Raw genomic sequence first — 112,445 nt, forward strand, 5'->3', positions numbered from 1 at the left:
ACTCAGAATAATAAGTGATCATGAGCTCCTGTTCATGTCTTAACACTTAACGAGCTGTTAAGTGTTGCACTTACATGGACAATGTAACTGATGCACATTAAAGGTAGGGTAGGAGATTTTGAAAACTCAGTGAGACTCAGCCAGATTTTGAAAGTAAAAACATGCCCCTTTCTTTCGAGTTCACCCCGAAGCCATGCCTCCGAACCAGTCTGTGACTTTGGCCATCATGCACGTACCTCTCTGGTGCGCGGTGGAGTGACACCCAGCCAACTATATGCGCAGGGGCGTCTTGCAGGACTGGCTGATGTTTTTAGCGTTTTATAGCTTCCACAGATGATTAATATTCTTCGTTTTAAAGCGAAACTGCCAAACTAATCGGTTGCTATCGGATTGTAAAGAGAAGTTACACTAATTTAACAAAAAGTGCATCAGAATGAAATCTCCTACCCTACCTTTAATGACAGATTTTACACAATCATGTTTTTTGCATCAGAATGTCTCTTATGTCATCCTCCATATGTACTTGCACATCTGACATTTTTGCACACTGAATACTGTATTTGACACATGTAAATACTGACTGAAATCTGTACCGTACATTTGTTTTTTAGTACTACGTACTACATTTTTTTATGCATGCTGTGTTGCATGTCTAACTGCTGCTGTTGGATAGTATCTATCTATTTATCTATCGATGTGGCTGTCGAAATGACAACCTTAGCAAGGCAAGAAAAACAAAAATATCGGATTATGTTTGAGATCAGCTTTGAGATTGAACAGTTTCCTTAATCATGAACAAAGCCTGCAAATAACAGTGGCAAGGTTAGGACTCCTACCTGTCTTTGCTTAGCTGCGGTCAGCCAACAACTACCGTTTTCTTGTATCAAGAATACATATTAGATGAGGGAAACACTTTTGTAATGACAACAAAGACAGGTCACAGGTTATATTCTAGTGTTTACTGCTGATGCGCCATGATTATAAGTGGTCTAAAGCAGCACTGCTGTCATCCAGCACTGTAACCTAACTGTAACCACCTGTTGTACTGGCACATGGATGGGATCATATACCCTGGCAGACATGGCTAACCCTGTGCTTCTGCTATTTGCTGTCTGTGTACTTCTCAGCTTACTGGGACCCTTGAATACATCAGAGCAACACAGGAACTCAAAATTAAATGTGTTTTGTGAATGAATGAATAAGTCTGGGAACAGAGCTTGCAGAAGCGTGCTGATAACCCTGTCTGTAGGAGGACAATGTTTCAAACTGCTTGACAAACAAACACACCCCTTCCTCCCCTGCTCCTTCAGCCGTCACTCTGTGAGTTGCCCATTTATTGAGCAAGGATTGTGTACAAACACTAGTTTTTGCATTGCACTCTGATGATAGACAACTACATGAAGAAAAATGTCATTAAGTCACGACTTAATTCACCTTTGATTTTTAGAAATGTTGTTTATTCTTAGACACAGAGACTACTGTGCCAAACTGACTGAAACTTATTATATCGCTGTGATTCTTTCTGTGCCATGGCTGTTATTTTTTTTTGTCAAATTTTAGTGGACCTACATTGTAGTTCCAGTGTGGGGGGGAATGGGTGCCTAATTTATGCAAAGCTCTTGAGCATGCAGCAAAGGTCTGGTGGCTTTCAAACCCAACTAGGTCGCTGAGAAAAAATAGCACTGTTGTTGTCAGCCACTCTCACCTGTTGGTTTTTCTGCCACTTGAAGGAATATTTCCCAAAAACTAGGTTGGGAGAAGGTCAGGCCAACCTTGAGCTGTAAACAAAAAATAGAGAGGAGGTAGTGTGTGTGTGTTTTTGTAATATTAAGGACACTGTGGTAGCTACTGAAGGTTAAAGCCCACATTGTCTGCAGCAGATAGAGAGGCTTCATCCAGCAGTAATCAATGAGTTTATTTTTGTTCTCTGCTGCTGTGATGACAGTCTCCCCCTCCTGTTTCCTTTAAATATCTCTTACTGTTCACTGATTGCACATTTGACCTCAGTCAGTGCCTTTGTTGTCATCTTTGTGAATGGTGATTTTAGACACTCACTTGTGTGTTTGTATAGCGTGTAGCAGTTTAAGATGGTTCAGACTTGCTGGCTGTCTGGGGCCTTCTGTGTAGACTGCACTTGTTTTTCCAAGCCAAGACATGCATGTTAGTGACTCTGCACTTAGAGTGAATGTGAGCATGAATGTCCCATCTGGGTGTGTGATAAACTGCATAGCAAGTTGTCCAGGATGTACCCTGCTTCTTATCAAGGCCACTACTGGTACAGTAATAGTATATCATATCTCTCTTACCATAATTGTAAATAAAATTATGCTTTTAAAGTCAAGATTTATCATACTTCTAGCCATGAAACAACAGATAACAAAGTCAGTCTCAAACTGGTGGGTTAGGCTTTTGTAAAGCAAAAGCAACAGGGGGAGACAGAGAGCCATATGTGCACTGGATACTGCATAGCAGCAATGGATGTGACTATTCATTGATATGTTGGTGCTCTCTGCTGGACAGAGAGTATACATACAGCATGAGGAAAAGAACAGGTTCCATTATGAGGTACATTTAAAAGGCTGAGGTTGGATTATATCATAGGATATGACTAATGCAGCAATTTACGGTACAATAATGTGTCTGTGGGAAAAATACATACAAACATGTACATGTGCAGGTGTAATATTAGGAAAAATCAAATAATTTACAAGTTATATTATTGTCTTATTGCAAAGGGATACAAAAATCATAACTGAGAAGCTCTTAAATGTAGAATAAGCTTCATATTGTAAAAAAAGAAAAGTGCCTTTAAGTGGAATTAAAATAAATCACACTATACACCCAGGAGGAAAGGAAAATGAATTGTCATAGAGAAAGCCCACACCCCACCCACACCACTGTTTCATGTGTTGTTTTACAACAATAAATCATCAAGTCTGTGAATGTAATTAGGGTTACAGTAATTATGGAGAACGTTCTCCAAATTGATTTCAGTACAAATGTAACACAAATACACAACACAAAGTAAATGCTGCATAATTATTTATATCCTTTTAGCCAGTTTTTAACATCTGCTATTTTTTTTCTGCTGAAACTCATTAAGTTGCACATGAGGCACAGATTAATACTAATTTCCTTCCTATCTTATTTGGGTGAGATCAGGATTCTAGTGGAGGTCTTCTCGACCCCCCCTGGACATTGTCGTTGTTTTTTTTTGTCATTTCTGTAGCTGTGGCTTCCTGTTGTCTTTTTATTTTATTTTTTTTAATTTTTTTTTCCAGCTCTCTCTTGCAGACCACAGCAAGTTTTCCTCCAGGATTTCGTCTGTTTTGCTGCATTCACTTGAACCTCTAACCTCACAAACCATCCGACGTCTGCTGCAGAGAGAGTATGAGCACCATGCTGCCTCTTGATACGGATGCTACGTTTTTGCTGACGTGCAGTTAGGATAAGATTGTGGCTTATTATAGTCAAACATAGACTTTTAATTTACTCAAACTATCATTAAAATGCTAGTTTGATGGCCTTAGGGCCCTTCTCACAGAGATATTTAATTTCTAAGATCACAGGATATAAAGGAGTGACAGACTGAAGGAAAAACGCCTACTGTAAATAGTTTCTGAATGAGGTATTGGATGACTATGCAATGTGAAATTGCTTTCTATTTGGAATGAGGACTGTTTGTAGAAATTTATTTTCACTTTTAATAGACATTTAACACTTTTTTCTAAGTGTCATATTAGAGCTATATATATATATATATATATATATATATATATATATATATATATATATATATATATATATATATATATATATATATATATACAGTAGGATATTAAGGATGTTTATAAGCTTTTTTCACACTTCTATCCAATGCCGTTTTTGAACAAGTAATGCAATTTAAAACAGCTATTATATTGAGATGTCATAATTTAAAATAATACATTCAGTAATTATAAGTATTAGGATTTTATTTAACTGCATTGTCTAAATATCTCAAGGCCACATTTATAGCTGCAGGCTGGCTTTAAACACATCTAGAAACAAAAACATAACTATTTCAAAAGAAAAAAAAAGATTGTTAATTCTTAGTAAGGTTTTTAAATCCAAATTTGTTGGCCAACCAAAACCTTGCTCTTAACAGCAAACTATGTGGGAAGTACTGCAGCAACAAAACTAAACTCAGTGGGTTTAGGAGTGAGTTTGCTCACACTGTTTTTAAAGTTCATATTAAAAAGTGAAAACTATTTACAGTATAAGCAAATAAAACGTGTCTCCATGATGGTTTGGTTTTTTTTCTTAGAGAAATTTCTTGTCTCTTTACTCCCAGTGTAACGTCATAGTCGGCCAACCCATTTTTTTCTGTCTTCTCCCCAGACTTTTTTTTTTGGTGCTTTTTTTCTTTTTTTTTTCATGTGGGTTAATATACAGGCCGGCGCTGCAATTTCGGAATCTGCCCTTGTATATGGCGGACGAAAATTTCCACAGGAGGAACCGCAACACAAACCGCTCCGTGCAAGGCAGAAAACGAAGCGTCTGCTCGGAGAGATTTAACCTCAGCAAATTCATGTATCATTACGCCATTACGCTTTACTAAAATGTAACGTAGCGAGTCGCTGTGGAAGGAAAAAAAAAGAACGCGGGTTGTGAATTTTTTTTTCATCATTTGGAATTTCTCATAACTAATTCACAATTTTTTTTTTTTTGGAGGAAGCAGTTGTGCAGTCACCCTCTGGTCGGGGGAGAAGAATTCTGGAGCGGGAGCCTGTTTCGCATGAGCTGCATCGTTTTTAGAGGTATGTCAAACCGCTGTTTTTTCTCATTTAGAAATCCTAAATTTGAGAATTTTCAGTAGCGGATGTTAAGTTTCAGCCTCCTCTACACAATAGTCGAAACCTGGCAGTCGCTTTGCACTGCTGCCTGCCTCTAAACCAGGTGCAGGCTTTGAAGCCCATCTGAAATAGACCTAATCTGTTGATGTTTTTTTTATTTGGGAGGGGGGGGACTACATTTTTCTAATGAAGTTTCAGTGGAACTGCTGCCTTGTCGTCTTTGCACAGTTTGTTCGCATATACACCACCCAGGCTAAACACTGTTTATTCCGATAGGACTGGGCGATAGTGGCAACATGAAGGACGATGAGGGGAGGAACAATCTGAAACACAAAAACCTCCTGCAGCCATGTTTTGTGAATTTTCCTTCAAATTTGAGCAGAGCTCCGGAGTTGCTTGTCTTGACACTCACACAACATTAACGCTACTTTTGTCTGTATTTAACGGCTTGGGTGTTTATCGTACACGGACAAGAAAAGACGTCGTCAGTGTCGTCAGGTACAAATACATGTCGACTTTTATTTTTTGGGGAAGATAGAGGATTTTAAATCTAGGTGCCGTTGGCGCCACCTGTAGGCAGCCATTTTGAGAAATTAGAAATTGTAACTGGACTGGTTTTGAGACTTGTTTATTGAATTAAACGTGAATTTATCCGAGTTATTTATTATTATTGTTGTTATATGACTTTTAAAACATAGTTAGATATTGTTGTGTGATTACATCAAACTTTAATGAGACGTATAAATGGCCTTTTAATACTGATATCAAATAGCATTCGTTTTATTTGGGTAACAATCCTAATGTTTATTTAAACTATTTTAATTGCAGTGTGCCTGCAGTCTGTTAGATAAAGGCAGGAAAGTTAAGAACAAATCCAGGCACTCTAATCTGTATCTCCTAATCTAACATAAACATGTGCTTTTTCTCTTCCTGTATAAATGTTTGAATATGTGAATTATTGGGTACACAAGTCTAAGTTTTAATGGTGTAACCCCAGAACAATTTTGACTTTTTATTTCTTGTGATTGGAAATGTAGAAAAAAAAACTAAAAGTGAACTGAATAGGACTGGAAGTAGAAAGAGCATGTCAGCATAATTTGAGGGGCAGGAAAAACAATCACAACCAGTGCCTCTACTGTTTATATTAATCCTGCAGACGCAAAACAGCTTCCCATCTTGCATGGCTTGCTTTTTATTTTAATGCAAAGGGAAACTGCAGAGACCTTTTTTTCCTCTCTCTCTCTGAGTAATTTTAATGCTGACCTTCAAATCTGTATTCTTTCAATTCAAATGGCTGGTGGAAATTGTGTGGTTGGTTGGTATGCAAAATCTTGGTTGTAAATTTTGACCTTTGCTTGAAAAGTCTAATCAAAATGCAGGAGTTTCAGTTAATGTACAGAATTGAAGAGAGAGGCAACCAGTGTCATGAGTTTAATAGGGGTGGATCGCTCTGTGAGTGACGGGAATGTTTATGTGCAGAATACCTGAAGGACCAAGTAATAAGTTATAAAGCTCTCAGGAATAATGCTGCAGCATTGCAGAAAAAAACACTTTACACCCTGATATGGCTAATGGGGATTGTATTCTATAAGTGTACTCATTTTAGGTAAGGTAAAAGGAATTCTGGTCTGTCAGGTTTAATGAACTAAAGCTTTGTTTTTGAAGGGAATAGTTTGGATGGATGAGGTGAAACTTGTCCCTCCAGGCACTGATAAACATGAGGCGGTGAGGGATCATATCACAGTCCTTAGGCTCCAGGATTTGAAACACAGTTACTGCTTTAATTGTCATTAACTTAATAACAGAGGGTTCACTTTCCCTTTAAAGGGTTAGCAGTGTTTGATGTCAAGCCATTTTAGTTAATGTACAATTACACATTAATTCTGACTGCGTCTGAAAAACATATACCCCTTTTAAGCATACTGAACACCTTATGTTCTCTTGTTTTCTTAGTGGCATGTTGAAAACGTCTGAAAATGGCTTCAGTTAAATTAGTCTCCAGGGAAAAGCTTTTCAGTGGTTGGGAGTGCTGCATTAAAAAAAATCTGTGCATTCTGCACATATTTTTCCTGCCTCTTCCTTTGTAAAAATGAACCTTATTGGTTTCATGAATAATGCATAGGGATGTTCAATTGCTGCAGCAATGAAAATTAGGTCTGTTTACGTGCAGTGGTTATATACACAGAAGCTTCTTTTTTTCCTTGACCATTTCTGAAGGTAGAGCAGAGAGCCTGAGTAGCTTTTCTGAAAATAAAAATTTTCAGCAAAGCAAATCTCATTTCTTTGAGTGAAAAGGGGAGGGGTGAAACTCCCGCGGGTTTAATGAATCCATAAATCACAATAGTGCCAGGTTTGCTGCCCCTGCGTCAGTGTGCAGTGTAATTTTGATTTTCATCAAAAATTTAATCTGCCAGCCTACAAGGGTTTAGCAGCAGTCCGGATGCAGCCCTGAATTTCTAATTTTAGGAGCCTGATCTTTCAGGATTTATTTTTGTATAATTCAAGTCTGCTTTTCAATATCTCTTGTTATTAAATTTTAATTCGTGGCATTAACATATAGATTGAAAAGGTTTTTATAGGGTTTTTTGAGTGTATGCTGATGGAATTTTACTAGACGACACAGTTTCTTTTTCCAGAGCATCCTATGTGTGTGTGAGCGAGAGGTGTGTGTGTGTGTGTTGCGGTGGGGGGGATTTATCCGTTTCTCTGCATTATTGCTTTTTGAAATCATTGGTCATACACCATCTTGGAAGACATTTATTACAGAGGACAGAAAATGTGCATTTGATTAAAGAAACGGGGGGCGCAAAGCATTTTAGTGTGAAACTGGTTTTGGTCAACTCTTGCTCCTAGTCACTGACTCTAGTCAGGATAATACAAACATGCAGTCAAAGCAGAGATTGAAGTGACCCCATCCACCCCCCCAATTTTAGCTGATTCCTATTTTTAATCCCTGCAGAGTGGAAACATTTTCATGAGCCTTAAACAAATTTGTATTTTATATTTGGAATCTCTCTTGCAGTCTACTTAGCATGCAGAGCATAGTGATTCTTGGCAAAGCAAGGTACAATTCAAAGTAAGAAAAAACTCTCTAGGTAAGAAGCACAAGATGTATATATGTTTTTTAACCAAGCACAATGATTCATTTACTACATTTATAGAGGCAGATACTGTACCACCCAAATATAGGCCAATTATTTTAAGTACATCAACTAAGCACTGAATTCTGTACTGAGGTATGTCCTAGAGATGTTTTTCTTGTATGCCTAACCTCCTTATTTTGTTGCCCTTGATACATTTGGTGCAGTGATAGATTGTGGTTAATATATTTTAAAACGCAGCTGGGCCACATCACAAAACTAGTTTAATAATAGACATAAATCTCAATGCCACCTATTCCCTGCTATGCTTGAATGATGCTATCTGTGAATCATAGCTATCCAAATGACATTGGATGGATTCAATTTTCGAGTGTTTCCTGGTCTTGTGTTAGTGTTTATCTTCCCTATTAGCCTTTTGCTGTAGGTTGAGCTTTATTTTGTAAGGAACATCAAAGAAATGTGCATCTGGTTTAGATTATTTGTCCTGCCATGGTGCCGTAGGTTTCAATATATCAGAAGACTCAGACTATGAAAAAACATGAGGCCAGATGGCTAATTTTGCATTTTGACTTTAATTAGAGGGAAACGGGCTACAACATGCATTTTATATATTCAGGGTATGCATTCACAATGCTGCACAGGCAGGAAGTATTACATGGATGGCTAAGGGAGTAATCTAATTCAGATACATTCTCCTTGCCATTATTTCACTTGATTACAGATGATAAACGTCAGCATTATTTGACATTATTTCAGCAGGTTACAGAGAACACAACTTCGTTTTTTTTGTTTAAAGAGGTTATAGGATATATTGAATACCCCCCCCCCACAATAGCATTAACTCAGATCAATCTGGAATAGCCGATCAATATTAGCCAATATCCATTACAAAAAAGATCATAACATAGGTGAGGCAAAGACTTGTCCAACATTGATTTCATTGTTTAATCTCGAGCCTTTGTTAGCTGTTGGTATGCTATGAACAGATGGTGCTAAAATAGAAATGTTTTTTTTATTAACAAAAACAAAGGGATGGCCAATTCTGTTGTGGAATATAATTCCCAATTACATGGGAATGTCCTCTATTCAAAATCTTTAATAAAATATGATTGAATATACTTAAGATATGAAAAGCATCTGTATGTTCACATTTCCACAACTAAGTCTGTACTGTATTACATAGTTTCAAACACGTCTTTTGAGACACTCAGGTAATTTCCCGCCTGGAGTCACCATTAATTTTGTGTGGTTGTGAGATGATTAACGGGAAGAGGAAAAACACCTACAGCTACAAAAATCTGTTTTCAATGTGTTTGTCTGAATGAGAGAATCCTTGAGAATCTGAATCTCATGGCAGACTTTGACCAGTATGTTTTCTATTAATGGCAGACAACTATGAAAGATCTGTACCATGTGACCTTAAAAATGGCCACAGAAAGCAGATTGTTAGCTTATTTGGACTAGCAAACATTGACCCTCTTTGAGTTCATGTCTGCAGTTAAAGGTAATTGACATAGACAACAACAAAATGAGAATGATGATGAGAAATTGCTTCATGTAGTTATTTCATATTTTTCCATGTGTCTGTTTCTTGGTGGATTTGAAAGTCTGCTTAGAATCATTTTAAACTTTAGTCCACTTCGCTAGATGACCTCACATTATCTTCAAACCCTCTTTGATATGAGGATATGTGAGGTATGCAGGATTCATAGTTACAACAGTGACTGCAAGCCGTCTGGTACCTGAGGCAGTGAAGCAACCCAAAACCATAATATTTTCACATCCTTGCTTCACATCTTTTGTCTGCCCCAAACATGTTTACTGTTGCTTAGGCCAAATGACTCTCTTTGATTTGTATGTCCATAGCATATTATTTTAAAACATGTGGTCTTTGTATGCATGCTCTTCCTCAAATAGCAAAGGCTTTTTCCTAGCTCAAATGCAGTTCTGGTGAAATGTGGGTATTCTCTTTTTGGTTGTGAATACATACCTTTGACACTACTTGGTAAATTTAGGGTTTTTTTTGTGTCAAACTGGCACCAATCGAGGACAAAGTCATTGGAAGTCAATGTCACATATAGATGCTTTTCTTTGCAGTTATTTTAAATGTTTTTCCCAAATAGCCTGTGCCAGAATTTTATGTTTACAGGTGTTTTTTCCTGTAAGCCCTAGAGAGATCTTTAGATCTTGGCATGATGATACTGCATGCTTTACTAGCACAGACAGTGCCTAACCCTGGATGTCATGCGTATTTACCTGCTTCAGCATTGTTAAAATGCAAAACAAGAACCCATGGGATAATGTGCATACAATGGTGGATAATGTCTGTGCTTGCTTTCAGTCTATGGCCTGTGTCGGTAGAATTACTCAGTGCTGCACACCTTATGCCACTGGTGAGACTGGACACTGTGACGAGAGTACTGAAAAGAGAAATGGGAAAAAACTTAAAATAGAAATGTCTTAAAAGGGAAATGCTAGGAAAAAAATACTAGGCTTTAAAACTAACAATGGAAACACTGAAGGCCTCTAACTGAATTTCCATGTCCCACAGAATTTAAAGTTCTTCATAAGATATGCATTCATTCATTTTTTTAAAGGCCCTATAAAGCTTCATACAGAATTGAATAGGATAATTTAGGAAATCTGCAATGTGGACATCCTCCAGACCTCTTAAACGGTGCACTTACAGCCTGATGTAGCTGACAGTCCTTTTTTTTATTGCAGGTGAAGTTAAGCTATTTAAACTGTAAATCTTGTAAATGTTTTGTCTCAATGTAATCCAGTCCATAAGCCTGAGGCTGAGGCTTGTTGGTCATGTGTCATATCCAAAGAAAGGTGTATCTGGGCTATGAAAAGGCTTGTTGTTGCTGTATTGGTGTGCTATTATTAGAAGACCAATTTTCCCTCTTTCCATAATATCAGTCATCCTGGCATAACTCTGTTTTGCTTGGTTGCATTTTGAGCACATTCTCGTGACAAGGCCTTTTATAGCCATGTGCTGAAATGGCAAGTTGTGTGATCTGGATATTTCTGAAATTGGAGCATTTGGGTGCCACAAAGCTGGGGAGTTTATGCCATCAAAGGTCACTCATGAACACTGTCTGTTCCTAATGAGTAACTTGAAATTGTTTGTTTTTTCTCTGTTATTAATATATATATATTGCCTGTAGCATCTCCTATACATTTCAGCTTTTTTTAAGTTGACACAGTCAACAGTGTTATACTTACACTGTTCAAATGCATATTTTGGACAGTTTGCTGTAAACTCCAACAAAGTCGAGGTCTAGACACAGTTTTGCAAGGCTGAAAATAAGTTTTGAAACTTTGAATAAACTTTTGAAAGGCTGAAAAAATGACGTCAACACTTATTCAAACGTTTTCAGTTTCAAATCCGTCACTGTTCTCCTACTGTAATCGCTTGTTTGTTTGAAACCCTGTAAGTGGTGATCTGAAAATGGCTGTGGGTTTTAAAAGGATAAATCTGTCAGTTTTTAGCTGTGATGGATTTGAAACTCTGAAAATGTGTGCTGCGTATATGATGAAGGATATCTCAAATACAATACAAAATGTGTAATTTTAAAAGACATAAGTACAATTTTTGTTTCTCTGTCCCTCTTACAGAAGCACAGGCCCAGGAGGTGGAGTCATGAGTACACAAGAGGCAGCCAATCCTGGGAAGGAGAAGGCAGACAGTGGGAGTGCAGTGGCTGATGCCCCAACGACCAAGAGTACTCCACCGCCTGTCACTATAAAGAAGGAGCCTGGGACCTCGGAGACGAGCAACGGAAAAGTTGGGGATGCCAACCCAGCTGAGATCTGTGTTGTCATTGGAGGAAATGATGGAGGGGCGAGTGGAGGTGGATCCCGCAGAGCACAGACCGAGGGTATGTTTGCCCTTGGTACTCCTCCTCCAACGAAGAGCACAGACTCATGCATAGGTGTGTGAATGAGATATACCTGCGTTTGCTAACAGCAATCATGTCTGGTGTCCATGACCCTTCCCTACATTCAGAACAGACAGTATGTGATACCTTGGGAAATTCAACATATTCAGAAACAGTTTTTCTGGTTGTTTCAGATATTTCACAAACCTTAATGTAAGTGGTTTTTGTTCTTCTTTCTCCAGAAAAAAACTACTGACAACATAGCGTTTTTGTTATTTTCCAGTCCTGTGAACACAAATGAAGTTCCTTTCACCTCTATGTAGTGGGGTGGCAACTGAAAACTGAAAAGATGGATATCTCTAAAATATGTTGTTGATGAGTTAGAGCATAAAAGTCTTGAGTGTTGATAATGGTTATTTTCCACTCTGTTGCAAATTTGTAACTGTTACAAAGCATGATGGATTATTTTTATTACCATAAAATGACAAATTACCTAAGTGAATTAATTTGCACATATTATCTTCTACTTCCTTAGTTGCTAAGCACTTGAGACACAAGGGAGTGAATGTTGTCAATCTAACAGAAGTTCTTCACACATCTGCACAGTTTCTTCAAATGTTAGTTGATCAACTTAGTCATGGCTCTGTCAGATAATCTGTTTTGCTGTCCTTTTTTAAGCAACATAATGTTAAAAAGGGTTCTTAGTGAAATGTCTACTGTTTCGAAAGGCAACATTAATTAATTTTGGGCAATATTAAGGTGTCTAATGGAAACTACATCTTTATGGTTTTTATTTTTTGTGTTGTAATGTAAAAATGTTTTTCCAAATCTGAAATATAATTACCCTAAAACACACTTAGAAAATGTTTTAGGTTTCAAGAAATCTTTTGCTTATGTATTAATGAGATGCACTTAATCATGGTTGGTCTCCAGCATGTCTCCAATAAACTCTTATTGAAAACTTGCTTGTCATGTAGGCAACAATATCCAGACTGTTTTGTTTTGAGTTTGAGAGATTGGAAGAGGCAAACTTAGCATTTAGCACTTCATAGATCTAATAGTTGTAATTATTGAACTAAAGACTGCCATATATATAATATAATGCACTCCTGATGATTCTGTCTTTTTGTTGACTGGTTCACTTTTCATGCAGGTTCCTATGTATGTGGGGTATGTGGGAAGAAGTACAAGTATTATAACTGCTATCAGACACACGTCAGGGCGCACAGAGGTAAGACACTGTAGTTTTCTTTGCAGATTGTTATTTGGTCTATTGTGGTAAATAAATAATATGTGACTGCTGTGTTTTTCCTCCTGACAGTATGCTACTAAAATTAAATCACTTCCTCAATATGAGTCATGCATGTCCTGTTTTGGAGATTCCATTTTTAATGTTGTTTTATTGTCTGCTGCAATATTTTTATTGGAATGATGGCTGTCATCTATTCATACAAGTCTTTGTGTTTTTTTTTGTTTTTTTTTCCAACTACAGAATCAGAAAGCATGGTTGCAGATGGTCTGCCCCAAGCACCCAACAGTAAGTGCACTTGCACACTCATTCATTAAACAAACTCAAAATTATTAGTTTACCAGCATAATAGTTGTATTTTAATATCAGACTTCTTACTGATTCTTATTTTTCCATTGATATTTTTGCTGACTATGTTTTGCCAAAACATTGACTAACAGTTAAACTGAGCTAGTGTGTAATGCTGCAGTCCTCACAGCTACACACTAGACTTTTATTGTCTGGCATCACCAGATCTTCTATTTTAACTAGAGAAATACAATAAACACATGAAAATAAAAGCTTTTCTTCAAATATTTAGATTTTACTGTTTTAATGACACTATCAGCCACCAAGGCCCGTATTTTTCAGGCATCTTAACATCACGGGGAAAGTTTGATTAGGACTAAAAATACTTGTACCTCAGAGTAGTACTTGAGAGTTATTTATAATCTTCCTACATGCACTCTGCAGTCATTACGTGAATGTGCACATTGCTTAAAGGCAGCAGTATCAATGTGGCAGAGAAGAAAAAAAAAAGAACAATCATCTTTATGTAGACATAACAAGAGGTTTTTCTGAGCTGTACACAAGCACAGTTTAACCAAGAGGTCTGTGACAGTGTTAATAAGTAGGCCAGAGAGGCTGCTTGGCAAAGAAATTGCTATTAGATTAAATTCTTAAGAGGATGGAACATGCTGTAAAGCATTTTTGGTTGATGTCGTGTATGTAGACTTTATATTTTCAAATGACTGGCATATCATTTTTTTTCTGCTTTATTTAAGATAACTTGCTTTTATTAGCAATGTAAGTGGTCCCAAAAGAAGGTGTCAAATTAATGGCATAAATGAAAGACTCATTGATAATACATTATGTGATTGCCAGAGGATAAATCTTAACTTATTCATCAGTGATCAAATGCATTTAAACCACATGGTAGGGCACCACAGTAAAGGTACACATTATAAAACTTTGATTTTCAAATTTGACTCTAGAGTGATAGCAGCTTACTTTCATTGCAAACATGCTTTGTAATATCTGATAAAGGTGAAACCCACACGATAATAAGCCTGGATTTTGTATGGTTTGAAAAGTGTAACTGCATTGAAGGAGTGTTATCACTTTTTGTAAAGCAAAGACAGAACAGGCTGTAGTGTTGTGGAGGAGTTCTTGGAGTTGAAGAGAGTGTTTTTAGGAGCGTAGCTAGAAAAGCTTTACATAGTCCTGATTAGGTGGGTGTAAAGACCAAAAACAGCCCTCTGAAGGAGTTGATGATGGTCTGTTGCTTCAGGTAGAGACACTAAAATACCATCCACAAGAAGTCTTGTTTTGACAGGTCTTAAAATAATCAGACACCAAAACATTACAGTGTACAAAAGTTTATGGTGCTTTGTTTTTTTCTGATGCTGATTTACAGATAACATAGAAAAATGGCTGTTTTGACTGATTTTAAGTGTCCAAACTTTTTGAGTGGTTTTGTGACTAAAACCAAAAACAGAACAGTATCATGCATCTATAACCAATTACCTCTGTTATTGCTCCTTTTTATTGATTTACACTGAATGTGTATGCTAGGAGCGGTGATCTTATGTGAGCTTTAATTATACTGACAAACTGGTGCCAGGAATCCACTGATTTGTGGAAAACACTTTTAATCGTGTTAATTGGTTTCAGGAAATTATGGAATATGCATGGTACGGCAGCCTTGAGGTGTTTTAAATGCAATTACAGTTAGACACCCTAACAATCACTTTTTAGCTGTGTTTCCATGTTGCCTGGTAAGCAGAAATTTTGGTTCTTCTTGGTGAAAAGTGAGGAGAGTTGGGGAAAATGGCATTTTATTGAAAGCAGAACAAAGATGTCAAATCATTGCACAATATTATGTCTACTGTACAATCATTTGCACTATGTTCACATCGTTGAAATATCTCTAGGAATTCAGCCAAGAATGCAGCTGATTGAATTCACATTGTACCCCTAGAAAGGCCAACAGATTTTAGAAGTTGTCACTGTGCTGCTGAATGATAAAGCATTTGTCACATATGTGTGCCTTGGGCCTTTTGCTGGGGCTGAACCTAAACCAACCAGAGAATTGTGGTTGGAAAAGGTTTTTGTCTTGGTTGCTCTGTGCCATGTTGTTTATGCAACAGATTGTCTTCTGACAGGATTTGACTCTGGTGAGCCAAGAGGCACTACAGATGTTCTTACTTGTCAACAGACACCTGGTTGCACAATGCTTCCCAGTGCAATAAAATTAGCAAGAGCAAGTAATCTATATCCCTTATGCCATTTCACAAAATAAAAAAACTTGCACGATTTGGGTCCTAATTTTAATGTTTATATCATTTTTTCATTCAGTATTAATGATGTCTTAGAAGCATTCACAAACTTTTACATTCCAAATAAATTGCAAAAAAAAAACGTTTTAATTTTAAATGAGTGTTTAATACTTTTAACATTTGAATTTAATTCAGATTTAAGCTCCAGCTTTGCGTTTAATTTGCATAGAGATCTGTTTTATGCAGATGTCTTTCATTAAGTCTTATTTAAATTGACGATCTTTTTGTCTGCATATGACAAATCTTACTCTGTGCTTTACATTTTCATTCTTTTAACTCATGTTTTCATTACTGACAGACACATGAGCTCTCCCTTTCCTCTTATGGCCTCACCTAACACTCTTCTGCAAAATAAGTGTGAAAAGCAGCTGGAACAGCCAAAGTCTTACACTGATGTGAAATGCTTGCAATGTACTGCTGTACCAACATTTACATCAACTCCTGTTTCTTCATCTCTCTTGCTTACCTTTCTATCTTTTGGTCTTCCACAAAAAAATACTGTATTTTAGTACTACTGATACTGTGTGCGTGCCTTGCATACAGGTTAGATAAAAAAAATGTCTAATCTCTCTTTCTCTTTTCATCTGCAGGTAGCTTCCGTTACTCCTGTGACATCTGTGGCAAGAAATATAAATACTACAGTTGCTTCCAGGAGCACCGTGACCTGCATGCAGTTGATGGTAACCAGGAGTTTTTGCATGACAATAATTTTTTTTTTTTTTTTTTTTTTTTGAAACTCCCAGTACCTCAGCTTAAAAGCCCTACAGTGAACATCCCATTTCACACTGTGCTGCAGAATCTCTTCATGCATACAGCAGTCTGTTTTCAAGTAAACATTCTAGAAGCACATTCTAGACTTGCTAGTAGCAGAAAGTTATGCTATTTGCTACGAGTTGTGTGCATGACAGAAATAACATTTTACACAAGCATGTGTGTTTCTTCTTGTCCAGATCCATATGAACAGGTAGTCTTGCCTGTGGATGGCCTTAAAGAAGAGGAACCAGTTGAACCATATCAGAAAATTGGACCAAGTAAGACTTTTTTCCGACTTTGTTTGAAATGGGCGTGTGCACAAAATGGTTTTACAATTTGAGTACATATATTAAAACAAAGGAACATTATTTAAAATAATTATTTAACCTAACTTTAGTGTTGGCCATAGTTGTCACTGAAGCAGCAGCAGCTCTCATATGATGGGTTACTGTCAGTAAGCACAGAAGTAAGTGGAACATGTTTGGAATTAACTTTAAGCTTCTCAAAATAATGCAGCCTTCCATTATTCTTGTCAACACTCTTGGAAGATGGCCATGTCTGATAGACAACAGGTGCAATGTAAGGCTCTTGAACTTTTGCTTTCCATAGTTTAAAGTTAGAAAATATCTACAAGTGGTTAGGTAATTGAAAATCCATTATGAAGACCATAGCAGAGAACTAAAAGTACCTAGGTAGCTTAATTTTGTAGCTGCTTTTTGTTTAACCCTGCTGAAAAAACAAATTGGATCTAAATAATTTGTTGTGTTTTATATATATATATATAATTTATGTCACAATTCAAATACTTTGTTTAAAAAAATAAAAGACTGCTGGATTATTTATTATTTAAAGTGCTTTTACGGCCTGACCCCTTGAGTCCATTTGTATCCGGTGCAATGTCTTGATACAGTCTGTAATTCAAGGGGCTCAAGTCATGTTAGAAAAATAACGCTAAGCATATGATCTAACTCCACACTGGAAAGGTTTCAGAACATGAGTCCAAAAGTCCTCTTTCGCAGGGGAAAAAGCACTCGTCCACCTCTTCAGAGGCCGTGGGTTCAACCGATGGAAGCACATGTCCCTTCAAACACAATTGGCAGTGTTCGCAGGTGGGAAGCCTGCGCTTGTACCTGCACTAATGACTGATTGGTGGAATATTGGTGAACCTCCACACACTATGCAAAGAAAACCCTATGTTTCTATTTTGCGTGAGGTTACTCTATATTAATACATTCTGCTAAATATAATCTTTTAAGGTTTTAGTCAGGAAAATACACCATCAGAATCACATGCACCTTCCTCTTCCTCACTCTATTTGGACTTCTGGTTTCCCTAACAAATTCTGTCTTTTGTAACTGCAGACAATCCTAACAAATTAGGTCGCAACTAACACAATACATATTTTATCACGTTTTTGATGAAAACGAAGGAATGGTTGTGTGTTTTTGTTGTCTGCAGAAACTGGGAGCTATGTTTGTGAGTTCTGTGGGAAGCAGTACAAGTATTTCAACCCCTACCAGGAGCATGTTGCTCTTCACACACCGTTAGGTTAGTCCATCTGTTTATTTTTTCTGTGTTAATTATTAAATCATTTAGGAATTCAGAACAATAATAACTTAATTTTGTGTATATGCTAATACATATGTAGCCTCTTGCAGTATGAAGGATTGTTGTTGTGATTCTCTGTTAATCTAGGCTCATTTGATATGAAGACATCACGGGTACAAGATTGTGGTAGTATGGATATGAGTAAATTTGGCCACAGCCAGACTGCAAAGATAAAAAGTAAGCATACTGCAGCATTTATTCTAATTATTTGTTGATTGCTGTGTAGTGCTAATTTGCATGCCTCATAACTTTATTATCCAAACCAAATATAGCTACACACAGACACACACACACAGATGTTCCAGTTGTAGATTGTGGGTAAAAATTGATGTCTGTATTTTGCACCATTACTGCCCAGAGGCGTTGTGTTTTTGTGTTGTGCCTCAATCCGTGCAAAGCCAAACACTGCAGTATATTACAGGAATATCTTGACAGAATTTTATCAAATTTAATGCAAATGCCTACTTTGACTTAGAAATAAATGGACTGATTAGATTAGGGTGGTCAAAGGTTGCTGTGACCGTTCTTGTGAACAAGAGAGCAAGAGGAACGCCTTGAGGGAGTGTCTTTAAATTCAATACAAATGTTCACTCTGACTTAAAGATGAACATATTAGATGTTGGTGGTTAAAGGTCAACTGCACTGAGACTTTCATTATACACTGATGAGCCGAAACATTATTATCACTGACGGAAAAATAGGGAAAAAAGTTTTTTCTGGAAAGCACACATAGCAGTGTCTCACGTATTAGACTGTAGTTGAAGTGAAAGCAGTTTTTCTTTCGAAGTTGGTGTTCGATATGGGGGCAAGATGTAAAGCATGTTTTGACAAGGCCCTTATTTTTATGACCCCGGCTATCACGGAAAAAGTGTTTGAAGTGGGACTATCTATGATCAGAGTACCTCTGATCCACACTGCACGCATTAGACACGGTGATAATAATGTTTTGGTTCAGCAGTAGACATTATTATACAAATTTGTCTTAATGCCATATTGCTTTGTGAACCAGCTTACTGTGCAAGCAACAAATCAGTCTGTTGTCGTAAGTACTGTCAAAAATTAAGTAGAAAAGGATGTTGTTAAAACAAAACCAACCTGGTGAACATGGCTGAAATCAAAACACTGTACTGCTGAATAAAGCCATTGTGAAACATTAGTGTTTCCAGTCACCTACATGATCACAGAAGTGCAGCCATTTGGTTTACTATGGTACTGGTATAGCTGGATTTGAGGGCAGACAATAATATCACAGTCTGCTGTGAGGCTGCAGTGGAAATGCATACAAGCACTGTGCTTCACTCAGCCAGATTAAAACAGATAGAAAAGAACCGAGTGACGCAAGCAACTGGGTAACCTTGCTGCTGTAATTGTGGCAACCTTGCTGCCACTTATTAACTTCTGATGAATGGTTAAATGACACATTTTTCATGTAGATTTTATGTGGATGCCACGAAGCCAAGAAAAAAAAAATCTGGGAAGTACACACACAAGCATGTTACAAATAGTCCACAAACATTGCAGGTGAAAAATCATAGATGTTTCTGCTGACTGGTTGTACATTTTGGGCTTCATGACCACCAACACCAATCTTTCCACTTAGAAGCACTCTGCTACTCAGAACTATTTAAAGCATGGCATGCACTCACATCTTAGAAGTGGGTCAAAAAGATGGATGAAGAGGAGGAATTAAACCCATATTTAAACGAATATGAACATTTGAATCTTTTTTAAGGCTTTTAGCCTGATTGATTTGCATGCTACAACTGAAATGAAGTGTAACTTACATGACTTAAACTTTGCTTTATCTTTAACTGTGGAAGTGCATTGCTTGAATTTAGAACATCCGGATTATTTAACAGTGGCTTGTCACTCATTGGTGATTTTTTTTTTTTTTTTTTTTTCACCTACAGACAGCCCATTCAGACGGAAACTGGAAAGTGCGATTCAGTCGAGTCTGGTTGACACAAACAGTTCGCAAAACTCAAGCGGTGAGCACTGAGTCACTTGTTTTGTGGATGTATGTGGAATTGTATTATTTTTGCTCAAATGACAAAAAAAGTATTTCCAGTCCTGCTTCAAAGCAGGCATATGTGAAAGTGAATGTCAGTATAGATGGAAAGAGTATTTCTGCAGACAGTGTTTTGCTACTGATGCCTGGGCTGAAAACTCAGATGGGAGTAGGACTGGTGGATGTAAAGAGGTTTGTGTGACCTACCTTGCATCAATTGTTACTATATAAAACTCAAGTTCAGGAGCTTTATTATTATTATTCTGTTCCACACTCAGGCCATGAAAATAGAGACTTTATTGAATATCACTTTGGATCACCTTTGGCTTGGGTAACAGCTGCTATAAAACACAGCAGTGAATAAAAAGAGATGTGTAGTTAAAGGTCCTGAAATTGCATGTTTTAATAGCACAAACATAGCGTTTTCTGTTAAAGCTACACAAGTCGTGTTTGTTAGAGTTTTCAGTCTGTGCTTTGCTCAATGATTTCAAGTGACCTAACAGTAGTAAATGATAAGAGAGGTAGTATAAACACAAAATATAATCGTAGGTTTAATTAAGCTGCCTCCACTGACATCGCTCAGAATAATATCAAAGCACTGTTGGCAATGATCACACCAGCCTTTGTGGTATACAATTCTAAGACCTTTTCAAGGTATTAGATGAGATGTAAGGGCAGTGTTTACAATAATCGGCTTTTTTGTGTCCCCGCTTGTAAAGAAACAGAAAAAAATATTACTGATGCGCTGATTAAATAAAGGAGAAAAAAGAGTAATGCAGAATGTCCTTCGGTTCTATTCACTGCCCTCTTGTCAACAGGAACTCCGAGCCCTCTGGTGGCGAGCTCATTCTCTACAGCACAGAGTAAGTTCACCTTTCCTGCCCAGAAAAAAATGGAAAAAAAGAAAAATATAAATGCTGCTTTTTATTTATTCACCTTTAGTATGATTCATTTTCAATCTCTTTGTTTGGTGCAAACAGTGTCTCTGTAATCTGCTGTAATTATATAGATTTTCTCCACTCGGTTTCATTATCGCTAGGGAATGTGAACAAGCTTACAAACATTCATCTTTCATTTTGTGTGATAAAATGTAATGTCTGTCAACTAAGCATGAGCTGACTGTTACATAGTGTGACAAGGTTTTCTTTTGGTGGACACATTAATAGTGCAATTGGATAGAAAAACCTATTAAAGGTCATTTAGAGAGAAGTGATATGTTTGGATGGGGTGTCTCTGGTCAGATTTGAACCAGGGACATTGTGATCACATGATGTGGCTAGTGCCTTTAACCTCTTGGCTCCGATTTGAAAGCAACATTTATGCGGTATGCTGCTGCAAGTATTTACAAAATGGCCCTAAACCCTTTTAAGTTTGCATATTTTTCAAAATACACCTACAAATGTTGCATATACAGCTACATTTTTTGCAACTGATTTTTAGAGAAGCTGCAGAAGTATAATACAGATCAGGGATAATAGTGATGAGATGCACAGATGCACAGTATTTTCATTTTTGCCTGTAACAAAGAGTCAACACTCTTCTGGGCCTTGTGACTTTTTAGAACCCTACACTTGTGGTGCCTGTGGCATCCAGTTCCAGTTCTACAACAACCTGCTGGAGCACATGCAGTCCCACGCTGGTGAGTCCATGACGACAAATGCATGTAAGCTCAACAGGGAAATTAAAAGTGAACACACCCTCAGTGGCTGCAATGCATGTGGAAGTCGCAATGATTTTAGTCATTTAAGTGTAGGCATTAAATTGTTGTACACAACATTTGTGCTCTGTGTAGAGTAATAGATTATTAATATGAGGGTTGTTGCAGATCTGGATCTGAGGCTGCGGGAAGTAGTTTGTGTTTTATTCCAAAATATTTAGTGTGTTATTTAGCCTGTATCCCTGAGTGTAAATACAGAGGGAGTGCATTATCTTCTCATCATTTAATAGGTCTATTAGACATGATTACCAATTCCAATCTTAAGCAAGCATATCTAAAAGTCATATTTTTTTGGCAAAGCCCAAATGAAAAATGTTAGATATTGTATACACATGAAGTTGCCAGGCAGTTAGGATTGTATGCTTGTCATTTAGCCAATCTTAAAATACTTTTAGGCAATTGCCTTTTTAAGGTATTCTTGTAAAACAAACTTTTGTTAGGTTTTTGGCCTTTTAATGTTATTATTTTCATTTTCCCCACTTGTCCACAGCTGATAATGAGAATCACACCAAAGGGGACTCTCCCAAAACCTCTTCAGCCTCGGGTCCTCAAGAGCAACTGTGGAGAAGTTCCCAGGCTCCAGCCCATTCCTCAGTTAAACTACAAATCCAGCCTCAAAGTATCTCCCAGAGAAACCACACACTCAGCCGTAAGTACTGCAGTTTTCTTGGTTACTTCAGCTGTCAAGTCCCACTAGACACTCGTGTTGCGGCCCATACCCATCTCTCACCCTGTATAATGCTATTGGTATCTCTATTGTGTAATTCAAAAAGAATTCTAATGATGCCAAGAATAACCTCTAACATCTCTCAGAATAAAGGGAATCTGCTCTATAAATGTCATTGTCATTATCTATTATTCTTTTATGATTCCCTGTATTTTCTGCCAACATATCAAATAAAAAAAAAACTAATTATTTTGTGTTTTGTTTTGCCTTTCCATCAATTCATCTGCTGTGTGTCCTGGCAGAGAACAATGGACTACCTGAGAAGGAGCGACAGCAGGTGGCTGAGCGCCTATTACGGGTAATGTGTTCAGATCTGAGCATGCTAAATGTGCTGAACAGCAAGGACTTCCTAAAGTTGGCACAGACCCTAGTGGATACAGGTGCTCGTCATGGTGCCTACTCCACCCGCGATGCTCTTGGCAACATGAGTGCCTTGGCACTGCGCCAGCTGCCCCGCATGTACAACCAAGTAAAAGTCAAGGTCACGTGTGCTCTGGGCTCTAATGCTTCACTTGGCATTGCTGTCACCTGCCACGCCCAGACAACTGGCCCAGATGCTTGCTATGTTCTAACAGCGTATCAGGTGGAGGGATCAAGACTGAAACGCTATGTGCTCGGTGTGCGCGAGGCAGAGCTTAGGGAAGGGCCAGAGCAAGTTCACCACTGGGTACAGAATGTGCTGTCAGAGTTTGTGATGTCAGATATACGTACTGTGTACGTTTCAGAACCCAGAGTGTGGGCAGCAGGATTTTCAGGATCACCACTGGGAGGCGGTGGCCGAGGGAGGATATGTTTGCGATGCGCTGGATGTTCACTTGGTGCAGTTGTTCAAGCTGTTCTTGGGAAACGAAGCCTTCAGGCTCGAGGGCTTCACGAGTTAGCTGAACTTCTTTCAACATGCAGAGATATCGCCTCCTCTACCACTCTGGCTCTCCGTGAGGAGCAGTGCACAAACACATCCACAAGTACAACTGAGGAAGGTACACAGAGCCCTGCACAATGCCCCACTCCTCCATGCTGGGATCGCACAGCTGAAGCACTTCTCCAGGTCCATGCCCACTTTGAACAGATTTGTGAGGCTTATGGGCGAAGTAAGGCCACAGCTCCACTCCTCCAAGGTCTCAACAAACATCTGCTAGGTACACTAGCTTGTCTGCTGGCACCTCTACGCCAGGCAGCTCTGGAGCTAAGCAGCCAGAGGAGACCAACCCTACAGCAGGTGCTGCCTGTCTACCTACGCTTAGAGAAGTTTTTTACCTCAAAAGCTGGAGAGGCTGGAACTGGCACAGCTAGCAAACTATGTCACTATTTCCTGGAAGCACTCAAGGAAAACTTCAAGGTGTGGAACAGATTTAATTTTCTCTGTGTTAAATGTCAAGATTTGTTTTTTACTTTTTGGATATGGTAGAAATGTGATTTTTTTTGTTTTGTTTTTTGTGTTACTGTTTTTTGGACTAAACAAGCACTTGCCCTTAGGATAGAATGACACTGTTAATTTCTGTTTTCAGGTTGAACGAGCTCACCAGGTAGCCATGGTCCTGGATCCACAGCTCAAGCTGCGTTCAGTGCCAGCTTATCAGCATGAAGACATCATTTCCCGTGCGTGTGAAATGGCTGCTGAAACCAGGGATGGAGGTATGACAGGTGGCGGAGGTTCAGGTGGGGAGGAGAGGGACAATGATGGTCCACCCACCCCTAAAATAAGCCGCGTAGAAGGAAGTGGTAACGGCTCAATGGGGGCATCCTCATCTTGCTCGTTGTCTGGTAGTGATGACAGTCAGAGCCAAGTCAGACAAGAGATCTTTCAATACCTGGCTGAGCCTCTTACCCAAGCTACACCTGATCTCTTCCAGTACTGGAGCTCAACAGTGGGTGAGAAGTTTTCCAGGCTCGCTCGTCTGGCACTGTGGCTCCTTGCTGTGCCTGCAGTGGGCATACGCAGCGAGTGTGTGACTGTGTGTGAGCAGAGCCTTGCTATGAAGAGGAGGCAGCAAGTAACTGCTGAGGAGATGAATAAACTCATTTTTCTTCGCTCTAACATGGGCTAGAAGAAAAACCCAACCAACCCTAATCAACCAAACTTCACCTCCAACCAATAACTCAAGATTATTATTTGTATACTGTAGGTTTAGACCAGCTGTAATCATAATTGTGTATGGACATTGAAAACTTCTCAAGACAGACATTTACAGAAAAACATACATGATCAAGGTTACGCCCATAAAACAATACGGCTTGTTACATATTTTGTATGGAGAAAGGACTGTTGTTAAGTACTGTGGACAAAATGTAGGGGTGGAACGGTAACTCTCAAAAGACTGTCCTGTTTGGTACGCTGCCCTCGGTTTTGGATGCACACATGAGCAGGATGAGTTTGTTCTTGTCACAACCAGTGGTTTAAATTCCTCCAGCCTAATAACTAAACTGCTACAAGGCTACAATGCTGTTATTCTCACTGGATGGCAACATTTTCAGGTAAAATCAGCATTCGTTGCTTGACGCTGCTGTCGTACACTTCTGAAAACAGTCCTGCTGGATGGTCAAAGTAGGAGCAATATGCTGTGTGGTGGTGTGGTGTAGAATTATCAGTTTCATTGGTGTATGACAAGATCAAGTGGTGAATGTTCACTGCCATTGCACCTCTGACAATTTAGTGTACTAGGTTTATCATTTACTGTCACACATCACTGAAAGTAGTTTTTTCCAACATATAACTAAGTGCAAAATCGTTACAGCTAATTGAGCTTCAACATATAGCTGACAGTGATTTCTGCTTTGTATTTAATTTTAGATGGTAAGAAGTAGGTAAAACAAATTATGATGCTTTCTCTGTTTACACTACAGTTTTATAGGTATGAATCATTCAGTAACTCAATTCAATGCTGCTATATTTGCAGGTCAAACTGCCAGACTTACACAGGTGACCTTAAAAAATGAAATTATTTCATCCGGGTCTTCACAAATGTTTTTACAAACAGAAGAGCACCACATTTGAACCTATTTGTGGTCAGTTTTTATATATTAAGTTTATTCAACAGTACTATAATATAGATGGATATCTGTTTTTTTTTATAATTAATCCTTATATATTTTCCTTTGACAGTACAACCTAACATATGACACAGGGAAGATATTTTGCAGTTTTGAAGTTTCCAGTGCTGGTAATTCAGCAGTTGAACATCCTCCACTGTAAGTTGTAGCTGTATGCTGAAGATCTTTGACCTTTGCATAGCCCTCAGAAACAGCAGTAATGTTATTAGCCTCCAGTTAGCTAAACGTGTAGGCAAGATTTTAATTTATTATTGTATAAACACTTGTGTGTTTGTTTTATGTGTTTGTTTTTTTCAAGTCAGTTAGATATGACTTGTCAGTAGGAAGCTATGACTTTATTTATTATTCTTTCTGCAGTTATTCTCATACAAACACCGTCTTCCTTACGTGAGCTTCATATGTCCGTTTTTAAGGCAATAAGCTTTATCACAGGGCATCATTTCTCTCTATACCTGACTGTTCAGACGACACTCCTGCAGTTAATTATCAACCGTAAATTATTTTATGTTTCGTGAAATCAACAGGATTTTCTCAGGACTGAGCACATCCAAGCAGGCACCGCCACTTTTCCTCACTTAACCGAAAAAGAAACCAAACTGTGACCTCAATGCCGAGGTATGTACTGAACTGAGACTTTTGTGAAACGTTCCACCCCAAATACAGTTAGTGCCATTTGCAACAAACGAGAAGAAAAAGGAAACACTTGTAGGTTTATTTTTTACAGGATGAAACAAATTCTGCCAGTGCATTCACTGAAGTCAACATATTCATGAAGTTATTTATTTTTTTATGTATTCTAGTATACACTTACTTGAGCTAATACCTCCTAAAATGACTTGGATGAATGGAAGCTATGCTGTACAGCCTGTTTGTTGCCTCTGGTACTAATTGATTAAGTACTAGTTCGTTATCTGTGTTTTTTTGGGCCTTAAGTCTCTTTCATGCGGTCACCTTAATCCCTACAGTCAGAGCCAACACCATGCCTTTATAGTACTGTTCAATGGCCTTCTTTTCACCACCTTTCTAAAGCTTGTGTTTTTTTTTTCTTTTGCTCCTGTAGACTTAAGGGAATGTGATGGTTGGAAACGGTGTCCTCTAGTGGCCAAATGTTTGAAGGTGAACTGTGGTATTTGACAAGTGCTTTCATTGAAAATGACTTAGAACAACAAGTATCCACCTCATAAACTCTTTAGTGCAGAAACACATCAACACTTATTTTGTGATACAGACTACCCTAATTTATTATTATTATGTTAATATTTATGTAGGCCTGCATTGAAGTGATGTGATGAGGGTGAAGTCCTGTTTTTCTAGGGGGCAATCATGGGTCTAAATTTCACACACACACACACACACACATATATATATATATATATATATATATATAAAACAAGGTTTTCACAAGACAAATACTTTTCTGATCCCACTTGAATTATGTGAGGAATTACACTTGTTTGTCTACCTATTATTATGGGATCACAGGTGAAACCTGTGACAGCCACACACAACCAAATGGTCTGTCTTTACCTCAAACTTCCTCTTAAATTTGCAAAAACTAAATGTGCAATTTATAGTACAATAACATTTTTAAACCGAAATTAGGTTCCCCTAAAGCAGGACTTGGATTCTCAGTGTTGCTTATCACGTCACCTTCCCCTGATTTAAATATCAACACTAATTGCGACTGAAAATGAACCTATTATTAATAATGAAAATGATTTTTTTTTTTTCGTTTCTTACTGCTTGTATGCTGCCCTGTGAATATTCGCTCAATCTCCCAAACATTTCAGCTGGATCAATGCTGTTGCAGTACGATTGCACCTCACCTTTGATCTGGTTTAACCTTGGAAAGGTGAATTGTCTTCTTACACTGAAATCACCATTCAGTTCGTCGCCACCTTATTATGTACAATGTCACACTAACAGGCTCACCATCATGGTGATCAATATTCATTTAAGTCCTGACAACATGTCCCTGAGTGCAGGGCAGTTTTATTAAATGTAAGGTTAGTGTAACCTTAGAAGTAATGCTCAGAAGCTGGCACACAAGAAATCGAAGGGCATGTAGGTCATAATAGTGAGTATAAAGTCAAATACCAGATTATGGTACACTGACGTTTTCACTTATAACAATATTAAGCTTGTTAGTGGCATGAAAATACTTAAATTGTGTTAAAGGTGAAAGGGTCCTCATGGCAAAACTGTTTCACAATAACATAAGGTCATTTTTCAATAGACTGTAGCCCTCTTCATCTCCAAGGTTTGATTTAGCATTTCCACAATGCTCTTATCTCCCTTTGTTTTTAAAAATGTCTGTGTTCTTTTTAATATATTTTGGTAAACAAAAAATTGCTGTAATTGTATTTAATTTTATAAGTAACAATCCAATGTTTTACCTCAGTACTCAAGAAGGTAGGTAGTGTTGTGATTTGAAGATCTGGGAAAACAAACAAACAAAATTACATGTTCATCCAAAAGTTTGGATTTGGTCAGAAATACTGTCAGAATACTGTACATTGGTTTGTGGTAATGATGGGGATCATTGACTGAACTGATGAAGGGATGTTTCTTAGCATTTTTAAATAAGTATTTTCAATAGGATATGCTCTGGGATAAAATGCCATTGTTGACGTAATGATGTCAACATAATTTTAGTTGGAAATAGCATTTCTTTCTGTTGATTAAATGAGAATTATATCTAAGATATGCATGCTTTTAATAAGAGTACCGATATATAATGTTATAAGCCAGTGTTTCTCATCTGATGGAAATTAATCCTGTCGACTCTGAGTCGGATAAGCAGAATTTCAAGGTGGGTCTTAGCTGTGCTGATCATGGGTTGGTGTTTCTGGGTTGACATCATCCATCTTTAGAGGACGTATTATGTATATAAAAGAGAACTGCTGTTTTTATGCCACAAGGGGGCACCTTCATTTCAGAGATAAAAAAGTAGGGAGCACCAATAACATTATACCTCTTTTTTCTACAGTAGCATTTCAAAAAGGTTTTGATATAATAGAAAACTCAACTTAGATACTGTTACTAGCAAACTGAAATCAGCTGTAAGTTTTATTTTGTTTCAGGATTTTAACTTATTCAGATAAAAAAAAAAAGTTCAGTTGTAAAACGTGGTATAAGAATGCTAACATGGAGATCTGTTCTAACTATGGATTATAGTCTGTGTTCTCAATTCAGGTTAAGAAATTAGTGTTGCTTTCATCCTATTTTACAGGCATTTCTTCCTTTTTTATACTCTGCTAAAATGCAAAAAAATCCATTCGATTCTATTCATTTTTGTCTTTTTATCGCACTTTGGCAGCAGATTCCTGTGTAGATTCAAATCTGAGTTGTCTTATTAGTAAACCTAATTTATACTTTTGTAGCAACACTATTTTTATATAATGGCAAAGATAGGGTTCCGTGTTTTTTTTTTTGTTTTTTTTCCTGTGTCATATATGACAGCGCTGTTCAATGTTTCTTGAATACATTACCCACTGTAGTATGTTATGTGTGAATAAACTCCAAATCTGTGTCAAACTCTGGTGTGAATGCAGTCAAATGGAGGAGAGGATGCTGTATTTTAAATCTATAAGGTCCCCTTTTCTTCCCTGTGTGGGAGTGTACAGTCGCCCTGTATTTTAAAGGAAAATGTTTAGAGAACCTGCTTCTGTGTTTATCAGTCATGAAAACTTGAGAAGATATTTGGCAATATTCCTTTAAAATGAGGCCACTTGCTTATTTTCAGAATTAATGAAGACTCCCACCCAGAAAGAAATGAAGCACAGCTTTTCGCAGGGCGAGGGGAGACGACTGGGCCTCAAACACATGTAGAGGGAAAAGGAGGCCTGACTGAAGACTAACGTGGGGAGTGTATATACAGAGGCTGCTTAGAAGTGCATGCAAGGGTTCCCCAGGGGCTACAGATAAGGTGAAAGCGAAGGAGAAGGCCAGAAAGAGAGGGGGAGAGAGTGAGCAAGTGTTCATCACAGCCTACTGTCTTGCTTCCTCCTCTTGCACCCTGGTCACTCGGCCCCCCAAGGTGCAGCAGTCTGCAGTTATGCAGAAACACCCGCACCCTGGTCCTCCCCTATTGCTCCCAGCATAAGAGGGCTGCCTACCAAAGTCTAATTTGCAGCACATGCGTCTACGTTTGCCTTCCCCCCTCTTCCTCTGCTGCCCCACCAACCCCCTCACCCACCACACACACACACACACACACACACACTGCAACCAATGTGAACTTCCCTTCTCCACACCCAGCTTCTGGAGGTGACGTTTTTCCACAAGCCATTACTCCAGTGACATGCTAAGGCTGTTTTTGAGTGTAGCACCAAATGCTTGGGAGCCTGCCCTTAATTTTAAGTCATTTAGGGAAAAAATGCAGGGAAAACAACCCACCCATTGGACAATTGCTTCCGTTTTGTGCTGGGTTACAGAAAAGTTGCAGATCAGCTCTTTCTCAAGGAAAGTAAGCAGTGTTTCCGTGCTGTGTGCAGTCAACAACCAAAGCCATATAAAAAGAAAAGTAGTTGTTTTTGTTTTTCCTGCTGCCAAGTTCTAAAATTATAAATTTGGACTCTGATAAAAGTTGCAGCAGATGACTGAAAAGGGGTTCCCTGTATTTATGTGAACACTAGGTGGCAGTGTGTGACTTTTTATCAGCCACAGAGTAGAGTTAATATTAAATAATAATCCTAAACAATATAATGACATTTAGAACAATAGCAGTGCAAACTATGGCCTTGAGCCAGGAGCAGCTTTTTACTTGTTAACTATCTTTTATGGGGCATAATGTTAAAAACTTGTGTGTTTATGGGGTTGTATACGTATATTCAGGATGCACAGACACATGAATCAGTCTGGGAAAGGTGGGGTGTCCGAGATTCTTGCTTTTACCCTGTCAGACGTGTAGACTTCCAGCTACGTTTACATTAACAGAGAAAGTGCTGTAGACTTTCTTTTCGCCCTTGGCGGTTACACAACCAGAAGAGAAGCTTCCAGGTTTCATTTTCCCGGCCCAAATCAGGTGGTGCCACGCAGGTCTGCTTCCACCTCTGGCATTGACAAGGTTGGCACCTTTACCGCTGCCCAACCGATGGCCATCACAGCTGTCGCCACTTGTCTGCTCAGTGAGCATTGGAGGGACAGGGTGGGACAGGGTAGGACAGGGCCGGAAGGAAGTGTTCTCATCCTCCTCTCCTTGTCCTGTACAGAGGAGCCGGTGGCACCGGTGCTGTAGTTTCTCCTGCTCAGCAGGTGCTGACTTTTATCGGTAGTGACATGAATGTACAGAACTGCCAGAGCACATCCACCCAGTTGCTGTCAGGTGTCATTCCTGCTAACACTCCACCTAGCCCCTAACCTCACAGGCACCCGGTGCGCCTGTGCCTGCTCGGCTCCCCATCTGCACACCTGCACGGACACACACATATAGATGTGCGCATGCATGTCATGCACTGTTTGACACAGATTTGACCGAAAAGATGTTGCCTCTTACAGCAGACGGCAGTATTTAAATATTTTATACATTAGTCAGAATTATGAGGCGATGGACAAAGTGTGAAAATGTTGACCCTTGGCTCGAGACGAAGCGAGCATGGTCACCGTGAAAAAGGAGGTCAAGGTTAAATTTGCTGTGTGGATATAAATAGCCCTTCAGCAATGTCCCCCTGATCTCTCTATTATTATTTATTAATTGTCATGATCTGGGGAGCCGACACAGCCCCACTGTGCAGGCTGAGACAGCTGAAGACAATGACAAGAGGAGGGCAACATATGTAGGGCTGGATTTTAGACCCTTTTGTAACACTGCAGGATTGCTGACTGTTTTTTTTTTTTTTCAAACAACCATTGTTACAGACACGACTCTGTTTTCTGTTAAGTATTTGCTTCATTGACATAACTTCTCCTAATTTACACTACAGGAACCTCAGGCTTGACAAGTGACACTGCACATACTAATAAAATTGTGCTGTTTGCCTGGGAAATTATTACAAAATGTCAAAAGTTGGCTCATTATAACCAACTGTTCCTCTTTTTTTTGTTTTGATATTTCCTCTGTAGTGTCTGTGTAGTCTTCAGCGGCTCAATCAGTTCACCTTCAGCTTCACCTTTCAAACTTCTTCCCCCCTGCAAATGAGTTGTTTCACACAGTCCCCTGGGCTGCGTTGACAGCTTGCAAAGCTAAAAACACATACCATGTACTTTTATAACATAGTGAATTTAAATTAAGTTCATGACCTCAACTTCCATTTCACCACTTTTCTCCCTGTTCTCACAGTTTGTTCTGTGCTGTGTTCCCCAATAATGCATAGCAGCGCTTCACAGAAGTTTCTCTTCCTTTCTCTGGGAACAATACGTTCTACTTCTGATCTCGGAGTTTTGTATCTTGTCAGTTGATGTCATTAATATTAACTCTGAGAACTCTGAACTTCTTGGTGAAAGAGGGCGGGTGTAGGAGAAGTTTGAAGTTTGTCTAAATTTTCTATTAGCAGAATCATAAATACCCTTAATATCTGATTTAGGCCACAAACGTATTACCTGGTAACCCTTTTTGATTTATGAATAGGACACATGTTGCCTCTGCTTTAATAGCTTAGCCTGTCATAAAGCTGTATTTGGTGTGTTATGAATCCTCTTACTGATTTTCTTTTTACTTCTCCTCAGTGTTTGTCCATCATTCACAGGGATCAAATCTCAGGGAGCGTCATGATCTAAAGATGAGGTAAGAGCAGTTTTTGTGAACTCTTTCTCCTTCTGTCATGTCAACACTTAAGTATATTGTGTATATATCTGATTTTGGTGCATTCTGATTGCATTAAAAACCTTTTAAATCTGTTTTATCGCCGCATGTCATGACTGTTGTTTAGATGCTGCCCTTAGTTTTTTTTCTTAAGAATTATCTTCCACCACAGAGTAGAACCAGCTTGGCTCACTCTTTCATTCTTGGCTCTCCGCCAACCAATGTCATGCAAAGTGTTGCTCCCGAGCTGAGGTAAAGAAAGTACGTTTTTAATGATTTAGCACTGAGTGCCTCTCTCTTCTGTATTCCATCATCTCATTTCCGTGATTTGTAACTACTTGGTGGCCAGAATTATTCCTCGGGGAGAATAATTCCTTGGCACAGAAGCAGACACTCAATTGAAAATACACACTGGGCAGTTTTAATTTGAGAGGATACTGAAAATGACCCATTTATTAAGCCTGTTTGATAATCAAAGATAATGGATCATTTCAATTTTCTTAAGTCTGCAAATGGTAAAAGGCTGCTTGTGTCTTGTAATTTCAAAATGTGACATGAGGTGATTTATATTTAAGTGGAAGTATCGTTTCTTCTTTTGCGCTTTAATAATTTACAATATTACTTATACAAATATTAACCTTTTTTTTCCATTGTTCGCAGCCCTAAAGAAGATAAAGATGGCCGTGTCTGTGTGTGATATTGCCAGAAAGAACAGATTCGTTTGCGACCAGAGATCTAAATCTACCACAAAGTGTCTCAAATCTGGAGCAAACACAGTAGGACCCGAGGGCATTACAGGTGCATCATGATGACGCACGCCACTCATCAATGTCCTAGTCCTCCACAATGTCATTCTAAACTGAGGGGGAAAAGAGGTGTTTCTGGAATCTGCCCAGCAAGCCAGGCTTGTTTACATTCTCTCTTTTTCTAATTCTTTCTGGCATTTTATGTTCCTCTCACTCCTTTGTTTTGATGTAAGCTGGTTTCCTATTGGTGGAAGAGAAAAAAACAAGTTGATTGATCAGACCAGGGGGGGTTATTGATCAATCTGATCCTATGTGATGACCCTTGACCTTCCCATTGACAGCAGCCTTTATAATGAGGCCTCAGAAAAGAGACCATAGCATGGGGGGTGGCGGGTTCTGGGAACAGCATCTGTGGGGGAAAAAAAAAAAGAAACCCAAGGGGATGAGTAGTGTACACACTCACAGCCCAATCAACTTGGTGCCATTGTTACATTGCAGCGCCCTCGATAACCCCAATTTGCATAATCGGCTTTTGCATTGTTTGGCCCAGACACATTAAGGTGCGGCGTTGCATTGTTGACTGCAAATCAGCACGTGCCTATTGTTTGCTCATCTCGATGTAGCATTATGCATTGTTGACTTATGCTGCAGCATGTGTTTTCCTGCTTACTGACTTAACATTGTGCAGATCGCGTTATGCTGCCTCTCCCAGTCTATTCAGCAGCACAGTGTTATTTACATACTCCACAAAGCACTTTGATTACTTACAACACATGCAAAGGCCATAAGGTACGTGTGTTCTTTTCAAAGTCCACTGCATTTTGTGAGGACTGTTTACCAGCCACATTCTGGACATTCCTGCCATTTTTCTTCTTCTTTTCTCTCGGTTATGGTTGTCTAAGGACTAAACTTTGAGATGCTGTACTGACAGTGCACCCTGTAGTGACAAACCAATCCACTAATGGTGGGTGCAAGTGTCAACTCAACATTGACCCCTGTAGAAGGGGTCATAGCTGTTTCCATTAAACAAATCATTTACTGCAAATTTTATATTAATAATAATAATGATGGTAATAGTAGTGGAAACGCACCCTGTGTATGATTGATCCAGTGCTCCACCAAGAAGAAGTAACCAGAAACTATTAGTGAGTTGAGACAGGAAGATTCCATGTGCAGTTTGTTATTAACACATTTATGCTAAGACGCAAAGCACATGTGGTTGCTTATTAGTTAGAGGTAGATGGGTTATGCAGCATTAATCACGTACATGTGCAGAAATAATCAGGTAAATGAAAACTGTAAATTTAGCACTGTTTGAGAAAATGGACATTAGCCTTCATGCTATCATCTGCTATCTGAATTTCAAGGGCTTGCCATGGTGACAAAGAAAGCTTTGGAGATGGAAGCTAATTTGACAGAGCTTAACAGTCACTTTCTGTATTTTTGCATTGTGTGTGTTGTGTTAGGCTCCTACCTAGCTTTGACAGTCATACAGATGGCCGATGGATGGATGCACTGCCACCATCCTATGAGTCTTCAAAACCATCCTTTTGTCTTATTGTTGACCTTTGTGTCAATTTTGCCCTGCCAATGAAACCTTAAGGTTATTGAGCAATGAGGATTGTTGGCATTAATAAAAAGCTTCAGTAAGTGTGAACCTTTGAGATGTGCTTACAAAAAGTACTTGAAAAAATGTTGAGGGCTCATTCTGCATTTGATGGCCTTTCATTCAGTTATAGTAAGAAGAAGGTTGTAGCTTTTGAAACCTAAGAATTCTCTGTGGTCATTAAATCTAATATCAATGTTAAAAAAAGTGGTTGTATAGCAGCATGACAATGGATTTGTATATATTTTTTAATATAATCTGATTAGGATTGGGACAGAGATATTGGTTATTTTTGGATGTTTAATTTCCATAATTGCATGTTCTCCTGTCCGTTTCAAGAGGAGAAAATAACTCTCCTTTTTGCAATAATAAATACCTACAGCGTTCCCGCTGTATCAGGTTTCCTAATTAGTTTAAATCAAGCCTGTTGTGACCTCTGCTTGACTTTACAGTAGGTGTGGTGCACTTTAATCCTTAACTCTCCAAATGCCATGGTTGCCCGCACAACACAGAGTCTATTTCTCCCAAGTAAAGGAAGGTGCGTTTAGTTCACTGAGTTCAATGTGTAAATCTAATGCTGCGACTTCAGACGTGAGAAAAACAGGGGACGGGTGTTGCATGGATTTGGTCTTTGCACTCTCTTCCTCAATTCTTTCCTTGTCTTAAAGCAAGTCTTTGGGCAACCTTAAATGTTTTTAATAAGACCTAGCCATTTTTCTTCCAATGGGCCATATCCCATTCACCTTACCAGACATTTTCCAGTCTTCCTCACCCAGATGGATCAGACAACCTCAAGCAAATAGTTCCAGAAGTCTTCTAAGAAAGTATTTCTTTCTTTATGCCTTTCTTGGAAAGCGTTCCGTTTCAACCATCATTTGGTGAATTGGGGGTCTGCGCCAAATTGTTGTCAGTCCTGGGGGCTTGATGCCTCAACCTGGTTAATACCACTGCAGAAACCGGTCTACTTTGTGTTTTTATGGACAAGCGTCACTGCAACTGTATTTCAAGTAGGCAGGCTAATGAGCTTTTTAACCATCTCCATATGGACATGCTCTCAAGTCTAGACGGAGGGCCAGTAGTGGTGGTAAGTGGTGGTGTGCTGACTGTGCCGTACTCTGCACCCCTGCACATATAATTCTTCCCCACAAGCGGTAGAGTTAAACCAAGGGCAAGCCTTGGTTGCCATTGGGGACCCATAATGGGTTATTGTTTACCACACAGCTCACAACAGCAGCTAAAATCCAGGATGTGAAGATGATGAGGAACACACTGCTCTTGCACATTTAATGCAAGCAGTGAGCACGTGTTTCCTTCGCTTTAATATGTAGTTTTTTACTTTGGAGTCCCGTTAAAGGAGCAGTATGTTAAAAGATCTGGAACCATTCCCTGTAGGGGGGTCATGGCTGTTTCTATTAAACAAATCATTTACTGCAGCCAATTTGTATATCAGTAATAATAGTAATAATTGTGGAAATAGTGTTGTTGATCCAGCTCTCCGCAGAAGTATCTAGAAATGATCACTGAGTTGATGTAAATGCTCCAGCCACCATTGAGAGCGTTGTGGGTTTGTGTGTGTGTGAACTTGAAGAGGTCCGATTAAAACATGATATTTTTGTCGCTACAAACCGCATTGTGAGAAAAAAAGTCACAATAATCTACAGTGGGTCAGAGTTTTAGTGGACAGATGTGGTCTAGCATTGAGTATAGAAAGATGGAAGAACAACAGCTTCCAGCAAAGATGCAACAAAAGTCACATCCTGTCCTGCTTTTACTTTCTTTTTCTTTATAGCTGTAAGCTATGACTAATAAATGATGTTGCCCTGGGATAAGTGAGTGTAAAAGGGCAGACCTGAGGGCATATAGAAACAAAAGAATGCAATTTATCATAAAATAGTGATACGAATGCACTTAGGAGAGAAGATTAAATTAAGAGTATAAAACTAGTACATAACCACGTGCTCGAGTTTTCCCCGCATGCTGTGATCTACAATCTGACTTAAGGTCATTTAATTTGCTGTAATAAATCCTCAAAAAAATACATTTTCTATATTTATCATATATAAGACAGTAATGTGACCACTCCTTTTTATGTTTTGATTATCAAACCATAACACAATGGAGGTCTCTGTCTCTGTCCATATATAGTATGCTACTGTACTATTGAACTGGCTGCCCTTTAATGCTGAGCGCATATAAATGACAGCTGTCATAAGCATTAGAAGAGATTAAACCTGATTTATGTGAGTGTATATATATTTTCTGTAATCTTTGCAATATTCTGCTCAAAAGTAACAAACAATACCTCCAGCACAGTTATCTCATCTCTTATTGGGAAAAGCTTTATTTACAGCAGAAACAGCATGCGTGCCAGTTTTCATGGAATCCCTAAATAATAAAAAAAAAATAAAAAACTGGACTTGAGTGTTTGTAGGTAGCATGGGATTAAACTCTTAAGGGCTTTAATGGGTATTCTGTAACCGTATTATATTTGAAAGAGCCACCACCTTACAAGGTCCTGGGCACTATTATGGAATCCTATTGTCACCATAGTTCATCATTTTACATGCCTCATCCATGTAGAATGCGTCCCAATATGTACTGTAAACATAATCTACATGATGTGTTAACATTGTAGATGTTTTTCTCTGTAGATCATTCACACAAAAAAATGAGGTAAAAGCATTTAGGTTTGTTCTTTAGAACAGCCACAGTCACAGATTAAGCTGGATGCATTAATGGATTATAGGACAATGTTTTTTCCCTATTGGACTTGCTCTTCTCTGCAGTCACTCTGATGACGTAGCAGGATTATTCTTCAATGCTGCGATCACTTTTCAGCAAACAGAAGAGCCAGGCAGGGGTGGTTGTGTTGTTACAGTGGGAGGACTGATGAGCTCACGTTTATATTCCTATAATTAAAAAAAAAATGTTAAAAAAAGAAAAAAGCATGCTGTATTGTTTTCAAAATATTGCCTTAATGAGCCTCTTGTCAGCTCTGTGTCAGAGCTTTTTAATTCTACTTGGAAGTCTCTTAAATGTTCTCGTAAAATGCATTAGAATAAGTCCGTCTCTCTCTCTTACTCGCCTGACATGCAAGTGTCAGGGGTTTGTGTCTGTCCTGTTGTTTCAGCCACCGATGACCCCTGCTGATCTCAACATGTCGCTTTCCTACTTTATGGACTAACTCAGATTTACAGTGGGATTTGCAGAATATGGACATGGGAGTGTCATGAACCAGCACAGGTCAATGGGTTAAGATGGGATGTTTCCTTTCCTGGACTATCAAATCCAGGAATAAACTGGGAATCAGCCGGTGATTGAAACGGGAGAGATGATGAGGATGATGATGACGAAGATGATGATTGTTTTTGCTGACAAATGAGGAAGCGGGTCTGAACTTCGAGCATGATGATGATGATTAGTCTGTGTTGGGGTGGAGGGGGGGGGGGTTTAGATGGTGGGTGCAAGCCTATATTAAAACAATCTCCTTGCATAACAGAGTTGTGAGTTGTGAATGACCTTTATGTGAGTGTGCTTCACTACATAAAGACCTTACATCCTTGTAGCCTGTACATAGTGTACCAACCGGAAGGGATGCTGACTGTAAGACATTAGGTCATCTTTTCTATCTACAGCACTCATGTTCTTTTACAGGGAGAGAGTGACAGTCTGGTCCTAGGTGAAGAATGTAATAATAAGAAGTCTTTCACCTTCTGTCGGGATACGTTGGCACTTTGTGGCTCTCCATGCAGCCTTTATGTTATGAAAGTCTACCTGCACTACTACACTAAAGTCAACTTTGTAACCCAGATATACACTACTTAGCTGGCTGAATAAATACAGGTCAATTGTAAAAAAGTATCAGACTGTCTCCAGGGACGGAGGAGACAAACAAAAACTCTCAGAGAGAAAGTTACCACACAGACGAATCTGACAGGAGAATGTTTGTTAAATGAAAAGATTTGAATCTGGACCATGTGAAACTGCTGGCAGTAACTTTCAAGGTCAAACACCTTTCAATATGTCACCCCACCCGCCCCCCTTTTTCCTCTTCTCAAGACACAAAAGGAAATATGTGGCTCAAACTCGCAACACAGTATGAAGAAGAAAGCAAATATTGAATGTTTGTTTCCTCTTCTCTTTATGGTAGGTGGCAAGTTTTGGCTGTCTGAACACACATTTACAACAAACAAGTGGAGGAGAAGAGAGGAAACACTGACATTCCAGCTGACTGTCTCTATGGAAAGCTAATAAAGGTAAAGGATTGTTTTCATTTCTCTTAGCGGCTAAGACTTACAAAGGCTTTGTCACAAGGGTTACAAATCTTAGCTTGAGTGTGTGGTTATGAAATTCACATCCATCACAAGCGACGCTTGGTAAACATGAGGATGTGTGAGTCAACCTGAAACCTACAAGCCCCGTAACATTTTTCATTTTTTTTTTCCCCCACCACCCAGAAAAAAAGAAAAAAAAAGTAATCGGAGTTAAATAGGTTGGAGAGATTTGAATAAACATGTTTAAGCTGACATCAGTGTGATTATTGACATTTGTTTCAATCAGAAGAAGAATGGCTCCTCTCATTGACTTTGTCATTGTACTGCTTTGATCAACTGCTCACTGCTGACAGGACAGTTGAGTTAAAATCTGTCATTAAAATGGATGAGAAAGAGTCAATGAGGAGCCCAAAGGGGGGGGGGGACTGCATGCCATTTAGATAAATTAGACTATAAAAACAAAAGTCAGAAATCCTATTGATAGAGGTGTCTGTAAAATATAAATTGGTATGAAAAAAAACGTATACGCACACATTTAATATTAAGGAGAATCCTTTATTTATCTCTATGCTCTGTGTGTGTGTTTTTTTAAATCTCTTATGAGGCTGCCTCGCTGTGGTCCTGCATTGTGGACTTGTAGAAGTGTTGGATTGTTTAAATAGTAACCGCTAGAGGGATACATATACGCCTTCCAAACTCCGTAAACACCATCCTATCACTGTGTGCCACAGAGAGAATCACCGTCAGTGAGAGTTGCCTACCTGTGTGACTTCCCCCTATGAAAAAAAAACACACACACACACACAGCCCCGGAACATTTGAAACATGACTTGTTCTTTAAAAGACTTTGAGAGTAACTGCCTCTAAAAGCGGACGACCAGCTCCGACTCCTCCAAGTGTATCTGCTTCAGGCAATCAATGAGGACCGCGATGGTTACTTCTGCAGCTCTGTGCCCCTCTGTCTCTCTTTCGCCTTACCAGATATTGTAGTGCATTTCAACTTTTGTACAGGCATTGCAAGCAAAAAGGGAAGTTTTGGATTTCTTTTTTTTTTTTTTTGAGCACAATTTACCTCCTGCTTTCTGTAATAAATATGAGAGGTCGGTTTGCTGTCACTTTTCTTTGGAATTTAATAGACTCTGTGCCATTTCTTATGCTCTTTTACGGGTAGGATAAGGAAACAACAAAAAGGTGTGACAAGAGCTTGGAGGACAACTGTGGATTTCTGCGAGTAACTCCTACCGTGCAAAGGGGATGAGGGGGGCATCGGCCGGACCCCCCTCTTGATTGATTACTTATTAGTCATCCCTTTGGCTAAATGGGACCCATTGAAAAGGCACCGTGGAACACATACATGAATCAAATATTCCTGTGTCCCCTGAATGTCTCCAGAGTAGTTTTGCTTAAGAGAGGGGGTCGTGGCTTAGCATTATAAAGAGGGAAAAACAGCATAGCTTTATGGGTTTATTTAGACAGTTTCTACGGTTTGACATTCTACCGCTGTAAAAAAAGACACAAGGAAAAACTCGAGAGGATCCCAAACAGAAGAACATTGTGGACATATTTTTTTGTAGTTGTTCCGCGCTTTCTTTTATTTTTCTTCTTATTTTTTTAAATATTTTTTTGCCATTTCCTCTCCCGAAAAATGAAACTTTGGACATCACCCTGGGTGTCTTGCCTGGTGATTCTCATCTTGTGTTTTGGATCAGAGTGCGGGACAGTCCGGAGAAAGGGGAGATCCAAGAGGGAGTTGGTGCGCATTAGGGAGGCGAAAGCAACCATCCCAGGGGCTTGTGCCACACGTCTGCCCCGGGGCAAACGGTCTTTACCCGGCTTGGAGCGCCGGGTGCTTCGCCAGCGCCGGCGCTCCTCTCAGGCGGAGGAAAACTCTCCAGACCGGGGAAAAGCTGTCTATTTTACCGGCAGGGGAGATCAGCTACGGCTGAAGCCTGGCGTGGAGATACCCAGAGGCAATTTCACTCTGGAGATGTGGATCAAACCGGAGGGAGGTCAACGATCGCCCACAGTGATTGCAGGTAGGATAGCCTACTATACATCCTTTATCCTTTTGTCACCCTCAACTCCTTTTTTTTTAATTAGTCTAACTCCAAACTGGAGACATAATGACACATGCAAACGCTCAGTGATTTCTCCCAGTGTCATGCTGCCTATCAAACAAAGCAACATGCAGTTTTGAGCGAGTTGAGAATGAGTTCATCTATCAGACTAGACAATGATGTAATGCTCTAAAAAGTCCAGCCGATATTTCAGGTAGTTCATCCATGGTGTCACTGAAGATTGTGATCATGTTTAAGTTACACAGAGATGCCCGCCGCGGTGTGATTTTACAATACAAAAAGCATTTCTATTCATTTTTCCGCCTTAAAAATGATGCTTTATTTGAGTTATGATCGTGACATCTAAGTGGGGAATATGGCCAGCACATATAGGCTACCGCATCATTTGACCGGCAGCTGATGTCACTGTGCGTAAAATGTAATTTCTCTGAACCGACTCGGCTATTTTAAAGCTATGATGTAATGGCCAAAACTTTGTGAGCGAGCACGTCACGTCAGCCACAAAGCGGGAGAGATTCGCTGTATGTGGAGGCGCTCAAAGCTCGCAGCTTGATCCGCAAGCTTTCAGAGCAGCCCCCCCACCCACCTCCTCTCAAACCGACACCTTTGGATTGGCTACCGGAGTTACGAGACAGGACCGAGAGATCCAGGGTTTCCCCCCTCTTGCGTGAAAATGTGCTGCTTGTGTTGGTGCGCCTTTCTCGTGTTATGTACTCCCAAAACACAGACGCGTGTGCGAAAGCATCTTCAGCGACGAGTTCAGTCAGACAGTGATGTTGCATCTGCTTGCACACCGACTGAGCAGAGCTGGATGCACAGAGTAACTTTAGCAGATCCCTGCCGTCATCTGTGCGCACTGCTTTTTTTATCCTGCCCGGTCTGCAGCCATGCGTAAAGGAGCACCAGGAAGGCGTTAAAACGACATCATTTGTTTTGACCAATAGCGCTTTTGTGCATTACAGTGCTGGATAATATTTTTTTTATATGTTTCTTTTCCTTGCCGATAGGGAGCGTTGCATACACAACTCATTGCCTGCTACAGTACTTGTGCAGATGGCTGCCTTTGAACTGAACTGAACTGAACTGAATTGAACTCAGTCCTCCTCTGCCTCTTGTATGCCAGTCTGTACATCACTGAACAATATAAGCAAATTTACTTTGCTGCACTGTGACACTCTCAAAATGACTCCTCCTCCCCTTCCTCACTCATACATAATCACTTGTGTGTGTGTGTGTGTTTGGAGATACAGTACACTTTAAGGTAGTGCTAGCCAGTTGGCAGGGATGTGCTCTGCAAAGCCAATCCCTTGTCTCACACTGGAGGGGAGAGGAGGGTGAGAGGGTCTGTTGTGACCTGAGTGACTCCCAGATTTTTTTTTTTTTTTTTTTTTACAGAGGACGGACACGATAACAGGAACATCTGTACAATTCTAATGCAACCCATCACAACAATAACACAAAGTCCATATGACTGCAGAGTTTAATAAACGCTTCTCCAACACAGAAGATGAACATAACAGCTTTTACACGTGCCATAGGCTCACATAATTTCATACAGGTGTTGTTGTTGTTGTCATACCCAGCCCCCCCCCTACTATGTGTTCTGCTTCTCTCAAAACCCAAAGACAACAAATACGATGTTCAAATAAATTCAATAGTGCCTAATCTTTTAAATCCAATTCAGACCTCAAAAATCCCAGTGCCTCTAAAACTGCTCCATCCTCTTGTTTTGATCCCAGCGCAGTGTTGTTTGCAGCTGTTTTTTTCACTGTGTTGTTTTTGACCGCTGCCATCTCATGTTATCTCTCTTTTTTCTTCTTCTTCTTCCAAATTTCACTTTTCCTTTTTATTTACTGCTGTCTTCTGTGTTCTTAATTAATGCATCAGTATGATAAATGAAAGCAGGGATGTTACATCCATGAATGGATTTTTGCAACATCTCCTTGTCACTGATTTGAGTTGAGTTGGATGAGTGAGATGTGGGGCAGCATGTCTTCATTTAAGAATGAATGGCCACCCAAGATAATCTCATTCTGATAATAAATAGGAAGCTATTGTCTAAATTGCATGTATGCAGTTTCTGGTTTGATAATATCATAAACTTTGGTTGTTCAGAGAGCCTGATCAAATGTCTTATAAGAATTCTGTGGAACAGATTTGAACACTAAAGGTGTACATGTTTAAATCATTAAGTCTGAGCCGGCTCCTGCAGAAAAGGATACAGTACTGTGCTGTCATTTCCCAAACATCTGACAGTAACATGTGGTTAGCGTTGACTCAAAGTTCAAAATCAGTTGACAGTACACATGCACGCACACAAATGTACCTCAATGTTACATGCAGTCCCCCCCCCCCCCCCAACACCCTGACTTCACAACACTATCAGAACATCAGGTTCTGTGTCCAAACATTATGCAAACTGTCTTGTGCCCTATTAGACCTTGTATCTGGGTCATGTTGGGTTATCCCGCATCAAAGGAAGAGGGAAATAAATCGCAAGAGGAACAGAGGCTCTCTTCCATGACCTGCTGGAGACAATTATATGCAGACGTTGGCAGATAATTGCTGTGATAACAGTTATATCTTTGTGCTTTTACCTGGTGTGATGACACACGCACGCACAAACACACTATGTTCAAAAACACATTTTGCTTATTCAGGGCTTTTTTTCATGTGTAATCAAAAACAGCATTACCTTGTTTTGATTGTATTCTAATTTAACTGTGATGCTAAGAGAAAGTCAAAGACTCAAAATAACAAATTATCTACTGATTTGTTGCACATCTTCCTGTTGTAGCTGTCTCCTGCCACTTGGTGGTAGGGTTAAAAATATGCGAAACAACCTATAAATATAGGCTGCACTGTGTATGTATGCACCTTCTTATGGTCATGGTCTAATGACGATTTGTCACGAAAGAAAGCAGCATGATTGGGGTTAACAACATGAAAAATGTGTGTTTCAATCCAAAAACATGAACTTTTCCCTTCCTAATTGGAAGGTTTCAATGCCTGAAATGGAAATGAAGTGACAAAGAAACATTGTGACATGGAACAGGGACGTTCTCCTGGGTGTAAGCCGGCTGGTTATGACAACCCTTCACCCTCCTGCTGCAGACTCTGTTGGTCTTTAAGTGGTTCTGTTGGCCTAAAGTGGCACAAATTTGACCTGGACATAGCTTCATCCTCCTACGCATTGTGTTTTGATGGACTGCAGGCATGTCTCTGTAGCCTTTTGCGTTTGCAAGGGATATTACTTCTGTATGTCTTCTAACATTCAAAAACATTCTTGAATGCAGCTATTGGCAGATCATTTATGACTCATTAAAACCACCATTTAGTTCATTTAGAGTGACAGCAAGTCACATGGTTGAAGTCAGTGTTTTTAAGTGGTATGATGACATTTTTATAATTAATATCCTTGTTATGGTCATTATGGTTTGTTTTTGAAATATCACTGGAATTTTCCATTGTCTGCTCAGGGAATTTGCTGGCGGTCACTTCAGTATGACTATGAAAGGTGCCTTTCTTGACCTTTCAGAGCCAGAACAGTTCAAAAGTAAATGGAGGCTTCATTGTTCCCTTCCTCCCTGCTTTTTATCAAGTCCTTGTGACATTTTTCTTTGTGTGAGTGTGTGTGTATGGGTGTGTGTTTTTTTACTTTTTACTCCTCACTGTGTTTTCATGAAAGAAGACAAATGGCTAGTGCAAGAAAGGTTGCTTTTGAACTTGACAGGAACACTGCTCTGCTGCAGTGGATGTTCATGTGTGTGTTTCTGTGGGTATACCGCAACGTTTCAGCAGTTTGTCTGTTCATACTATCAGCGAGTGTGTGTTTGTTCATGGGAATGTATATATGCATGTCTGTAGAAGTATGAGCACATGTGAGTGTGTGTGTGTGTGTGTGGGTGTGTTTGTGTGAACCCGAGCAGTCGCAGTGTTGGGTCTGGAAAAGTGTAGCGTGTTAGATTAATTGAGCATGGCAGAATTATGACAGCTGTTTACACTAGGAGCCCTACGAGCATTTTAGCACACCTTTTAGCCTTGAGTGCACTAGCTGACAGATGGAAGGCTTTTTCCTTCCAGGGTAGTGGAAAAGCATGAAAACGTCATCCACCAAAGGACTGACCTTGAGGCTGAACCCAGCCCCTCACTCTTTGAACATTAGTCCATTGAAATACCAAGTTAATGAATGCATACTGCAGTGAGCATCTAATTAGAAACAGGTCAGAGTTCGCAAAGATGTCTGTGCAATCACCATTAGCCCACCACTTACTGCAGCCTCAGGTAGCCTAATCGATGAGGAACAAAAGCATCCATGCGGACAAGTGTGATGAAGCAAAGATGTCATCATCACTCTGATAATCAGCTTTCAGACCATAATAAAGATAACAGAGACATTATTATAGTATTACAGTATTTACAGGAATATGAAGAACTGATCCTGACAGCAACTGCAAAGGACACTTCATACCCATAATGACTGTGTGTGTCTGTACAGATTATGTGTCTCTTTGTGGGTAGATGTAATTGCCTGAAAGCTCATGAAGTGTTACCCTGATGTTAGCAATTCTAGAAATGACCAGAGTGGAGTCCAGCCTTGTCACCTGTGCACACACAGGTTTCCACATGCTGAAATAAACCTTGTGTAGGTATTTCAAGGTGCTTTGGAATCTTTGCACATGCTGGCCTGGATGGTATGGAAGTATACACGCACACAGTCCTGAACATGCATTAACAAACACAGATGTGAACTTGTGTGCCTGCGCACACGTACCTCAACAAGCGCTAAACAAACAAACAGTTAGCATTCAGAGATCCCCTAAGAAGTGAAAACACATTACCATGCTGAAGCTGACATGCAGAGTCCAAGTGAAACAGGAAAAAGGTGTTTTGGTGCCTCTACAAAAACAAGGCTTTAGCAGAAAACTAGCCTTCTCCAGCTACCCTACTGGCAGGGGACGTTTACAGGAGCAACTTTAAATGTGCTCTGTGTTCACGAAATGCCTATACAGAGAGATTTTTATGGGGTCTCCCTTAACTAAACATGCACTTCAACCCAATTTCCAGTACAACATGCCTTTAGATATCAAAAACACATCATATTTGCATCCTGGTCTTACCTATATTTGTCAGTATCTTTATTCCAGAATCATTCCAAAATACTCCAGAAGAATGTATAGAATGTAATATATTATTATTAGTAAGTTGTACTTGTTATATTGAGTAAAAAATACATTATCTTATATACACCTGATATTGAGTGTTTAATTTATTGAGTGACTTCTAAAGTGGTTTATTTAATTCTTTAGTTCACTTTTTATCCACTCATATTCATTACCTTTTCTTCCTTCTCCTTCCAGGCTTGTACGACAAATGCTTCTACGCCTCCAGTGACCGAGGCTGGCTGCTTGGCATCCAGGCAGTGAGCGAGTATGGAAACCGAGAACCCCGCTTCTTTTTCTCCCTTAAAACTGACCGCGCCCACAAAGTGACCTCTATCCACTCCAACGCTCGTTACATACCCAACCAGTGGGCACATGTAGCGATCACGTACGATGGCGTGTACATGAAGCTCTATGTCAACGGGGCCCAAGTGGGCGTGAGTCGGGAGCAGTCAGGTGATGTCTTCAGTCATTTGACCAAAAAATGCAAAGTACTGATGATTGGGGGGAATGCACTGAATCATAATTACAGAGGGGCAGTGGAAAGGGTGGGCCTATGGAGGCAGGTCCGGGGGCAGAGGGATATTATCAGGGACATGCAGGGCCATGAGGACCCCCTAGATCTACCTCAGCTGGTCATTCGTGAAACCTTTGAACACCCAAACCGCAGGTGGCTGACTGTGAAAGATGGTAGCTTTCCTCAGCCTGAGCAAGAAGGAGGTGGACGATTAGGGTATCTTGGTGGCAGTGGAGTTGTAAATGCTGAAGGATTATTGGACACAACCCTGGACCCTCCAACCTGTGGTCAAACGGTCTGCGACAATGTTGAGGTCATTAAGAACTACAACCAGCTTTGGACCTTTCGTCGACCCAAGAAAGTTCGCTATCGCGTCATAAATATTTGGGACGACGCAAGGATGAAGCCAACTGTGTCAGACCACCAGATCAGTCTGCAGCACCAGCAGCTCAATGATGCCTTTGGCCCCTACAACATCACCTGGGAGCTCAGCATTCACAATGTGACCAATTCCTCCCTGCGTAACCGCCTGATTCTGGCTAACTGCGACATCAGCAAAGTTGGCGATGATGCATGTGATCCAGAATGCAACCATCCGCTGACAGGGTATGATGCAGGTGACTGCATATTCGGTCATCGGAGCCGTTGCCCTGAACACAAGCAGGGGAATGGTATATGTGAGCCTGAATGTAACCTGGAGAACTTCTTCTATGATCTTGGCGACTGCTGTAACCCCAACGTGACAGACGTGACCAAGACATGTTTCAACCGCTCCTCTCCACACAAGTAAGAAGACCACTCTGTTCAAATGTTTTTAGCACTTCTCTCTCCAGGGGGTTGTTTAATAAACATAGGACACAAAGTTTCAACTAACCACAATATTCTGTTCCTAATTTAATGCATTTTTTTGTCTGCAATGATTGAGTAATTTTAGTAAACTAAAACCACTCCATAGCCTCACATGCCTTAAGTAAATCAAACAGCAAATCTTTCCATGCATGTGTCCCTGAAGAAAGTTTTTTTTATGTCTAGTCCTACTGTTTCCTGACCATTTGGGCTGAGTGTAACCCAACTCCCAGCCTGTGTGGCCCGGGAAATCCTCTGGGGGAAGCTAGTCCAATCTAGCCTTGGCCTGGTTCAATCAGTGTTCCACACTTAAGAAGGGCAAAACAAACGCAAGCCGATGACTTTTCTGGTAGCAAATGCGCAGACCAGACCACTCATTTTTGTTGTTCTTAACAACCCTCACCACCTTTTCCCTTCTGTGTGTATCTTTATACCCAGTGGCCATAGTTAAACAAGCTTGATTGGAGCAAGCGAAAGAGAATGAAGAGATAAAGGACAATTCGAGGTCAAAAAGCGACCTACAGAAAAATTATTTATAAGACTTGACCTGGGGAGGCAGGTAGACTTTGGGTCTAAATTAAATGTTCTAAAAAATGTTCTAGGCAGGAAAGATATGATGTGAGATTATGTGGTAACATCAGGAGAATACAGAGGCGTTCGTACATGCATGCAAATTTTTGTTTTTGTGGTAACTGCATTGTGGTTTGTAAATGATGAGTAAAAGCTGGCAAGGGGAATAAATCTCTGGAATTTGCTGTAATAAGGTTTGTGCCAGACCTCCAATAGGAGGATTGTTTGTTTCTGGGTACACATGAAACTCAACACACAGTAGAGTGAGACATTTTTGTGGACAATGCAGGGGGTCTTTATGGGTACACCAGGAAAAAAAAGGAGCCAAAAAAAGAAGAAGAATGACCAATGTTTGTCTGTATTTCTCACCGCTGTCATGTGAGGACAAGTGAAAGGGAGAAACACTAGTAGATCTAGTGTGTGGGATTGTTTGGGTCTTTGTGATAGCATGAATCAAGTAGACAAGGCTGTTTTCAATCACAGTTAAGCTGGAAGCGCTGTCTGTTTGGCACTGTCCTGTTGTTTAAAATGACCGCTAAATAGCTAAATAATGACATCTAATTAACAACATCAGAGGGGGAAAGCAGGTGGGTTTGCCGCTGCTTCCATATCTCAGTTCCCACCACATCCCTTCCACGTTAGTCATCATTAGAAGCTCATTCATCAAGCTTCTAAACTACCTCGTTTAGACATCAGCCACTGGCAAAACGCATGCAATGATCAAATCTCCCCCGTAGGCATTAGAAAGATGGAAGGGTACCAGCAAGAGTGAGAATGAGGAGAATTCTCAGTCTGAAAAATAGATATAATCTCCCCAAGTGGTTGCTTATTTTGCTTTGATTATGGTATGTCTGGGGAGACGTGCAGAGAGCTGCACTACAAACAGTTTGACATTCCTCCTTAATTATGGAATTCTGGATGAACAATGTTGTGCGTACGCAGGGGAACAATGGTTGTGAGGTCCTGCATTTATTTTTGCAGCGTTTGCGCCTGTTACCACTTACGTGTAGTGTTTTCAAATCTGGATAACACACAGGCAGGACACAGGAAGCTCTGTGGTCCTCCAGCAGTCTCTCCTCTGAAAATACCATTGATAATAACCCCCCACCATACCCCTCCTTCCCCCTATGCACATTTGGTTGAAGAAAATATTTTGCATTGTTTTCACAGCCCTTGGGTTTTTTTTGTTTTTTTTTACACTTCTTATGGTTTAGATGTTATCTGACAGCATTTATTTTAGGGATGAACATTCTTATGTCTGGAGCTGAATATCTGAAATTGTGTCTGTAAATTAAAACAATGAGAATTCACAATATGGTTGCAGAAAAGCTGTAAACAAATGCCATATTGAGTAAATTGTTTGAGCGGCTGATGTCTGAGGAATCAATGTGCAGCTGGGACCTCATTCCATCAGGAGGCTGTTTTTTTGTGAGCACCTGACATTAAAATGCTTTGGAGCAGCTTTCCAAACTTTGCACGGCAGATACTGGAACCATTTCAGCCTCAATATGTTTTTGGGAAATGAAGTTCTGGCCTGGCATTGTCAAGGGCTAATAGGTCATCTGTTTTCCCTTGGCCTCTGTCTCTCTCCCTCCTGAGTCAATACCTCTCACTGTGACAGGTTAATGGATGGACCACCTTATGTCTTTGATTCATTCCCTCTCCTGCTGTATTCTAGCTCGGCGCAGGGAGCTAATCTCCAGGGCCCTTGACTTGGGTGTTTTACAGTTGGTCGTCTAAACCTTAAGCCCCTGTCCCATAAAATATAATGGAGTGCTTGGGCGTAAATACCAGGACTTTGCACTTCCCCTTTAAAGCCGTAGCACACTTATAAAAACACCTGTTGTCAAGGTTTCACCTGTGCTCTCGTGGGGGCTGGTAGACGTCTTAAGTAGAACTTCTGCATAACTACCGGAGTGACGGGAATGTGGGGAGGTTGAGAGGGGGCAGCTTTACTTGGGCTACTGTAGGAATGCAGGGAGTTCCATCTGGCTATGACAGGATAATATGCAGCCAGATACTGTTGGTGGTCCTCTGAAAATACGACACACAGGGGAATTCAGCTGATATTGCATTGGCAATGTACTTGTGGTTCAGAAGTCAAGAAGGGTGCTGATGAAGAGGTTCACATGTTTCTGCCAAAACTGAGAGTTCAGCCCAGTACTCCATTAAGATAGGAACTGGGAGAGCATCCATACCATATGTCTCTTTCTGAATCGTGCTTCTTTTTAAAAACTCAGCTCTCATGTGCCTGAGATGGGGAAAAATAATCAAGGGACAAAGTTGGAAGGTTAAAGAGGAGAGTGCAAGTATAGTAATAAAGCCAGGGATGAATGATGGGTTTAGGGGCTGTGGTGTTGACCGACTTGATGACAGGGGAGCCGAGGGCCCCTCCAATTTCAAAAGTGTTCTTGGCTGTGAGACAGTCACTGCCATGCCAGCTCACCCCAGCTTTCACACTATGCTGCCCTGGGCATATCTATACGAGGCAAATTTATGGGTTTATATGAATTATATATGGATGTAAATGGATGAAGTCATAATCCCCCATTTAATATGTATCAGATATAAAAGCATTAACACGACAGTTAGGGCTGCCTTGCACACCCCTGGATTTCCCTTACAACAGATGCCCTGCAGTGATGCTTGATTATAGCAAGGCTTGATTTTCTGCACTCACCTTCTCCTCCCTCCTCTATATTCCTCTCTCTATCTCTCTCTTTTTAGGGCCCGAGCACCGAATGGTGCAAGAGCCCTATTGAAACCCTTAGGATTATTATTTTTTTTTTTCCCCCTCCGAGATCGCATTTTTGGAGCCCTTAACATGCCCAAAAACTCACCAAACTTGGTAGAAAAATTCATTCGCCCGAAAAATTTTGAAATTTGCTGACTTTTGAAATGCACATATAAAAATGGCTCTATAGCGCCCCCAACGCGTAGCCCCTCTGGCCGGTTTGACACAGGATTATGAAAATTGGCACACATATGTATCACCTCAAGACGCACAAAAAAGTCTCTTGGACCCCCCCTCCAAACCCAACAGGAAGTCCGCCATTTGAAGGTTTGTGGCCATTTTTGGCGATGTGTGACCCTGCTGCCAAACTTTTCACGCCTCGCATACTTCATCCAATCAAGCTGAAAATCACTGTGTCCACTCAGGACACGATACAGAATAGACGCATTCCAAAACTCTTACAAAAGTATTACGGTGTGGTGGGGGCGTGGACTCAAAGTTGACCATTCGCCATTACAAAGGAACTCCCTGTATTTTTTGCCCTAACGCGTAGCCCCGCTGGCCAGTTTGACACAGGATCATGAAAATTTGCACACATGTGTATCACCCCAAGACGCACAAAAAAGTCTCTTGGACCCCCCCTCCAAACCCAACAGGAAGTCCGCCATTTTGACTCTTGTGGCCATTTTTTGACTATTTGTGACCCTGCTTCTAAACTTTTCACGCCTCGCATACTTCATGCAATTGAGCTGAAATTCACTGTGTCCACTCAGGACACCATAGGGAATAGACGCATTACAAAACTCTTTCAAAAGTATTACCGTGTGGCGGGGGAGTGGCCTCAAAGTTGACCGTTCGCCATTACAAAGGAACTCGCTGTGTTTTATGCAGTACTAATCATATACTTTATGCAATGTGGACAAAATCTTACAGTACTGCTATGGACCCGAGTCTGAACAGATATATATGCTAATAGGATGATACGGTCATAGCGCCATCTACTGCTAACAGGAAAGTTTGGTTGTAAACATGTGTTCGTTGTATATCTGTGGAAATGAGAGGAGGAGAGCATAGGACAGGAGAGTATAGGAGACGAGAGCATAGGAGAGAAGACTGCGATGACCCTGCGGATAGCAAGGTGCGCGAGGGCCCACAATGCTGCTTGCAGCTTTAATTGAAAGTTGTTTTCCCAGGATATGACTAAAAAGTGCTGTGGTTAAATGCATGGAAAATCCTGTCCTTCCCAAGTGGCTCATCTGTGCTGTGCTGTGAAAAAAAATGTATGATGAGAGGCAAGAGTGGGGAACAGGGGCTATGGGATGGGGAAATAGTTAAGAAAGAGAGCGAGAGCGCACACTGGGGGTGGGGTAAAGCAGGGTAAAGGGTTATTGGCAGTGAGGTTTGAGTAAGATGTGAACAGACAGATAGAATGTTTGAAAGGTCCAAACTGCTTACGATGAAGTCATTGGGTACTGATTTCTTACAGTGGCAGCTAACCAAAACCTCTACCAGATCCTTACCAGCATGTCAACACACACTGTGCACATACAGGTATGCATATGCAGACGGGTCAAAAGCCTTTTTGTAGTTCTATTTTTTCCGGTCTGTTTTGGCTAACCTTATATGTTACAGCGGCCAGTAGTGTTCAACAAATTGAACTCAGACCAGCTAAATTTTGACAATACTGTAGATTTTCTGCACTTATTCATTGCTGACTCAATCATTTCAGCATCAAACCCCTCTGACCCCTTTCCCCTTCACGCATGTCCAAAAACTCTGGACAAATATTTTCAAAGGAAATAATGAAATTCCTGAAATTATTACAAAGAGGGACCTTATATCATCTGTTCTCTCTCTCTCTCTTTTTTGTCTGTCTTCTCAGACCTGGCCCCAGTGAGTGCTGCTCTGCTACACTTGTATAGGCTTGAGGAAAGCATGTAGTACACTGAACCCTTTATTCAAAACGTCTGTTTGGAGGGAGCGCTGAATCTTCTCTAAGCAGCTCCTTATCTAACTTGTGATTTGAGGCAGACGTCAACTACAGAAACTAGTTGCACTTAACCTTTTGCAACATTTCAGCTGGTTCAGGCCCCAGGTTTGTTTCTAACTCAAACTATGTCAATGAGGGGACTGTACAAGCAATATAACGTGTTCACAACAGAAAAAACAAATCAAAAATCTTTATTCAGTGGCGCGCCATACTTCTTGAACGTCACAGCAATCAAAACATAATGTTGCGTAAGCCTTTAAATAGGATGAGTCAATAAAAATTGCACACTTCAGGATTAGGTGCTTTAGAAAGGTTGATTTTTTTCCCCTTCATCTTTAGATTACCTGAGTTCACATAATGCGACAAATGTCACAGAAAAAAGATACCTACAAAAAATAGTTATTCTTCCTTGACACGTGTACTTATTAGCTTCATGCTTTCACTTAAACCCTGAGCAAACCCTGTCCAGCAAGACATGAATCCCATGTCCACTGATATAGGGATGGGATGCATGGGCCACCAAACAGGAAGAACAGTAAATGAAATAAGTGTGTTGTTAGATTCTCTCTGATCGTTGTAAAGGAATGTTATTTTAGCCTCTGCACACTTAATCTCATCGGGACACACAAAATATGAGTACAACATATAAGACGAGCAAACGGATCACACAACCTAAACATCCCAAGTAGATTTAATTTGTGAGAGTAGGTCCGATGTCATGTTTTGTTTCTGATAAACTTCTGTTTCTGTATCCACTGAGTGTCTGTTTCCAAAGGCCTCTAACGCCATTTCAGCATATGCAACAGATTACCGACTCTTCCAAGAGATGGCTGAGCTTGTTGGTGCCGCTTGCCAGGACCACCAGCCAAGCTCATAGAGAAAACTGTGTTTGATGTGTTCATAAAATGAATGACAGTTTCACTGCTGGAAAGATATCTCATTGTGCTGAGTGATTGCAGTCATTAGTACTGCTGTTAGTACTCCCAGGCCCTGAGACAAAACATTACGTGATAGACAGAGAGAATACCTGAGCTAGTGATTGATGCTCAAACATATTTCGCAGATGCAATCAAAATAATGTTTTCCTGGCTATGCTAACGATTTGAATTTGAAATGTATTTATAGCTTGTGGGCCTCAAAATCTGAGGGCGTGAGGTTGTTCTGGAAAAGTATATGTATAGTATGTATATATGTGTTCCATTGAGGTGAATGGGGGAAGTGTCTAGCATAGGCCTGAGAGTCTTGTTACTAACAGTAAGTTGGGTAGTGATGTCGTCACTGCGCCAGGTGTGGTGTCTACCAGGTAGGGTCAAGTGTGCCAGTGCCCCTTGACTGACCCAGGATTTGGTTTGGTGGAATTTATATATTCTGGCTGGATGTGGTGAAGCTGCAGTAAACTCCCTAGCTTCCCTCCAAAGTTGAAAAGTGTTTGGTTAATTGATTGTCAGGTAGCTCTAGGTGTTCCCGTGAGCACTTATTGAACATGTTAACCCATTCAAATACAAGCTTTGGACACAGGGCAAAGGGTTATACTAAATGGAGGGTTAAGTCCAGTTCTTCAATTCTAAAAATACAGACTAAACCTTTATTTTACTATACCATTTATTACATGATTATTACAGGATTATTACATTATTTATTCAACTTTCAGCAGACTTCAGTATTCAACTCAAACACCACTTCATGGTCACATATTTGGATTTGTAGCACTGTTTATTCCACTTCCCAGACAACAGTCACCCTTCTGGTGCACAAATGTAAGTGAGCCTAGGCTCGCAGTGAATAAGGGGAAATTATAAATCGATTAATTCCAACTGATACCAGCTGAATTTACACCCGTGTAAATGTTATTTAACCTCATCTGACACAAAGCTTAATCATGAGCCAGGTGCGCAATTAATGTACCACAGCTTCAAAGCACAAAATTAACAAGAATAAGTCATTCAATACCAACTAAAACATAGTAGTTATGCTGTTATGTAAGCAGCTGTAATAGTTGCTATAGGACTGTATAAGAAAGTTGACTCTGGTCACAGAAAGGAAAACATTCTTAAGCAGAGCAAGAGAGGAGCTTCATTATTATTAATTTGAACATGCTGGTTAAAACGCCAGCTGCTTTCAACATCACAGGGTTGTTCATTCCTTCTGAAACTTCATTCTGTTCATTTTAGGTCCACTGCTATTTCCCATACATTTGAAAGAAATAGTTCAATTCAACAGGGACCTAATTCCGAGCTTTGCTTTCCTGAACGATAACAATACATAAGATCCTGTTGGCTTGGAACAGTGTCTTGTTATTTGTAAAACTATGCCTTGGTGAAATCTGCAAAGAGACTATCTTCATTATAGAGCTATTAACTTCATCTGAAAAACTCTTTTCTCTTGCTTTCTTCATTTTTTCCAGAGCCTATTTGGACGTGAAAGAGCTGAAAGAGATTCTGCATTTGGATGGCTCGACTCACCTGAATGTTTTCTTTGCCAATTCTTCTGATGAAGATCTGGCGGGGGTTGCCACTTGGCCGTGGGACAAAGAGGCCCTCACACATTTGGGTAGAAGACAGACAAAAACACATACATACATGCAGGCATGCATGCACACTCACATGCACACATCCCTTCTCTAGCAGCCCAGATTGTTGATTTTGAGTAATTACAGTTCAAGCCCCAAGCAGTTTCTGTCTTCATCACAGCTCTAACAGGGAAGAAGGTGATAATGAAGCTGAGGAGGCCCATGAATAATGCATTGTCTGGATCTTACTCTACTCCCACAATTACTTTACACTACATTAAGAATAGGCATTTGACTTTCTTGTCTGTATTTTTTCAGGTGGAATTGTGCTGAATCCTTCCTTCTATGGCACATTTGGTCATACCGACACAATGGTCCACGAGATTGGTCACAGCCTGGGCCTTTACCACGTGTTCCGGGGTATATCGGAGATCGAATCGTGTAATGATGCATGTTTTGAAACTGAGCCCTCGATGGAGACTGGAGATCTGTGTGCAGACACCAACCCCACTCCCAAATACAAAGGCTGCAACGATCCTGATCCAGGCAACGAAACCTGCGGCTCTCGGCATTTCACACACACGCCGTTTAACAACTACATGAGTTATGCAGGTGAGATGGGGCCTCCACGTGTGTTTTGCTTCTTACCTGGGCCAACTTCTACAGCAGTACCATTCACATGCAAGAACGGACACACAGAGAGCACCGCAGAGGAATTTGTTGAGTGTGTGTGCATACTCTGACAGGTGTGGAATTTTGCAGGAGAAAAAGAATAGGGGGGAAACACAGCAGGGGGCACATCCTTTCATGTTACTCATTTGTGCTCGACTCTGTTCATTTGGCTTATTTAAAGCTTCTTAATATAAGAATAAGAAAAACATTGTTATTAATGACATGTGGCTGTTAATTGAACTGCAGTTCACATCCTGCTATTCACACGTTTGCTCACACTCCATATGCGTGTGGGTGAGTGTTCTGGGCATTGATTCCATTACTATTGTTTACTGTTGCCCTGGACTGTAACTACGCCTTGTAGCTCGCCCACATCAGCTGATCATTCAGAAAACCCTGGAGTGACCACCTTCTTTTTCAATTCACAGATGATGGTTGCACAGACTCCTTTACACTCAACCAAGTGGCAAGAATGCACTGCTACCTGGACCTCATCTACCAGACCTGGCAGCCCGCCTCCAAACCTCCTCCAGTGCCAATGGCGCCGCAAGTGGTTGAACAGCATCATAATTCCATCACCCTGGAATGGTTTCCACCAATTTGTGGACACTTTTATGACAGGTGAAATGAACCACATAGGCTGCCAATGATGGCATGCATGTAAACTATTAAGATGAAATGACCAAGATAAACTAAGCTACCATATCTATACTGTATAAATGCTGAGTGTTTGGTCTGTATCTAAGTTGCTGTGCCTGCCTGTTGGTTTCCTAGAGAAGTGGGATCAGTGTGTGATAAATGTGCTGAGGGGAGAGTTCTACTGCAGTACGCTTCCAACTCTTCTTCTCCACGGCCGTGTGCCCCTTCTGGTCACTGGTCCCCACGAGAGGCTGAAGGTACAGTACCATTTATATGTTTTACTTTATTCCTTGTTGTCCACTGGTATTTCGCGCTGTAGCGTTGCATTTGGTTTGCAAGTCGAAACACATCTTTGGAACTTTCAACTATCAACTCTCACGCTGAATGTCAGTCTTGATTATAATGAGCCCCTTTGACTAAAAGCAAATTTACTAATAAAGGCAAAGCCACATCCACTGTCATTTACAATATGATAACACAATTTGAGGTTTGCCTTGTGTTGGCCCTCTGAGTCAGTACACCAACATGCAAAAATGTTGGTGTACTGACTCAACCCAAAAACATGCAAATGACTCACTGGTTTCATGACACTTGGGCCGTGGGACAACACTGAAGGATCAAGGAGGTTACTTCCCAATGGATGATGCTGTATGGTACCACAAGTCCCAGATGATGGTTCAGGTCCAAAACAAAGGTTAAAGAGCAAGTCTTAGCTGATTTTGTTTCCATTTTTAATGTATTTTAAGGGAAATTGAACGGAGTACATGCTTAAATTAGCTTTTACTGTTGGCCTGATGATGAATCGATAATAGAACATTAATAGAGACATTAACATGCTGTTATGGATTAGGTATTTGAGTTATAAAAACAGTTGTTGTGCCATCTGGGCATATCTGATCACTGCCACAGGCAGTGGCACCATCAGGCATACTTGGGATGTTATGCAGACACAATGACACCACCATGCACCAGGCTAATCTGTCTGACGGAGCGGTGATTCCCCACTGCTCAGATCTATTTAAGCTTCGATATGGGCCATTTTCTTAAATGGAAATTGAACTGAATTGAACTACGTATAACTAAATGTTCTCTTTAAATAGATCAGAACAGGACCCAGCAAGCCTGCTCTTCTGTTGTGACTTCATTTCCTGTTGGTAGTCTTGTTCGGCTGTTTATCCTTGTCCATGAATAATGTGTGTGGTCATCAGTCAATCATCCCCCAAAGCTCAATCTGCTTGTACATGTTCATTTGCAGGTAGATAATCCCTAATACGTGAATATATATCACTCTATATTATTATAATTATATATTATTATATAGTCAACTATAATAGAAAGCCAGATCATTCACCAGGTAGGCAGGAGATACAGTGTCACAGTACTAATAATATAACAGTTGGAGAGATAACCATCAAAGAGAGTGAGACTGCCATTCACCAGGTTCCAGTAAGGTTTATCACAGTATATGTTTCAATAAGACCGTGCATGGTCTGCTTTCAAAATCTATAACTGCAACATGAAACTCACATCACTGTGAAGCCACGTAGCTTATATGTGTCTATTAGTCTATTGTCCCTCCATTATTCCTCCTTTATATTTTGGAGGCTGACAGGATATGCTCTGTTTTGGCCCTTACAGTGTTTAACAGTCTTTTTCCCTTTATCAAACCAGCTTAATCAGTCAGGTACTTCGGACCTGCAAATCCCATATTAGTGTGTCAATGTGTCTAATAATAACCAAAATGACTATGCAACACCAGTACGTAATAAGTTAACATATACAAAACAACTGTGAAACAATTACTGTTTCTGTGTTGTGTCACTTTGTCTGAACATGTGTGTATATGCACATGCATATGCTGTACACTGCAGGTCATTAAGTGAGTGAACCTCTTTGCCTTTACAGAGGCAAGTCTGGGCTTGTCTAGTACTCCGTGTGTAAACTGTAGTCTATTTTCCCTCTTGGAATGGCTCTCTGTTTGTGGCAGCTCCACATTCTGTGTTAATGCTGCTCAGGCCCGCTTCTCACCGGAAGCCGCACTGGAAGCCACAGCTGCTGTCCTGCAGTTCAGACATTCTGCCAAACTACTGACTCTAAGATACTGCAAATTAAAGCACTGGCGCATTGACTGTTGGCGCAATAGCCTTATTTTGGAACACTTGTATTCTCCAGTGTACACACTATATATGGCACCTGTTATCTAAGGACTTGTGGGCTGTCTCCTCACACTGCATGACTGGGAAACACTATCATGGCCATAGTGAGCCAAAGTAGCACTCATAAATCTTTACTACTCCGTGCCCTGAGAAATATGGCTGTAGTAAAAAAAAAAAAAAGCAAGAATGAAAAAAAGGGCAAAAACACACAGGGATATGGATTCCTGTGAGGGGGTATGAGAGAGTGGGTGGGGTTGAAACCACCCAAGATAGTTAAGAGAATTGCATGTGGTTAGTGACATTAAGAGGGGAGGATCCTGGATTGATTGAAAACAGCCGTGCGCATGGATGAACTGAAAAGGTCTGTATGTGCCTGACATCACAGTGCACATGGAGCCGAATTTGCAAAATTGATATTAACACAATGTTTTCTTTAATAAAAATAATAATTTTTTTTGACACACAATTAACTTTTAAAAATTAACTTTTTCATTCAGCAAAAAGGAAACATTTCTAAAGTTTATTGAAGGATCTCTGGTCTTGTGTAGGAATTTCTGAAACAAGTACAACACGAGTCTCATGAGCAAGGAACGTGTGAATTTAATCTGAATATCATGTCCTTTGCCATGTCCTTGGTCTAAGCTAATTTTTATTTCATTGTATTTATAGTATAAAAAATGAGCTCCTAATAAATTACCCACAGAGAAAAGTGTAACTTTTAGGTAATTTTGTGCAAAATAATTAGTTGGATATTTGGTTACTAGAATTATCTATAGTCCACATTTTGCTGTCAGTTATTGTCATTTCCATAGATTTGACCATTTTCTCCAGGTACTCGAGCTTCCACCCGGAAACCGAAGATGCGCACATTTGCTTAAGTGGGAACTTTAAATTGGTTGTTGGTGTGACTATGAATGGTTAGTTGTCCTTCTTGGTTAGTAGACTGCAGTAGACCGGTGTCCTGTCCAGGGTATACCACCCCCATGGATTGATAGATAAATGGATGGATGATATTGTACCTCTATCTGTATCATGTTCTCTATATTTTAAAAAAAAGTGTGAATGCAGTGTAATATGACATTGATTCCCACGCTGCGAAGTGTCTGTTGCCTTTATGAAGTGCGTCTGTGAAGTGTCTCTGTGTTTGTGAGTGTGTCAGAGCTAAAGGGTTAGAGGGGGTTGATGTCTGCCTTCTAAGTGAGGAAGTGTGTAACAGTGTGTGACAGTGAGTCATCGATAGTGAGAGCCAGAGCCAGACACTTCTTAGAAAGCATAGAGCGTGCATGCCCGGACATATCCCTGTCTGTTTATTCGTCCTGCTCTCTGGACTTTTTGTGGATCAGTATGATTCTACAGAGCAGAAGGATTATGACTGGATAGTGGGCAGGCTCCAGCATCAATCCTGGAGTTATACTTCACCAGACTCATTTTTTTTTAGCTGATTTCCGCTAGTTGAATTAAACATTCTGAACAGCAGAATAGTATAAGTTGACATCCATGAGACGGATCAAGCCTAACTGGACCTTTTTCTGATCATGGTCCAATTATATTAGGAGTTTCTAAACAGATAAATAGAGGTCAACACTCTTAGTTTGAGTTACAGATTGTGTTTAAATGGCCTTGGTTGCATGCAGGTAAAGGACTGAAACAATAGCATAATACATCGTTTAACCAATCCATCCATCCATCCATCCATTTTCTTAACCTGCTTCGTCCTATGGGGGGGCTGGGCATCAGTAGTCAATGGGAGAGAGGCGGGGGTGGACCCTGTGCTGGGAAGGGCTGAAATATAGTTTTAATTGTGAACTATAATGACCCGTGTGTGTTGTCTACGATCAGACTGATATGACAACTAAATTCCTGTACTAAATTTATTCTCATTCCATTAGACTTTACTGTCAATGATGGAAACATCCTTTGCGTGTTTGAAATACAGTTTACATTGCCTTAGGTTACACAATGGATGACACCTTTACTCTGTCTCCTCCTAAATCTCCAACCACATTAGCAGCAGCACCAGAGTAGGAGTGGGGCCCATCATAACAGCTGACATTACAAAATATTTTCAGTGGCTACAGCTCCTTTCCTTGCAAACTCAATGAAAATGTACCCTGAAAGCCAGGAGTACATGAGCTGAGCAAAGCCAAGCTCTTGGAGTACCTTAGTTCATTCTCCTCCAGCCCCCCCTACCCCCCTACCCCCTGCCCCTTCTACTCCGGCTCACTTTCTCGTTTCTTTAATTCACCTCCACACTGGCCACACACACACTTACAGTACAATAATAAATGTGTTGAGATAATGTGGCTTGGAAACCATATTCAGTCCTCACTTGATTAAACACTGGAATTTTGCACAGTGCCCAGAAATGAGGTTAGCAAATGGCTTCGCTGGTTGCCAGCTTGGAAATGCACAAAAGGAAATCGAGGGAGAACATAGTGTCTGCCGCTTGCTGGCTTCTAAAAGTGCTTGATGAATGTTAGTGTACGTCACTTGGGATAATGCGAGTTAGCTGTGTGTGGACTCCAAATATGGCTGGCGTGTGACTGTTAGAGGTTGTAATGACTGCGCTGAAGTGAGAACCCTGCAAGGGGCCCCTCTCAGAAGGTACACACCTCAGCTCTGCCTTTCCTCTGCAGATGGACTCACAATGAACTCTCAGTTTCACCTCAACCTCGATGTTGCAAGAACTGTAGACACACCAAAGGCACATTTTTTGTCAAAAAATATTCTTCTTACCTGTTCTGAGAAAATGTATTAAATCATTAAGGGATGTATTTTATCTATGTAACGATCACTCATGTTTGTGTAAAAAAGATTTCACTACATAAAGTCTGTAAATTTCTGCATTGTTTACATGTTGTCTTTTGGTATAACTTCATCCCATAGGCCCTCCAGACGTGGAACAGGCTTGTGAACCAAGTGTCCGTACCTGGAGCCCCAACGCGGGGATCGAGCAAGGCGTTGTTGGCCTGTCTGAGTGCCCTCTGCAGGGGTGCATGCTTCAGCTTGAGTTCCCCTATCCGCTGATACCCGACTCCTTAACCTTATGGGTCACCTTCTTTAGTCCCGAGGAAACGGCGCTGCCTGCCATCCACAACATCTTGCTACTAACTGTCAGTGGGAACAACATTTCACTGGGGCCCAGTAATGTTTTCTGCGACACACCACTGTCTCTGAAGCTGGACATAGAGGAGGAGGTGTATGGCGTTCAGATCTACACTATGGAGCAACACCTAGAGATCGACGCCACTCTTCTGACATCCAAGCCCAACTGCCCTCTTTGTAGGCATTGCCAACCACTACGCTACCGCCTGCTGCGCCAACCGGCCTTCACCCATGCACCACATGGTCTGATGCTGAGTGAGCCTATCCGCCGTTACACAGACAGGTGAGTGACTTGGTAGGTGATTATTTCTCTACGAGCACACCGTGTTTGGCTGTGTCAGCACCATCCAGAAAACTCAGATATGTTCCTTTGACAGTTGAGAAATAATTCCAAAGCTTATAAAATAAATGTCCAACCAGTCTTCCTTGTAAAGAATGAAAGCCACACAATGCATTGGAACAATTGTTCTCTGTTAGAAGTTGAGAATTGCTGAGCGGTTACCATTTAGCTTCCTGTTTTAGTGTGATGTAATTAGAGGTTTTTTAGACATGCCAGTAAAAGGTGTTTATTTATCTGTGGAAACTATCCACGAAAATATGTTCTTGTAATACCAGATATCCTTTTCAATACCCCCAGGACCACTAGCAAGCCGCCACTGCTTCTGCAGTTTCAAATCTGTTGCCCAACATTTGTTTCCTAAGTCACAGGTCAGTTGTTGCCCACATTTGTTTTTTCCTATGTTCCATGAAGCAAGAGCAGATAGATGGCTTGTTGAAGGTATTATCTGCACGCTGCGGTGAGAGTTTAGTGCTTCGCTTTCATGGAATGTGCTGACTTGATAAAACTGTGCTATACATGGCACTGCTGTGTGTTGTGCCATCTCACTATCGTGCTGTCGGCGTGGTTCACATGAGAAGGAAAGCACTTGATAAGAAGCAAAAGGGTGAGTATGCGTGTTATGCAAGACGGAGTGATGACATCGAAGTTCCATAAAATGTCTGTGCACAACTTGGTTGAATGGCAGTATTTGTGGAAGGCTGCCTACACGGGGGACATATTTATGTGGAGGTTTTGGCGCACTTCGGTGATTATTGATGTACGTAGGTAGTTTTACTGCTGTGGTGTATTTCACTAGCTGTGGTTGCATTCCAGTGGTAGTGGTCAGTGGCACTGGCTGTTTTTTTCTGTTGTGAGAGCATGTGGGATCTTCTCTATGTTAAGATGGTCAAAGCTTTCAAAGGCTTCAACTAAGGATGATTGTGACATATATATGTAGCCTTGTATTTTATAAACAAACAAAAAACCCACAAATTCCTATAGGGAGAAAACATGCTAAAGGGACAGTGCACTTTTTTGTGGTGTTTTGAGTTGGTCTGTTTGATGAGCCTTTATACCTTCTAAAATAATTTCTCGTCACACTCGGTCTCAAAACAAACAAAAGTTTTTGACATGGTGATAAGTAAAGTTCACCCAGATGTTTTGTCTTCTGCGCACATCCAAAGCCTTCTGTTTTCTGGTCCAGCTGCTGAAATGCTTTTGTTGACCACACAGAAAGTTACTTTTTCTTCTTGCAGTAGGTTTCCATGGGGTTGGAGGAGGTGATTGACCTCATGCTGTCAGGCCACTGGCCTTCATCTGAGCTGGGGCAAACTGAGCAAGAAGAACGACTGACATCTTGGCTCCTTTGGCTCCATCCATGGGTGGTGGTTTGTTTGGAATGGCTAACAGCGGAGAGGTCAGGGTGACAGAGTAAATTATGGTGGAGAGTAAGAAGGCTGAAGAGGAGATGCAGGGTGGGAGGTTGGAGCAGTCAAAGGTAAATCATTGCTAGGCTTGGGGTCGGTGGCAATAGGTAATGAAGTAGAACATTAGGGGTTCAAGAGAGTATAAAGCTAAGGTAGGAGACCTCCCAGCCAAAAGAAAGAAGGGACGGCTCCCACAGCATCACTAAACAAGGGCTATGTAATCTTTCTGCACAATTCCTCCACATTATATGCCCTTTATCTTCCCCTTTACACACTTGGAAACCTTTGCCAGGTTTCTTAGTACATTCAACTGCTCAGACAGTGCTGATTATTGCGTCCAATTGTAATCAATTTGATCAGTTTTCAGATTTCTCAGGAGTCTAGTACAGGTTAGGGTCTGGGGTGATCTGGCTGCAAGCTGTGATTCAGGGTTCAAGAAGCACCAGAATATCTCTCTATCCATCTTTTAGTCAAGCTGATGATGCAGTGATTCAAATGCAAAAATGCATTTGTGTCACTGCAGGCTAAGAGTAACGGACATGGATAATCCATTCAAACAAATTCTGGTTAAAGTATCTCTTAGAATTCTAAACACATACCATCAGCTTGTTAGACATACTGTAGGTGTAAAATGAATGGCAGTAAAACCTCAAATACATGTCTGCTGCCAAGCTGACAAAAAGAGAATTGCTTTGTTTGTTGATCTTGCTGGCTCAATCTAAGTCTTTTTTTCCCCCTCAACTTCCTTATTTTTATCTGTTTTTCTCATCTGAGGTCTCTCAGCCAAGAACAACAAGGAGCTACAAGATGGAAACACATCCATATGCATACTCACACATCAGTAAAGGAAGGAACACACACAGATGAACACATTTGCTCTCAGTTGCAGGCAAAATACATTCACGCGTGCTTCTATGTGTAATCATCTGGTATTATCACAATACCTTTGAAAGGCATATTGCCTGTCTGCCTTAAAGAGGGAGATAAAACCTCCATTCCCACAGGGGTTTTGACAAGAATGTCTGAATGAAAAAAATATGCACCAATGATGAAATCTCATCATGTGACACTTTGACAGTGACTGAAGTTAGGCCCTTTGTAGTATACATTGTATATCAGATCTGTTGCTATGATATATAATCATTTCCAGAAACTGATGTGGTTTTATGGTTCTGGATGAGCATGGTGAATATTATCCAATGCAAGCGTGCAAGTTCAAATGATTGAACCACTTCCAGGGAGACCTGATGCTACTGACATTAAAAAAGTTGTTCTTATATATGTCCCAATCATCAAGTTCTATGGGGAATTCATAGGCCTGTGTAACATCTGCACCACTTCTGTTTCATTCTTCCCTGCTGCCAGTGGCGGCACCTAACATGGCCAGTAGCAGTGAGGCCAGGGGGAATCATGCATGCATCTAATTGGGAACAGGTTGAAAGCCACATTTTAACAGTTGTTATCATTCTTATCACGCTAGGAGGAGCAGCACTGTTGACCCTTTAGAACCAAATGCGTTTTTGACACTCACGAAACACATGCTCAGACTAGGAGTCAATACCATTTTTGGATCTTGAATAAAGCTTCACAGTCTGATTTGAACGTTTGTAGTGGTGCGACCTTTTTTAATCATAACAAACAAAAACAACATCAATTTGATAACTGCATCTGCCTGGAAGAACAAGGGTCTGTAAGCAGTCTGACCCTCTGTCGTCTTCCTGTAGTTTCGTGGCTGCCAACATGACAGCCTACAACCTTACCTTGTTTTTAATGTTTTAACCTTAACCCGTTGTGTTTTAATGCTTAATCTATCCTCCACAAGTGGAAACCATCATGAAGCACTTCACTAAAATACAGCAACAGTTCCATATGGTGGACACAAACCAGGGAGTCCTGGGTGAACCTGCAGACCATCCACAGCCCCTCCTACGTCCTAATGTGTACTTTTGAAACTTTGTACTGTGAAATGGCCAATTTGTCAGATTATGTTATGTGACATTGATCTGTGATTGACATAGTATCTCTTAAGGTTGTAGCACTGTGTTCAATATGTTAACACAGTGTCGCCTGAGTTCTTGCCGCTATCTGAAGAAATATTTAGGCAGTTTTTGGCCAAACTGTTCTCTGATGGTAACAAACCACTGGGGAGCTTGCTTGAGAACTGCATACCTTTAAGAGCTTTTTTCACCTGCTCTTTGCAGATGGATCTGTGATGTCAAACCACCTGGTAAATCAGGTCACACTCTGGAGTATAGACTCAAAGTAACTGTTCCTGCAGTTTAGGATACTGTTAGGTAGCCCTTTTGCTGCTGTGGTACAATTAAGTTGAAACAACAACCCTAAAGAGGAAGGGCTTTTACAGAAAGGACTGTGAGGCTTCGGAAGCCACTCAGACAGTTAAAGACTTTGCCTTGGACTGCTTCAGTATTGACACTGGTGATGGGTTTCCAGTTCTTTGCTTAGATAGACTTGCAAAAGAAAACCAACCTTGACAGAGCACACAAACCACAGCCTTTTTCCCCCCTGACCATGGCTGTACGCACACTTATTCACCTTAACTTCCTCCTTTTTGTCTGCCTGTGGCAGCACATCGACATCATGGTCCTCTACACTTGCTGCTGAAAGAGGACGTCATTATTCCCAGGTGTGAAAGACATTGCTTGTCAGGAAAATGTAACTCTGCTCTATTTTGAATCTAATTGTGGGAAGATTGAGAGACCAAACTTCAACATAATGAGGAAGAGATGACATCATATGTTCCATAGAAGCCCCTCGCCCTATATACAACTTCGCCATACCTTACTGTAAAAATCACCATTTTCCCTGCCTCTATGCCCTCTTTTTGCTCGTTCTTGTGTAACAGTGTCTCCCACTGTAGCCTGATCAAGCTGTGCCATTACTTTTCCATGTACTGAATTGCCCACAGTTATGATAGCCTGAATATCTGTTTATCCACAAAGGGAAATTTGTGTGCTTCCTTTCAAAGCAGTATCTGTTTCTGTCTTCTTTCCATCTATTCTGTGTGTTTGCTCTCCTCAAAGATAAAGTCTCCCACAGCTTGACTTTTCCAGAGGCTAAACTAATTCAATTAGAGGGGGCATGTTTGAGTGTAGCCTGGAGTTGCACCGGTATGAGCCAACATCGCTGAACAGGACATACTGTTATATAGATGAGAGTCCATCAGGTCAAACACTCTGTGTTGATGATAATAAAGCCAACACAAATATCTCATTTTAAGCATGAATTTTTGCTGTGGGGTAGTTCATTTGTTACTTGATCTTTAGTTTCATTTTTTCTTTTTTTCTTTTTTTTTTCCCTCGGACAGCGCAGCTAGCTTGAACTCAGTCCGCTGGGTTGTCTGCTGGGAATGTGATGAACAAACACAGGGAAGATTAAGAAATGAAGATGAAGGGGAAATACAATAGCCATGGACCGTAGGCAGAAATGTCATGAAAACACTCCACTAAAGGGAGTTGCACATGTATACACACACACACACAAACACACATAAACATGCACACATACAGGTTTAATTCAAGAATTTCCTTCGGGATTAATAAAGTTTTATCTTATCTTATCTTATCTTATTTTATCTTAAAATGTATTACAGTAATATAGGATTTGCACTATAGGCCACACAAAAATGCTGCACACCACATGTTACTCGCAATACAACATCCTTATCTGCTAAGTGTTGTGAAGGGGGCATTCCAGTGCCAGATTGGGATTATTTGGACTAATATTATTCCTCACCAACATACCTCACATCTACTACACACTATATATTTTAATACATATATGCATATTTGCTCCAATCTAACAAAACAAATGTGCCCTTAGTACACAACAGTGTGCATTTCACTCACTCATTTAAGTTCTTCTTTTGGAAATATGGCAACATAAATACAAATCTATGTATATTATATTTAAAGTTATAAAAGGACTGTCCTTTTTAAATCTAAGAAGGAAAGAAGGAAAAAAATCCTAAACCATAAACATTGGAATCTTTGTCGGTTGCAGCCGTTGTCAGTTAGATGACAGCTAAGTGAAAAGTGTGGTGTGTTAGCAGGCTAACTGTCATACTCTGCATAATGCATGTAATTATAAAATGCTCAACACAAAAAGCACAAATCATTTTTACAGCATGATATATTAGGGAGAGGACACACGCGCGCACACAAACACACACACATGGTTGTGTTCTCATCGCTCTAAATGACATTTTATTGACTTACATTCATTTGCTGAAGATTCACCATAACCCCAATGCTACCCTTAACTTTTAAAGTCTTCATCCTAAAATGTAATGATTTATGTTAAAGGGACATGATTTTTGTCCCCAAAAGGAAGACAAGTTCCCACAATGTGTCTGTGCAAACAGATTTATGACTCCACAACATGAGTAATACAAGTACACACATCACATGGGGCCAAAAACTCTGAAAGCCAAAAAAACCATGAACGAGAAACCATAACCATAAGCGACAAATCAAAACTAAAAATGAGAAACCAGAACTATAAGCAAAGAAAAAAATGTGTCACAATGGGAAGAAAACTGTAAACAATGCTGCAAATGAGAGTGCTTATTTGATATCATATTGTTTCTTATTGTTGCTTGCCTTTACATGTTTTAATCCATTCTAAGTTAATCAATGAAATGAAGATGTAAAGGCAAACAACAGATCACATTACATATAATTTACAGAATAAAATCTGGATTATTTATGTCAAGAAAGCACCCTCGCTTGCACTTTAGTTGTTTTCTTTCCCTCAGTTGTTGCTTTGCTTATGGTTTTGGTTTCTCATTTACAGCTTTGGTTTCTGTTTTGTTTGTTTATGGTTTTGATTTTCTCATTTATGTTGTTTTCTTCCTTTCAGACTTTTTTTCCCCCTCAGATTTCCTTATCATGGTGACTCAAGAAACCATCAATGGCGACTAAACACCAGCAAAGTGAGTAGCCCCCCCCCCCCATATTTCACCTCTCCATATTCATCACGATGGTTTCTTGAATCACAATGATAAGGAAACTGGATGCAAAAACAGGGGGGAGATGCAGCCATATCAGTGTGTGTGCAGTGTGCACTGAAACAGGTGTTGGCTTATGAGATACTAAGAGAACACACACACCAGCAAACAGAGCTGTCCCTTTTGGCTCTTCACAGGCCTGGTCTGAGTCTTTTTCTCAGTGTACGATCTCCTTTTATCTTTTATCATTATTCTTATATATGTGAACTTATTGTGATCTTTGTTTCCCTTCTATGTAGGGATGTGCTACCACATGTTGTGTACACCTACTGGGTCCAAACAATGTCTAGCCAGAGTGAAAGTGAACCATCTCCACCTCTTGTGCATGAACTTGGGGCATCCTACTGTGGCGATGGACGTATACAGAGGTAGCAGATGTAGATGTGATCACTGATCAGATTTAGAGTTGTATCTGTGTGTTTTCTAACTACTACCTTGTATTTTTAGCTCCAAAGGAGAGGAGTGTGATGATATGAACTCTATGAATGGGGATGGCTGTTCCACTCAGTGCAAGAAAGAGCCCTTTTTCAACTGCATTGGTAAGTCATATGGACAAAATAGTTTAACATTCTTAAAAAAAAAAACAGCTTAAGAATGGACTTCACTTGTGAATGGACAGACTTTACATCTGTACTTCATCTTCTTCATGCCTCTCCCAAGAGAATAAATACCAGGAGATGTCATACTCACTTTGACCTCGTGTAATAAAAGAATCTGGAAGACATTATTTTAAAATGAGTGAGTCTTATCTTATTTTACATAGTTGAGTCGGTTTGCATCTCCTACTGTATATTGTCTTATTTTATGAATAGATGAATGGTTTCCTGTCCTGTCTCCGGCTGGGCTAACAGTCATTCCTCCCTGCCCCCTATTTTGTGAATGTGTGTGCGCACATCTACTGTACATGCATGTGTGGACACACATGTGTGAGCCCCTGTGAAGTGGCCACTTAATCCCTGTCAGATTGCTGGATGACTGCACTGGCTGTGCTGTTTTTCCACCAACTGCAGTGCTCTGGGAAGTGTGTGTGTGTGTGTGTTTGTGTGTGTGTGTCTGACACTGTCTAACATAGCTGAAGTTTTGCACAGAAATTTGACACTATAATGACAGGACCTTCTATCCATCTGTCTGTGTATGTGCAAGAGAGTGCCTTCTTGTAAATGTGTTGAGTAGTAAAAAGAGGGAAATGGATGGAGGGACGAAACAAAGCGTGCAACAGGTTTAGGAGTTACAGTCTGGATGAGGTCTACCTGGTCAAACCTGGTGACTGTGTATTTGTTTAGCTCCCAGGCATAATTAGTACAGGTTACAGTAAATGCGATCTGCTCTAAGTAATCTTGCTGAAGTCTTCTCTAATTTTTTGATCACCTTCCTACTTTCTTGTCATCTGTTTATTCTATCCCCTTCTTACCTTTTTCATCCCTTGAGCTCATATTCTATCGTTCCTGCACCTTTCACAAGCCACTGTTTGAACTTCCTTTCGTCTCAGTCCCGCTCCTTCCATGCCTCTGTTCCTGCTGAGTGAGTGGCGGGAGCCTATTCTATATGCCCCTTCAGTAGCCCCTCGTTCATTGCCAGAGCACAGAACTGACTTGAGCTTTTGGCTGTGCTGGGGATGGCTGGAATTTCGAGGAGGAGGCCCTGGCCAACTTGGCACAGAATGCCGCCTTTCCCCCCTAACTGGAACCCCACCGGCTGACGCTGCTTTAGCTGAGAGCTGAGACCAATGAGGCCCAGGCAACCTCCCTGCTCTGCTCCCCTCTCCTCCAGTCCATAGGCTTTCAGTTCCAGACCTTAACTCCGGGTGGGATGTCTGGAAAAAATACTGCTGTATCTTTCTTTACCCCTTGACTTTGTCTGCCCCCAACCCCCCCAACTCTTTCCCCTCTTCTCCCAGTGTATGTCTGTCACGCTCTCTCATTGATTCTTCCTTTTTTCCCCTCCTGGCCATAACATACTATCCCATCTCCATTTATATATTTTTGTCTTTTATCCCTTACCTTCCTCCCTATCTTTATCTGGTCCTCTTCCTCTTCATCTTCCAAAATGATTGCAATAAGTTATCCAGAATAATAAAACGGATGACAGAATTGGAGAGAGCACTAAAAGTTGTGAAAACTCATCTGTATGGCCAAAAAACTGTATGATTTACCTAATCCTGTTTTTCTTAAAATGTCACTTGTACTATGCAGGCAATAACTTACAGCCATTCTCTGTCCATCTGCAGAGGAGCCAAGCATGTGCTACTACTACGACGGTGATGGTGTGTGTGAGGACTTTGAGCGAGAGACGGGTGTGAGGGACTGTGGCCTCTACACCCCAAGTGGTTTCTTGGACCAGTGGGCCTCCACTGTTGAAGTTTCCCATGAAGAGAAGCTGTACTGCTCTGGGGAGGTGGCTGCTGGGTATCCTGCTGTTACCAAGGTAAGAGTCAAAATTCTGGATATTTAGAGAAGAGATGAAATACTCATAATCTCATATGTGGTAGTCATAAAGGCTGATGTGTGTTATAACTACTTATCCAGTCAGCACTACACATACTTGCATCCGTTAGCAATGCAAAAATGTGGCCTTGCTCAAAGGTTATTTTTATCATTATGACACCTGAGTTCCACTGGGGGCATTTGTGATACAAGCCTTGCCACTTGCTGCCGATCACTGCCACTCAGTGGCAGTGCATGTGGTTCTATCATATGTGCCATGGTGCATTTTAGAAGAGCAACATATACACGAGAAAAGCTTTATTGGGGATTCACTTGCATTACAATGAGGTACATGTATGCACTGTATACTGTATACTGGCTAGAATCCAACACATACAAGTGATTTTTAGAATAGAATATGTCTTTGAAGTACTTTTGGGACAACAACAATACATCTGCAGAGTGTGATGTAGAACAGGTGAACGATTATGAAGGACACTGAAGAACGTATAATTTTGTGACGTGAGCCTTGTTTTTTGTCAGTCTCTTACAATAACAGCATCTTTTGCTGGCCAGTTAAGTAAGATTGTGACTTTTTAATTAGATGTTTGCCAGGGTGGGTGCAGAAGTTTGTTTTCATTAAACTAATGCTTATTGAAGACAGCAGAAGAAGCCATTGATTTTACCTAAGCCCGGTGGATGCATTGATCTGTTTCGGTTGCAACACACAGAAAGGGGCTGACTGCCTAAAACAGTGAGACATATATATTTACACACACATTTCTATCACTTAGCTCAAACAAAGGCTTTGTTTTAGGAGAGAGGTGGGTCCATACAATGACACTGGTGTGTAGAGATTTATGTCTCTTTAACATGAGTGATACGTGCACAAACACACGTACACAGAAAGCTTCGGACACATAGAAGTGCATTAGCCTCAATCCTGTTTAATCCCCTCTGCCTAATATGGATGGTGAAAGCTAACACGTGTTGTTGATGTATACTATCCCTGTTAAAGCCCCATTTATTATGTCAATTTATTATTATCATTTTAGATTCTTACTGGCTTTCCAGGTGTTCAGGCCAAAAGTTTTCACAAACATTGGTTGGTGATATCATTATATATATTGTTTATCCCCACAAAGGAGAGGTTTTGTGTCAAACTGCCAGACTTCTTCTGATGTGTGTGTGTGTGTGTGTGTGTGTGTGATGTTGTTGGTGGATTCTGTTCCCACTGCTGATGATGCATTTCACAAGGCCAATGAACTAGTTGTTCCTGAACAGCTGTGTTAAGGTGCTTTCCTTCAAACAAGGTTAGGAAATTAACCAACACCCATTTAATGCTTTTGATATTTATATGGAAACACTTCTGTTTGAGCAAGAAAAGAAAAGAAAAGAAAAAAAAAGTTCCAACCAGCAAATGTTGCAGATGGTTCATTTTCTGAGGGGAATGAGACATCAGTGGAACACATCCATATAACCATAAAGAAAGGATTTCTGCTGTGAAGGACACATTGTTCATACAAAAAACGCTTTTACTGTAGAGAGCACGCAGTTCCCCAAGGGTCATATGTGATGAGATCACCTCATTACAAGGCCACTGAATCACGAGTCCCCATGCATGTGTGGAAAATATGCAAACACAGGTTAACAAAACACAGTGATCTTGTCAATATCTCTGCCTTGCCATCACTCCCTTAAATTCTCACACACACTTTGCATTTATCTCGAGATTGTTAGGCTGTCGCTCTCTTTAGTGTTGAGAATATTGACACAAACATTTTCACGTGGTGTTGCGATGAAGATAACACAGCGTTCCTTAACTGAGGTTGCATGCATGTGGCTGTGATGACTGTCCTGCAGGCTCATGCCACAGAGGAGCATGTACGGATTGATTGTGGAGATGAAGACCAGGCAGTAGGTCTGCCTTTGTTTTGTGGATGCTGTTTAAATGTGGCTGCTTTCGAACAACACATAAAAAAAGACCACAGTAGCACAGCAAGGCTTTTTGAATATGTTACCTATTTTGTCCAGCCATTTGGCACGTTAACTGCTGTTTATACTGACAATTGCACTAGATGCCAACCAGGAATCTGCCACAGAGTGCCCAATGAGGAGTCACTCTTCAAGCATCTGGATCTCATTTGCTATCTAAAGTTCTTCAGTCCTTCTTGGTTTGTGGGTGTGTTTGCAATTTTCCTGGGTGATTTTGAATATTTGTTGTGGAAGGGGATGTGAAAGGCAGATGATAACACCTAGGGAGCTCCTGATCCCTTATTTTTATGGTACGCTAATAGATGTGCAGTGTTTTTAGGCACGCTCATTGTCCTTGACAGGGAGTCGGAGAAGTGTTGGATGGGGGGGGTTAATGACAATTGCTTGGCAACTTTGAGTTGACAGTCATCACTATAAAAACGGCAAGGTCTCAGGCATAATAAGTACTGCTGGTACAAAATGTATTTTCTGTACTCAGGGGAGACGAGACTGAATATATTATGTCATGTTCGCTTTAGATTTTACTTGAAAAAATGATTAGAAACATCTTGTATGTATATTCATTTCCAACTGTTCAATATGGTACAATAAGTAGATGCTGATTTTTAGAGAGTGTACACCCAGATGTACATGCCAGTCAGCTGTCGCAACATCATCTCGAAGGTCAGCTTATTTGAACTTATTCTATTAATGGAACTTGTCACATCCCACCTCTGTTTGGAAGAGCTTGGACTCTGTTTGGAGGCACTTAGTCCTCGTATGGTTTCTGTCGGAACCTTCAGTGACCAAGCTTACAACAGACCTGTACCTCAGCTTCTGTTGGAATGGCTCTTTATTTACAGTGAGGTTACACGAATATGTATTCTCTCTTTGTCCTCTACCCAGTCTGCGCTATGTAATGTTACAAGGGCCATGATACTAAATGGGTATGGCAAGGTTCTTATGCCTGACAGGATCAATAACAGAGATACGAGGCACAGCCATCATTTGTTTTTGGGGACTTGGCACTGTACGCTGGGTAGCATTTTGATCTCAGTCAACCACACTCCAGAGACAATGTCATTACCATGACAGAAAGCCAAAATAACAGTAAAGTTCTCTGCTGGAGTTAGTGTCTGGTTAACCACTAGCATTCATCCCACAGTATGTACCATCATTGCCTTTCTAGTGCTTGTTTGTGTGCTGGTGTGTTTATGTGTGAGGGAATAAAGAGAAGGAGGCAAACTGAGGCCCAGGAGGAGGTTATAAGTTAAAAATGTGCATAGAGTACAAAGAAAAGCATCGTTTAGGGCCTTTGGTTTAGCAGGGCTGTATTTTTCATCTGAAATTGTTTTACTTTTAAAAATAAATGTGACCTCTTGTTGTATCATAGGTTTTGTGCCAAGTACAAAATCTCTCTAGAACTAATGTCACTTGCTTCAGAGGTCTTTATGAGTATTGTGACCAGAGGTTAGAGCTGTCACATACACAAATGTCGTCATCGTAAATGGCATCTGATAAGCTGATTGAAAGCAAAAGCACATTAAAACAATGATGTAAATAATACAGAGATGCAGAGTTTAAAGTTTGATTGTCCCAGGTGATTGCGGAAGAGCTCGGAAAGAAGAAGAAGGCTCACCCTTTGTGGTGTAATTGTATGGTGCTTTCATATTCATAGATGGAGATGATGATCTGCCCTGATATCAGACAAAGCTAACCAGGTTTCTCTGTGTCCATGAGTATTTCCTTTGTTCTGAATGAGCTTGTTGGGGGGAGAGGATAGAACATCATTTCCTTCTGATCTCATAAACAACTCCTGTTTGTGTATCTTTGAAGTCTAAAGACAGTGTTGATTCTTTGAGCGTGTGTGTGTCTAAGAGAGAGCAAAGGAGGTCGCAGTGATAGGGATCTTTACGGATGCAAAAAAGCAACAACAGCACAAGAAGGCACTTGAAGAGAAAGAGAGATCATGTATCTGCACGAAATCTCAAGTGCTATGTACTTGCGGGCGTGTGTGTGACACACAGAGAGAGAGAAAGAGAGAGAAAGTGTGTGTGTGTGCAAATATTTCTACTGTAAAGTACACGCATCATAAATACAGAAGAATATTGAAACTCATCCATTAAATAGCACGGTGAATGATAATCTCAATATTCAGCATTTGTGCATGGGATCTGATTTTATTTTTTTTCCTTAAATTCAGACTTCATGCATCAGAGCAAAGCCAAGGAGAAGGATGGCTGAGTGCTCCCACATTTAAACCTCTACTGAGGCAGGGTTCAGCAACATAAGAATAAATGGTGCATAAGAGTCATAAATACATACTGCTTGTTTGTACACAATAGTTTAATAGCCTGCTGTCTGCCTGGCAGAATGAAAATGTGTGCAAGGTCTTTGGACAGCCTGACACATTATTATTATTACATTATATTATATTAAGGCTGCCATCATATCCAGTTTTCTCTGTTTCCAAGAGAAGGAGCCTTATTATTGCTATAGCTGTATAAACCGTACATGATGGAGGTGAAGTTAGGTCCTGTTGATCAGCATGACATGATATGAAACATATACCACAACACCCCACTGAAACTGGGGCAGTATATCAGTGCAGCAAAGTGGCTTATGTTACCAAAAAAAGAGACAGGAATAATAAAATTGAGATTTCCAAAAAGAAAACAAATACGCAGCAGTCAAGTGCTTTAAAACCAGCTAACATAAGCAGAAAAGGGGAAATAATATATAAATCTAATGAGCTAAATGGCATATAAAATTATATAAGGAGGAAGAAACATAAATGACAAATGACAGATGGATGGACAGATGGGGTTAAAGGTTGTAACTGGAGGTAAAACAATCTGGCAATTAGCTTGACCGACAGTCTTACTGCATTCAAAAGAAAATACATCACTGAATAAAAACTATTATGAAAGCAGAAAATGGTCCAAAACCACTCTTATTGGCCATTCCCACATTAAAATGTCCTCAAATGAGCAGTTTGATCCAATCAAAATACCATATGGACACCAGAGAATGTATGAAGTTAATAAAGTTGAGACACATTAATGATCACAAAAACTGCCAATGTAACTTTTTAGCCAGGTTTAATAGTTTAATGTTGTTTTTATTTTTTTTTCCTTAACATTTCTGGTCCCTCATTTACTGCACAAGTTGTTGTAGAATACCTTCTGAATAAAATAAGATTCCTGATCAGACTTGCACACAGGTAGGGAGCCAGACTGAGACACATAAGCAAAACACACACACAGACTCACAATGTGCCGACTCCGTACAGGATTATAGGGCAGGTCCATAGGGGACTGAAATGTACTACTGCTGTCTTTGTGGAGCAGAACATAATGTTCCCCCCACTACCACATTGTGGAATATGGTGAGCCAGCTTAGCTTGCTCTAGGGGAAATGGAGTGGAGAACTGGCCCTAGCAACTAACCTTTGAGTGTGTGTGTGTGTGTGTGTGCCGTAGTGCGTGTATCAATGCAGCTTCGTCGCCTTCACGTACATACGTGCAGATGTGTTTGTAAGGAGCGTGCATGTGCATTGAAACTTTAAGATCAAACAGCAAAAGCCCAGGTGATTTCTCCAGAGAGAGCTGCTGCCCAGGCAATCTATGACGCAACCCCTGGGCACCCCTGGAGAACGCTAACCTTAATTATACATAAGCAACAGAAGGGATAACATTTTAGTCCTCTCATGCTGCAAGAAATCGCCTATATATAAAGTTCACCCATCTTGAGATGTAAAACAAACATATGTGCACAAGGTCTGGATTAAATAACCACCACATTCATCTTTTAGTAAATAATTCTTCAGAGGGAGAAGAGAGCGGCACTGTAAAAGAAATCATTCTGGCTAGTAAAACAAGGAAACAATAACTGGCCCAGTTCTGTCCCAGGTCCCAAAAACAGCAGGCGGCGGGTGTTTGTGTATTTAAGTGAAGGATACATGCAAACAGGCTACTGCAGAGCATACACATTTACACACTTTCCTCTCCTTTTACATGCAAACAAATACAAACCTACACATACTGTTGCAGTAAGTGGAAACACACACACACACGCATGCATACATGCCCACAAAAACAAAAGTGCATACAGTAGCTGAACTGTTGCTTTCAGCAGTACATGAGGGCCAGCGTCTCTGGCACAGCCTCTCTCACCGACATTCGCTACAAACCACACAGTCCTTGTCAGGCAAGGTGCCAGTGACATAAGCGTGTGGTAAAAAGAAACCTCGGGGATGGTGTTTCTTTTTCTCTTTTACTTTTCCCGTTTCAGTTATTATTGTGGTTCAGCCATGTGGAAACCTCATTGAAGCTGGTGTATTTTTTCATGGCACTGATGACCCCCCGTAACATTTTCAAGCTGTTAATATGCAGGGTTTTGGCACTGTTTTATTGAGCATAGGGGGCCACTGACTGAGGGGCATTTATACTCTCCGCAGACCCATCTGTTTTCAACTTGCTGGCATGGTACGCTCACCAATCCCTATACATTAGTTTGTGGTCTGTGCTCCCTACCACCCAGTCACTTCTCATGTCTGTCCTGATGAGAATGGGATAGGCAAACTGCATAATTGCACCCACTCTCTAACTTTTACAGCCCCGTTCTCAGTAGGCCATGGAAGTCGCCCATCAGTCGCCTTGGACCAATGAGACGGAGAGCTTCAGTAGGTATGGGTGGGTCTGGGTGACAGGACATTACCTCACACACCAGGCGCTCACCAGCATTCCAGTAAACCATGGGATAGTGCTTGGAAACTCATACTAGTTTCTCTCTGTTTCTGTTTCTCTCTTCCTCACCACAAATGCCTCACAGATGCTCACTCCTGCTTCCCGTGCTCAAGCTTCAGATTTGCAGCCTTAGCAAAGAGAGAGAAGGAGAAACGAGAAGGAGATCATAAAGAGACACACCTTTATGATCAAAATACACATTTCAGGAAGTGCTGCCAGCATGCAGAAACAACAGCAGCTACATCCCTGCCTGAAACACAATAAACATCAGGGCCTGTCACACCAATATCATGCTGTAATGCTATAAAGCTTAGCTTGTTTGCATCCTAAAATTCACATTTCAGTCCATGTGATGCTTCTTATGAATGCCTGGGTAAAAAAATTAAATGTAAGGCAACAATAGTCACCCACAACAGTCACACACCGGCTATGATGCTAAAGTTATCACCGATAGGTTAACAGTATCTGAAAAAAGACAGACACACAGCACAGTGCACTTAAAAAATTAAGATGGAGTAGCCTAACTGGTGTTTGTTCCTTAAGTTAACCAGCCCTTCCACTTATAGTGTTGTTTGCCTCCTTTGACATGATACACCGACATAATGCTGTTATGATGGCGCCCTCGTGCCTCTTCGTGTGGCCCCATGATTGCCACGTGAGAACTCAGTGATATATAGCCCGAGCTCCATGCTTACATGATGGTGGAGGGTCGTACCAGTGCCTAACTATGAAACCACTGCAGCTCCTACAAAATCACTTAAGGCTGAGTACTTTTACACTGCAAGTCATTTGTCAAGAGTGTCACAGAAATATTTGCTATAGGTAATGTGTTACTAGTTCAGTATTTGACCATGTTAAGTGTGGTATCACTTTATAGCGGGAGGACATTTCAATATGAAAAATGACAATGATTGTGTTGCTTCTTTGTGTGCTTAGAGGAAAAATGCATGGTGTGTAAGGTGAGCTCAGATCTTCCTCGTGCTCCGGGGCCACTCTCTAGTTTCTGGTAAATGTAGAGAGGACCTTTGCAGGGCCTCCTAAACGTCTGATAATAGCCTTTCATGAACATATGGCCCATGTTTGTGGTTGTGTCTATGAGCTTTATTGATTTCCATCCAAGATAGGACATTTTGAAAATCTGGAGGCTTCAACATCCGTTTCCAAGCCAGCGTGGCTGTAGCATGTGTACAACATGTGTATGTTTGTATTTGAGTGTTAGTACACGGATGAGCGCAATGTGCAGGCATCCCTGTACAGAGGTGATCTAACTTCAGCCTGGCACAGAGAGGTTAGGAAGGCTGTTGTTGAGTTACATTATGCTATTAGGGCCATTATTATTGTCATTACTCTGCCTTCGCTAACAGCCCCCCCCCCCTTCCTTCCTCCCTCTTTTCAACTTTTTGTTTTGCTTCATGCACTCCGCACTGTTCAGTGCAGACGTATTTCTCGATGGGTAATAAGTCTGACAGTTTCATTCTCTCTTTTCTCCTCACCTTTATCTCTTCTGCTTCTCTCTGGCTTAAACACTTAGCTCTCCTTTTATCTGAAGTGGTGATTTACAAACACCAGTTTGTGTCTACAGACCTGGGGTTGGCTGTTGACTGCCAGTCTGACTCTGCAGCTGGTAAATATTAAGACCATGTGCGTAGCTGTGTGTGTGTGTTTTGCAGTTGAACTCATCTACAGTGTTGCTATGATTGTTGTTCAAGGAAGACATAAATGTGTTTAGTTCTTAGCATTTGAGTGATCTACCTGGAATAGCAACCCGTTTTTTTTTCCTTTTTTTTTTTTACAGCCTTGAAAAACATGCCAGCGAGTTTTTCCTTTAGCATTACGACGAATTGCTTGGCAAGCTGCAAAAATGTTCACTGACAACACATTTGTCTTTCTCTAAAATATCTTAAATTATGATATCCATTTGCAGCACTGTTATCTTTATTGGTTATATTTAGGCACTGTAAGTTGTGTGGTCTGGGTTAATATAAAAAACGTCTGCTGTGACTGGAGACACAACATGTTTATTAACACTGTAACAAAACCACAATCTTTTCCTAACCTTAACCAAAGTGCCGTTGTTGCCTAAAGCTAACCACAGATGAGAGTCGGGATGTGAACCTCTGGCCCCTGCTCTGGTGTCACAGTCATGTGGTTTGTACGCCCGCCACCCTGACCACCTCCCAGTGACTTCGATGTAGTCTATAAATGTAGTGCTTCATTCATTAAAAAAAAAAAAAAAAAGCCATCTGAACATAATCCAACCAGCGATTATGCTTGTCACTACAACATAACTGGGAACACTTCTAGCAGACAGGGCTGGGAATAGGGACCTCTACATCTTTAGTGAGGGAAACATGTTTACAATGAGTGGGGGGTGGGAGAGGCTATCACAACTAATCCCTTTTGTTTAGTTATTTTGCTAAATAGGCATCTCATTTGCCTCCTCACACAACAGTAATGATTTCTATTTAAAACCCTATCCCTTTAAAAAATGTAGCCACACATTACGAGCATTATGACATCTGATTTCCTGTCACTTGTAAGAGTTTTATAGTGCATCCACATGCTTCTCGGATGGTCTCATTTTCTGAGTTTTGCTGACTTTGTTGTGTCCCTGTGCAGAACGTGGGAACAATGGGGATGCTGCAGAGAACATATATTATATGGTTTGCTCTGAGCATTTAAACGACTTGTTGATAGCTGTTTGTGTGACAACAAAGAGCTTCTGCACCGTTTGCTAAGATGGTTGAAGTAGCCTTTGTTTATTAAAAGTTGTAGCCACATGTTGTAAATTCTGTGTAAAATGATCAGGGTTTATTACTTAACCAGGGATAAAGCCAGTGCCATAAATGTTTCTGGGCTTCAGTCCCTCTCTCCTCAGTGCATTAATCAATGCATGTGTCTCTTACTGTCCTTGGGGACTTACTGTGGAGAAGGCATTTACCTCCGTCCTTACACCTGATCATAGTACAAAGGAGACATAAGAACTTTTATTGATGATTTTACTGACATTTTATAGATTTAGTTTTAAAATCAAAGCATCCTCTCCCTTAATCTTAATCTGTTCTACATGCCTGCTTCGAGTTGAACATCTCCTCCAACACAACAGCGAGCAATGTATCAGTATTATGGATAAGTGAATGAGCCCAGAAGTTAAAGCTGACTGCTTATGTATGTGCTATATATTATGAAGGTGTATGCAAGGCTCTGCCATGTCCCCTTACCGCACCAATTTGTTAAGGGGACAGGGGACAACTGTTTCCTCTGACTGCTGTCCAAGGACATTTACTGTAGGGTAATCAGCAACTTCCCCTTGGGATTAATAAAGTATTTCTGAATCTCTAATTTGTACAGGTGGATTGTCTTCTTGTACTTTTTTGCACTGGAAGCCTGTCTAGGAGACCGGTGTGTGCAAAGACAGACTGCGGTCTTATCTACCTCCCCAGGAAGATTTATTGACAGATGGATTAACAAATAAAATTCGAGTAGCCTTCCTTGGCAGGATGTGAAAACGTGTTTGCATCACCACCCATCCCCCTGTTTTTAATGATGGAGCTAACATGGGGTGGGGCTGAGGGGGTTAAAGAAAGTGCTATGGGGGAGGGTGGGGTGTTGTTTGCTTGAGGATGATAGAAGGGAGGGTGGAGGAAGGTGTAGCTAGTGCCACCTGTGTTTACATGAAGGAGTCATCCGTTTACGCATGATCATCATTAAAGTCAGGGAGGTATACGCACAAGGTGTTTTTTTGTCTGTAGCACCGACGTTTCCCGTCAGTTGTCAACTATCAATTAAAAACAAAAAGGCTTCAAAAAACTCTTTAAAAAACATTGTTTTCACTGAATCTTGAGCCGTTATCTGGTCAGAGATCTACATGATTTCCCTGAAATAGGACCAGTGTCTCACAGCAACTTATCTCAGGTGTTTTTATCACCTGCATTTCTCGTTTTTGCCACCTCAGCTCTGAACGGAAAGGTCACGTCAACAGATCCAGGGGACAGATATATGGACAGATAGCTGGTCTGGCCAGTTTTCCACGGTGGCAGGATCTTACAGTAGCCGCCCTAGCAAAACTCTCATGTTACTGGTGTCTCATTTCACTAGCTCAGGGCAGCGGGCGAAACTCACCGTCCTTGGGTATGTGTCCTCTCTCCCCTTTATCTGCTTTTATCTATTGCTCAATAGTCTTTTACATCTATCATATTTACTTCTCTGTCTGTGCCGCCTTTCTTACATTTCGCTTGTCTCCACATCCCCTTGTGTCTTTTTCTCACCATATCTTCTAGATCGTGGTTGATGATGCTAGCTAATAAGGTAGTGGGGTTTCTAGAAAGCAAGGTATCTCTGCTATTGAGAAATTTCTGATCACTGCAAATCCATCCATCCATCTTCTGAACAAATCATAGTTTTCATTTTTCTTACATAAGCCATACGTCCTATCACTGTAGAACTAGTTTCCGAGAACTAGTGACATTTTGGTTGTTCTCCACTTTACAATACCTTCAAGAAGGTGCACTGACTGGTCCTAGATTCATTCTGCAGGATGACAGCAATCCCAAACACACAGACAGAGTCATAAAGGAGTATCCTCAGCAACAAGAAGAACAAAGGGTCAGGCAGCAGATGGTCCAACCTCCCATACAGCCCTGATCATCCAGTGGGGTTAAACTGGGTTTACATGAAGAGACAGAAGCAAGTGACTCGGCCTAAATCCACAGAAAAACTGTGACTAGTATTTTAAGCTGTATTTAAAGTTATTTCACATTATTAAGTGGTTACAAATATTCTAAAAGCATCCTCTCATAATTATGAATTAGTTACCTTTGTGACACTAGTGACATTCTGCATAAATATACTCCCTGAGGGCTTCTAGTGGACAGGTGTGGCAAGACAGAGGTTAGAAAACAAGATGATTACATTGAAAAAAACATCATACTAAGAAGAATCGGAGGAGGAGGTGGAAGAGGAGGACGTGAGGGATGTGCTTTGGATAGCGAGTTTGTTGACAAGACACAAACAAACAGTACTGCACAGAGCACACGTCAGCTGCACGTCATTCCAAAGAGCCAACAAACAGCTGACAGTTGTGGAAAAGCAGGGGTCACAGCACTGTCAAAGGGCCAAGACTGTAACCAAATGGGAGCTTTTTCATATTGTATAAGGTGCCGTGTGAAGCGTGAAATGCATGTTACAGCTCAGCTGAATCTCATTTCCACTTAAATTTTCAGTAGCTTGGTTGCAACTGTGCACTGCACATTTTATTAAATTACATGTGTTGTATGAGAGGCTCAGCTGGCATGTGTAGATGAAGCTAAAATATTTGAATCATCAGTGTTTATTGTTGAATTTTATTAGTCAAAATGTTCGAAAACGGTGGTATTGATTTAAATAAATATGACTTTATATTACTTTAGGAGTGTATAATGACCCTATTCCCCTCTTTTGTCTCTCGTGTTTTCTCAGACTTGTCAGTCCAAGGTGTTTGATCTGTCCGACGGTGTGTCCCAGTATGCGTGGTTCCCCTGTCGTGAGGCCCCCATGGCAGCTGCAGAATATTCTACATACTGGCTCAAAGTAAGACTATCAAATATACATGGGTCAGCTGGCACCTGTAGAGAATGATGTATGTATGATGAATGATGGTGCAGTATTAGAATATGCTTACTGTCTCCTGATGCTGATGAAGCTTTGAAAAAAAGGCAGAAAATGAATGCACACATGATGATAGAGGAACTTTTGTTGTCTTTCATTCAGGCCCACTTTTCTCACCCGATGGTGGCAGCAGCTGTGATTGTCCACCTGGCTGCCGATGGGACCGGCTACATTGACCAAACACAGTGCAATATCACTGTTCAGCTGGTGGATACCAAAGAGGGCATCCATAGTCTAGGTGAGAACTCTCCTCTCTACTTTCAAATTACAGAATATTTCCCTCTTACTTTTATCGTCATGCCAGTCTCATTTAGAACACATTATCAGCACCAGCATGCTGTGTAGTCATCCCCTCCATCCTTTTTTATTCTTAACATCTTCCTCTCCATAGGTGAGTGGCGCCTGAGCTGCCGCACCAACCCTCTGGTAATCCCTGTGAGCCATGACCTGTCAGTGGCCTTCTACCACACCAAGGCTATCCTGGTCATCTTCGACTCTCGCCTTGTGGCCATCTCCGGCATCGGCCTGCGCTCCTTCCAGTCTTTTGACCCCATCACCATAAGTGGTTGCCAGAGCAACGAGATTTACAACCCCACTGGGCAGAGGTGAGGCTGATGAATGGGAATACCGCACACACGTCACAACCAAAGGCATGCATATGGACTCATACAGTGTACAGTACAGACAGTTGTTCAGCTAGGGATTATGCATGAACACAGTGGGATTACAGGACAGTTTATATGTTTACTACTAAATGCAGGTTTCTTTAAAGCACCAGCTGATGAGTGCAAGGCTAATTTCAACAAAACTACCTTATGACTCTGGTCCACCATGACTTATTAAGGTTATTTTAAGTGGAAAAAAATAGCTAAATAGGTGGAATATTTACTAGATTGAAACTCCAGACAAGGAACTACAACAACAACATCCAGCTTCCAGGAAGGACAAACACAGTATGCTGCTATACCTCTAGGTATAAATTGCACACAAAGGATTGGAGCAGGGATACTTTCATGTGTACTTATACAAAATGTTTAGAGGTAAACACTCAATAGACACGCAAGACACAAAAGCAGAGGAGAGAGGACCTGCTAACGCTGGTGTCTCCGTGTGCATATTTGAGCCAGAAAGAGGGCAGAAGCGAGCATGAATTAATGATGCCAGCAAGCTGTTTAATGTTAGACATCTGCCCAGAGCTACAAGTATAACAGTAAAACATTGGCGGCAACAAGTATAATACAGGCTTAAAATGTACAATTAATTTGGACTTGTTGCTGGGCTTCCAACGGTAGAACTGACTCCACTAAATCTTGTTTACCACCCTCGATTGTTTTTTGTATTGAGTTTGGTATAAAAATATACAGTTTTTCCTGTCAAAAAAATCCTGCCAGATAGACACATTTCTTCTGTAATAGTTCTCGCATAATTCTGAAGCTGTCAGTCTCTGTTTTGAGTTGATTAAGTAAATGGCCCGTCGACGAGGCTGTAAAGGTGGCACCTAGAGAAGAGCAGCGTTGCTCATTTGGAGCGCAGCTATCAATTCACAATTTGGAGTCTCCTCCACCTTTAATTCTAACCACATGATGTCATGTCACTCCTCACAAACACAGCTTAAACCAGACCACACACAAACACACATGCACAAAAGAGTCACAATTTACCAATTTCCACACCACTGTCATGCATGAGACAGTTCACAGGGATGATGCTCCCACAGCCCTTTCAACAAGAAATGCACTAATAGGCACCACAATACACAAAGAGGGGATGGTCAGGGGTTCTGTGTGGAAAGATAGAGCTGTTTGCGGCTTTTGTTGTGTGCCAGGGAGACATCCAAGAGCACCTAAATAGATTAAAACTGCTGTGTATCTGCATCAGCCAGGAAATTGTTTGTTACCGCACGCACAGACCCAGTTGCTTTCTCCCAGAGTTCTTGCTGACTTTTCTTTCTTTCATATTCCCTCCACTTCATCTAATTTCCAGGGGCTCTTGAAAACCATTATGCTCATACTATGATGGCAAGCCAAGTAGACATGCCCACTTATCTTGAGAAGTTTCGAACATGCTACCAGCTGAATATTTTGATCAGTTATTATTTCCCGGTCTCTCCAGGCTCCCTCTTTTCCTCTCTTTATGCCATTGATCTGGTTCTTTTCTCTAATCAACTCCAATTCATCATCTGCACTCTGTCGTCCATTCCCAGCCTCTCCAAACGCCTTGTCTCTCTTCTCCATTTTACTTTCCCTCCATCTCCCCTCCTCCTCCTCCTCTTCATCTGTTATCCTGTGCTGTCTTCTCGTCCTTTCACGTCATCTTCCTTTCCCTTGAACTGCCATCTCCTTCTCCTTAATTCTCCCCTTTCTGTGCCTCCTGCTCCCACTTTCCTTCTTTCATTCTCCTGGGCCTGAGCAGCATATTTCCCGTAATGCTTATGCCTCCACAAAACACCACATCCCTTTTCCCTGAGTTGTTAACAACAGGGGCTATTAACATGACTCAGTTTTATGTTCCATGCTTGTCTGCTAGCAAATGTATGTGTTCCCCCTTGTCGGTTTTTTTTTCACACCAGTTTTTCTTTGTTGTCTGTTTTTATACTCATCACCTCTTTCTGCGCTGGTTATTTTTTAAATATTTATTGTACAAGGGAAATTCATGAATGTTTTTGCTTTCCTTTCTGCTTTATTTTCCTCTGTTCTCTTTTGCTGTATAGCGAATTCTCATATGCAAGGGAGGAGGATAGTTTTCCAGGTAGTTAGTTGTAATTTATGTCATAAATTCCAGAGTGACTAGCAGAAAACCACAAAGAGATTTTGTTCAAAGCCAAAGTGTCCACAGAGGAGGCTTCCAGGCTTCCCTGGTTTGTCCTCACAGAGTCTAGACGTAAGGGACTCTTGTGCTTCATAAACAGTCTTCACCTGCTCTGCTTCTTGTCAACAGAGAAGTATGACATGAGGAGCGTACATGAAAGTATAGTTACAGTGTTTGCATCACTAATAATCAGAGAGAAAAAGGGTGAAGAAAGTGAAACTGCAACAGAAACAGCAAAACAAATGGATAAAATGGAGATTCCATTCTTGCAGGAGTGAATTTAACAATGTTTCTCCAGACCTGTATTTTCTTACATCCTCTCTCTCTCTCTCTCTCTCTCTCTCTCTCTCTCTCTGGACCCCATACCTTCTCCTCTTTCTCTCTCTCTCCCTCTTTCTCCCCCGGCTTCATAAGGGAACCCTATACTGTAGAATGTGGAGTGTTGTAAAAAGGTGCCTTGGGCATCCAAGCATTCCAGGAGCATTAAATGCCTTCTCCATCAGGCTACTAACGCAGAGCTGTGGCCAAACTCTGCCATTGTAGCCTGCACATAATCTATGCTGATGCTCTTAATTCACACACTATGTGCACACAGACACCCCCTTCATGGCAATCTTTTCTCCATGTGGTTTATTGATTTGATATGTTAAGCAGTCATTGATGGATGGATGTGGTTGACTCAATGTGCAGCTTGTCTGTTTGTGAGCAAATGTGCGACTGCTTTAACGTTTGAGGGTCTGCAGTATTATTTTATTCTGAAAATTTATGTTGGTTGTAAGTTAAAATGTGGTTTTCAGCTCTTTTTTTCTTCTCTCTGTTCTCTCTTTTTCTCTCACTTTCTTTTACCCCTTCCACCCACCCACCCACCCACACACACACAATCTTTCGTAGTTGTGTACATTATTCGTGCGAAGCCATTGACTGCCAGGAACCCTTAATCCGCAATGCAGAGCTGAAGTGCAGTAGCCCCGGCCGCCACTTCTACAACGGAGACCGCTGCACCATCTCCTGCAACTCTGGATACGTCCTGCAGGTCCACCAGGATGATGACATCATCAAGAGCCAGGTGAACACACACACACAGAGGAGGCAGTCAAAGAGCTCAGAGCACAAAGAGGCACACGAATGAACATACATGCAAACACTTAAGTGCAAAAGCATTTCTGCAGCATATGGAACATGCATGCAAACACGAATCTGTGAATGCTGCAGGGACGGAAATGGCCATGAGACAGACACACACACACACAACGGCGCTGTCTTTCCTCTCTCCTCTCTATCGCTGCATTTATTTTGTCACCTGCAAAAACTAGGCTTGGCACGGCAAGCCTCAGGGGAGGATGACATCATAAACAGCCAGGTAGATGAGTGCTGCACTGAGAAGTGGAGCCCTGGTCTCCTCCTCCCACTAGCTCACTACACATACACACACACACTTATTCTCTACAAACACAGACATAAAAGTGTTTAGTCTCTTGCTGAGCTTGCTGCACCATCACCTCAAACAGTCACTTTGTATTGCTACTCCGCTGGGATGATGACATCATAGCATAGTGTCTGCTCCCTCTCCCTCACTCCATCCCTGCTCATTTCGCACACATTGAAGTCTCTGTTAAAGGGCAGAGATTTGCTACCACTGTCACAGAGCGGCATACATTAAATGCTTCCATGTTCATGTTCCATAGAGTTCAAGTACAAAGAAGAACGAGGCAGTCTCCTGCATAAGCAGAACACAGATGCGGACACACACACACACACACACACAGATGCATGTGCACCACAAGTAAACAAACAAACAGGGTAGCTGACACCACATTGTAAACCTTCTGGATTGGGGCCAAGCTGCTGTAAAGGCCATATAAACACTTTATCCTTCTCCGTGGCTTTGTAAAGCTGTCTGCAAGACAATCTATTAATGCTCCCTCGGAGAGATGGGACGCTCCGAAAACACGCTAGATTTTGTTTTTATGTGTATTTTACCCTGGAAAAAAAAAACATGCTTGTACTGTATGCGTGGGTGTGTTTGTGTGCGAGCCAGTAAAGAGGCAGGGAGACTCAAGACAAGAGGAAAGAGGGTCAGAAATAATGTTTTTTTTTTTGTTTGGTCTGGACTTTAACCTCAACAATATGTGCTATTATAAATTATGCTTTTGCTGCTTGTTAACTGGAACAATTTTAGGACCACAACATTGTCCTTTTTTTTCTAACAGCCCACAAAAATGAATATATGCTGTATTTATGTGTTTATGCATGAAAGAACAACAATCAAACATATTATATGTACAAACACACAGAGCTCCCCATTGAGTCTGCACTGATTTTAATTGCATTAGTCTTTGATTGACAGTGCACTATGTTGGCTATTCATCAATGTCAATTTATTTAATGATAAATTATGCTTTTCAGAGAGGAAGGAAAGTAATGAGCAGGTTGGGTGAAGGGGGGACAGGAGAAAATAGAAACGAATGCCAAATATCTTTTTTTTTTGGGAGTCGTCTGACACCGGTGATGACTGACAGTTCAAAGATATTTAGAAGACTTATTTTAGAAGAACTTTTTGTAGCCATTCACTCAACTGAAAGGCATGTGGTTAGTTTTTGCTACAGATACTTCAAATGAATACTGTTATGCAGAAGTAATTTCTTGTGAAATCCAACATTCTCTGCATGGCTCCTCAGAAGTGACTGGCAGCTCAAGATATTAAGGAAAAACAGTGTAAAGACCTGGTCAACGTCATTTTAAACAAGAACCCCTCCTACCTCTCTCAGTGGACTTTGCGTGGGGCTGAGCTTAAGTTTACGATAAATTCCTTAAATTTGGTTTGACTGTGCCAAGTTTCTCCCAATAGGACGCTGTCCAGTTGGGGAGAATTACTAATATAATATTTGTTAGGCCATACTTTGTTATAGTGGGAGGAGTAGTGTTCTGAAATGTCAATGAGGTCTGTCTCAGTGTGGTGGTCTGTTATCTATTGCACTGCTACAACACTTACTATGCTACATAATAATGATATTAAATCACACATGCCAGATATGTAACGTTTATCTCCATTAAGTAAAAAAAAAAAAAAATTACTATATTCACAAATTCTCCCTGTCCTCCATTCAATGCTTTATTTAAGCCTTAACCACATTTGTCCTCACAAAGACACACACAGTGTGAAGCACAGACTTGTGTCCTTTCATGTGCCAATTGCATCAATGTTTCACTGATATCACACTGGTTCTGGGAACATCACCTTCTTAGCTCAGGCCATCTTCAGAACAGTGCCCTTCACCAGCCTGATTTGCCAGTCCTAACCCTAACCCTGTGATGTCCTAGCCTTGACTGAAATCTCCTCTTTAGGCCTTAGACAGTTGACATTTAATTAAATACCTTTTTTGTTGTATCTATAGATATAAACAAACTGGTTTGATTCTGCTCTAGAAACACTCTTGCCTTTGACCTGCAGCAAAGCACTGGCTTCCAAACAGGCCAGTATCCACAGCAAATGTCCTCTAACACCCCGTTGCGCTTTCTGTTACAACTTAGTGGATGCAGTGATGTAGAGTGACAGATATAGTTCTATTTGAACTGACCATTAAACTCTCACATGATGTTTTCTTCATGCAGAGTGGTTAGAACTCGTTATTGTAAGCTGATGTGGTTATCTTAAAAAAAACAAAAACAAAACAACCCTCCCAGAATTTAATGTACTTGGAAGCATATCTGCTTCTGAGTACTATTAGATTCTCAGTAACATGCTACTTTTATGAACACATTCTTGTCCAGTATCATTTGTGTAATAGCTGTGTGTGTGTGTGTGTTTTGTAGCAGTGTATATGTTCCAAGCAAAGAAAACCTCAGCTTCTGAAGAAAGCGTTTTCCCCAAAAAACTGTTTCATAAGAGCTTTCTGGCGACGACTAGACAATAATAAATCACACTTAATTCTACTACTTAGTATTACAGTAGGTCTTTCTCTCATCTATGTACTAATATTACAGTATGCTCACGTTCTTTTGATATTTGAGCTAAGCCGGACTGCTGAGTTGAGTGAAGAAGCTGTCAGTTTGTTGGTTCATTTGTCTGTTCTTCTGTCTGGCTTGAATTAGGTGAGAGTAGCCAAAGGTTGTTAAAATTGCTACTGGAAGAGAAACAGTCAGCTGTAAATTTTTTAAAGGAAGGAAAATTCCCACACATTTACACACACATAGTAGTACAGACATGTTACAGACATGTGCACAATCCTATACAGTATGTGTAGTTGGTTCTGGATTGTTTTACATTCATCGCTTCCTGCACACGTGTCATGTTATAGATTTGATTTTAGCCCCATGAAGCTGTGCTACAAATTCAAATCAAATCTAAATTGTCAAATTTCATCAAAACCACTTTTTACTCTACATGCCTACTTCTAGCCATGTTTGTCATGTTTCCATTGAGGTGTATTTTCAGTGAAAATAAGGCCAAGGTGACAGTTAAAACAGTTATTATGATAAAACAGTTTATCATGTTCTTCCTGGCGGATCTTCTCAAGCTATGTCAGAATGGATATATGACGTCTGTGAACTGCCGTCCTCACGTCCCTCCACAGATGTTTTATGCAGTTTTAAGTCTAGACATCGGCTGGGCCACTCAAGGATAGTCACAGGCTCGTCCTGAAGCCAGTCCAGCATTGTCTGTGTTTATCAGGTCACTGCTGGAAGGATCAAACCATCACCAGAAGCTGTGTTTAGTGGCATTGAAATTCTCTGGTCGATTTCTCCGTGCCTACATGCACGCAGTGTGGTGCTACCACCGCCGTGCTTCACTGGACCCTGGCATTAGCTGAGTGATGGGCAAGGATCTGTGTAGAAACGCTGTTTGGCAAAAAACATGTCAGCTTTACCAAAAATCAGTGATTTACTGATTATAGTCTGCTAAAATCGTTCTTGCAGTTTGTCCAAACTCTGCAGAGATCAGATTTTCGGTCACCTCCCTGACCACCAACCTTCTTACTTCGCCTGAACAGTCAACTCTAAGACGATTGCTGGTGGTTCCGAAGTAATTCCAATTCCAATGTATTTACTCAAACAGGCTTCTGGAAAACACAGCATGGAGTATGTACAGTTTAAGAAAAGGGGATTGTAGTGTTTCTCCTATCAATGTCTCACCACAAATTTATTACAGAACTCATTGGACATTATGGTTTCTTGACCTAATGTGGTATGTGAAATGTCAGAACATATATACATCTTTCAAAACTATGTCCACTCCATTTAGTTTACCACAAGTGGACATAAACCAAGTACTACAAGAGAAATTACGATTGATTTATTTTTTTTGTTTTGTTTTCTAAAAACATGTTGTTTTGGATATAGACCGACTTTTTTTTTCAGGGATTAATTTAAAGTTAAGTCTCCACAATAAAATGTACTGTATCTCAGAAGCCAGCCAACACAGCTGGGGATATGTGCTTGTTTTTAACAACTCATGGGTTTCTGTATATCAGTGTATGTTTGCTGTATATCAGTGTATGTGCGTTCAAAGCTCCATAAGCATACATTAGATTTATTCAGAGTCAGAATATCAACACCACTTCTACATTTCTTCTTTACAGACTCTGTTCACAACCTCCCATTATGACTGACTCTTTCAACTCTTCACCCATAAGGCACTCACATGCAGTGCATATGGTACTTTGTTGGATATCCAAATATGAAGGGGGCTTATTTATTTTGAGGGAATCTGATACTGTTATGCAGTATCATATAATGGAATCAAGATGAAAGACAGATATACAAAGACAGAAGGTTATGAAGCAACAGATCCATAATGTTAAGTGAGTCCAGCTTGTGCGACCTTAATGTTTGGCCCTTCTTTCTTAAGAAAGATGTGTGTAATTAAAGTCAGCCAAAACAGGTGTATAAGGTAATTGACGGTAAAACCACAGGTTTCCTCTTTTTGTTGATTCTGAGTAGGAAAATGTAAAATGATTGAGATCCAGCAGCTTTGTTGTGAGATTTTTTGGCACACGTTTCAATTTAAGCATTCCTGTTGCGTTACATGGTGCTATTTAATGGAAGAGGATGAAAACAGTTTGAGGTTTGGACGATGCCGAGGCTCCCCCATTTTGGTCTCATCTTTGCAAATATCATACTACAAGCCAAGTAATTTACAAGAATCAGAGCTATTTCTAATAGGAAATAGACTGAAGATGAGGACATTTTTTTCTGATTGGAAAACGTCAGGAACAAGAAATAATTTTTTCAAAAATATACTGATTGTCCTGGCTGAGCTCATATGCCGGGAAACACTGACTGTGTCGTGCTTCGTTCTGGACAATATCCTCACCACTTTTGAGCAAGACTGGTTGCACATATGTTCAGGGTGGATTTGCACAAATACACAGAATTAATGCAAAACATGTGGCATTTGGATTTCTCAGTCAGACCTGGCTGTTTTTTTACAGTAATCAAACTAGAAAAGATGGTCACTTTTACATGAACTTGTGCTGAAAATCTGCAGTTGTATTGAAGTAGTGTTAACACTGCGGGGTTGGTGTCCAATGATTGATGGCTTTGCATGTTCTCCCATGTGTGGATTTCCTCTAAGTTCTCCAGTTTCCCACCTCATTCTAGCAACATGTAAGGGCCCAATTAAACAGGATGCACGCTGTAGGGTTGCAAACATCACTTTTTTTGATGCATTACTTAACTTTGCATAGATGGACCTGTTTGATATGTAGCTTATGAAAATTAGCAACAGTCCTTATCTAGCTAATTTGTTATTTCCCAACCTAACTGTGGTGATTATTGCTTATCACTTTCATTTTTGCTCTGTGTGCCTAACTTGCCAAAAAATATCATATGTCTGTGAGTGTTTCCCAGTAACATGGCACAGGTTAGTCCTCCAGTTGTGGTAAACTCCCTCCCTGTGTGTGTGTTTGAGAAGCTGCCACACTTCCACTGAAGTCAATCTGTTTTGGGTTTGGGCTGATTGTGCAGTTGTTGGATATCAGTTGTCTGAGTGCCATGACTTGACCTTACAAATGCTATCAGCAGTCACTTGAGCTGCTGAGTAGCCTGTGTGGCTTACTGACATACAGTAAGATAAGCCCCATCTAGCTTTGTTAGGTTACACACTGATTAGAAACTTGTTGGATTGAGTGCTGAATTGCTGTAGTCAATTTTTTGTGAGGTAAACATTTATAGGATGTGTGCGGGACATCAATCTACCTTTGCAAATTGTGTCAGTGTAATTAGTTGAAAATAGGCGTGTAGGCTAATCTGTCTTTCTGTGTATGTATGTGTCTTGTTTTCCAGTCGGGCTCTTCAGTGACTATTACCTGTACAAATGGGAAATGGAACAAACAGGTGTCATGTGAGCCTGTGGACTGTGGTCTGCCAGACAAATATCATGTTCATCCTGCAAACTTCAGCTTCCCAGAGGGCACCACTTACGGCAAAAAGAGCACCTTTCAGTGTCGAGAACCTGCCCAGCTCATTGGTGAGACACATAGTGACCAACACCCACCATCTGTTACACTCTTTTTCCCTAGTTTCCTTGACCCTCTTCTATCCCCATCTCATTTCTCTGTCCCCAGGTACAAACAACACACTTACCTGTATGGAAGATGGTCTGTGGTCCTTCCCAGAGGCCCTCTGTGAGCTTCGCTGCCCAGCTCCTCCACCTGTACCCAATGCTGTGCTGCAAACCAAGCGTTGCAATGAGACAGGTCTGAAAGTTGGCACACTTTGCAAGTACAAGTGCAAGCCTGGCTACCATGTTACCAACAAACCCAAAAGGTAAATAAACATTTCATGTTGATTTATGTGGTTCCAAATGAAAGTCAGCAACTGATTCCGTCAATCATCTCTTCTTGTTGTAGGCGTGCGTTTAAGCGCCAGTGCACAGAGGATGGCAGCTGGCTAGAGGGTGCATGCGAGCCGGTGACTTGTGATCCTCCGCCTCCCATCTTCCACGGCTCCTATCACTGCACTGATGGCTTCCGCTTTGACAGCGTGTGCAGACTCAATTGCACTGATCCTGCCGGTAATACTGCGATCGCCGCCACAGGAGGCTCTGCCCATACGGTGAGGCTGCTGCACGCTCCATGCAAGCAGGTCTGTCCATCTCTTTCCTGTCGTTCTATTCTAACTTAAGCAATGTTTTTGTCTCCTTGTTGTCATGTGCATGAAAAGTAGTCATTCTCTCTTTTTTCTCTCTTCTTCACATCCTTACTGTTCACTTTTTTTGGCGTAAATGTCTTAATGGTCAAAAATATTTTAAACAAGTTGTGTTATAAAGCTAACTCTTTATGATGGCTTTGAAAATCACTGCAGATGCATTATGATAAACATATTTTATTGAAATATACTTTACAATATACAGAAATTATAAATTAATGAGTGAAATATAAAGCACTCTGTATCCTCGCTGTCTTTTATCTGATACTTTTTACACTGCCTTACTATGCCTGTTTTTCTCCCTGTCTCCCTTAGCCCTACTCAATTTGACGCCATGCTAATTAGATTGCTATTGATTTCCAGAATAGCCTTGCTGCCACAGACTTTTGAAATGTATACACCTTTTAATCTGTTCTGCCTCTCAGGCGTTGTGGAGTTGGGTGCCTTATAAAAATTGGATTGTATTTCCCCGTTTGCAACAGGATGCCATCTCAGTGTCCTTGGCCTGTGTACCAGTGTGTGTGTATATATATATATATATATATATGTGTGTGTGTATGTAATTGTTTGTCTGTCAATATATGTGTTATTTTCAGACTGCAGGGTCTAATGCAATCCGCTGTAGGAAGGATGGAAACTGGACAGGGTCGTTCCGCCTATGCCCACACAGCAAAGGCCAGTGTTCTTTACCTAAAAACCTCCAGTTTGGTCTACAGTACTTTTGCAATCAAGGACACGGCATAGGTCTGTATGCAAAATTTGTTTTAAGGCAATAACAATTCACTTCACATTCTTTCATTGTTGGTATTATTTATGTCTTTTGTCAGTTGTGCTGTTATTCTTCATTGTTCACATTACTCATTCCCTTTCAGTTTGCACTGTTTTGCAATGACCAAAACCACAGTTGTGTAACCTAGCATGAATATGATGGAGGGAATAGATATCAGAATATGTGTGATCTGGGTGTGGTTTGTGCATAGTTTTATTAGTTTAATTTTTGTGTCTCTCTCTATCTCACAAACACACACACACAGGTGAAGAGTGCGAGTTGACGTGCAAAGAGAACAACGATGTGGTGATCCTCCCTAGCAACATGACGGTCGAAAATGTACTTAAAGAGTACTGGAGGAACCCGCCTAAAGTCAAGGTAAGTTTGTATTTGTGTCCGCCTCACAACTTTGGCAGACGCACTTCACAGAGTTCTGCGATCCACATCTCTCCTGTATGAAATTTCACGTATAGTGCCTACATCCTGGCTCTATAACCCGCAATGCAAAATGCCAGCCTGTGCCTATCTTTGGTGCCCAATGCCATACAAATATTTGTCTTAGATGCATGGCAACCCTTTAAACACCGCGTTCTATTCCTGTCAGGGGAAAAATATACTGATGCTGTCCTCTTTCGTAGACAAATCAACCTTTTACAAAGATGTATCACGTCTTTGGGAAGTGAGTGTGGGTCTTGCAGACAGTTATTGGGCACCTTGTACACCTTGTCCCTGTAGAAGTGCCACTCACACAGTCATGGTGTCATTGAAGCTTGTTGCTAGGGTCAGGAGGTGTGTATAGGGGCATGGTGTGTGTGTGTTGTTGTGAGTGTTAGACTGTACCTGCTCTTCTAATTTTACTCTCCCCTCTTTCAACTTGTCAGTGATATGCAATTTGTTTTAAGTGTTTTTGTCAGCTTAATGCCCTTTTAGCTGAGAGTCACAGAAAGATCTCACTAAAGAGCATCAAGTTTTGTAACAAGAGAGGGAGAAACAAGAAGCCATGGCCGAGTAAAGGAACACTTTGTATCCCCCCCCCCGACCCACCCTCCTACAACGGCTTTTGTTTTTGTTTCAGATTTACAATAAGTCAGCAACTTTATGTGGTGGATGTTGGGAGAAAGGGATGGGTCAGGCCACGTGGACTTGAAATGATCTGTTTTTCATGGATTTGTGTAATTGATATGATTTTTGCTTGGTGGTCATTTGAAACCTGAGGCAGTGCTCTTGGGTGCAGTGGATAGCACAAATGAAGTCAGATGAAGTGATGGTGGTAGGATGAGTGTTTCAGACATGGACCAGGGAAATGAGGTTAGAGGATGTAAGGTTGGTGTCTGCTGAGGCAAGTCTAATGTTCCGTCTTGTACCACTACCTGTCAACTGATCCTGTATGCTGTATTATCATCATGCACACGTTGCACAAACAAACCGGCTACACCTTTTCCAGTAGTAACAAACATCCTAATGAGCACACAGACATTTGCCTTAAGGCAAAAAAATGTAGTCAATTAGAGGGCGTTACATTTGCAATTACACTCAAAGGGACCTTTATGGTTCACCTTGCTGCCCATGTATTTCAGCAGAAAATAAATGCAATTAATGCCCAAGACCTAGAAGCCATCATAGGCAATAAACATAAACAAACTTTAAGGCACATGTAAAATAGAATTCATGTCCCCAAATGCACTTTCTAGTTCTGCTTTGCTGAGCTGGAGGTCAGTGTTGCCCACCATAATAAGCGATGTTGATGTATTGCCTTTAAACGAGTTGGTTCTTTGTGTGACCCACTTAGAATTCTCCCCTGCTTCTTTACCTCCACCTCCTCCTCTTCTTTTCCCTGTCTCTCTATCTCTGACGATTCTGCCCCCCCCCTTCCCAGCACCCTCTCACCCCCCCTTTATCAGCAAAATTACCCTGTCGGGCTTGCTGCAGAATTAGTCATTTTCAAAATGACACGACCTCGTCTGTGGTGGCGCTGAGATAGGGATCTATTTTTATGTGGTATCAGTGCCCCGGGGAGGCTTCGGAGGGTGAGGATCCCATACGTAGTGAGGGGTGAGGCCAGGCCACAATCATGGATTATCATGATTTACGGCCCTGCTGTGAGAGGGAAAAAGGGAAAGGGAGAGAGAGAGAGAGAGAGAGAGAGAGAGAGAGGGGAGAAAATGAGAGAGAAGGGGAGAGAAGGAGTTTCTGGATGACATCATCACAACCGAGCACAAGAGAGAATAAAAGTACAGTGGTTGCAAAAAGTTTCATCCATATGAAAATAATGTGCTTAATCTTCCACCATCATCCCTCCCGAATGAACACATGTGCGTGCACACACCATAATACATGAATACATTCTGTCATGGAGCACTACATCACAGTAGTAGAGTTGTTACTCCCACAGCTCTCAGTTGTCCTCAGATGCAATGTTGTTGTTTCTCTCCACCTTCAAGCCCCGTTCTTTCTTTTTGCATTGATTTGCTGACAGCATTGAAATGAAAAATACCTTAGTTTGCAGCAACAAAAGAAAAGCATGTCAACTTTGTGAGATATTGGGACACAGTGGGTTTGAGAAATGGACCATCTGAGGTCAGCCAGTCCTTTGCTGTGGATGGCACTTTTGATCATGGACATTACTATCAAAGTCCGGATTTCTTATGCTGTAAACACAATCCTGTTCCTGTGTGCTGGCTCAAGTTCTACCAGCATACCTGCATCATGAAATCAACAGTAGTCACGTAACCTGTAAGGCTATTAAAGACGGCAGGTGTTTATTTTTCTATGATGATAGAATAACTACGGTAGTGAAAAAGGAAGTGACACGACTGGGTTCATGCTCATTCACCTGACCTTACCTTACCAAAAAGGCATGTCATTGGCACATATGCACCTCCAGAGCTGTGTGTACCTCATGCCTGAATGCATTTGCACATTCTGCTGTATGTACAGTGCTGCCCACCTGCCCAGAGCTCTGTTGCAGTTCAGTGAAGAGCATAGTAGGAGAACAAGATGGGATTCCACACATTCTACAATGATATTTGAGAACAGGGTGCTCTTTGCCCCTGTTGCCCTCTTTCTTTCTCTCCTTCTCTCGCTCGCTTCCATTTTTCTTTGCCCTCCTTGGGCTATGATTTAGTTGGAAAAAAAACACAAAAATTAAAAAACAAGGAATGTTTTTTATTTAGCTTTGTTCTGAGTTGGAAAAAGTTCAGTATAAATCAAAGGAGGCTTCACAACGAAAGCCTCTGTGAGTAGCACATGAGCCCTTTTGATAACCCTGGTGTTTCAGCGACTTACGGGTGAGTCTGCGTCCAGTTAAGGTGAGCTCAGTGAGTTTAGGATGGGTTCTGTGGACTGGAATTGCAGGTGAAAAGGACAAAGTCTTGGCAAAGAGGTTTCAAATGTTCACATTGGAGAGTAAATAAATAAATAAATTAACCTGTTAATTCTGTTTCTCTTACAGAGCATTGTCTGTACGATGAGACAGAAATGGTATCCACACCCAGAATTGCTCCACTGCATCAAAGGATGTGAGGTAAGGCCCTAAACCTGATTTTTTTAATTTTCTTTTTTAAATATATATATCTGTGGATCACAGGTTGCCACACTACCTGACGCTAGGTACAGAAAACAGTTTTATTAGCAGTGCTGAGTCGATAAATGTACCATCAGTCATCTCTAATCAGAAAGTTCTCTTCCTAACATCCTTCCAGGTGTTGGTCTGAGGTCAGCAGACTTTCAAAACCCTATTGTTATTGGCATTATACTCCTGTCAGACTAATACATGTGGCCCATTAGGAATTATTTCACAGGTGTATTACCTCCTGTACACACTAATGTGCCATCCTGTGTGCTTCCTCTGAAAATGGTGCCTTCACATGTGAAAAGAAGTCAACCCCACTCCATGGAAGAATGATATCATCTGCTCCGTTTAGGCCAGTTGGATAAGCTGATTGGTAACCCAATCAGAGAGGGAGGGGCCAACCCAATAAATCACCTTACTGGAGCATTTTGTGCAGTGAATAGTTTATGGTGTCCTCAGTTTGATTTACGGGTCTGGGCGACTAAGGGCTTGAAAAGTCACATTGAAAAATGAGGAAAATTTAATGTTTTAGATTCATCAGCAAATTTATACAGAGACTTCTAAAGGCCGTAGAATGTTCAAGAGAAGAAGTTGTGAAACTATCTAAGGTCAATGTGTATTAACTGATTTTGTTCTCTCTGGTATAGCCATTCATGGGAGACAACTACTGTGATGCAGTCAACAACAGAGCCTTCTGTAACTATGATGGAGGAGACTGCTGCCAATCCACTGTCAAGACCAAAAAGGTGAGTGGCAAATGAAAAATAAACCTTACCCTTCAAGAAGAGATGGACCTTCAGTAGAATAAAACCCAGCTCGTTTTCTTTTATCACTGAGTTGACATTTAAAAATCATCAACTTATCTACCTTGACAAGGTATCTACGATACAAATCAGAGCAGACTACAGCTGAAAGCTGCCGTATTTCACATTTTGGAACATCTCTAAACAGTTTTTTCCCCCCTTTCTTTGTCCATAGTCCAACTTTAGATTACTGGTAGACAGATTACAGATCCTACATCCAAGAGAGTGGGAGTTTTTTTAGACTTCATCAGTAGTCTTTCTTTATTCCCAGGTTTTGAGTTTCCTTTTGTGTGTTAATGCCACTACTCAGGATTTAGATAGTAATTTCAATCTAAGGTACTTCTTGCATTACAAATTAAATAGCTACACGGTAATGGATATATGATAAGTTGCTTTTATTTATCTTGCACTTGCAGGTCAGCCTGCATTGCTGTCCTGCTGAAAGTTTTATCATTTTTGTGGTAGTATCTGTCTTCATTCAGGAAGGTGCTTCTTCTGCCTGTTTCCAGCCAGCTGTTGGCAGGAGATCTGACTGGATTGTGTTGTAGCTTCTGGGCTGCAGCATCTGCTTCTTTGGTTTGGCCTGTTTTTGTCAAATCTGACGAGGGACCGTAGTTGTACTCCTGGCCTTTCCATTTGTACGTCTGGCTGGATTTATATTGATGTCTATACATCTCACATCTCACTGGCTATGTTGCTGCGTTTCACTCAAGAGCCTCTTCATTTCCTGTTTTGGAAAAAAAGGATGCATAAGGGACAAGTGTGTGACTTTAACTCCATTAAGGCAGAGGAGATTCTCTTACCACACACTTTTCCAGAAAGACCTATTATTTGGTTCTAATTTATACCTTTGTGAAGACTGACAATGGAAGGGCCTCTGATTATTTTGCTAAAGGTTGAATCACAGTACAATAGGCCTGGATTCTACTATTGCAGACACAACCACAGACACAAGTAGTTGTTCTTCATGCTACTGTCTACCATCGTAGAGTCTATATTACACTCTTATACCCCTCTGATGTGTTTGTCAGTGTTTTGACGTATGCTTAAACACAAAATATCCATCGTTAACTTCCTTCAACTTTCGTCTATCCTGTTTCGCAATGTGTTCTTTTGACTAGCATTTTCGTCATTCCTCGCCAAGGGGGCTTTTAAAAAATGTGCGACACATAACAAGAAAAAAAAGACACATGCAAATGAATTTGACAGAGACAAACTGGTAATATCCAGCGCAAATAAATGATAGATGAGGAGCATCTGTATTTTTGTACACTTTTTGTCTGGTAAAAAAAAACATCTGGGCAAATCATGTTGCTAAATATCAGCTCTGTGAGTATTTAGCTGTAATATGCCGCTCAAGTATGATTATCTACAATACAGGGGTCCAGAGGTTTTTGTTTTTGTACTGTAGTCATAACTTTGGTGTCATATGTAAGGTCTTGTACTCTTTAAGTCCAACAGCAGCAGCAAGTTGGTGAGCAACCCTCTGGGAAGTGACCTCACTCTTGAAGCGGTTTTGCTGCTGTTGATTGACGCTATCTCATCTCTACATCTTCTGACCCTGATCCAGTCTAGGGGCTTAGCCAGAACTTGCATAACTCACTGTTACTGACAGACCCCAGTGGGAGGATAGACTGCATTAAACTACAGCGGCGGTAGCAAGAGGTTGAGCTGGGTGAGAGGGGAGCAGGCCATGGGTTGTGTGGGTTAGGCATCGTTATTCAGTCTATCAGTGGGAGTCATGAAGATATAATGTTTGATGTTCAATGGTATGCTTCTCAAAAATGATTTCAAGTAGTCCAAAAAGAAAGAAAAAGTACATGTATGTGGCTGATGGGTCGCGCATTAGGCCAGCTGCTTTGCTAAAGGAGATGGTTGTTCCATTTTGACACAGTTTAAACTGTATCGCTGCCTTGGCTCACCTCTGCTGACACAGCTTCAACTAAAATGTGTAGTTGTCTAGTGCATGTTAGTAGGTAAACACATCTTCAAGTATCTCTTACAACGTCTGCCAATGCCTGGTAAGCTACAGTTAAACCTTGTTTATTTTGACTCTCCTTTATCTGCTGGGGCTCATCCTGATGTTAATCAAACTAGGAAACATCTCTCTCCTAGCTGAAAGGGACAGGAGCCATGTCTGATATTTGCCCCCCTTACCCTGGAAGACATGTATTCTTTATAATAAAAATATGTAGAGAATAAATTTAGAATAACACTGGCACTATTTTTTCAGTTTGACTTAAGTCTGGCCTGGTTTGATGCTGTAATATTTCCAAGCTAAGGATGCTGCATACCTAAAGTCAATGGTAGTGTCTACAAAACAGGTGCTGAAAAAACTACAGACAAAAGAAAGATTAAATCATCCAGTAAATGCTTCTATCAATCTAGTATACACAAATTGGGTGAAAAACAGCTTTATTCCAACTTCTGAAAAATTGATATTTTCAGTGGTTAAGTTAAAAAACTTCCAAGCTACTGGTCCAAATTCCATTTGAAGACATTATTTGAAAACAACAACTGCCTGGTGTTTTCCACTACTGGCTCCCCCAGAATCTACTTGGAAAAATACAAAGAAATCTCTCTGAGCTAACCAATCATAATTTTATTTATCAGCTGCCAGGAGCAGAGGGCGAGAAAAGGTTACTGTGGGTGAGAAACAAAGAGGAAACACTAAAGAATTAAGCTGATATGTGAAATTGATAGGGAAACAGAGGGAAACCAGATGTTTAATTTAATCCATTTTTCTTGTTAGCCCATTGCCTAATTGATGCTGCTTGCTTGCAAACACATGTTACCCAATGCCCTGGCCAATATAAACATACCATATTTTCATAAAAGTCAAATTAGGCTGAATGTAAGTTTTAAATTATTACATTAAAACAACTTCCCTGACAACGTTATCTTGTTGTTTTGTGGCATTACTTTGATTTTGTTGCCCACATTTAAACTCCCTCCATATTTGTATGGTTTTGGTGCTTGCTTCTAGTTAGGCATTCAGTTGTTTATCTCTGTTTGGGAAAGCTTGTTCTCATAGTCAGCCCCATTTGATCAAACCATTCAAGTCAGAAACAGTGTTTTGCACCTGATTCTGATTTTCCCTAAACTGAACACATGCATGGCAGGAAACCCGGGATGGAGATGCATAAAGCCTCTAAAAACAAACATAACAAAAACAACACAAAAAAGGAAAGCACACAATATATGACAAAAGGAATCTGTTATTCATTACTAACAGTCCCCTCTCTTCCGAGCAGCTGAGTAACGCACTTGCTGGGTGACAAAGACAGGCAGTGTTTTCCTCTTTAGTGGGAATCAATGTTTTTTAGTCCAGACCACATGTGAAGACCAAATTGTTTAAATGTCCCCGAACACATATTTTCTTGATATGGATTTTGTTGTCTGTGTCAGCGGAGGTTATTTGATGTCAGCTTTAAAAAAAATGCTATATTTATTGGGCTTAACTAAATCAGCCCGTCCTCACCAAAAACACAACAGTGCAGGCTGAGTTGTTGTGGAAATACAAAATCTTGTCACCAGGGAAGCCCAGAAAACGTCTTCTTGAAAAAGAGAAGCAAACACAGAAGTGCTAGAAACTGCAGTTCATCTAATGGCCACATGAGGCTGGCTCCGAAAAGGGGGGTTTATTCGCCAATGTTGAAACAGCCAGATTGACAGATTAAAATTGGAGATATCACTGGTAGCTATTTTTTCGCGTTGACGTCACCCGGCCTACTTCAGCTCCACTCATGCTCCACCTGTTGATTAGGTGGACACAAAGAGTGCCAAACCGGGGCCACCGCGGTGACATCAAACTGTTTCCGAAAAGCATCAACCCCCGACACCCCTAGGTGAAAATTGCGTCAATTCCGTCCACCCCTCCTCCCTTGTCTGATTATTTTAGTGTTGGCAATAAACCTCCTCTTTCTTGTCTTGAGATGTGTTGGGGAAAAAAAACAAAAAAATGCCCTCTCATTCACACTTTTATTGTCATTGAGTGTTTTTCCCATTCATTTCCACTTAAATCCATTCACAGTCTGTCCCTCTCCTTCTCACGATCTGTCTGTCTCACACACACAAACAAACACCACATGACCAGACACACCAGTTGTTATGCACAAGTCTGGTGACTTAGTGGGAATCTTGTTCAGTGTATTTGTCCCCTGTGGGTTGTGACACTCAAGCACACAAGAACAATGACCCTTTCCATAAAATCACACACACACGCACACACACATCCCTCCTGCCTTACTGATTTACTTTGTGAACCCAAACCATACCATAATCATGCCTTCAGTCCACTGATGAAAGATACACACATCTGCTCACCCCCTTTACTAAAGGATGCTTTGGTGACTTCTTTACAGCAGTTGCATGATTGTTTATTGCTGTTTCCCAACATCAACAGCCATTTTTCAAATATGAAATGATTTGGAAATAAAATTATGTAATACCTTTTTTTTCTACATAATACAGTTGAGCAATTTCTGGTCTTTTCCTCTTTTCATTTCAGCAATGTATTCTGATCTAATTAAAAGTAAATTATTATAAACAGTCAATGGAACTCATTTACTCTCACTCTCCTTCCCACCAGATAACACGCTCGCCCTTTGTTTTGGTAAAGATTTGTATATTAAGGAGTTCTGGATGACTTGCTATGTGTTGTTCCACCCCAGGAGCTTTGAAGGTGCAAGGACTGGCTGCACATAAGGTCACCACAGAATCTCCCCTTAATAGTTGCAAGCTGTTGGCTGGATTTGGAGAGGCAGGCAGGAGAGGAAGCAAGGCTATGCCTTTCTGAGGGTTCCCTGCGCAAGACCCTTTTCACAGCCCCCCATCTAGTTTGGAAGGAATTCCTTTCTTGGATATAGTTGGCCTCATTTTTTTTTTTTTATGAATGTGCCTGTATGTTTTTCCTGTCTGAGTTGGGGTCTTGGGTAAGCGCTAAGATCCTTTCCAGTCCCTCGGCCCCTGTTTACAACTTTCAGCCTGGCACAAGTTTGCTCAATACGTGACTTGCCATGTATCATGATTGATGTTTGTGTCTAAGCTGATGGGCCGTGATATCCACCGCTAACCGCTAACGTCTCTGTCTGTGCTGGTGACTCACGTAGACAAAGTATTTTTACCCCCTTTTGGAATGTGCTAACAGATTTATCAGACTTCACGTTTGCAGCTGTTACAGATACATGTGCAGATACAGAATGTGTGATGTTTTTAATTTTAGGTCTATCAGGAGGGGGTGACTATACTTCCTCAACATTTGAAAACATTTTATTTTATGCATAAAATAAGTGCACGCCAGGAGACATTTCCTTTTTTTTGCCATCAACATCAACATTATTTTTAAATGTCTAAGGGTAGCTAATTTGACTTTTTTTCCTCATTTCACCATGAAGTATTTTTCAAGGCATCTATTGTTGTGTCCAAGTGGACGTTGTACATGAAGAAATCTCCAGGAAACCGAAAGAGAAACTTGTTGTCAACGAGAAAAAACCTCAAACATGATCTCAATACTATACTAATTTACTATACTAATACTAATTTGGACCTAAATTTTGCACCATTGACCCCCTTTTTACTTTTTTTGGTCAGACAGGGTTGTTTTTTATCTGTGTGCAGGGGGTGAGGGCTAGAAAAGGCAAACTGCATCAGAATTGGAAAAGCAGGGGCTTTTCTACACAGCTGAGCAAAGGTAGTTACACACCAGGAGGACACAGAGTTTTTAGGGCTTTTGCCAAGTGCTCATGCCAAGTGCTTGCACTGATTTTGCCAAACACAGTTATGTGTTCTTTTTGCTCTTAAGTTGTTCGTTCTCCTTCCAAATCTGATCTGTTAAATTTTAGTTTTCCCTCGCTTTCTTTCTGCCTCTCTCATTCACGTTTTGTGTTTGCAGCCATTTTTTTTTTCAGATACCACACATGTGCTTTTTGATTCCGTTGACTGATGGAAGGTTTGCATAAGTATATTTAAAATCATGTCACCATTTGCACTGCATTCTTCTGTGTATGTGGTGCTAAAAAAAGAAGCAGCTTAATATATTTTGAAGGCTGAGAAATATATTGCTAGTTATAATTCTCTCTAATAGCCTCAGTTACTTGCTAATGAACAGTGTGGTATGCATCTCAAGATCAGCCAGTTCCCTTCTCCCCAGCCTTGTGCCCCTTACACCACCTACTTTCCTTTAAGCACTGGCTTACACGCACATACTGCACACACACAAACACACACACACTGAAATGTAGAGAGGAACTCTGTGTTATTTTGACCTGTTCTGAGATGGAAGGATGGGGCTCTGACAAGGTCTGCGTTCTTCAGAAGCACTTTCATGTTGCTGTTAGTGGGTGTCCTCGCCCAGCCCTCCTGTAGCCCTGGGACACAGGGCAGCATGAGGGCCCCCAGGCCCACAAGGCCAGTCAGTCCCATTTTCCAGCCACCCTGAGAGAACCTTAAGTCAGCCCCAGATGTGACAGCTGGGCCAGCCACCCTAGAGGTCAAGGTCAAAGGAAACCATGTCAAAATTTGCCACCCACCATCATTCTATAGATAGAGAGATAAACAGAAGTGCCCTTGGAGGGGAAGTTAAGTGCACACGAGTAGTGGGAGGTGCGAGGAAGAAGTGTGCTGCTAGTGAGGAGCGTAATAAAGACAAGTAACAAAGGAAGAAACAAGGTGGGTGTGTGAAGCTGAACGATATTGTAATCGAACTGAGAATCAGGTGGGAATGTGGAGCCCCATGTTCTTGGCTTCAGAATGCCACAGAGGAAACACTGGTCATGCAGTTGACAGCTGTTTCTGAAGTGTGTCCGGCCTTGGGCTTGTAAAGTCGTCACACGTAGGCCTCATTTTCTCAGAGGAGTCTGGGCACTGCCCACCTGGCCCTTGCATTAGGAACACCACCCCCACACACAAACAACTTATTTTATACCCCATTTCAAAGGGGAGCCTGCGTCACTGCTCCTCAGTGACCAGCATGCTTCCCATGTCATTCCACAGAGCTGCTGTCTATAAATGCTTAATACTCACATATTATTGCTGCTGTTTCCTGTGTGTGTTGTTTACCACCAACAATAACATTTTACATTTTAAGTATTTACCTAACCTACCTACATGGCTTAGCATAACCATGCCAAGTGGTAAAACTGTTGTTTTTTTATAGCTAAGAATTTTTTTTAAATAAATTTGTACCCTTTGAGAAACCGTACATTGTACTTAACCAGTTTCTTATGAGTAGAAACTGAACAGTTGGCCCATGTTCTTAGCACCCTGCCACAACTCAAAATAAGGTTTTTATTATTATCCAGAAAAACAAGATGAATTTGGAGTTACAAGTTACGCCAGTCAGTTAAGAATTGAGTCAGCTTCCCAAACTTTGAAGTTGATGTGTGCAAAACAGATGACACTGTTGTTATAAATGCATTTTTAGTGGATTAGAAACTCTAATGTCCTAGTCATTCTTTGCTAAAGCATTCAGTAATTACCTAACTTACCCTTCCGAGATAGCATTAGCTTATGAAGCAATTTGTTAAATGGCTTTACAGGAGGAGTCTCTGTAATTACACAGCAGCTACTCCATATCCAGATAATAGCACCATGACCGGTCTTTGGAAACAACTCAGCCAGACAGCCTTCACTAACAGCATTGCATTAATAGCAGTCTTTGGCACAAGGTTCGCTGTCAACCTAGTGTCTGTTTGGTTGCACTGGTGTCACAATTGCAATGTATACTGAAATTCATTGTACGGGCTGCACCACTTAACCCTAATAAGAAAAAAATGTGGCACCAACCACACTGATAATATTAGCAACAAAGAAAAAAATGTCCTTGCTCTGCTGTCTGCCTTCCATGACTTGGACCACAAGTGTTTCTTGTTTGGCCTGGAGAAGGGGGACACATTTTGTGTACCCAAACAGCTGAAGCAGCGCCCCCCCCCCCACCCCCAAGAGGTGAGCAGCCAAGGCAACAGCAGCTGGTGCTGGTGACGCACTGCCAGCGTTATCTGGTGACGTCAAAGCCAGGGGCAATGGCCACTGATCATTCAGTTCTGCTTCCACCTCCTGTATATCACTTTGACATCAGATTGTGAGGGGATCTGGCACAACAGTTGATGTGATTATTATTTTGAGAATGTGATAAGTTGCAAATCTAAAGGCAAAAAGTGAAGTGACATAGATTTGTCTTATTTTTTAATTTATTTAATATTTTTTTATTTATTATCAGAAGAATTATTACTGTTCATTGGCTAGCAAGTATCCCTTATTTTCTTGGAATTGCATAATGACTTCAAGACAAGCTTCTCAAATGTTCCTTCCTCTATGTGGGAAAAAGTAACTTATGTATTTATTTCTGAATGTGTAAAAACTCCACATCTGCTCCTGCAAAGAATGCCTCATTTACCAATGGCGTAACAGAGTAGACTTTTATGTCTTGCTAGGTTTTGGGTTAAATACCCATACACATGTATAAAAGGTCTTAGGTGCTTTAAAGGATTAGAAGCTAGCCATGGATTTAGCATTTTTGTAAAAGTGTATTGAAGTTTCTCTAAGGAAAAATGGTCATAAAGAGCACTGTCATGAACATTTATGAATGACCACTCACTTCTTAGACTGTGTAGCTGGCAGTCATTCTGCACATGATCAGGCCACATAGCTTGAAGCCTGGCAAGATGAACTCTCTGTAATTTCGTAACTATCCAGCTGCCTCGTAAGAATAGTTTGTGGGGAAGGTAATTACTTCTGTCTTTAATTACATTTTCTTTCTCTCCTCCTCCAGGTGATTCCATTCCCCATGTCCTGCGACATACGGGATGAGTGCTCCTGTCGGGATCCTAACGCCATAGAGAATAGAAAGGATGAACATGTCCATTCCCTGGGGTGACCAGGCAGAGCAGGGACCTCTGCTCAATGTCCCAGGACCCTTTTTCTCCAACACAACAACACAGCCAGGGTGGCCGAGGCAGACCCCTCCTTCATCCTCCTCTCGGCCTCCCAATTTCCTGCACATGCTGCTTAAAAGGCATACCTCTCCATCCATACTGCAACCCCGAACAGCAGAAATTCCTGCTCGTCCACACCACGGAAAGACCTAGAAAAGACGATGGGACTCATAAGACTTCACAGAAAACTTCATTTCTCAGCTAAAAGGAAAGTAACCCCTGCAATACCATCATAAAACAAACTTATAGTCAAGTGAAAAAAATATATGAAACAGACATTTTTGAAAGAATAGGATAAAAAAAAAAACTTAACCATAACCAAGCCTAAGGTAGCATGCCTTTCGTTGAGTTTTGTGCTGGCTTCTGTGTCTATTTTAGTGACCTTGCTCTACAATCATATGATTGAACCAAAGTTAATCAAAATGTGCAAGCTGGGGATAGTGTCGTTTTCCAAAAATGAAGGAAGTGTTAAAAATAACATTCTGAAGCCAACACCTTTTTTGAGGGGATAGAAGTTTGTGCTCAAATCATTCCTGATTTCAAACAGATCAGTGATTCTGTATTTACGTCAATTTCAGTAAAGTGTGTTTCTCCATAGTGACGTCAGAGGCTTTAGAGGTTATTTCTAGCTTGGTGGGGAATAAGACAGCCATATAGGGACAATTTTAAGCCACAGATTCAACACGATCCAAAAAAAAAAAAAATTACAAATACACTAAAAGAAGCAGATGTAGAGCAAAATCCTGAATGCATAATGAAAACATTTTAGCATGGCTTTTGCTACTTTTTATCTTCACACCATGATATTTAATAGACATCTTTGTCTTCCTTGCTGCTTACGGTACCTCTTTGTAGCATCACTCTTGCATGTTGGAGCGTAATGCTTTCATATCACATGAATACTAAATACATCATCACATGTGAAATGCACTAAAGAACTTTAGAAAAATCCAGAACCTCATGTGTCGTTTCCCCCCTTTCACCCAAATGCCCAAGAAAAATTACATGAATCACGACTTAAAGAATGTCATCGATAACACCTCACTTCTGGGGTTGGGGTGGTTCTACTTTCAGTCTGAACACCTCCCTTAGTCCATATGGTGCTCGATAAGAACATTGTTACCTCTAGCACTCATTCAACATGTTTAAACTGAAAGTAAAAGCATCCTGGTCCTGTCCAGAATGTAGTCAACGCTTGTCAGGAGGTACTGCACAGCACAGTTGCACAAGAGTACAGAAACAAAGGAGTAATAGTCTGCAAGAAGGAGTTTAGGTGACTCTGTCTGTCCACCTCTCTCTCTCACACACACACACACACACACACGCACACGCTTAAACAAGCACATACACTAAATCTTTCTCCTCCCAGTAGTATTGGGCTGCTGTAGCTCTGCAAGCAACAATGTTGTACATGAAAATGACATTTGGATGTATATGTCAACACAGAATCTGCAGTCATAATTTAATCAAAGCTCCCCAAGACTCTAGATGAAGTAATTTATGTAACAGTACAAAGTGCACTTCTGATCAGCACTTTTCAGTATTGTGGACTTGGGCGTTCTGTCCCCACCAGTTAACTTTGTTAGATGAGATGGCTGCTACAATAGCTTTGTATTTTGTTACTCTTCATTCCAGACACACACACACACTATTTTTCTCATGCACATTTTAATAATGAAGGCTACTTGGCATACTGATCCTACGTTTGCTGCTCCTGTCTGGCTGCAACCAGAGTCATGGCTCTATAGGCTGCTATAGCGTTCCAGAACATTGCCACAGTAGTACATGAACATTGTAAGAGTCAATGTAAAAGTCAGTTTCATGTCATTTTTAAGAAGCAACGTGAGCTACGACAACACTAGAACATGCAAAGAAAGTGAGAAGGTATTATTTTCCACCAAATATAAAGAAGAAAAATCAAAAATATAATGTAAATATTAATTATATGTTCTTGATGGACAGGAGAAATTTTCGTTATCATGTATTTCATTTTTAGAAAATGTCATATTTAATCAGTGTTTGTATTATTGACCTCAGTTACTGCACTTTCTAGTCGTCATGTAGGAAGAAAAAGTATATCTTTCAAAAAAACAAATGTTTAGAAGCTGCTATCGTCAAAAATGGTGATCTGAACAAACTGTATGATATTCGGTCATTTGACTCCCTATGTGGCTATTAGCTTTCCTGTCATTATTGTTTTTACTTATATCTGACCCCCAGAGGATGTTCATGGTCATACTCTTCTAGTCTGAACTGCCTTTCATTTGATATTATTAGGTAGGGAGTTATTGTCTTGTTTTCATATTTGTCATTCACAGAGGCCCAAAAATCCCAAAACAATCTGGTACACGTGAATGCATTTCTAGAAATATACTCATATCTCATATTTAAGGTCAAGCTAGACTGCAGATTTTCCTGTCTTTTATTTTTTTCTTTGATGTTTGTGTGATACTTAATCTTAGGTTGAAGGTGTACGTTTTGGCAAAAGAGATGTTGAAGTAAGAAAATGAAGAATCTCCCATTGAAAGAAAGGGGACTCCTGAGAGACTTTGTAACTTTTATGAAACTTTGTAAGGACATTCTAAAGGCTACATCATCTTCAAAGATTGCATTTAACAATTGCATTTAACACTTTATATGAAAACTATATAGTCCTGGTTTAAAAAAAAACAAAGACTTGTATTATGTTGATATTATCAAATTATATGTAATGTTATTACTCCCAATACTGCTGCTTCACATAGAACTGTTACCAGCGGGGAGAGACGGACCTGCAAACACTACACTAATACCGATGCCATGCAGTACTGTGGTTCATCATCTGCCACTGAGGTCACTGGAAAACCAGTCCAGCTGTTCGAACGGATGAATCTGAAACGCGTCATTGGATCCTTCCCTTCAGTGTATAAATTGAGTAATCTGTTGTTGCTTCTAATGTAGTAATATCATCCTCAACTCTTACTTGCATCATCAGTCAATGTCTGGATACCAAAACAACTGATTGTTCTAGGCTACAGAATGTGACTGCATGTCAACTTGAAAAAAAAAAAGAAATATTTATATATCGGAGAAGGTACACATAAGCCATAGCCAACCAAGATATTCATGGGAGAAAGTGTACAATTGTGCATTGTATGAGAACATCACCTCTCTACTGTAGTCATCACAGGATCCCTTGCTGTACCTCATGCCTGTAATGTTTGCTGCTTCTATTGTTTTTTATTATTTTTTGGTATTTTAGTGACTTTTTTTTTGCGTCTCACAATAATGGTGTAAATAGTAGAACTATTTATTGAGAGTGTTATACTTTTTTAAGTTATATTTAATGTCCATGTAAGTTATTTTTTACATTGTTCTTATAAACCAACACATTATATAGGTTGTGAGTCAAAACTGTCATGTTGTCACAGTCTATGGGACATACACAGGCCCACAACCACACAAGAACTTCTTTCATTGGTCATTGTGCATAGATAGACACTGCTTGTGTGAGGATTCATAAAAGGTTAATGAGTGCAGTGTATTTTTTTTTGTTTTCCCTTAAAACCAGAATGTAGTTTTATTTCTTTATTTCTTTTTTTCTTAATGTTTCTTTTTTCTTATTTTTATGCACACATTGGCCATGCATACAAGAAGTTCTACACTTATGTAAATCCATAACATAACCAATAATGTTTTGAGAGCCAGTGGAAGGCACAAGAAATATACATACACAGCCGACTGAGTGCAGGAGGAAATAGGCAAGTGGCAAAGAAAGGGATCAAGAATGTAGGGGGAAAAAAGGAGTGGAGGTCAGGAGGCAGCCCATGTTGAGTGTTCTTGGATGGTGGGGGAAAAGTAGAAGGTGGGCAGGGAGAGAGGTAGGGATGGGTGGGCTGCTTTTCCTGGCCTGTCTAGCTATTTGTCCAGGTGTGAAAATGTGTGCTCAGAGAGGCTGCCCCTGGGCCAGGGGTGGCCAGCCTGACTGGCAACAAG

The 112,445-nt window shown here is 40.7% G+C and overlaps 2 protein-coding genes across 13 annotated transcripts; both read left to right on the forward strand.

The window, feature by feature from the left end:
- The first annotated feature begins 4,426 nt into the window (after window positions 1–4,426).
- On the forward strand, window positions 4,427–32,236 carry znf618 (zinc finger protein 618). 12 transcript variants are annotated; one of them, XR_003671462.1, is made up of 16 exons: window positions 4,427–4,799; window positions 11,558–11,874; window positions 12,974–13,051; window positions 13,313–13,357; window positions 16,257–16,346; window positions 16,617–16,697; window positions 17,439–17,528; window positions 17,878–17,967; window positions 18,115–18,204; window positions 19,938–20,015; window positions 20,854–20,898; window positions 21,597–21,674; window positions 22,243–22,401; window positions 22,722–23,818; window positions 23,988–26,145; window positions 32,217–32,236. XR_003671462.1 is itself a non-coding variant. In XM_028417934.1 (15 exons), exons 2-15 carry the CDS (start codon window positions 11,583–11,585, stop codon window positions 24,525–24,527), a joined length of 2,853 nt encoding a protein of 950 aa, XP_028273735.1. In that variant the 5' UTR covers window positions 4,427–4,799; window positions 11,558–11,582; the 3' UTR covers window positions 24,528–28,986. The 12 variants fall into 12 exon arrangements, 7 of the variants coding, with proteins under 7 accessions (XP_028273735.1, XP_028273737.1, XP_028273738.1 ...); XR_003671461.1 differs by lacking the exon at window positions 32,217–32,236 and adding an exon at window positions 26,591–28,986; XR_003671464.1 differs by lacking the exon at window positions 32,217–32,236 and having other exon boundaries at window positions 23,988–25,668; window positions 26,055–28,986.
- A 7,793-nt stretch (window positions 32,237–40,029) lies between these two features.
- Window positions 40,030–112,239, forward strand: pappaa (pregnancy-associated plasma protein A, pappalysin 1a). Its single transcript, XM_028418181.1, has 22 exons — window positions 40,030–40,934; window positions 46,337–47,441; window positions 55,200–55,345; window positions 55,623–55,916; window positions 56,405–56,597; window positions 56,751–56,872; window positions 61,658–62,159; window positions 68,888–69,016; window positions 69,096–69,187; window positions 70,876–71,072; window positions 83,250–83,360; window positions 83,541–83,676; window positions 83,830–84,043; window positions 87,138–87,312; window positions 93,531–93,714; window positions 93,812–94,013; window positions 94,097–94,331; window positions 94,991–95,138; window positions 95,429–95,541; window positions 98,615–98,686; window positions 99,382–99,480; window positions 108,308–112,239. Exons 1-22 carry the CDS (start codon window positions 40,544–40,546, stop codon window positions 108,410–108,412), a joined length of 4,965 nt encoding a protein of 1,654 aa, XP_028273982.1. The 5' UTR covers window positions 40,030–40,543; the 3' UTR covers window positions 108,413–112,239.
- Window positions 112,240–112,445: the final 206 nt, after the last annotated feature.

The sequence above is a fragment of the Parambassis ranga genome, chromosome 12, assembly GCF_900634625.1.
Source record: "Parambassis ranga chromosome 12, fParRan2.1, whole genome shotgun sequence".
Taxonomy (NCBI): domain Eukaryota; kingdom Metazoa; phylum Chordata; class Actinopteri; family Ambassidae; genus Parambassis; species Parambassis ranga.

Bases quoted from the DNA above. Each gene is read 5' to 3' on its own strand.
- znf618 (XM_028417934.1), top strand. From the start codon at position 11,583: ATGAGTACACAAGAGGCAGCCAATCCTGGGAAGGAGAAGGCAGACAGT. The intron at 16,347-16,616 runs GTAACCAGGAGT...CTTCTTGTCCAG, and splicing joins TGACCTGCATGCAGTTGATG to ATCCATATGAACAGGTAGTC. The intron at 20,899-21,596 runs GTAAGTTCACCT...GTGACTTTTTAG, and splicing joins CTCATTCTCTACAGCACAGA to AACCCTACACTTGTGGTGCC.
- pappaa (XM_028418181.1), top strand. From the start codon at position 40,544: ATGAAACTTTGGACATCACCCTGGGTGTCTTGCCTGGTGATTCTCATC. The intron at 69,188-70,875 runs GTAAGTCATATG...GTCCATCTGCAG, and splicing joins GCCCTTTTTCAACTGCATTG to AGGAGCCAAGCATGTGCTAC. The intron at 93,715-93,811 runs GTGAGACACATA...CTCTGTCCCCAG, and splicing joins AGAACCTGCCCAGCTCATTG to GTACAAACAACACACTTACC.